Consider the following 144179-nt stretch of genomic DNA (forward strand, 5'->3'; position numbering starts at 1 on the left):
TCCATAGCCACTCCACTTGGCCGTGTTCCTAAATAAATAACTATCTGAAATGGACATATTAAAAATACCTCCATATTATATGGACACATTATAGCCTTTAAACATAAAGGTGAGCACTGCGCTCACCAGCGAGTAACGGCGCACATAAAGACCTAGCGAGTAATGCCCATTAAAAGGGCGAAACATGTTCACGATCTTTCTATTTTTATAATTATTTAACCACAAAATGTGGTATTGTAAGTATTGACTAGGTTAACATTAAACAAATATTTTGTAAATTGTATGTAATCACTGTCATCAATATGGACCAAAAATGAGGTTAATAACTTGTAATAAAATTGTGTTAGATGACTGTCTGAACAGCACTCGCACATCAGTTTCTAAATATACATCACACATTATACAAAACAAACTACTAGATTATATGTATCAAGTGTACATTGAAGACTTGGTCAAAGATATTAATGCTGCAACTTTTGTTTCTGTGCAGGCATATGAAGCAGCACACATTACTTGCCAAAGTCAATTTGTTATCATATTGTGGTATATTAAGGAGTCTGATGGTATGAAACAGATGAGGTTTACGGAAGTGATCATAACTCTGTTTCAGAGTGTCTGCAAGTTCTGGGGAAGGAGAGGAACTTTCGTTTATAGCATACTGTGATATCAATGTACATAGCTTGTTTTACGACCGGATGCCCTTCCTGACGCCAACCTCAGTTGAAGATTCCTTTCCTTTGAAAATGTTACTGATAAGACAGCCTATGGTGTCAGCGAAGTTCTGAAAAAACGGCTTGAACCTTTCAATGTTGAGGAAAAGCTCATAGCTCAGGCCTTTGATGGAGCCGCAGTGATGCAAGGGAGTAAGGGAAGTGTTGAGGCTCTGATGCAGAATTTTTTCCGTATGCCAAGTACATTCACTGTTTACTCATCAACTAAATTTGGTAATACAAAATGCTTGTAGCAAGAACAAAAAAAATCTGTTAGATTGTTCTTTGCAAGCATTACAGGATTCACAATGTTTTTCTCTTCATCACCTAAGAGAAGTGATGTATTGCGATCAGTTTGCAATGAGCGGATTCCAACAGTTTCTTCAACGAGATGGAACTTTTACTCTCGGTTTGTAAGTAGTGTTCATGAAAATAAACCACATTTATTGGAATGTTTTGAGAAGATTGAGTACGAAGATGGTTGGAATGATGTAACAATAAGGGGGTGATTTGGTTTTAAAAAGTTACTTAACCATTCAGAATTTTTATGAAATTCTTCTATGAGATGATGAAACATGTTGATATTTTGTATAGCACGATTCAGATGCTGAGTGCCAATGCAGTTACCATATCCAATGCATTACAATGTTTTAAACCAGCTGTTTCTAAAATAACACTGAAAGGTATCAGGTAAATAAAGTTGAATGTGCTACTCCAACAACAAAAGGACCTAAATACAGCTCTGGTGTAAATCTGACTGTAGATGCCAAAGAAGTGTGTGATATTGTGATCAACCAAATTAAAGACTGATTCCACCAGTCTCATATATTTAGTAGTTTCAAAATTATTGATCCAAAAGAGTTTGCTATGTTCAGAGAAATGTTCCCAACGAATTTAGTCAATACTTTTTATTGAGTTACAGTCCATTTATTTCCCAAGAGAAATTGAGAAATGAACTTTCAGTTATGTATCGCAATGATACATTTAAAGATATTCAAGATATTTCTTCAGTCTGTGATTTGTTCACATTCTTCATGAAACATTTCTTCGAAGAATCATTCTCTGAGGTACACAAAACTCTTACAAATTGCACTTAGTACTCCAGTTTCAACAGCGGAAGCAAAGTAAAGTTTCAGCACATCAAAAAAGTCAAGAACTACCTTAGGAATAGTATGGGTCGAAACAGACTGAATTCACTCGCTGTTTGTTCAGTTCATAAGGAGGAAATAGATGAAATTTCCAACCTTCTTCTTCTTCTTCTTTGCTACTGCTTTTCCCACGTCCTTGGGGTCGCGGGTGCGAACTGTGTCACACATGCGGATTTTGGCCCTGTTTTATGTCCGGATGCCCTTCCTAACGCCAACCCTATATGGAGGGATGTAATCATTATTGCATGTTTATTTGGTGGTTGATAGTGTAGTGTGTTGTCAGAATATGAAGAAGAAAGTGTTGGGACAAACACAGAAACCCAGTCCCTGGATCAGAAGAATTAATCAGACATGATTAAAAGCCCCGACCCAGCCTTGAATCTGAACCGGGACCCTCTGAACTGAAGGCCTCAACACTGACCATTCAGCCAGTGAGTCGGACTGAGTCCAATTCTATTTCTTTATTAATAATTATTTAGTGTATATATTTAAGCCGATATGTTTTGCTGTGTGTACTGTCTTTTGGAGCTTTTGTGGTACAATATAGTATAGTGGAGTACAGTATAGAAATCCATGTTTCAAAAATGCCTGCCTCAATCCCATATTCATGGTCAAAAACTTTATATTAGGCCACACTGGCAGAATTGATCCCAAGCCACCACTGCAGCCTACTAAGACTATTACCAGTCTATGACCTTGTCATACTGTTTGGTGACTTAAATAGGAATTTATTTGTATCTACGTATGACTCAAGGTACTTGCTTAATGTATTTAAATCCTGTAACATACTGTATTTTGCCTAAACCCAATTCACCACGTTCACTCGACTGCGACTACTTCTGATACCCTCATTGATCAATGGAAACAGATAATCTTGACAAAATTTTGACAAATGGCCAGTTACCAGTCCCAGGTATATCATGTCATAACCTCAGCAGACTCAGTTTGAGTTCCACCAAAATACATAACCTACAGAGATACGAAACACATTAACATGCAACTCCTTCAAGACACATATGCCTTCCCATGGCATGATTTTTTTTTTTAAATTCGTAAATAACTTTGACTCTAAAATCAATGTTTTTCCACACCCACACAGACATTACGACAAGCACACTCCATTTTGTAAAACTAAGGTAATGTGTAAACCAGCACCTTATTTAATGGACAAAATGAGATCGATGATGGCCCTTCATGATGCATTATATCAGCAGTATGGACATAACACCTCATCAAACCATTTTGAACAGTACTGTGTCCACAGATAAAACAAAGCAAGCTATCTGAAATAAGAAATTTGCATATTTTCAACAGCTTGCCAGACATTTGATTTAAGGAACACCTGGCATCTATTGCATTCACATGGCATTGGAAAATCGAAGAACAAACTTACGAAACCAAACATTTCATCAGATGAGATGAATTCGAACACCCAGATCCAATAACGTCATACAACTCGGTTACTGAAATACTAAAATAACATACTACACCGTTCACCTTTCACGATTTGTACTATTACCCAGCACAAAGGAAAGAAATCCATATCTTTGATCAGTTCAAATGCTAGAGGCAGTGATGATATTTCTCTCCTAAAAAGTATATATATTATAGATGCAACACTCCTAGTCATTGTGCACATATTTAGTTATTGTATACACACTGTGGAAAGAAGCTATGGTATTCCTCCTACTGAAGAATTCTTATCGTAACCTACCATCTGACTACCATCCAATTTCAATTATTGCAGCACTGTCTAAAGTTCTTGAAAAATACTGAAGATGTTACAGATGTGAAAATTGGTATCTGGAATCTCCTTTAATAATAAGGAAACATGTATTTTTTGTTTTCAGAAAAATCTGCTTAATAGGGTGAAGAAAGGTGACAAAGTGGTTACATACCTTTTTGAGGATGGGTGGTCTCAGAGAATACTAAGTGAGAACAGTGACTGAAAAACTGAAGATGTTATAGTCATGAACAGTTTTATTTGGGATCTCCTTTAAAAATAAAGAAACACATACTTTTTTGTGAAAAACCTACTTGGGGGGGGGGGGGTGAACAGGACTGACAAAAGGGATGAATTAAATTATTATATCTCAATATGGAAGTGAAACATGGATGATAACGAGCTCAGAAAGAAAAAGAATAGAAGCTTTTGAAATGTGGTGTTACAGAAGAATGCTGAAGGTGAGATGGATAGATCGAATCACGAATGAAGAGATACTGAATCAAATTGGTGAGAGGAGATCGATTTGGCTAAATTTCCAAATAATTAATGAAAACAAAAATTCCACCTAATCGATACTCTTTTATTTAGCCTTAGGCTATTTAAACAGACATTAAAATTAAATTCAGTACATGTTTCGAATGCTTTGCATTCATCATCAGCTGTTTACAATAAGCATAGGTAAAAATAGCTAAGAACGATCTCACAATTTACTTTAAAACCTTAAAAACAAGTGTTAGTCGTGCGCATGTGGGTGGATTGGGGGGGGGGGGGGGTTGGGAGGGGAGGTTGCATTGAAGGGGATTGTTAGTTGGACTATAACTTATTATTTAAAAATATTAAAAACACTGATTGGGCTAAAAATTATAGTTTCACTATGAGTCTTGTGAGTTTATCTATAAAATCATTGATTGTGGAAACTTGTAGATCCTTTGATGAATTATTTCTGTAGAACAGTTTGTAAGAAGTTTGTCTTCTTAAGATGGCATCCGGTTGTTTTCACGTCTCTTGTTACTTGTAAGGTGGAGAGGTGTGGCTTGTTTTGATGAAAGAGGTTTGCTATTTGATGTTTAAGAGACTTGTTAAAAATGGATCGTCTGTATCACGACCTGTAACCGGCAGAAAAAGGTTGCTATTTTTACCTATGCTTATTGTAAACAGCTGATGATGAATGCAAAGCATTTGAAACATGTTCTGAATTTAATTTTAATGTCTGTTTAAATAGCCTAAGGCTAAATAAAAGAGAAAGTTTTGATTAGGTGGAATCTTTGTTTTCATTAATTATTTGGATCATATTATTGATACGGACATGAAGTGGATAGTATGTAACATTGGCTAAATTTGACGAGAAGAAGAGATAGAATGATAGGACACATCTTAAGACACCCAGGACTTGTTCAGTTGGTTTTTGAAGGAAGTGTAGGTGGTAAGAACAGTAGGGGTAGACCAAGGTATGAATATGACAAGCAGATTAGAGCAGATGTAGGATGCAACAGTTACATAGAAATGAAAAGGTTAGCACAGGATAGGGTGGCATGGAGAGCTGCATCAAACCAGTCTATGGACTGATGACTCAAACAACATCTCAAAAACCAAAACATGTTACAGATGTGAAAATTGGTATTTTAAATCTCTTTTAAGTATAAAGTAACATTTTTTTTTTTTTGAAAAATCACTTGTGGGGGGAAGGGGTAAAGAGGACTGAAAGAGGGGTTGAATTCTTTTTATGAGGATAACAATATGGAAGTTGCTGGGGTATGGTTAGTGCTGAGTAATGACATTCAGAACATGACTAGTTCATCTGAGTGTTATGAAAGGTGCTGCTTATTGGGTCAGTCGTGCTGCAATAGTACTTTCTGACCCAGTGAGGAAAGCAATGGCAAACTACCTCACTCCTCATCTTGCCTAGTATGCCTCATTTTGGTGCTGCCATTGGTTTTTGGGGTTTCCTCATAACTGCATAACCTTGGTGGTGCTATTTGAGGATCCAACCAGCCTCTGGGCTGATGACCTAACAGACAGACACCTATATCTCAAAAACAGAAGATGTTACTGACATGAAAATTTGTATTTGGAATCTTCTTTAAAACTAAGAAACACACATTCTTTTGTTTTTAGAAAATCCAATTAAGGGTGGATAAATGAATTGAAAAATGAGTTTATTTGATTGAGGATACTTATATACAAAAACGAAGGATGTTACGGACGTGGAATCTCCTTTAAAAATAAAGAAACACGCATTTTTTGTTTGGGGGAGGGAATCAATTAAGGGGGTGTAAAAGGAGTTGAATTCTCTTTGTGAGGATACACATAAGAAGTTGACTTAAAACAACACACCCCTAAGGGGTTTTGACTGGGGGATGAGGAATGATGAAACCGTTTGAATTACGAAGTTAAAATGTCAAATGTTATCCTAGGTGTTAAATAACAGAGGGTTTGAAACAAATTTAACCCCTCAGAGAGTTAAATGGGGGTTAAGATCTGAAAAAATATATATATTAATTCCTTCCTCTGAAATGGTTTAACGTACAAGGTCAAAATTCCAAATAGCAGTATATATTTTAAATCCTAATGGGCGGCTTCTGGAATGACAGTTATCTGTAGATGCGTAGTTATCAGTGACTTAACATGGTGATATGTTTAAAACGAGTTTCCGAAACACCAGTTATCGGCTTCTTCACAGTTATCTGCGCAACGACTGGTAACTGCAGCTAGTGCTGTAGTTACCTCTATGTTAAAACTGATTCCAGCATATACCGCTATGAGGCGCCACTCGTAGAAGGTCTTATATTCATTTTGTAAACATTAATACGTGATAATGAACTGGTTATAATATATTTACAGTTATTCATTGTAGTTTTAACGTGCTTGGGTGTGCTGGAGTCGACATTATTTTGGTCACTAGCTTTTAGTCACTGATTCCACTTAAATGGTGTCATCTGTCCCTGTCATCTGTTTAGGTTATAGTCTTCTCGGAGTATGACGCCTCTAATGTAGATGTATCTTGCAATATGGGAAATAAATCGTCAATTAAAATAGAATTACATAAAATCAGCTTCATGGTCCGTATCGCACTTCAATAGATTCACAATTAAGTATTTATTTATTTTCCACCTAGTCGATACAATGATTGCTTAAGGCAATTTTTAATGGTCAAAAGTGGTACATGTTTCGTATATTATCAACATCTTCAGCCACATAACACTGTTTAGATGAAAAATATATAAAATTGACGAAGAAATGCTTTAGAGGAAGTGTCCTTAAAATTAACATAAGATTGGCAAGATTAAAAAAAAAAAAAAAAAAATTTAAGGACACTTCCTCTAAAGCATTTCTTCGTCAATTTTATATATTTTTCATCTAAACAGTGTTATGTGGCTGAAGATGTTGATAATATACGAAACATGTACCACTTTTGACCATTAAAAATTGCCTTAAGCAATCATTGTATCGACTAGGTGGAAAATAAATAAATACTTAATTGTGAATCAATTAAAATAGAACTCGAATCAAATTGATTTTCACCAGGCTCAGATTGATCTTTCTGTGTACAGTAGAATGAATGTTAAGATCTCTTTCGTCAGGCTTTTATTCATGTGTCCCACCAACAGTTAGTTAACACCCAGTCTGAAATTATGGAATATTTACATTTGTATTAAATAATAAATATCTTAGGTACAGGTATGCATTTAATATAAGCCTGCTGGATAATAAATCGATTTTTCATTGCTTTTTTAATGTTATTATATTCTTTAACCAGTGATGTGAGGTCTCAGACTCCCAGTAAACATAAAACATCTGGACTTAATTAAAAAATCTTGTAGGGAGCTGTAGGTTATTTCATCATCTTATCTGTGTCAACACACTTCACACCCTAGGTCGAGGTTAGCTCGCTAGGGTCTATTAAAATTCTCAAGTGGACTTCACGTCAGGAGTTACGAGAGTATTTTTGTCAATGCATGTTGCGTGCTCAGTGTAAGTAAAACATCTCAAATTACTAGTCCGTTGCAGTTATTATGAACTACAAATTCTCAGTGCAGTTAAAGTTACAAGCGCATTTAGGTAACTCACAGGTAACTGTAGTGTACCAGAAACCGGCCATAAGTGTGAAATAGGAAATACTTTTAAACGTTCCACTGCTTGAGTGTCAAATGAGGTTAGCTCCATAAATTAAGTTATTTATTATTCATCCCTCCAAAACCGTTTGGCATACAAAGTTGTAATTTTACAAGAAGGGTCTTCTTTTATGTCCTAGGTGTAAAATACTGTATACTTCAAAACATTTCTCCCCTAAGAGGTTTAGATGGTAGTTGACTCTCAAAAACAAAATATCCATTCTTCTGAAACTGTTTCAGGCAGTACAGGAGGTGGCCGTTACTCACCATGAGTTAGGAGTGTACAATGTGTGATGTTAGAACCACTGTAACTCTGTAATTTTGCCACTTAAGAACACTTGTGGTAATGCGTTCCTTCTCCTCTATGTCATGAAATATCTCATTCTGAACCACTTTTTATGAAGGTTTGTCTTCTATATCCTAGATGTTAATAATATTTTAAAATATTCACTCCTTAAAAAAGTATTCATTGCTCTATTACTGCTCGACGTACAAAATGAAAATTCCACAAGTTGGTCGCTTTTACGTCCTAGATGTTAAATCAGATATTGTTTGAAACATTCTTCCGTACGGGGTTCAAGTGAGTGGTAGATTATAAGAAAATAATCATTTCCCCAAAACTGTTTGACGTACAAACTGAGGACATATTTTACAGGCTCAGCTGACAGTGGACTCTCCAAAATGTAAAACTTTGAATAATAACTTTAATTTTAAAGCCGTAGCGAAGCATGGGTATCTTGCTAGTATGAAGATAAAGTTGGAATTCAAGAGGATAAATTATTGTAAATATTAATTTATTGGAAGAAAAATTAGGAATTGGAATAATTTACTAAGGAACATGTTTGATAAATTCCCAACTTCTGTGAAATTATTCAAGAAAAATCTAGGTTAGCAATCTGCCATGTGCACAACAGCACTAAATGCAGATCAGAGGTGGCTGACTAATTGAAGTGATGATTATTGTTTTAAAAAGGAAATACAGCTAGGCAACTATCCTCTCTTAACTCTTCGGTGTGGGAGCAGTCACAGCATACATCACTCGCTAGTACAGGAGGAGGCCGTTACCATGTGTTAGGAGAGCAATGTGTGATGATAGAACCACTGTAAGTCTGTAATGTGGTACAGTGGAACCTTGATTCTCCGTTTCTCGAGGGACCATGAAAATAAAACATACAACAGGGGAAAGCGGAAAATCCAGGAATGAATGAAAACCATCAACAATTTGGCTAAACATCACAAAAATGAAATATGTATAATTATAATCTTACAAAAACTCCTAAACCAAACCAAACTACAGCCCCAATGGGACTTTGCCTGCCCAACCGCTGCTCAGCCTGAAGGCCTGCAGATTACAAGGTGACACATGGTCAATGTGATGAATCCTCTCAGCCGATGTTCCTGGCTCTCTAGATCGGGGTCGTCATCTCACCATTAGATAGCTCCTCAATTAAAGGTAATCACATAGGCTTATGGACCTGGAACCAGACTAATATCCAGGTAAACTGCCTGACATGGTCGGAATCGAACCCAGGCCCTCTGGATGAGAGGCAGGCTAGTTAGACCGTGAAGCCGCATTAATTACCGGTATGCGAGATCAAAATCTCGATACTTTATGTTCAAATATACAGAGGAGTCTTCATCAGTTTCCTGTGAAAACTTATTTCAGCTCAGTAACTTTTATTAGCAAAACTCTTCGAAAAATTGAATAACGCCAAGCCAAATGACAATCGACCACAAGTAGTTTTTAATTCTCTCATGTAATAAAATATAGCACATTAGATACAAAAGCGCCCAACATGATGGCGAAATCCCTTCTTTTCTTAATCTTTCACTGTAATTTGGTCTTTGGTATAGGGGAAGATCTGGCAGTACCGGACGGCGTGCAGTATCGGACAGTGTTACTTTCTGGGAATCGTCGCAAGATTGCACCACCCTTCAGTAAGTGCTTACAAGCTTGTTGTGATGGAAGCGTGTGGTCGCCATTTTGAGGTGGTTACTTAAGAAGTGTACTTGTGGTATGAGATTTCGTGATTTTGTGCTCAGTGTCACTGTACGAAGATAACTTTCTTGGCTAATAACGTCAGCATAGGTAAGTGCAATATCAATTAACGTACAGTTCATCAATTACTATTGGTTAGTGCACAATTGAGTGGTATAATATCCCTGTGGCTTTAATACATTCAGTTTCCTGACGCATAAACTTTAAAGGAATGGGTCGGGCAGTATCGGACAGACGATTGGCGGGCAGTATCGGACATGAAGCTTGTAAGTTTTCTCGCCGATTATAAGAATTTTCTATTTCGTTTCAGCTCAAAATGTAGAAGAAACATGGAAAATGACAGAGGAAAATATGAAAATGGCCATTAATGAAGTAAAAAAAAAAAAAAGGAAATGGCGTATGGCTTTTAGTGTCTGGAGATCCCAGGACGGGTTCAGCTCGCCAGGTGCAGGTCTTTTGATTTGACTCCCGTCGGCGACCTGTGTGTTGTGATGAGGATGAAATTATGATGAAGACAACACATACACCCAGCCCCCATGCCAGAGAAATTAACCAATGATGGTTAAAATTCCCGACCCTGCCGGGAATCGAACCTGGGACCCCTGTGACCAAAGGCCATCACGCTAACCATTTAGCCGTGGAGCCGGACATTAATGAAGTAAAACGTGGAAACAGAAGTATCAGGGAAGCAAGTGAACTATTTTCTGTTCCCAAAAGCACATTAGGCGACAGGGTAAAATTAATTTCTTCCGGAAACGAGCTAACTTTGAAACCTGACTTGGGTAAATTCAAATCTACTTTTAACGAAGAACAGGAGGACACACTGTACACGCATGTCAAAATGCTGGACAACCAATTAATGCCTCTCAATAGCAGCGAATTTCTAAGATTAGCTTATCAATTTGCTGAAAAATTACAGTTCAATAAAGAAAAGCGAATGGTTGGAAAAGACTTTTACTACTCATTTATAAAGAGACATCCCGACTTGAGTTTAAGGTTCACAGAATCCATGAGTTTGCAACGCGCTACCGGATTCAATGAACAGCAGGTGAAACGATTTTTTGACAAACTCATTGAACTGATGGAAAAATATTCATTCAAACCATCAATGATTTTTAATGCTGATGAAACTGGGGTATCTGTAGGCATGAACATCAGTTGAAGGTCATTTCAGTGAAAGGTAAGAAACAAGTAGGAAGGTTGACTTCTGGCAAATGGGGAAAGAACGTCACCGTTCTGTTGTGCATTAATGCTTCGGGGGACCAGTTTGTTCCTTATTTGTTTTTGCACGGGTAAGAATAGACAGTGAACTAACAAAAGATGCTCCCCAAGGCAGTGTGTTTGATGCGCAACCAAGTGGCTGGATCACGAAGGATGGATTCCATAAGTGGATGAGAGCTTTTTCTGAAAGTGAATCCAAGTGAAGAGAACCCGGTGCTGTTGATTGTTGATGGCCACTGTAATCATAAAGATTTAGAGGTGATATTGTTTGCTCGCTCCAGGAACATTCACATCTTGAGTCTTCCACCACACACTACCTACAGACTGCAGCCTCTGGATAGGGTTATTATGAAGCCCTTCAAAAATGCATATAATGAGGCGTGCTCTTTGTGGATGAGGAAGTACAGTAATTTGAAAATCTCGCTGAGAGACATTTCTGGGCTGGTAAATGCTGCATTTACCAAAGTGTGTCGTATGGATCTGGCTCAGTCAGCATTCGCTTGTACTGGTATCTATCCGTAGAACCCCAATATTTTCAGTGACTTGGACTTTAACTCACCTCCCACTGAACTGACACCATGCTCGTCTGAAGTTGCCCATACATGCCAACGTTCTACCTTAGAAACATCACCCGAACCACAACCATCAACTTCAAAGCACGCTGTAACTTTCGATTCCACGCCTTTCTCTTCAAGACCCGTCTTGTCAGTACCAAAGGCCACCACATCTTTAGAGATAGGCCTACATATCAGTAGATTTATTTATTTCTCCAGATTGTACAGTTTTTCAACCAAATTAATCTTTAGGGAGAAATAAAAGAAAGAACAACCCAAAAGGAAAACATATAGAAAACAACCTACAATACAATCAAAACAAGATGTAAATAATGAAAAGAAAGAAAAAAACCCTATTGAATAAGTCTTCGGCAACACAGCAAACAAGGCAAAACAAACAAACAAAAAAGCTAACTACAGCAGTCCCTACAATGGACGTATGTCCGAGCGGCGAGCCTTTGGTCGGCTGACCAAGTCTTCCAACAGATTCAGGCAGCCAAGCCCTGCCATAGGCCACCGCTCGTGAACACTCATTATCTCCTCCCACTCTGCTATCCAGCAGTGTGAGGATCTTAATTCTCTGCTGCTTATCTCATCACTCCCTGCTGACCTATCTTCTCAGCAACACACTCGCTACGACAGGAAGAACAATATATACATCTGCCACAATACACTCTGCTAACTTCAGTTTCCTTTAACTTCTTAATGCAGTGTTTTTTGATAGCCTCTAAAAAGTTGTTTAACACTAGAACGGCCAGAGCGGTCATTTTGTCCATTAGCGAATTTCAAGGTATTTCCACGCTCGTACTTTTTAATGCACGAAGTTGTGCTTTTGTGACTTTTAATCTTTTAGGGTTATGTACATTTACACCAAAAATTACATCCATAGTTGATAAGGGAACACCGATATTGTCCCTTATATAACTTGCATAAATTGCTTGTCAAGTGCCTAAATAGGCTTGTAAACAAATTGAGACTCTTATTTTTATCATTTTTCATAAAGGAATTCAATAGCAAGTCCGTCAAAATATATCATTGTTACGTATTAGAAGTGAGAGAATATGAACAATTATTAATACTTAACAATGGATTGATCTGTATACAATACATCCCTATTGTTAACTATGTTGCTTTAAAATTAATAATTGAACATTCGCATGTTTCCCAGATCCTGGATGCTAGATATATGTCAGTAAGTGGCAGCGGTCAAAATGACCGCCTGTGGCCTTTATAGGTATGAGGAAAGTTTGGCCGTTCTAGTGTTAAGTTTCCAGGTTCTTTCCACTCTCTCTCTATCCAGTTATTAATCTTCTGGTCATTGTCCAACACTTTCATGGCTTCCAGTTGTCCCTCACTCATGAATTTCTCTCTCTCTGCACGAGTTCCTTTACATGCTATTAACAAATGTAACTCCTCCCTTGCCTCTCCACACAATAAACAAATTGAGCTGTCGTTCATTCTAGTCCACCCTTTATTTCTGTGAGTACCCAACATCCACCAAATTATTGCTCTTCTCTCTAATCTATTCACATTATCTATTCTTGCACTTACTATTTGATTTTAATAAACATGTTTAGGGACGCTCTTCTCCTGCAACCAGTCTCCAGCTCCTGTAAGTGAATATCTTTAATCCTTTTTAACGTGTTCCTCCAACAAACTGCATTCCTTCTTTCCCAATCCATCCCCCCAATAAATTCCTAACTCCAACCTCTCAATGATATTCTTCACCTTGTCAACCCAATAGTCTCCAAAAGAACTCTTCATTTCGTGCCAGTAGACCGTTTGTAGGAGAAGACCGCCCTCTCCCATTACCAATCTTCTCCAGTACCCCAACACCTATAAGCATACATTACACATTACTCTGACCGTTGCGTTAGCCGTACAATTTGGGAGATACTAACAATCTGATTTAATATAATACAATCCTTTTCAACTCCCCATATTTCTGCTCCATATAACACCCTACTTAGAACCAATGTTTTAAGTACCATTTTCTGAATTTTGTAATCGACCCCTGGGAATTTATTTTCTAATGTTCTTATAACTGAAAGTGCTGCTATCCCCCTCCACTTAGCTTGATTTATTCGTTCGGACCATTTGCTATTCCTACTTATACAAACCCCCAAATACTCTAACTTATTTGTCTCCTCTATTACCTCCCCATTTATCACCCAATGCCTCTTTGTCTTCCCATTTCTGCTTTTCCTACATACCATTGCCTTTGTCTTAGTACTGTTTACTCTCAACGACCACTTCCTGGCTTAATCTGCAACCTTATTTAAACTTCTCTGTAAACCTCCCCCCGTCAACGTCATCAATAATACATCATCTGCAAATATCAGACCAGGGATCTCTATATCACCCATTACAGGACTCGCCCACTCCATCCCATGCCCTTCTAATATGTCATTGATGAAGATAAAAAAAAGAATGGGAGATAATTTGCAGCCCTGTTTTAAACCTACATTTGATTCAATTAGACCACTTACAACCCCTTCTTCTAATCTTATACTACAGTACACTTCCTCATATATGGCCTCAATAGCCCGTTTCATCTTTTCGGAAATTCCCACCCTATCCAGTCTCTCAAGCAGCGCCTTCTTACTAACTCTGTCGAATGCCTTTTCAAAATACACCGCTGCTATATACACCCTGCTTCCTTCCTTCCTCACATACTTATCAATTATTGTCTTCACTATCTTCAAGTTATCCATTGTTCTATGTCCCTTCCTGAACCCACTTTGGTAGATCGATAAAATAGACAACTCTTCCGCCCATTTCTTCAGTCTATTCACCAATACACCCGTGTACACCTTACTCAACGCATCTAATAGAGTTATACCCCTATAGTTACTGGGGTTGCTCCTCGCTCCTTTCTTTTTATATATAGTGCATATGATATCTTTTTGTCACTCTTTCGGAAAATTGCTACCTTCGAACACCTTATTAAATAACATCACTATACATTCCCTCATCCTGTCATTCTTTATCGCTTATTTCCAAAATACATTTGTTATTCCGTTCCTACCCCCAGCTGTTCTATTTTTAGCTTTGCCTATCACTTCCAATACCTCTTCCCCTGATATTTCTTTGTCCAACTCATAATTCCCTACTTCCAACCCCCACCCAATCGTCTCCATCCCTCTATCCCCCTTCCATCTATCCTTCCCTTCTAACAGTTTACGGAAATATTCCATCCATATTTCGTAATCAATTTTAGGTTTACTATCCCTCCTCTGTCCCCTATTAATTTTGTTAATTCTCTCCCATACCTTTTCCCCTTCCTTACTTATGCATTTCCTATTGATCGCCTCCACTTGTTCCTTTTTCCATAACTTTTTCCTTTCTATTATCTTGGCCTTGTAATCCCTCCTCAGTCTATAAAACCTTTCCCTTTCTTCTCCCCCTCCATGCTTCCTAAAGTCTTTCAGCGCCCTCACTCTTCTCACTCCCTTACACTCACTATTGAACCACCCATCTGTCTCCGCTACCCTTTTACCCTTATGACGTATCACCTCTGCTACCCTCTTAATGGGATATTCCACTAGCTCTAAGGCCGTGTCAACATTATTACATCTCAATGCTACTTCGCACCCTATATTAATAATTTGAAATTCATTTTGTAAATACTCATCAAGTCTTGTTTTAGTATCCTCTGTCCATTTATATTTAATGAGACTCATGCCCTTTTCTCTATCACTCGTTCCTTTTCCCAACCTATCCCCATGTTCCCCTCACCTCAGGTTTATCGATATCGGGGCATGATGAGATTCAGCCTTAATCACTTCAATTTTATTTATGTTCTCCAACATTTCCTCCAAGCTGATTACCAAGTCAATAACACTCCCTCCTTGTTTTGTGATATATGTCAACTCCCCCTCATTATCCCCCATCCACCAACCACTCAGAATGTATAAATTGCTTGCCGAACATAATTCAAGCAGTTTCTGCCCATACCCATTTATTCCCTTATCTTTACTCCTTCTTTCACTCCTTCTGATTCCTTTCACCTCTTTATTATATAAGGGGCTTAAGTTCGCTATTCTCGCATCCCAGTCGCCCATCAATATCATCCCCGCTTCTTCCTATTTCTCCTTTATCCCACTAATTTCCACTATCAGTTCTTCAAAGAAACTATCATTTCCATATACAGAACCACTGGGGTGGTTGTGTGAAAAGGCCAGGCATACCTCTTTCGGCTCGCCCCCACCTAGGTTAACCCTCACCCAAATCACCCCTTCCACCTGATTGTCTAAAACTTCAATCCTGTCGCATATTTCTTCTTTTATTAGTAATGCTATTCCACCAGGATATCTTCCCCTCCTCCCCTGTTTTTTCTTAGTTATATTCCTTACCACAAACCCTTTCCAGGTCAAAGTCCTTCCTTCTCCTAGCCATGTCTCCAAAAGGGCCACAATGTCAAAGCTCTCCACTACTTTTATCACTCCCCCGTTTCCCAATTTACTTAGAACCCGCTCAATATTTACAAATCCTATTTTCCAATATAGTTATTTATTCCCCTCTCCATCTTCTACCCTTCCACCCTTACATTTATTTCCTTCTGTTGTGTTGATCATTCTACTTCTCATTACCCTCACTCCTTCTCTTTCAACTGCCCCTTCTTCCTTTTTATTCAATTTGGTACTCTCCTTACTGGTCTTGTCATCCTGCCCTTTGTTTTTCTTATCTCATAAGTCTTTTAAACAGACTCCTTCCCTTGCCCAAACCTTCTTGTCATCTTTCTTCTCCTTCCACAGCTCCACTTGCGTGAGACAGCACCAACCCCTCCTCACTCAGTGATCTACTCGATGCTCCTTCCTCCTCTGGGCACTGGACTTCGGTCACTTTGTCACAGTTATTCACTACTGCGTCAGCACACTCTGCACTTGCTTCGACTTTCCTTTCACCTTCACCCACCACTTGCTCGCTAACCTGCTAATGACTGTCATCCATTTCCTGGAGCTTTTTCTCTCCCCACACACGTGACCACCGGCCGTCTCCAACTACCAACTGACGATCTCCAATATGTGCTCTCAAACCTTGTTTTCTCGCTAACCAAAGATGTTTTCTCAAAATTCTCAGCTCTTCAATTGCTTCACTGGCAATATCACTCTTCAACCATACTTTCTCCCCTTTTAAATTTCCTGCATTCCTTAGCACAATATCTGCCATGAGGGTGGATAATAGCAACACTTTAATGGGCCTATTTCCCTTCCTTCTCCCCACTCTGTAAACATCATCAATGTCAACCTCGCTGAAATTTATCTTCATTTTGTTTTGTACCACGTCCACCACCTTATACACTAAGTCCACTTTATTTTCTCCAGCCCCTTCTTGTATTCCATAAATAAATATGTTTTTCCTTCTTCTTTCCTGCTCACCATTAAAACTTTCCATCTTCACCTTTACCAGCTCCTCCTCCAAATTTTTGACCTTCTTTCGTAGTATTTCTACCTCTTCTCTGTTGTTCTCCACCTTCCCCTTTAGATCTTTCATTTTAGGGGCCGATGACCTTCAATGTTAGGCCCCTTAAAACAACATCATCATCAGATCTTTCATCTCCTCCTTGATGCATTGCTTGATATCCTCAGTCTATTTCGTTAACAGATCCCTTACATGGTCTGCCTGACAAGCCTCCTTCACCAGCTCCTTTATTGCCTCAATTTCTTCCCAACCAAGAGCGCCCACATTGCCTTGTCCTGGTCCTGAGTTCGTCTCCACTCCCCCTATCATTAGCAACATTGCCACCACCACTGCTACAAGCAGAGCTGCCATTAACCCCTCTTTTATATCCTTCGTCTTCTTATCGTTGAAGTCATTACACTTCCATCTACTCTGCCAACTTCCTATCGCAGCTCTATATTGTTGCACAGTGTTCCCCATTACGCAGCACTCACTCAACACATCCGTTCCACTCACTAGCTTAATCAAGACTGGATAGGCCTATATAGCTCCTCTTTGTCCCCAAGTAAAAACCTAATTCACAACATCTGTCCACTTCCAAGTGCTAAGAGTGTAAATTTCAACATACGGAAACGGCGCGGGGACCAAAATGAAATTCTTACTTCAAGCCCTTTCAAACTCCTCCTCGAAGAAAGGCAATAAATAAAAGGTGCCCATTCAGTGCTGAGGACCATCAAGTCCAATATTAAATCCAGGAGAGAATTAAAAGGAAATATTCAGTGCAGTAAAACTGCAAGGAAAGCACTGAAATTTCACACTGGAGACGACGAAACTGATTGCATCATCTGCGGGGAAAATTTTGCTGAGGACTGGATCCAGTGCAGTTTATGCAAGGGTTGGGCTCGTGAAAAGTGTACAAATCTTGAAGGGAGTGAACTTTATTATAAATGTGACATGTGCAGTGTGAAATAATGTAACAATATATAAAAAGTAAGAACACTCCTTTGAAAGCAGACTGTCCAATACTGTACGCCATGTTTTTAAAACTTTAAGATTGTTATGTTTCCTAAATTACTGATAAATTGCTTTTGTTTAATGTTAGTATGTAAGAGTTCAACAGCAGTCATAAGGTGAATAATAAGGTTCCTGAAAATCGGTTATTTGTTTAATCCCACACTAGTCTACCATTTTAACTCGAGCATTTGCTTAGGTGTCCGGTACTGCCAGACCTTCTCCTACTGTTCGTAGGCAGTTTCTGGAAATCTTGTACCGCGTAAATTAGGCCTACATCGACTTTTAAAGGTTCTGTTGAACTCGAAAACATGGTTTTGAATGTAAGAATCGATTCTCAAAAGTTCTCGAATGCATTATATTCAATTCTGCCTGTCACTAATTCAATCAAATTGGAAAGATAAAAGAAATATCATCAAAACTTCAGAAATTACAGTTATTTGTGACCTTGAGGTAATCTGGAAAGTGCACTCGCTGCACATGTCGGCACGAATTGGAAATGATACAAACCATTTAAATGTAACTTAAAATTCCCAGTCTTACATTACGACCTAAACAGTAATAGGCAATCCCAAGACCTCCCATGGCTTTCTTTTTTAATGTAAGGTGCAACATCTGTTCTGATCTCGCTGACATAATCGTGTACGATAATATCAAATTTTTAAAATTGAAATATTAAAATATATATAAATTTGTGTTAAGAAGGAGCAGTTTCGATTCCTGCCTGAAAGCCCAGTTACTCTACAGTGCCCTGAGGACGTGCCGAAAACCTGTTCGCTAGTACGATCGAAAAAATGTAAAAATATAAACATCTAACCTTGGACATAATGTGGACGTTTTATAAGTGCGAACATTTGACGAAACTCGTTCAGTCTTCAAGCAGAGCTGTCGAAATGCACTGTATCTCCTTACAGTTGTCGTGGCCACTCTCTGCTTTATGATTTTACGAGATTCTCTAAACAATACCACCCGAATGTGATGCTAAGATGGTCCCTTATGCAAGTTCACCGCCTATCGCTTTTCCAGTACCAGTACAGTACTTGCTCTAATTATCACAATGACGCGGCGTTAACGCCAAAATCCATAAGTATGCCATAGCTGTCCTTAGTGAGATACAGTTTATTAAAAAACGATTGATCGAGGATTTAACGTTGATGGGACTGGAATTTCTGGATGGTTGATCCGGGAAATCGTTTCTTCAATGAACGGATAACGCGGGATTTTTACAACATGATTTAATTACGGTGCTCGCGGGACCACGTAATTTGAACGCATATTCCAGGAAAGCGTAGTTTCCGGGAACGGATAATGGAGGTTCCACTGTAATGTGCTCCTTCTCCTCTATGTCATGAAATATCTCGCTCTGAACCACTTAAGTAGGCATACCTTCCCATTGGAAAGAACAGGTACCTGGTGCATAAGCTTGCACGCACCTCACTATTGCCTGCACCTTCCGCATTCAGTTATGCTACAGTAACATCATTTATCAAAGAACTATCATAAGAATGAAGATCACAATCACCTGAATCATTGTAACTGTTCTTGAGAAGCAAAGAAATACTCTCGTCAGAGGGCCAAACCTTACATCTTCCTGCCAAGATCTGCTGTCACAGCATTAAAATTCATGACTTTCAAGGTGCTGAAAAAGAAATAGTTGATAGACTGAGTTGATATATCTGTCAAAAGGGAGAGGAAACAGTATGATATCCTTGTGTAAAGAAAGTTTAATGTAGTTCACAATCCCTACAACAAATGGCAGCATAGTGCAGTGTTTGCATAGTGCATGTTGAGTTTAAGGACGACACTCCACATCTGGCAATGTTTGGGACATGTTGTATCTGGCTTGTTGTTAGAAGAAACCACTTAATTACTTCTGGGTGTCCCTTAACCTTTCGGTTGAGGAAATAGAGAAGAACGATACTTTGTTAGTTGGTTACTGTGGTTAAACTAGGGATGTTAGGTCTGTTCTAATTTCTTTTACTCTGCAGGAGTTGCCCACAGACTCAAAGTCCGCAGAAGTTTACCTTCACTTTACCTTCAACATCATTCAACATGATTTTAGTACCTTTCTGTAAACAATTGTTATGGGCCATTGTCCAGCTTTGATCAATGCAGTGGTGTTGAAATAATTACCACATGCGAACTCACAGTCCTGTGCAATTAGTAATGTTGCAGAACCTTTGTTGTTGCTGCTAACAGAAACTCAGTTGACATCAATAGTTTTAGTTAAAGAACTTATGCTAGATTTAATTGTTTTCCTATCTGTATTGAATATCCTCTTTTGTAAGTGATGGTTTTCTTTCTTCATTTAACATGAGTTCATATGAAAGCAAGGCTGAAAGATCTCAAAATTTGATAGATGAAGTTCTAGAGGACACCAATGAGACAATGATTTAATGTTGGTGCTATTAATTCCCTGTTACTGTATGCTTCAACTAACCCGATCAGATGCATGCCATGGAGAGAATTCTTTCATCTCTTGTCTTACCAGTATGATCTTATTTTGAAGCATGTGAGAGGCCAAGCTGCTATGACTAACTTGCCACGTAACATTTCGTGTAGAATCTGTGAAATTTTTATACTCGAAGAACATAATAATGCTACTGTATTTGCTTTACGTCCCACTAACTATTTTTATGGTTTTCGGAGACGCTGATCTGCCGGAATTTAGTCCCGCCGGAGTTCTTTTACATGCCAGTAAATCTACCGATACGAGGCTGATGTATTTGAGCACCTTCAAATACCACCGGTCTGAGCCAGGATCGAGTCTGCCAAGTTTGGATCAGAAGGCCAGCGCCTCAACAGTCTGAGCCACTCAGCCCGGCACTCGAAGAACAGTCCCATGGAACACGTCAACAACCAGGGAGATTGTCGTGCGTATTGCAACAACAATAAGAACAAATCAATTGGGTACAGCTGTAGAGTCTAATGCAAATTTGTGTGTGTACTGTAGAATGTGCAATAATCATGTGTTCAGAATGCTTGGAAAAGGAAGACATTGTTGACTGAAAAAGGCAGTGTGTCGTGGTGTATCTCTCTTTCTGTGTAATTTTCTGTCAGAGCCATCTTGAGGTTTTGTAAGGTATTCTACAACTAATTATTTTTTTGTGATTCTAAATGTTGCATATGTTCTTGAAAATAATACCTTACTCTCTCTGCAAATTGATATTTATAAGGAGTAAACACATAATCTGCATTCCGTTAGTGTTAACTTACAAATTTACTTTCATTATGTGCAGACTTGCGGTCTGGCATGACTGCTGATGACACAAAACTCCAAGTTTAAGCCCCGTGTAGTAATATATTGGAATGCAAAGTGCCTTCTTCATACTCATCATCATCATCATCATCATCATCATCATCATCATCATCATCATCATCATCATCACCATCATTTTCCAACTCCAGTTTCCCAGGTGTGGTGGTTCATTATACTAATGTCTTAAAATAATTTTTGTAATGTTTAAATTGATGCTGTCATGACTCAGAATTAGAGACATGATATTCATTTGGTTTATCATGTCTACATTTTGTAAGTTGAAATTACCTTGCTCATATATAAAGCATAACTAACAGGGGGCTACAGCCATGGCGTCACTGATTTCATTCAAACTTTGGGAGATTGAATTACATCAAAAATGAACAGATACATGTCCACGGGAGTGTGCCATTGGCCTCTATTTAACGGGAAAGTGCCCCTTTTAATTTAACAGCCTGCAAATACCTGTTGACAACTGAGTATCTGTAGCACCACCCATCTTGCCACTTGCGGCTTAACAAATCTTCGTTTTTTCCTGCTATTTTGACATAAACTACATCTATTGTGCCCTGTATAGTTTTCTGAACATCACATGGGAATTTATCATAAGTTTGGCTCCATAACTTTGCGACTATAAATTATATCTAAATGGTTAAAATATGGTTTAAAAGGTGCAGGATGATGATATTCTTTGAAATTAGTTTCAATAACCAGTGGCATCGTGGGAAGTAGTGGGGACATCTGCCATTTTGTGTTGAAATGGAAATCATTGCAATACAGTAAACTTAGTATACCTAACAATTCCATGATGCTAGAATGCTACAAGTTGTATCATTACATTTGTCTCGTAGAACTGTTATCATACTGGCTACCATTGGCCATCATAACTTCCATATCTTTATGACCAAGTCAGTTGAAAAGTTGAAAATTGAAATGTCTTAATATTATCAGTCTAAATGGATCAGAAACTACCACAAGCATGTCCACGAGGATAGAGGGAAATCTGAGGAATCTAGTAAGGTCAAGATGTGCCAGCAGAATGTGCCAGAGAGCATCAGCAACTCAATAAATTTGAGGCATCTGCACAGCAGGATGTAGATGTACATCCCGGTACTTCTGCCACACCTTCGGAGCCTTTGGATTGTGAATTGACTGTAGATGATGAAAGAATCACTGGAGACTTCTTGTAGGCAATCTCTGACCACCAGTACCTCATGGAGAATGACCAGGCCGAAGTAGAAGAGGTATGTTGGTTGGTCGAATTTGATAGCAGCCCCAGTCTAGAAAGCCAAGAAAAACAGGCAAGAGGATTTGTCATGCTGACCACACATCATCTTGTAATCTACAGGCTTTTAGGCTGAGCAGCGGTCACTTGGCAAGCCAAGTCCTATCAGGATTTTGTTTTTCTGATTTCAGAAGTCTCTTTCAAAAGCATGTATGAATAGAAATATTGGTCAGTGGAACAAGTAAAGTCCATGGACACAACAAGGTTAGAAACATTTCATTAAGAATGACTATTTTGAAGCAGGGTAAAATTGTTAAACTGGCATCCCGTCAAATGTTTCTTGCTTGTATTAGTGACCATACCAAGAAAACAGCAGCATTTAGAGACAGATTGATTTTTATGTCCAGAGGTGTACATATTTCCAGTATTTCCACAGAATTTATACTTTGAATAATGAAGAAAATATTTTGTGTATCAAATTTGGAGGAGAGTAGTAGCTTACTAGGCAGACCAGTCAGATGCATATTGTCTTACGGTATTCATAACCCAGCATTTAGAAGTCTAAAGGTAAGAAATCACTTTCATATAAATCCAAGGCATGATTTAATGCATACTTCAAAATTAGTCTCTAAATCACAATTGAATATAAAGTGAGGTAAATTGCACTGCTTTATTTCTTTGGAGCTACAATTCCTTCCAACTGGGCCTGTAAAAGAACAAAGAAAATACAAAATCAGAATTCATATTATAATATAGCAACTACTTCAAAATACTGTGAAAAATGCTTAAGCTGGAAACTGGAAAAGCCCAAAACCTGTTTGTCAGAAAATTTCCGTGGTTCCTTCGATTTCTCATAGTTGATACATTAAAAACAACTCAAATAAAATGGAAACTATCTAACATGGAAATGAAAATAATTTTTGCATTTCAACAATCCTACTTCCATGTATAAAACAGGAAATTTCTGTTGAGAAATATTAATTAGTTTCAAATTCATTCATTCTTTGGCTATTGGCATACTTATCAGTTATATACATACATCACACTGTAAGCAGATGTACTGTTAGTTTACTGACACAATACTGTACCTAAATTTCCCACTGATTCTAAATTTACAAAACCAATTATAGATCATGGGTAAACAGTCAGTACTGTATGGTATTTCAAAGAATACAAACATCCACCATCAACAAAATGAATAAAGTTAAAAGCAACATGTTGTCGTAACTGAAAATAGACCTTATTAAGTGTTATGAAGAAAAGTAAAGTGAGTGCTAAACAATTGTGGTAGGACAAAAGTTTAAATGTGGGAAAACTCAAGTGCATGAAATTCTGAAAAATAAAATCAAGGACAAAATAAAAAGTGAGTGGTTGAATAAGGAACAAAGTGGTGATTCGGAGAGGAAGTAAAGAAAAACCAAAATGAGGACAAAAATGCAATAATATATGTCTGGTTTTTGTATGCAAGAACTCAAATTTTGCCTATTTCAGGACCTATTCTACAAACTCAAGCAAAACTGGTGGTGGATAGACTAAACAAAGAAGATTTTAATGCATCAAATGGATGGTTGGAGAGTTTTCATGCCATACTTGAAATAACATTTGGACAAATGAGCAGAGAAGTAAACAATGTTGATATTGATGTTCTCAATGACTTGAAAGTTGAAATCAAATGTTTAGTTGCAGACTACCAGCCAGAAAACACTGCAAACTGTGTTGAAACAAGTTTATTTTATTTTTTTGTGCCAAACAAGATACTGAAACTGGAAAACAGCTAAAGGAGAGATAGACCATTTTGATGTGCTGATTTGCAATTGGAAAACTAGAAAAACAAAATGAGTGAAAGCTTGTAAGCCAAGATGCTTCAAAATTGTTCAGTTGTCTGACATACCGGTAGTGTGGGATTCTTATAGAAAACCATGGATGAATACAGAAATAATAGAGGAATGGTTGAAGACATTGAATCAGAAGATGAAGATGCACAAACGGCATATCTTGTTGTTTATAGACAATGCAATAAGTCATCCCACTTTCTAAAGTTGTCAAACGTACAACTTTGTTTCCTACTGGCAAATACAACTAGCACTACTCAACCAATGGATCAAGGAGCGATTAAAAGTTTTAAAGTACACTACCAAAACTATGTTCTGTGGTTGGTTTTGCAAACATGCAGCAGTGCCAGCCTGTGGATGAATTAACAAAGAAAATTTATTCTCAGTGCCTTTAACGGCATTGGCCCAACAAGTGCAAAACAAATTCTTCTGGAAAAGTGGCATTAAAAGAAACAATGAAAACAAATACCCTATCCACTAGTTTATGCTGCTTGATTACCGAAAGAAACAAACCACAGGATTACGTCAATATCGACAAGAATATACCAGCTGAAGCAGGATGTCAGACCTTGACGAAGTTATTGATGGTATAGTAAATGCAGCCGAACATGGCAGTGGCAATGAAGAAAATGAAAATGCAGGAAGTGGTAAGTTTGAAACAGTAACTGTTAATACAGTAGAGCATAATCAGCTTGCTAAAATGTTATTTTTTTATTATTGTATAGGAAGTGCAGCTGTTGAACCTCACTTAAAAATTCAAGACTGCAGAGATGCATCATAGAAACTGATGGAATTTGAAGAATTTGTGGAAAAAACTGGAAATAAATGATGAAACTCATACTAAAACTATAAACTTTGATCGAGAAACAGTCGGTTGTAAAATTAAAGCAAAAACCCTTTTAGATTTGTGGAAAAGGTAAAAATAAAATAATTTAAGAGTGCCATATAGCTGTGTAATGTAGCAATTCATTTTAAAATATTACTTTGTATCTTTTATTTATATATACAGTATATACAGTACATAAAAAAGTTACATAGTGATACATGTGTGTAATGGACTAGTATAATTTGGAAACAATTCTCTAAACCCATGGGTAAATAGTGAAAATATCAAGTTTGATTAGTATGTGTTGTTGTTATTATTATTATTATTATTATTATTATTATTATTATTATTATTATTATTATTACTTGTGAGGTATGGCTATATCCACTGGTATTTCGATTTATGAAGTTGTTTATGTCTATTATTATCTATGTAGTCCTCCCCTGCGAACCATGTGACCTTACAAATAATAAATTTCATGTTTGGTCCGTATTGAATGTTTATATGTTAAGTTAAAACAAATTAAGTTTATTAAATGGTCAACCTTTTCAATACATTACATGTTCCTTGAAACAATCCCTCACACTCTTTTCTTTCAACTTGTCTAGATCCCATCTCCTTGCATTTCCTCCTTTCTTCAATTTCTTCAACTTCAACTTAGATGGCATTTCATGACCAACAATTTGTCTGCTCCTGGGAAAGTTTTACAATCCAGCATCTGGTTTCTGAATCTCTGCCTAATCATAATGAAGTCTATTTGATACCTTCTAGTATCTCCAGGTCTGATCCATTGAGGCAACTTCCAGATTGAAAATTGCAGATATTTTGTCCTAAGTACATAATCATCCTGATCCTGAAGTCTACCTCAAGTATATATGTACAAGGGAGGAAAGTACTGCTTCAGCATTCATTTTCTTAGTACAATCGACCAAAGAGAGTGAAACAAGTGGAATAAAGTAGTAAAAGTAGTAAAATGAGTTCATCTTGAACAATATTCACTTCATGCATGCATTTTTGCTTAATAAATATAAGTAGAGAGAAAAAGAAATAATGAAAATAGAGGCAAATTTAAAGAAATGCAGTGCTGTAGATATTAGTGCCTGTCTAGGATCCACTTTGTAGTATGGTGAAATATTAGCAGAAACATGACATAAATGTACTTAGGGAATCATAATTCTGGACTATAATATTTATATTCTACATGAGAACTAGAAGGCCCTAGAATAATAACATGTCAAAAGATTAGACATACAAGGTGAGTGGTGGTGGTGGTGGTGGTGGTGGTGGTGGTGGTGGTGGCGATGGTGGTGATTATTGTTTTACAAGGAAGTTCAACTGGGCAACCATCCTCTGTTAACACTAGTCAGAGGGTAAAAATGGAAGGGGTCTGACACTTCAAAAAATAAAAATGTCTGGGCCAAAGAAAGACAAGGGCCATGAAAGGTGTGAAAATGAAAGACTCCTTCAGATTTTCAAACCTAAAAGCATTGGGTTTGTAAAAGAACAAGAGTTAATCAAGGGAGGTCAGACAGGATAGATGAAAGTGAGGAGCCTAGAACAAGTAAGTGGAAGTAATGCCATGACTCAGCTAAGGGCCCTATGGTCGCCAACCCATGCTCTCTCCCCCCCCTCCCCCCAGTTAAGAACTCCTGTGGCCCCTTTTAGTCACCTCTTACAGCAGGCAGGAGATACTGGGGATGTTATTCTACCACCCCCACCCACAGGGAGATATACAAGGTGAATTAATTATGAGGAAACTTTTGCTATGTGATGCCATATTTGGTTCTACATTTACAAAAATGAATGTGTGTACCAACATGACAGTGATTTACTTTACTATAAACATTTTTCAATTTAACAACCATGTACCTCTGACAATATCTAAAGTTCTGAAACAACTCCTATTAGTTGGCACTGAGAAATAAGTGGTAGTATTATTAAATCATTATCAATTTTTCCAGAAAATGTAAAGGCCACCTTGAAGGCTGTGGGTTCTGTCAAAAAAAATTTAGAAACAAGATTTCCACTCCTGGAAAGGCACATGTCACTGAGGTTCACTCAGCCTACAACAAAAATGAGTAAAAGGTTAACTCCTGGGGGGAAAAGTGGGCAGGGCATAGAGCTGACCACTCTATCTCACATAGACTAGTGCTGAGACTATGTTTTCTGCCTTTGTTGTGCATGGCTATACAAGTACTTTCCTGACGAGGATTTTGGAGCTCCTGTAGTACATGTGATGCACCTGGTGTCACTTCAGATATAATGATTATTATCCACTTTACTTAATCACTTCAAATGAACTACAGAAAACAAGTGATTAACACTAGAACACATTGCAATAGCATGGGAAGCATGGCAAGACTGAAAGCTTCGCCAACCATGGTATGTCAGGGTGGTAGGTAAGGTGGGGTTATTGGGGTTAGTACGCAGCCCCCGTCCCCATGGAACTTTTACAAAAGAAAATAAACAGAAACTGATGATAAACAAGTAAAATTTGACTCAAAGTGTTGAACATTCACAGAGACAAAATTGTAAAACCAACAGATCTCTTGAAACTATTTTCTAAGAAGCCTCAGAAGTTGGATATTAGATTGTAATCTGAATGTACCATTCACTGTAAAAATATTTGCTTTGATCATATTTTTCTTGTTCTGTATTTTAATGTAAAATTTTGTAATGTACCGGTACTGCAATCTGAATATCAACATCATTTACTTGTATCAGTGTCCTTATAATGTATGCGTGCACAACCCATGCACAAGCACCTTCATATGTTCTATCATCATTTTGCAACTACAAACCCCCCCATCAGTTGATCTTGGCTATGCTACTGCTAGATATACAATGTTCACCAAATACTGTCGAGTGAGAATATATACAGATAATATAACATTGTTTAATGTCCAAAATCATAAGATAAAACAAGAGTTCAGATAAATAAAGATGAGAAACTCACAAAATTAGAGAAGACATTATTTCTTTTTTCCCATGGTTTAATGTTGCACTGATCAGGTCCTGACAACAATGGGCTGGGAAATAGGGGTGAGAATGTATGATCATAGCTCTGGCATCTATCTGATATTAAAATCGGTAATGACAGAAAACAATCTCCAAATGCAAGCTTATAGCTACACAACTTGCTCAGCAGGAATAGGAGTACTGAAGTAAAAATGACAGAAAACAGTCTCCAAATTCAAGCTTATAGCTACACAACTTGCTCAGCAGGAATAGGAGTACTGAAGAAAAAATGACAGAAAACAATCTCCAAATGCAAGCTCATAGCTACACATAGTGATGGGCAGTCTGAGACGATGTCTCGAGATTTCTCAGGATTTCTCGAGAGTAGCGCAGGCACTATTTCTCGCGAGAAATTTCGAGAGATCTCAAGAGCGTTGTCCCCGCATTGTGTGGCAAGCAGCGTGTCGTAGGCCTACAGGTAGAAGGAGCTGAATGTTGTGTTCACCGAGTATGCGAATAGCAAACCACGTACCTTCTCCATTCCGTAAACACGTGTCAAGCGACTAGGGCGTTCATTTCTCTCATTTCTAGCGAGGTCTATTTTGACGCAGTATAACATAATTATAAAGGATACGCATTCCGGCATTGTATGCAGTGGTATTGTAAGCACACGAATGAATAGGCTAAGTACAGAAACTGACGGCTACTGTAGGTCTGTAGGTACATCTACCTTGTATACTAGAGGCGTGCATTATTCGAACTCGAGACGAGGCAGGATGCACCCTGCTGCATATGCAACCACCATTACGCATGAGTGGAATGTGTACTCTAAAATGCTTGCGTTTGCTCCAATTCTTTCGACAGGTAGGTTTACATCGTTATCAGACCCCACATTCAATATCATATTATGACCACTGCTTGTATTTGCCGATGTTTTAGTGACGAAGGAAATAATTCCTTACAATGTTATAAAGTATTCACGTCATATGTAAAGTTAGTATAATTACCCAACAACAAGAGTACAACAAGCAATTCCATGGAAAGGAAATATTACAAGAAGTACTACTAATTTAACATTCTAAACCTAGCATCGTCATACACAAATTCACACACAACTTAAGAATTACCGTTACTTAACACTGTGGCTTAAAATACTATAGGTTGAACTGAATACTAGCTTAACATTGCAAGTGATATTAAAGTTAAAACATAACTACCCAACAACTACAACAGGAGTACAACAAGAAATTCCATGGAGAGAAAATATTAGAAGAAATACTACTAGTTTAACATTATAAATCCAGCAGAAAAATCACAAATTCAGTGTCCGTCGTTTACAGCTTTTACTTTTTACTTTACACTAACACTAATCATCTTCTTAAACGATTTGATACCGGAAGAGAATCTATCCAAAACTGCTGCAGGTAATTTATTCCAATCCCTTATGGTCCTGTTTATGAAAACTTGCCCACATCAGTATGCTGGTTATTATTACACTACTTGAATGACCATTGCCACCGGGATATTTCCCATTTGCGATGTATTTGTTAATAATAATAATAATAATTAGTTGCTTCGGTATATGACAGTGCAATGTGTAATTGTGTCTAGTTGTACGCGACGACTTGAAGACGATGTCCGAAATGCAATGTAAGTCGTTGGTTATTTTGAAGAGATCCCGCACAGCACAGCCCGTTGTGTTATTCAAAATTCGTCGGTAGAAATACTTCTGGGATGATCTGACACTTAAAAACACATAATATAAATGAAGAGGAATAGTCACAGAACACCTCCGGTCCGGCCTGTATCACAGGAAGATACCCTGCCGACAACGATTGCGAGGCATCCAGGTAGGTTTACATCCTACAGCTCGCAACGCACGAGAATCGGTCTCAAGAGCGTTGCCCATCACCTCGGCTGAAAGAATTGGGCATTTTAGATTACACATTCTACTCATATGTAATGGGGGTTGCATATGTAGCAAAGCACATCTTCTCCACCTCAAGTTCGAATAAGCACGCCTCTAGTATCCAAGTAGGTGTACATCCTATCTACAGTTATTCCAAAATTATACAGGATTATTCAACTAAGATGCCCACACCAAATAAGTTGTGAGCAGTCTGTTTTCACTTTCATTAATGGTATTAAGAGGTTCACAGTTAAACATGCAGTACTTTTCCAGGCTGTTGACAAAATGTATTGGCTCACACGTTTCCATATGAAAACTTTATTTCGTGCAATAACTACCAATGATATAGGCCCACTATCAAGTATACAGTCGTAGTTACCGGTACGCCGCACAGCTTGCACTATAGGAGGATCGGTCTCGAGATTCTCGCGAGAGTGTTGAGATCTGCGACGTCAGTCTCGAGCGAGAGCATTGCCCATCACTAGCTACACAACTTGCTCATCAGGAATAAGAGTTATGAATTTAGAGACAGGATAGGATAGAGAAGAATGTGAATACTACTGCTTACCTTGAGCTGTTGGTTAGTTTTCTTATAGAATTCTAATTCATCGCTATGCTTGGCCTCTTCTGCCTGTTGCTTTTCTTTTGCTCGTCTTTCAATGTAGTCGATCTTTGCCTTTAGTTCCACAATTTCTTTCTGAAGATCTTTTTTCTCTCCTGCTAGAGTATCGATTGTTAATTCCATGTCTCCTTTGCTTTCTTCAGCCTGCAATATTTTAATAATCATTATTTTTATGGAATAGTATAAGTAACAGAAAATGTTTGTCATCAAATTCAGATCATTAAAATTATTATTGTTATTGCTTATTCATTTGAGGGGCTTGGGCATAAGCCTCATGTACATGCATGTGTACAAATTTGATGTGACTTTGTAGGCCTAAAATTGGAACAGATGCTCCAGGATGTGAAATAAGGTCCTACCTAGCATGTGTGTGTTGACAAACTATACTTAGCAGTGGCATATACTGAGGGCTACCAAGGCTATCAGTGAAGCCCAAACCTCAATTGAGAATGATGGAAGTCTAAAGCATGTTATAATGTAATCATTTGACACATTTTTCCATTTACAAAACTTGAAAGAGGTGAGAAAAAACGTCACACGTATTTCTGAGAGCAAGGCATCGGAGACTGATATCGCAGCCCAGACTCTCGTTCCTCTCCCCTCTACTCGCTCCACGTGACTTGCTGCTGTATATTGGATAGGAGTGGGACCAGGGGAGATAGGTGTGCTAAGCTTCGGTCTGTTAGATCGTCACTGCTAACTATCAACCATGCGTTATTCATCGTATATACTTCTTCACCTCATACTTCTGACATGTAGATAACAGAGTGATGGTATTTCACTTCCATTTACTTCTACACCCATGTAGGAGGACACCACAGGGCTGCTGTTATAGAAGTAATATAGTTTTCTTTTATAGATAGATCTGTTAAAATGGAATGCAATCTTTCAGGTTCTCTTTCGTTGTTTGGAGTCGAACCCATGATAATGGGTTGGACACCACCACAGATCTCCTGAGTAAGGTAATTAACCAGTGAACGATGGATACGACTACTGTAAAATTCAACATTTGTATTTAATAATAATAATGGTGCATGGCATCTATATAGGCTTGATGGTGTCCTAATGAGGATAAAATGAATGGTGAAGATGTCAGGAACACACAGTCCCCAAGCCACGGGAATTAACTGTATGAGGGTTTGATTCTGAAAATTGATCCAGGGCCAACAGACCAAAGGCAAGCATTCTATCCATTCAGCCACAAAACTGGACTTTAATTTGCTAAACCTTAGGCTACCATCTCCACTGATCAGGGATTGAGCATTGGCAGTAGCAGAGGCCAGGGAAGTAGCTTGTGAAGCAGCCTTCACAACACAACGGCCTTCTCCATTGTCTGTTGGCTGCAGCTCAAAACGCTGAAGGTTTGATGTTCACTAAACCAACCATCGAAAAGGGGTAACCTAAGTCTAGTGGTAGCCCATGTCTTGATCCCAGCATACGCCACTGACACTTAGGGTGACTGCTGCAAGAGACTTACAGAGTTCTTCAGTGTTTTGGCCATTAAGTGCATCCTTATTTTATTTTTTGGCCAATATTTTATTCTATATCTTATATTGGATTTTTTGTTAACGTATCTTCAAAAGCTGAGGATGTCCCTCACATAGTGGGGGCTAAGGCAGCTGGGCTCAAAGCTGACCACTCTATCCCACTCAGTGCTGAGGTTAAAGAAAGTCCTCCCACTTCTCCAAAGGCCTTTATGGAGCTGGACTACTACTACTACTTTCTGCTTCTGCCTGGTGAAGCTGCAAGTGTGATCTGTGTTGCACAAGTGAACTTTGCCCAGTTTTACAGCCAAATGTCCTTCCTGATGCCAAGGCTATCTGGAGAGATCTATTAATTAATACATGTTTGTGTGGTAGTTGTTAGTGTGGTATAGTTTTGTACATATTGGGAAAACATAAACACCCAGAACCACAGTGGGAAGGGGAAGCCTGTAATGTCTGTCATACTCTAAATGTTTCATTAGATGAAAAGAAAATTGTAATTCTTTGAAAAGAATATTGTAGATAATGTTAATATCATTAAGGTGGTAATTTGGAATCTTTTATAAGTATATGAATATATTCTCCTATATGTTCATGAGACTGCCTTTATTGCCTACACACAAGATAATGAGATCCTGATGTACTGTACAGGGAGTATAATTTAAGACTTCATAACAGAGTACTGAGGCATAGGAGTGCAGAGAAGCAGTGACAACGAGCACAGTGCCCGCAATGGCGGGCAGTCATAGTCGTCTCGAAGAATTGGCATTATTACACCTATTGAAAATTAACAAAACTGAACTCACCATCTATATACAGTATATGATCAGGATAGATATGTAGGTTAGATAAATAAATAAATAAATAAATAAATAAATAAATAAATAAATAAATAAATAAATAAATAAATAAATAAATAAATAAATAAATAAATTCAGTCTGGCCAGGATACCCTGCTACAATAATGGAGTAGACCGTACTGCCAGCAACTCAACGGAGAGGCAGCGGAAAATAACCTGACACCCTAAGGGAGCCAGCGGCTTCGGGTGGATGAGCTCCCTTAGGAGAGTGACGCCCCTTAGTGAAGGAAATGTCACTAAAATCCATCAAATGAAGAGGTCAACAGTTCCAATGGTGAAGGAGGACAACAAATCCCAATGGCAAAGGAGGTAGAAGAACTGCGTTTAAAACTTAAATCCACACATGTCTGTTCTCGCAACGAGTGGTGTTGTGGTCAGCGTCTGTACACCATGTGAGGTGCGGCTGAGAAATCAACTCAACAGCTCACAACCGTAATTTTAATCTTGGAACGGTCAAGAAACCGTTCCCCAAGAAAGTCAAGTAACCTATGCATGATGCAAACTTAAGGAATAACTACTCCAGGTGGTAATCGGAAATGTCAATCTTCCACGGCAGTATGCCGTGCAACTGGTCCCAAGGATTCTGGAGAGCCCAGAACAGCATGCAAGAAGGAGTCGGAGCCTTCTACTGCTGACCCATCAACTAACAGCAAACTGAGACCAAAACAAAAATACTTCCTTGGTACGCTAAATATTAATACACTTCTGAAAGTTGGAAAACTAAAAGAACTAATCAAAATTCTAGATGACCAGAAAATCTTAATACTTGCTCTTCAGGAAACCAGATATGCAGACAGTAATATGTTAGACTTAGAAAATTACAGAATATACAAAGGAAAACCAGGGAAGAGAATAATGAAAAACGTACCCCACCTAGGAACTGCTTTCATAGTACACAAATGCATGGAATCAGTCAAAAACTTCTATTCATCTTCTGAAAGATGTCTCTTTTGACCATAAGTTGTGGAAATAAAAATTATACATTAATTAATGCTCATGTTCCAATAAATGATAACAGGAAAAATTCTGACAATGTGGAAGAGTACTGGGAACTCTTGGAAAATGAAATCCACAAAATTCATACAGATCACATCAAAGTGTTACTTGGAGACTTCAGTGGACAGGTTGGGAGAGAAAGGATTTATAAGAAGATTTTAGGAGAGTTCCCGGTACAAAAAAGAACAAATGGAATAAGGCTTGTAGAGCTATGCAAGGCTTTTAATCTCAAACTAATGTCTACCTACTTTAGAAAGCTGTGTAGAAAACAAAAAACCTGACCATGTAGCTATCTCTGCTAAGAGCAAAAAGGAGATCAAAAATGTAAAGGTAAAAAAAGGAGCCAACATTGAGAGTGATCATTACCTCATGACCATAAAAATGAGATTCATCCCTCAAAATAGACAAAACAAGAGAACAAACGGGAGAATTTGATGTCGAAATGTGAAAAAAACAACTCGGAAGTAAACCAAAAATTCAAAGAGAAGTTCGAAAAGGACAGTGCAAAGAATTGGGAGGATCTGAGAACAAAAATAACTAAAGCTGCACAGGAACTATGCCCTCTAAAGAGGGTAAAAAAGTGTAGATGGTGGAATGAAGAATGTGAAGAGGCCAAAAATGAAAGACTGATAGCCTGGAGAAGGTGGCATTCCTCTAAAACCAGTGGGAATTTTCAGATTTACAAGACAGTGCAGAAACAAACTTCTAAAACTATAAGAAATGTGAAGAGAAAATATGAAAGAAGTCGGCTCATGCAAATCGAAGATGATTCCACTAAACATAATACAAGAAATTTTTACAAAACATTCAAAGAGGAAACAACAAAGTATCAACCACCCAGTCTTGGTTTTAAAGATGAAAATGGAAAAATCAGACTAAACAACAAGGACAATTGTGAAATGTTGGCACGTTATTTTGAAAAACGACTGACCACAAAGAACCTGAAGAAAGATTAGAATTCAGTCAACCACAAACAAAAGCTAAACCCTCGGACCCACCAGATGAGAAAGAAATATATGACATAATCCAAAGTCTGAAGAACAATAAGGCTGCAGGGGTAGATTTTGATTGTTGCAGAACTGTGGAAAGGAGCAGGCAGTCAAGCAAGACAGGAAGTGACAAACATAATGCAAGGAATATGGTGAACAGAGAAAATCCCTGATGATCGGAAGAACGCACTGATACACCCATTATATAAGAATGGTGACAAAACAGATGCGAACAATTACAGAGGAATTTCCCTAGTAGCAGTTACATATAAAATACTGTCAAAAGATCTTCAAAATAGAATTGAACCAATAATAGACAAACAACTTGGAGAATACCAAGGTGGGTTCCGAAAAGGCAGATCATGGGCAGAAGAGATTCTAAACCTTAAAACTGTAGTATGAGACAGGGTTACAAAGAACAAAAACTATGTCATAGTTTTTGTGGACTTCAAAAATATATACGATTCAGTAGACAGAATTTCGCTACTGAACATTTTAGAGGAATTTGGAGTTGACACAAAATCAGTCAATATAATTAGCCAAATTCTGACCGAAACAAAGTCCAGAGTGAAATTTATGGGCGAGATCTCAGATGAATTTGAAATTAAAATCGGTGTCAGGCAGGGAGATGGGCTTTTCCTGATTCTTTTCAATATCGTCCTGGAAATGGTAATAAGAGTATGGGAAGAAAGACTTAAAGAAAGGGGACTCTATCATGAGATAATATTAGGTTCAAAGCACAAAGGGTTGGTGTCAACTGTTTGGCCTTTGCTGATGACATAGCAATCCTCTCTGGAAGTATAGAGACTACTTTAGATCAAATCAACCTTCTGAAAGAAATAGCAGGAAAAGTTGGATTTCAGATATCTTTTGAGAAGACTAAATTCATGTCAAATATTAGGGATTCACCCACAGTGCTAAAAAGAGAGTACGGAAAAATCAACAAGGTTAATACACTTAAATACCTAGGTGAAATAATTCAGATTAATGGACTCTATAAGGAAGCAAAGAGATCAAGAGCAAGCAAACTGGAACTAGCATACCAACTCACTAAAGATACCCACAATGAGAAGAATCTCTCAAGGAAAAGTAAAATCAAACACTACAACACAGTAATCAAACCAGAGAGTTTGTATGCCACAGAATGCATGTTCTCTATGAAAGGTGGCAAAATAGAAAAGGTAGAGAAAAAAGGAAGGAAAATATTGAGGAAAATTTGGGGACCATTGAAAATGAAGGGAGGAGAGTTTAGACATAGAAGGATCTATACAAGGATGAAGAAAATGAAAGGCTGTTAGACACGATCAGAAAGAGGAGAATTAAATATTTTGGTCACATAATGAGGATGGATAACAGTAGATTGACAAAACGAGTGTTTAACCAAGTTTACAAGAGCAAGAATGGCAACCAGTGGATCCAAGGTGTAAAAAAAGATATGACAGAGATTGGAATAACAGATGATGTAATACAAGACAGAACCACTTTCAGAAGGTTGATACAAAGTTTTAAGGGTTTCCAGGAGAAGGAAAAGAGGAAAGGTAAAAATAACATCTGGACACAAGAGAGGAGGAAACAGCAAAGTGAAAGGATGAACTATTGGAATTCGAGAAAAGAAGGATTAAGATGAATGCACAGGGTTACTTTCCATGGTCCTTAGATGGCCAAAACAGAAGAAGAAGAAGAAGAAGAAGAACAACAACAACAACAACAACAACAACAAATTCACCAGTGTTTACAGAAGATGTCGAGAGATATCTCCTTCAGCTGCAATGAAAGCTTCATATCTTATGAGATTTTGAAATACTCTTTGCAGTTCATGAACACTGATGGAACACATAGTGTTTCTAATTTTGATTTTTAATTCTTCTGCAGTTCCAGAATTATTCCTCTAAACTTTTCCTTTGAGAGTTCCCTATAGATAAAATTTGCATGTACTTAAATCAGGTGAACAAGGGGGACCATAGGCCTTTGCTGATGATCTGATCATCATTGAACACTTCCTGTAACCGTTGCATAGAACTAGGCATTGTATGGACTGTTGCACCATTCTGCTGGAAATAGCCGTACCTTTTTCCTTCTTCAGTCAGTTCAGCAAAATATTATTCGAGAATATTGTGAATATAACGGTTGGAAGTAATCATGTCCTGAAAAAATATCTGATTGATAATTTGTCAGGCACTAATAGCGCATCATACACCCGTCTTCAGATTGTGCAGAGGTCTTGGCTGTTTTAATGTGGAAGTTCTCTCTATCCCAGATCTTATTGTTCTATGAATTGACATATCCACTTGAATTAAACTATGCTTCATCACTCATAAAAAGAAAGTTTGAATCCACTATACTATAGTGGACAAACAAAAAATAATTGGTTTAAAGAAGTTCAGAATGATTTAGAAGAGCTGAATATTACAATGAAGCAAATTGAAAATAGAGAAGAAAAAAGGATTCTCAAGAACAAACAAATAAGATTGTCATTAAAAACTGTACAACACAAACAATATGTCATATCTGATGAAGAAAGGGCAGCCAGGTCAGCCAGAATGAAGAGGTTTTGGGAAAGGAAGAAGATGATGCAAGCTAAATCTTCAGTTAATTCTTTGTTAACGTAAATGTGTTTGGGTTTGATTTAAGTGCTCCAATGTGGGCGTAAACTATGTAAATAAATAAACAGTGGACACCATTCATTAAACAAAAACCCCATGACACTACAGTTCTGACAGGCCTTGGCCTACTAAGCAACCGCTGCTCATCCCAAAATCCTGCAGAGGTGACGTATGGTCAGTGTGACAAATCCTCTCGGCCACTATTCTTGGCATTCAAGACTGGGGTCGCCATATCACCGTCAGACAGTTCCTCAATTGTAATCATCTAGGCTGAGTGAACCTTGGACCAACCTTCAGGACCAGGAAAAAATCCCTGATCTGGCCAGGAATCGAACCGGGGACTTTGGATGAGAGACAGACATGCTACATCTAGAACGCAGGGCCGGTCACTATAAATTTGTGACATCTTATATTCTTGCAATTAAATCTGTAGGCTGTATGTTACGGACTGAAGGAGTCCGGTAAGATCTTAAATGTAATAATTTTGTTGCATTATGTTCTGACGAATGTGAAATACGAGTTTCCTGATCTACTCTCCAAAGCAACTCATGTGGACTGTCTTGCAGTCTTACCTGTATATCTTCTAATCTCTCCTGTCTGAGAGCTGTTCTCCTTTGCTGTGTTTTCTCATTAGTTACGGAACCAGTACTACACCACTTGTGAACAAACATTTTGATGATACTGTAAAACTGGAAAACCGTCTATGGAATTTTCAAAGTCACCTATTCACTTGTTTCTTCTTGTTGTGCAAATTTGGCCAAAAGTATTCTCTGTGCTGTAGAGTACTTAACCATTGTGATAATAATCACACACCTTTAAAGCCCAATAGTTACTAGCGAACTGAACAAGAGAGACACAAGCCATATGGTGCTAGCTTGGAGATTCCCACAGCCTGTGACCAGAAGTGTGAAGTTTTAAACTATACTCCCTGTAGAGGAAAATGATTAAAATCAGGCATATGAGAGCTCATAACTGAAAACTTATTTTGCCTTTTAGCATCCACATAAAGGTAGTAGATTATAAAGCTTCTTTCTGTCTGTCCTACATACAAAGCTATGTATTGAATGCAGTTGAGCTTGTATACTCTTGAATTTAAAAAAGGAAGCTATTAAAATGGTGCTATGATTGTTATAAAACAATTGACTATTAGTGTTGTTAGTTCTGAAAGAAATTCTATTTCTTAAAAAGATTAGTGATATGAAAAATATTTTTGCTGGTATAAGTAAAAGTAGGGAAGTTCGCCCGCCTGGTGGCCATGATCGTTAAGGCGCTGAAGTCTAAAGCGGTTTGACACCGAGGTTAGCCGGTTCGAGTCCTGTTGGTCGAAAAAATTTTCACCATCAGAATGTTGGCCGGCAGGGTAGGGGAGGTGGTGGTATACAATTTCTAATCACTAGATTGCATGCCAAAAGCCTGGATTAAATTCCAAACCTTTCTGCAGTGCTCATATGGAGGGAGGGCATATGATGTTGTTAATGGTGATTCATCCGTCGAATGGAGACGTTAAGCCTTGAGCAGACACCTCGGTGCTATTTAACAGGAGTAGGCTATGTGCCGGCACCGGGTTTCACCCTCTCCCTACTATCATATATCACGTCATTCATTTCATCTCATTAACTCCTCTGATGAGGTTGACGTCAGGAAGGGGATCCAGTCATAAAAACCCGCCACAACTGATTCATCTCACCTCATACCCGACCCCATAGGGAAATGGGACAAGGGTTGGACAAACAACAGTAAAAGTAGAGAAGTCTTTCTTTTCTTTGAATCCTGAATGTACACAGAATTTGGTTTGCTTCTGATTTTGTTAATAATTTTATCTATGAATTCTGTATTGTATCCATTACCAACTGCAATGTTATAGATTATCTAAATTTATTTTTTGAAATCTTCTTGTGAGCTCTGTGAACTAAACTAAAGGAAGATGCCCTGTTATGAGCTCTGGGAAGAAGAGATTCTTGCTTAACAGTATTGATCATTTGAGTGGGTTTTCTAAAAATTTTGAAAGATAAGTTATTACTGTTTTTGTTCACTGTGATATCAAGGAAATTAAGTGAGTTGTTATTCTCATTTTCTAAGGTGAACTTAATAAAAGAATCTATGGAATTAAGTTGATCCCAAACTACAGAACTACTAGTGATTCATTGATCAATAATAGCAAAGGTACCGGTATATTCAATGTGTCTGATTCATAATATAACACCTTTGATGTTATTAAGGACTTTTGAAATGCTCAAGATTGTTTATATAGATTTCTGCCAAGATTCTTGAAGCTGGAGCCCCAATTGGAAGACCCATTTGTTGACAAATATTGCCATTAAATGAGAAGAAATTGTTGGAGAGTACAAAAACTAAAATATTCATGAAATCACCTGCTTCAAACATACGGTACTAAGTTTACTATGTTTAAAGAAAGTATCACTAACAATACCAATAGTATCTTTAACAAGAATGTTGGGATACATATTTAAAATGCCAAAAGAATGAATCATATGTGAAGATTGTTGACTAACATTTGTTACAATATTACAGAATTCAATTGAATTCTTCACAGATGATTTACTACTAAAAGTATAATATTTCATTAAGAAGTTCTTTAGAAATAGTCCCTAAATTATATCAAAGGTACCGTATTACGTTATGAATCAGATACATAGATGATAGCTTTGCTTTATTGATCAACGAATCGCGAGTAGTTCTGTAGTGCTCATTTTGGTGTAGGCTGGGTGAACCTCATGGCTATGTGTACCTCCAGAAGTGGAAATCTCATTTCTTAAATTTTTCAACTTCCTAATGAGGAATCGAACCAACGTCTTTCCAGGTGAACTGAGCATGCCCCCAGTAGTAGACCTTGTAGCTGTTCGGTGCATAATTAATTTGGCATTTGATATGATGACAGCAATATCACTTAGTATTCATATCATCATGATCATTATCATCATTATGCTTTATTGTTGAATGGCGTAACTATAATTTTTGTAATGTTTGTACCAAGATCGATATTAGTTCACTGTATTATTATTAAGATAATAAATTAATTTTAAGTAAACAGAAAACTTCTGTGATTAGATTTCACCATAAGATTAATTTAAATATGGAAATTAGTCCAATATCATTTGGAGAGACCATAATTGAGTACTCATCATCAACAAAAGTTTCTTGGCTTGTGGATGGATGAATCATTAACCTGGGAAAAACATACAGAGTTTATAGGGAAAAAGCTTAGTAGAATTTATTTCATGATAATATCTTTAAAAAATAGTTTTAATTTAGAGGCTTGCCAAATTATGTATTTTGCGTATGTCCATCCCATACTAACCTATGGAATCATTTACTGGGGGAATTCACGATATAGCGATCTTTAAGTTACAAAAGAAAATAATTAGAGGAATGGCCGGTGTCGGCAGGAGGACAAGCTGCAAGAAATACTTTAAACTTTATTTTATTTTACCATTGCCTAGCCTTTATATCTTCCATACACTTGTATATATGAAGGAGAATGTAAACAGTTACACCATAAACTGTGATGTATATAGGTATAATACTAGAAATAGACACAGTCTGCACATAGAACCACACAAAACTAAGCTATATGAATCAATTTTGAGTTATGCAGGAGTACATTTATTTAATAAATTACCAGACTACATTAAGCAGATAAAACCATGTTCAAAATTTAAGAAAGAATTATTCAAATTTGTTTCTAACCATTGTTTTTATTCTACTGAAGAATACTTAGCTCTTGAAAATTAACTTATGTATCACTTTTTTTTTTTTTTTTTTTTTTAAATCTGTGCCTCTTACCACATTGTATGTTTTTCTTTATTTATCATGGCATGTATATTACTGTTTTATCCTTTGTTACTGTAAATATGATTATTGACGTGTCCCATATCACTGTATGATCAGTTGGACGAAATAAAAATACAATACAATACAGATATGCTTTCTGTGTTTTGTCTGTGGACTAACATGAGTTATGAAACATTTTACTTGTTATCTTCTTCTTAAGACGTCGACTCCGAACGGAGGTTGATGATCCACACGGCCAGCTCTGATCTTGACGTTGCAGCCATGCCATGTGAATATATTGGAATATCTCTCAGGATCTTTAATGCAGTGGTTTCCTGTTGCCTTCTGCATCCTAATGCCGTTGATCAAACTGGTTCCTCCGCCTTTGGGAACAATTTCTTGTCCCCAGGACAAGAGAGTGCCCTTATCCATACCTGCTCATCCACTCTCAATGAGACTGTTGACACTTGGTATAGGGGATCTCCTAATACCATAAACAGTTTACATAGCTACATTCAGTTGTGCATACTGTATGTGGTGGTGGTGGTGGTGATTATTGTTTTAAGAGGAAGACAACTAGGCAACCATTCTCTATATAACACTAATCAGAGGAGAAAAATGGAAGGGATCCGACACTTCGAAAAATGAAGGTATCGGCCAAAGGAAGACAAGGGCCACAACGGGCGTGAAAATGAAAGACTCCCTATACCTCGCAAACCTAATAACATCGGGTCAGAAAAGAACAAGAGTTGACCAAGAGAGGTCAGACAGTATAAATGAAAGTGAGGAGCCTGGCACAAGTAAGTGGAAGCAATGCCAGGACTCAGCTGAGGACCCCACGGTCGCCAACCCACGCTCCAAAGTTCAGAGCCCCTGGGGCCCCTTTTAGTCGCCTCTTACGACAGGCAGAAGATACCGTGGGTGTTATTCTACCGCCCCCACCCACAGGGGGATATACTGTATGTGACCCATTGCAAGAAAAAGGACCTAAAGTTGGATTTTTGAGAGTTTTATGGTTTTAAAATTGGCATAAAATACTGAGCATTTCAAAAAGGCATTCATGCTTTTAGGTGCAGTACTTCAGAAGGTATTAATTATTGACTATAGCTATTACTGTAAGTTAACAGTATTTTAAGAAAAACGCAATTAGAGTTTTCACTTATTTTCTAACCAATTGTACAAAGTTTTCATGACATTGAGTGTGAATGGTGAAGACTTCTAGGCTACCTTGAGGTAGCGCAAAAATTCAAAACATAGAAATGCAATTTTTACACCCTAAACACTTTTGTTCAGCTCTGCTGTAAAATTTCCATTGCCGACTTTGAGTCTCTTTCTGTGCAACAGGTCATATGTATATTCCTCAGCTGAATTTACAAGGCTGAGTGATTCTTATTCCAGTCCTCAGTCCAGGATGAAAATTCTTGGGCTAGCTGGGAACTGATGAAGGCCATTGTCTATGTACTGCACAGCTCTTAAAAGAAAATAATGTTTAGCTATATTTCCTTTTAAAATGAAAATGTTAAGTTTAGACTGTAGGAGGACCAACATCAGCTCTTCTGGGATGCTTGACCTTCAGTAAGGCCACCTTTCCAAATTGAGATAGGAAGAGGTGAGTTTCTTGCAGCTTATCTCTCCTTTGTCATACATCATCTTGTCAGAATTCAAACTTTGGTGTTTGGAGCAATATGTGTGCTCATACTGTTGACAGAATAGAAGATACAAAAGTGAGGGAGTGAGAAAGACATGAAGAGAAAAAAGGTAATATAAGAAAATGGAAAGTGCTAGAGAGACAGATAACTGAGGTTGATAAAATAATAACATACTGAATGATGTAAGAGTATACTGACCATTAGAGCTTTCCTTATACCAAATGCAATTGCACTTTCATACAACGTCTGGTAGGTGGAGATTGTCATTCGAATCTCATCACGGACCCTTAGTAGAAGTATACCACGTTCAGCACAGTTGATTGTCACTTGGCGAATCAGTTCATCTGAAGAAAAAAAGAGAGATTGTGTTCACTTTATTTCATTATTGGGTGAGAGTGATGTGATGTTGATTATTATTTTAAAAAGAGGAACTTCTGGGTAATCACACTATCTTAACACTAATCAGTGTTAAAAGGGAAAAAGTACAATCCTTTGAAGACTGAGAATATTGACAAAAGTTCAGGAAAGGCCACAAAGGGTGTGAAAGTTAAAAGACTGCCAGGGCCTCCTAAAGCTAATACCATCAGGGTTGAAAAAAAAAAACAAGAGTTGTCCATTATAACACCAAATCTTCTGCAGAGGGCTATTGCAAATCACAAACTGGTGTTGTTTCTGACGTCTGTAAGTTCGCGTAGGAGATAAACACTGGTAGAGATGTACTCTTAGGCAAGGTCTCTGTTGATATTTGGATTTGTTACAACAAAGACCTTCTGAATCTCTTTATCAAAGGCATAAGATTCTTTGATACTCCTCACCATGTAGGTTTAGGTCATTGTTATAGAATTTTAAAATCACCAGCTATCACATTGTTTACATCTTGTCTCCTTACTGTATTCCTCAACATATTATACAATAGAATGTTTAATAATCCAGTCACTTATTTTTCAAAATGGACAAATATAAGGAATATATGAGCATTTTGAAACTTTGCACACTGTTCATAGCTGTCTAGTGAAGATTTGATCAAAAGTCTTGAAAAATCTAAGGTGAGTTCGAACTGCCATCTTGAAAAGTTGGTGCAGCTTTTCGATTTTTCATTATTATCTCAAAGATGGTTAGTTATAGTCCAAGAATAGTTATGTAAAAAACTGTAACAAAATTACATACAAGACTGTAATTGACAAATCCATGATCAGTGACAACATCATAGTTATGATAGTGTATAGGCTTTTGGGCTTATGCCGTGTCCAGAAAATAAGGTGAAATTCTTAACGTTTCTCAGAAAACTGTGCTCTGCATCCTCAGAGGAAATCTCGATTGCCGATGAGAAAGGCTTCTTAAATAATGACACTTTGAATTTCGGAACGTTATAATAGAAGTGGAAATGGTACGTTCATTCGCCACCAGAAGGTCACAGTTTTCTGCGAAACGTTAAGAATTTCACCTTATTTTCTTGACACGGTATAAGCCCAAAAGCCTATCATGTCTATAAGTACGGGCCGTGAAAGCATTAATGGCAACATCATAGTTATTGGTAAAGATATTGTGGTGGTTCTGATGGTTCTGCTCATGGCTTTAACCCCAACTGAATTATTTGTGAAACCAAGACATAGCAAGGTTGGAAAAAGGATCTTTTCACTTTGTTGTGTTTCTAATACTTTCTGAGATAATAGAGTATCACCATTGTAAATTTTTTTAAATGCTCATACCTCCTAAACCGTCAGTTGCTTCACAAAAAGCTCATAAAAATATTGGGGAGCATCAAATAATTGTCCTCAAAATGAGTATCTCACTTATTCCTTTTTACTCCAGCTGTTCACAAAATTTATAAATACATATATATTTCATATTTAGTAACCTTGTCTAACACTATGGTAATATGTACGGCTATTTACAATCAATCAATCAATACTGATCTGCATTTAGGGCAGTTGCCCAGGTGGCAGATTCCCTATCTGTTGCTTTCCTAGCCTTTTCCTAAATGATTTCAAAGAAATTGGAAATTTATTGAACATCTCCCTTGGTAAGTTATTCCAATCCCTAACTCCCCTTCTTATAAATGAATATTTGCCCCAGTTTGTCCTCTTGAATTCCAACTTTATCTTCATATTGTGATCTTCCCTACTTTTATAAACGCCATTCAAACTTATTCGTCTACTAATGTCATTCCACGCCATCTCTCCGCTGACAGCTCGGAACATACCACTTAGTCGAGCAGCTCTTCTTCTTTCTCTCAATTCTTCCCAACCCCAACATTTAATTAAATGGAAGTGATGATGCTATCCTCCCCACCCCCATAAGCTAGGTGATGTCTTAATATTGTGCAATGTATGTCTGCAACACTTTGGATTCAGGATTTCAGTACCGTATGATTAATATGGCAAAGCAGTATATTCACACTGATATATCGAGTGATTGTTTAAAGGATGGTTGCCTAGTTGTACTTCCTCTTAAAACAATAATTACCACCACCTCAGGTGATTGGGATGTCCATCTCAATTGTGTACAGCAAATGATACAATTTTTCCATGCCTGTGGCCATTTTGCATATACCAAATTGTCTCATCTATATACAGGATATGTTGAAACGACCATGCATAATGACACAATAAGAATTTGACACATTCATGAATGAAGGATACTTCATGATGTAAAGGACTTTTGGATGGTAGTTTGGTCAGATATGACCATTGAACAAACTTTAATGCATAGTATGAAAAGCATGGGTGGAGACAGGGTATCACAGATAGTGTCGTAAGCAAGTGGGTCGTGGAGATGACTGCAACCCATGACATTTGCATGTCCCTGGAAGAATTTTGTCAAGTTCTTTTATTTTCCACAAGTGAGCACAAAATTTATTGTTGCTAAGATTGTTAGCTACAATTTTGTACATAACTATTTTTGGACTATGACCAACCATCTTTGAGATATGCACGAAAAACCAAAAATAGCCATTCCGTATGGTGGTTAGAGCTCACCTCAAATTTTTCAGGACTTTTGATAAAATCTTCAATAGACATTTAGGAACAAGTGTGTTAAGTTTCAAAACTCTCATATTTATTCCTTCTAAAAACCCTACTTTAACTAGACTATAATTTTAATATGACTTACAAGGAATGTTATGAAGCACTTGACAGATCTTGTTTAAAGTATAATAAAATGGAAACTTCAGCTGTAAACAATATTCACTGTATACTACTGATTTTAGCTGCTCGTAATGGTAATCATACACATTATAGGTACCATATTTTGAACTAGTATAAATATTCCACAACGTCCATCAGTAAACTCTTATTGCCTTAATAACATATACAAATTGAGTCTTTGGTCCTCTTATGCAAAATAACCTGATCTGAATTCTATACATATTTATTATATGGGTCTATTCAAAATCTAGAAAAGTGGACAAGAATATTCATTAATAGTGTCTGGATTTTGATGTAAAATATATGCTTTAAAAATACCTTTAAAAGGATCCAAAAATTCTCAAAAATATCAAGGAAAATAGCTATTTACCCAAAACAGTAAATGTGTACATTGTCCATATTAGCTTTAAATCACAGTGCAATGATAATTTATAAATATTATCAAATGACTATACTACCACCACCCATGCAGTCCTGTCAAAAGAACTTCAAAGTTGCATTGAACCAACTGTTGATCCAGGCACTGACATGCCTAGTCCTCTCCGTGTAAGGACGTACACTAAGGGTGCAACCTTACCCTTTCTCCCCTGTAATATTAAGGTATTGGTTTATAGTGACTTTTCTTGCTGTTGGGTCTTTTTCAGTGTCGGTAACCATACAGTTTAGGGACCCTACTTGCCGATACGACGTCTTACTGTTACCGTTAATCTGGCACGTTGGCAACGTTCAGTCACTGTTCTAGCGTGAATTGTGTGTTGCCACCGCATTGCCTCTAAAGTCACTAGCGATACATTTGCGAGAATATTTAAAGCATATTTTCTTTTTCTGTGGGATTGTAAATCTATTTGGCTAATAGCAGGTAAGTAGAATTGTGGCATGTTCGGATAATGCATTTAATAACATAGTTTGTGTGAAATGATGAGCACATCATTTTATTAATTACGTTCCTATTTCGTCCCATACTTATACGAACAGAATTCGATTGGGATGTCTAAGAAGGAAGAAAAATCTGCAAAAACTCCTCCGAAAAGGAAACCAAGGTTACGTCCTTTACAAGCTTCAGGTCAAGAAATGCTTGTACATTGCTACGAGCAATTGAAATAGGAAGACGACGAAGAAGGTATCAGTCGTAGTGATACGAAGCTAATGGCAAGAGTTTCATTATTAACTGGGGTAAGTGTTCGTTTTTATCTTGTTTCTATGATAAGTTTCTGGCATAATGACAATCAGTTGAAAAGGAGCAGTATTTCATTCTGAACCTAACCTAACCTAACCTGATCATGTAGGCCTAGGCCTATACCGGTACCATGTCTTGTGTCGACTTCGATACGGTTCGTAGACTTAACCTTTGTGTATTCATGTTGACTTATGGTATATGTGTATGTAATATATTTCTGTGTGTGTATTCTTACAGTGTAGTTTCGGTTTAGTCCGAAAAGTAATAGGAAATTTCAAGAAGGGAGTTGAATTTTCTACACCAGGTAAACGCCGAAAGCGTGAACATCCAGTGACCGGCATAGACAGTTTTTCTAAGGAAGCGATAGCAAGGTTTATTTATGATAAATTACATAAAGGTAAGGTGACTTCATAAGGAATCTATTGCAACATTATTTATAGAAATTGGCACGCAGGTGAGATAAGCTCCCAGAAATGTTTTGTGCATGTATTGTCATACAGCTCTTTTGAGTCCCTTGTAACTCTCTTTTTTCTTCCCACAGGAGAAGTCGTAACTGTAAGAAAGGTTTTCGACCACATGAAAGCAAATTATGACACTTATTTGTACAAGGGCTCCGAAACATCATTAAGAAGAATTTTGAAGGCCATTGGGTTTGTGTGGAGTAAAGGTGATCCCTATGCGTATGTTAGAGAAAATGAAGACATTTGTTTTAAGAGATCTTGTTTTCTGAGGGAATACATGCGTAATAAGGACAGTGAGAAACCAAAACCTGTTGTTTTCTTGGATGAGACTTGGATTTTTATGAATGGTGAATATATATGTTATATATTACATTTTATATTTAAAAAATCTTGGAATAATTTATCTTCATCAGGTGTCTTTGGTTTCAATTGTGCATTTGTCTTTCAGGGTCACCCACATACTCCTGGAATAAACCACACAAATCTGGACATGATGTTCAAGGAGTAATTCGTCGACCTGTGTCTGAGGGAGGAAGACTGGTTATTGTTCATGCTGGAACGAAGGATGGCTTTGTACCTGGTATGTTCTTAATTTATTTTACTTCATTTTATTGTAGTGAGGTGATCTCTCTTTACATAGTTATGAGGGTATTTAGGGTTTGTAGTACGGATGCAGGGGGGGGGCACATAAGTCTCTGATAAGACCCCAACTTAAGTACAGTTCCTGTGTATGAGACCCTCACTGGGATTACTTGGTTTGAGAATTGGAAAAGTTCAAAAGACAGAAGCACGATTTGTTGTGGGTGATTTCTGACAAAAGAGTAGCGTTACAAAAATTTTGTCGGGTTTGGGCTGGGAAGACTTGGGTGAAAGGAGACAAGTTGCTGGACTAAGTGGTATATTCCGAGCTGTCGGTGGATAGGTGGTGTGGAATGACATTGGTAGACGAATACGTTTCAGTGGTATTTTAAAAGTAGGTAAGATCACAGTACAGTGCTAAAGTTGATGAAAAGTGGGGCAAATATTTGTTTTTTTTTTAAGAAGGGAGTTAGGGATTGGAATAATTTACCAAGGGAGATGTTCAATAAATTTCCAAATTCTTTGCAATTATTGAAGAAAATACTAGGCCTATCCCTGAAACTACATCTTCTGTCCTAAGTGCAGATCAGTGGTGACTGATTGATTGAAATTGACTGGCACTAGGTCGGAAGTGGCATTATAACTTACCGCTCATTGAGCTCTGTACGTGGTTTTTGATTTTGACTTCTCCACTGTTATTAAAAAGACTTGCAGGTATTCACTTTAGGCCAATGATTAACCTTAGAGAGGTATTTCAATCAAAACTTACTCAGTGTATTTTCATATAATATTACTGGATATTTGTATCAGTAAATTACTTGTATTGTAGGCCTATTTATTATGTTTATTCTGCATTCGACAATCTCCACCTGAATCAGTGCTTGATACCTGACTGTTGAACACCTTCCAAGCTTCTTATTTCTTACTGCCTGATATAGGTTCAGTGTTCGCAGCAATTACATTTGTTCTAAGGTATTGAAATGGGTGTTTATACTTATATCTTTTATGCAAGTGATCGTGGACTTCTAATCCAGATATAGGCCTACTAATGGAGATACATTCATGAGAGATGTTACGATAAAGTAGTGTAAGTAGTAATTAATTGACTTCATCATCAGGTGACTTTGCTACACAGTAGTTGGTTTTACTTAAAATCAGACAGCTTTTTGTATCATTCAACAGAAATCACATTTTTTATTAATAGGCCTATACTTTTTTTAGAACAAATAACTTCGTACTAAAACTTAAAATTCTTACAGGTGCTGATTTGATATTTGCTACAAACTTGAAGAGAAATCAGGATTACCATGGTGCTATGAACAGCGAGAAATTTCAGATGTGGGTGAAGACGCAATTAATCGTAGGATTAAGAAATATAGGACCCTGTGTTATTGTAATGGATAATGCACCATATCACTGTAAGCTTGTTGAGCATCAACCAACAACGAAATGGAGGAAGGATCAATTAGTGGTAATTATACTTAATTGAATATTTCCTTCTACTGAATGATGTTTAATGATGTTACAGAAATTAATTTTTATTTTTCCTTTAATTTACAGTCATGGTTAAGGCAGAATGGAGTTTCTCCACCAGAAAATGCCACAAAAGATGAGCTGCAAAGGTTGTGTAATATGAATCGAAGTCACTTAAAGAGGTACAGAAGCACGTAAACATAAGTTTAGATAATGTTGTTTACACTCGTGTATTTGACTTTCATGTATGCATAACAATATTTCTCTGTTTCTTTAAAACCAGGTACATTGTTGACGAGATGCTGCACAGTGAAGGCCATACTGTCTTACGACTTCCTCCATACCACTCATTTTTCAATGCCATCGAATTTGTATGGTCTGTGGCAAAACAGTATTATAACAAAACAGTGGCTTCAAGACCTGGTCACGGATTGGACAGAGCTACAGCTGTGTGGAAAGAATCTCTTGATCAGGTAGGCCAAGTGGAAATGTTATTTATTGGATATATGCAAGTGGAGTTTATAATATATTTGTCAGGTTGTGATACTTCAATATATCTTATAGGTGACAGCAGAGATGTGGAGAAATGAAGTAAAACACACTGAGAAGAAGATTGTCGAGTTCTACAATAATGAGGTGAGAGGTCTTCCTGAAGTGGAGGAACTAGTCATTCATCATGGAAGCAGTGAATCGGAGGAGGAAGATGAAGAAGATGAAGAAGAAGAAGAAGAAAGAAGAGAAGCCGAGGAGTTAGCTGTACCATTGTAAGAGCCATTCCATGAGATTAAGAATGTTATAACTTTGCTGGGAAATAATACATTTCTGATTGCCCCGTCCTTTCTGATATAACGAAGTTACATTTCAAAATTGTGGGAATTGTGTATCTACAAGTTACAGGGCGGTATAGATGTGCAGGTGGGGATCAGTGTCCAATCGGAGTGGAATTATCTAGAACTGCTGTGGCGCAATGTGATGAGGAGCGGGCAAGGTGGGGAGAGAGAGAGGGAGACAGCACTCTGTCACCAATACACGATGTAAACATTGTACGCCTGTTAAAATACTGACATAACTTAAATTTTATACACTATCTAATGGTTTTCCACAGTTCTCTGAAAGTCACAACTCACGTATACTGTATATATATATATATAGAGAATTACATATAAAAATACCTGTGTACACAATAAGTAGCCCACATATTAAATATAAATCAATTTGCTTTACGTCGCACCAACACAGATAGGTCTTATGGCGACAAAGAGGATAGAAGAGATAGGAAAGGGCTAGAAGTGGGAAGGAAGCGGCCGTGGTCTTAATTAAGGTACAGCACAAGCATGTGTCTGGTGTGAAAATGGGAAACCACCGAAAACCATTTTAACGGCTGCCGACGGTAGGATTTGAACCCACCATTCCCCGAATGCAAGCTCATAGCTACGCGACCCTAAACGCACGGCCAGCTAACTCGGTCATCTTTGAAAATGTCTTTTTCTATCAGCAGAGGCTTTTTTAAAATCGTCATATTTTGTATAGGCTACAGGAGATGTACAGTAGCCCACTGGTTTTCTGATTAAACATCATTTATTTAATCTATTGCATCAGTCTACTTACATACTCACTGTCCACGTACATCGGTAACCTCGTGATTCGATTATTGAAGTATTGTGCAATGATGCGACATACAAACTAAGAGAATACCGAGTGGTTCTTCCAAATATAAAACAGACAATTTCGAGTGGTCATGAGCATGACTCATAGTCATAGGGTAGGCTAAATAATAATGTTATTGGCTTTATGTCCCACTATCAACTTTTAGGTTTTTTTTGAGACGTCGAGGTGCTGGAATTTAGTCCTGCAGGAGCTCTTTTATGTGTCAGTAAATCTACTGACATGAGGCTGAGCACCTTCAAATACCACCGCACTGAGCTCGGCCCTGCCAAGTTGGGTTCAGAAGGCCAGCGCCTCGACCGTTTGAGCCACTCAGCCAGGTGTGGAGGCTAGAGAGCTGAGTTTAAGTAATTGTCGAACATCAACTAGTTATAAAGATACTGATTGATTAAACTAATACAGTAATTAGAATAACCTAATTGACTACCTACTTACAACCTAGGTACTTTGGAATTGTGTTCTATCTTTTTAACACTGCAAATAAATCCATGTATTGTTTAAAACTCCCTGTAAGAAGAGGACAGTGGATGCGAATAGGTATTATTTTCAAATGAGCTGAGCTCGAGAGTCCATTATAGCATACGATTTTTTCAGTGTACCATGACTCTGTATGTATTGCTTCAGAGGAAGTTCGGCTCCCCGCCAATGTCCAGTGTACCGATAATGAACCATGTGTGTGTTGTGTCTCACTGATCCATGACTGCGTACGATTCTTTCAGTGTGCCATGATTCACTGTGGCTCACTGCAGCGAAAGCTCGACTCCCCGCCAGTGTCCAGTGTGCCTATAAGGAGCCGTGTGTGTCGTGTGGCTCACTGAGCCGTGATTGTGCATGATTTGTGTGCCATGAGCTTGCCGTTCCTGTGAATCGATTCACTCGGACACTGAATGAATCGATACACTGCTTCGAATCAAGCACTCAGTAGCCTACAATAGTAGAGGTACATAGTACATTACCATTAAGATAGATAGCATTGCAAAGTAATTTGTCTTTACCATAATAACAATAATAATAATAATAATAATAATAATAATAATAATCGTATGGCCTCAGCTACCATGTGCAGACATTTCAAGTTGACGCCATCTGGCTGTCTGCTCGTCAATTTTGACGATCCGTTATACTCTAGGCCCACTAGATGGCAGACCGAGTAAACCGAAACTCTCTTGGGCGTCTGTGGCTGAGATTTAATGAATTTTGTCGGGTAAACACCAAATGCGTCACCAGAGATCTTTTACATGCCGACATCGTACGACATGAAGTGTCGAATGGACTTTTTTCTGCCCTTCAAAAATCCGACTACCTCTGCCGGGTTTGAACCCGCTATATTGGGATTCGGAGGCCGTCACTCTACCACTGATCCACAGAGGCAGCTGTCTTTACCATGAAATACATCGTCGTCGTACATGACTGAATTACTATCAATATATCTTAGAGAAACTGTAATGTACATGAAACCGAAATTGAGTTAATTTCCACGATACATTCTTCCTATATAAAGGAGACCATGTAGCTTATCCACCTTCATTTCAGCCACATAAATATTCAGCAAAAATTGCAAAATCACATTAAAGGACAAATACAATTTTTTAAGTAGAAATAGTCTGGAACATAGATTAGTGAGGTTGGACATCCTGCGCGTCATCATTCAGGAGTCGCTGTTGAACATACTGTACTTGTCAAAACTAGTAAGTTTCTATTTTACACAATAATAGTGAAATGTTGATGAAGACGACATACACCCAGCCCCCGTGCCAGAGAAATTAACCAACGGTGGTTCAAATTCCCCACCCTGTCGAGAATCAAACCCACACCCTGTGACCAAAGGCCAGCACGCTAACCATTTAGCCATGGGGCCAGACAATAATAGTGAAAAAGCATGTTCACTGCAGCTATTGTTGACAGGATATTTCTTCTCTTTAAAGAACAATGAGTACCACGAATTAATATCCTGTTTTGTTGATTCCTGTAAACTTTGTATGTACGGTTTTGGTTCGCCAGTTCCTAGCGTATCTACTGAATGAAAACTTTGTAGACCAATGGATTCAGTTTTATGTTTATTGCCTTCAGTCGTCACGACAGTTTTTTCAATGACAACAGTCGCTCAATTACAAATCCTGTCAAACCTAACCTAACCCTGCGACAATCAGTGGTTTTCGATGGATCACTACCTAACCGGTCATTATAATTTGTTTTCGGTGGATCACAACCAAACCTGTCCCTATCAGTGGTTTTCGGAAGAATACAGTGGTTTTGTCACAAGTCAATACAGACTCTTGAATCAATGTGTGAAAATGGGAAAGTGTAGAAAACCCTCTTCAGGAATGCCAATCTCTAAGTCCATAGTCTTTTCAGCGTTGTCACACAGCTGAAATTCACTTTAGAAGTAATTGTAAAAAGTCGTATATAGGCTCTACAGATACATAGTACATTACCAATTCCATCTCGATTGCTATGATACGCACACTGCATAGCGGTTTTGCTCTATAGATAAATCATATTATAGTGAAAAAAAATTTGTTTAAAAAAAAAATCTGTCTGGCATGAAGGTCCAGAAGGAAAATACTTTCATTGAATTCTTATTTATGTGCTCACCACCCTAGTAGGTTTAAATAAACCTTATAAATACGTTGTAAGACCCATTCTCGAATATGGATCTGCATGTTGGTTTAATAAATTCCCTAGAGAAAGTTCAAAGAAGAGCGATGCGTTTCGTAACTGGGAATAGAAGGAATACCATTAATTGGGAAAGTCTTGAATCTAGAAGAACTAGAGCTCGCCTGTGTGGTCTTTATAAGAGCTATACGGGAAGGGCTGCTTGGAGTTGTATTAGGAATAGGTTATAACCTCCCTCATTGTATCACTATTTGCAGCGATAGCCAGGAAGCGTTAAAAGCACTATGTGCAGTTAAAACAACATCAAAAATGGTATGGGAATGCCAAAGGATGTTAGATCAGCTGTGTGAATTTAGCTCAGTTACCCTATTACGGGTCCCTGGGCACACAGGTATCAGTGGAAATGAAGAAGCTGACAAACTAGCGAAACAAGGCTCAAAAGGTCCTTTTATAGGACCAGAGCCCTTCCTGGGAGTGTCACTCCGAAGCGTGAAACTGGTAATATCCCAGTGGACAAACCAGTCTCACTTAAGACATTTGGAAGAGGTTAACTATAGCAAGGCAGGCACGTGAACTTATCAAAGGGCCTAGCCAAAGTTATAAAAAGGTCCTGATAAATTTGAATAGGACCAGAATGCGAATGGTAGTTGGACTGTTGACAGGCCACAATACCTTAAAGAGACACCTACACATCATGAAAATCAGTCAGGATCCGATGTGTAGAAGATGCGGTAGGGAGGAGGAGACCTCCGCGCATGTGTTATGTCAGTGTGAGGCTCTTGCAAGCACTAGACATCGATACCTTGGCTCACATTTCGTGAGCCTGGAAGACATCAGGAATGCCAACATCCGGGCACTGGTATCCTTTATAGGAGCACTAGGTCTGGACTAGGCAAACCCGTTTAAGGGACACAAAGGGTCTTCACAGACCTACGTGTGGAGCCCTGCGAAGGCAGGGTTCACCCATTCTTTATCTATCTATCTATCTAACCTCCCTCATACTTATCGAGAAATTATCATAAGCATAAAATTAGGGCCAGAAACCAGCATACGGATGTATTGGAAATAATTAAATTGTGTATGAAACTGTACATGATGCTGGATTTAGAATGACTAGTAGTATTTCTTGTAATATTTTTTTCCATGGAATTCCTTTTTGTACTTGAGTTGTTGTAGTTGTTGGGTAGTATGATTTAACTTTATTATCACTTGTAGTGTTAAGCTAGTAGTAAGTTCAATCTATAGTATTGTAATTTGTAGTGTTAAGTACTGGAAATACTTAAGTTGTGTGTGAATATGTATATAATGACACTGGATTTAGAAAGTTTAATTAGTAGTATTTCTTGCTTGTTGTAATGTTGTTGTTGTTGTTGTTGTAGGGTAATTACGGTTTAACTTCACTTTATTATCACTTATAATGTTAAGCTAGTAGTAAGGTCAACCTATAATATTGTAAGCCAAATTGTTAAGCACTGTAAATACTTAAGTTGTGTGTGAATTTGTATATGATGTTGCTCGATTTAGAATATTAAACTAGCAGTAATTCTTGTTATATTTTCCTTCCATATATCTGCTTCTTGTACTCTTGTTGTTTGTTTGTTTGTTTGTTTCTTTGTTGTAGTTGGGTAATTATGTTCACTTTATTATCACATTACTGTAAGTGACCGTTGCCACCGGGGTATTTCCCATTTGCAATTTATTAATAATAATAATAATAATAATGAGTGACAGAGGTTTAACGTAATTTGGAAGGAATGTTTTGCGTATGATAAATGAGTACCAGTTAACTATTGGGGGCAAAGGCGGTCATGCGTTGAGCTAACCACTCCACCCCACCCCACCAAGTGCCAACGTCATGGATAGTGGAAGCCTTCACCTTCCCCCTTTCCAATGGCTTTCATGGTTTGTACGGAGATGACTTTGCTTTTTGCTTTTTAAATATTAGTATTCATGTTTATTATGTTTGTTTATTCATACCCCTGCTTTGTAATTCAGTGACCATGGAATGGCTCTAAATGTTGTAAATTATATTTATATTTACTTGTATTTATTTCCTTTTTCCTTATTGCACACGTTTGTTGTTGTTATTGTTATTACTACTACATATCGCTTAACATGTAAATAAACTAATATTTAATGCAGTAAATAATGCTTATCTCTTCGGATTCATTTCTTCGTTGCGTATTCGTTTTGCTATGACAACATGACTTCTTTATGATATAAATAAATATAAAATAAAAGTATTTCTTCCCAAACATATTTGTTATACGTGCACCAATCAGAGAACCAACTAGGGAAGTACCTCTTACTAAGGTGCATAATGTTTTTGCATACATGTATAATTGAAGAATTGAAGATCCATATACAGGTAAGTGGGTCGCCCATGTGGTAGGCCTATTACGCGTCATAGGAAACTGAGTGAACTGGCTGTGCAGTTTGATCACATTGCTGTTAGCTTGGTTTCAGGAGATGGTGATGTATTCGAACCCCACAGTTGGCAGGTCTGAAGTTTTTTTTTGCCCGTCATTTTCATTTCAGGCTAGTGCTGTGTCTGTACGCTTATTTACATCTTAAATCCTAGCCCTCTTTCCTATCCAATTCTTGCATCACAACCTGTCTTCATGTGATTTAAGCCAATATATATGTAAAAATCTGGTAATGTTGTAAGCTTGAGATACACCAACTTGTAAGCTGAAAATATGTTTAAAATGCCAAATGCCGAAAACCGTAAAAGTTCTTAGTGGGATGTAAAGCTGTTAGCATTATTATTAAAAGGAAGGACATATGTCTTATGTGGTAAGTCCTTGAACTTGCAGAAACCGCAATGAATTATTCAATCTATATTCCCTCCCCCCTTTCTTTAAGAATGCAGTTATAGTAATGCATACATCAGAATCAGAATAAAGGCAGGAAATGTTTAACATTATTTTAAGCGAGTGAAGGAGAGAATGTATGACTAGCTCATGTTGGCGGATTCGAGTTCGGCGGTATTTGAAAGTGCTCAAATACTCCAGCCTCATGTCTAGATCTACTGGTACATAAAGAACTCTTGCGGGACGAAATACTGGCACCTCGGTGTATGTGAAAACGATAGAAGTAGATAGTAGAACTAATATTCAATTCTGCAGTGAGCTTGAAGCTGACCTAATTTCCGTTCACGTAGCTTGGCACATTAGTATTCCTATATGTTTCCTGATAACCGTGAAGATATAACCAGCCTGCAGGCTGAAAATATGCCCAATCTCTCTCCTTAGGCTACGGGTTACCGGTATTGAAGAGAGAAGGAAATGTTCGCGCAAAAGAAAGGGAAGTCATTGGACTTTCGAAAATCACACTGCAAAGACTTATTAAACAAATTGCATCGTTTAACACGCCCCTATTTTCAAGAATATGGTTATAGTACGCCTACTGCATATCAAAATAAAGACAGATATATGTAACATTAATTTGAGTGAGAAAGGGTGTTTATTTCCTAAATTTCTCATTGAGCGTGGAAACCGACTTAATTATGAATATCTTGATTTATTTCATCTTAACTTTTATCATTTACTAGGGTAGGGAAACATTTATTATCGGTGTTTACATTGAGGTTAGTTTGTTTGGTTATGTCTGGTGATTTTAATATGTAACCAGGCAGGTTGGCAGCAGTGATCAGCCATTACAAAATAGAGAAAAGAAGAGCATCGGGCGGCGATATTTACTTTCTGGGGTATTTCGTTACGTGGCTATTACTTATAGATACAGTATATGTCTGGACCTGTGTCATGGTCAGATTATGTGGAGAGTCAAATCACTGGAGGTCAGATTAACAATGTTCTACCATATTCAAGAAAAAATACATATTATTTCCTTATCAATACCTTACACACAGTTCTGCTGTATTATTTCTGTCAGTAATTAGTGAGTTTTAAACTGAATGTTTATTACATCGAGCATTAGTATCCTAGACTATGTTGTTGTAAGTATTAACATCCTAGTCATAAATATGTTATATGGTTCAGATTGTAGCTTATGAATCACCTGAGGCTAGTCAAAGCCAGCATGCTAGCTTGCCACCCCTTTCCAGCTTGACAATGTGCACACTGTGCAGCGAGGTGGATTAGCTCAGATGATCTGACAATTCACTTGCTCGCCTTGTATGAGCTGTGACACGTGCCTCTGGTCATGAGTTAGAATAATTCTCCTGTTTTGTTTGCTTACAGTGTTCCTACAATTACACATTGACAATATAATGGCTGTGTACACCATTAGTTTCATCAATTGAGATAAAACTCTTCCTTCTGCAAATTTACTCCCTAATTCTTCTTAGTGTATCATCAAGTGTATGAATAAAAGCTGATTGCCTAAACAACTTCTCTACGGTGAGATTGGTCTTGGCAAAATACCGCAAGGTGCTCCTTTGAAATGTTATAAAGACCAGCTTACGAAGACTATGAATAGCACCAACATAAATGCTAAACAACTGCACAAAACTGTGTTTTCTAGTGCAAAGAAGGTGTCTCACTGTTTGAGCAGGCAGGTCGCAGACAAGAAATTGAAACCTGTGAAAAGCGGAAACTACGTCAGATCCAACCGCGTCCTCCAGCCACCTTTAGACGTGACCCATGTGGCCGCATGTTTCATACGAAGATTGGCTCGATCGGTCATCAGCGACATCTCCACAGTACCAACAGACTTTAAGAAGAATTGCTGGAGAAAAACGTATTCTCGGAAACGAGTAGCAACCAATGACGATCATCAATAGTAGAGGAGTAAGCAGCTTTTCTGAGTGAATGCTCATCCAGAATAGGAAGTCATGTGTACTGTTGCAGGAAATCTCTTAATTTAACATCATTTGATCCCGAAGGTGAATGTTCACAGAAAGTGGAATTACATACATCTCTTTATACAATAGCACGGAAATTCCTTAAGTCATGGGTGTGCTGTGTGTGAGCAACTGTTGTAAACTTTTCTTTCCACTGATAATTCTGTATACCATCCATATGTTTGTCACAACCAATATGTTGCTGTAAAGTAAACCTTTTATATGTTGCAACTTGCACGTTGTATATTTTAAAGAAAATAATCTGATCAATAGAAAAAATACCCTCGTCAAAATCAGGAGTAATTTACCTTAATGAACAGTTTTAAATTGCTTTGTTTCTGACATTCTAATGCATCAAAGTGAAACATACACACATAAGTAAAAATCATACTTCATAAAATGAAACTAAAAACCATGTATATGTATGTTTATGCTTAGGGAGCTTCAACAACCAAAATGAAATATACATTTGTATGTGCTTTGTAAGTCCATCCCAGGCTAGAAAGGTGCTTCCCTTCTCACAAGAGATTCTGATATTCCAAGAATGTGGATGAGAAGTATGTAAAGTTACTTTATTTTACAGTTTCTGAAATGAGTACTGAAGCTTCTGCTGCTTGAGTACCGGTATTCATGCTTATCCAAAACCCCAGTGATATTTAGATATGATTGCTCAACATAAATGAACTTACTAGGAAATTGAATCTAGCAAAGAAGTCAGCTAAGGATAACATGATGGCAAGCATAATTGGCAGTTATACAAATTTTAGTGAAAAATGGAAGGGAATGCGTAGGTACTTAAAGGCAGAAACAGGTTCCAAGGAGGACATTCTAGGAATCATTAAAGAGGATCTTCAGAAGGCAGAAGTATTCAATCAGCAGTATGTAAAGATTGTTGCTTACAAAGGATAATGTCCAGATAGAGGAGGTGATTAATACTAATGAAGTACTGAAATTTACCTATGATAATATTTTACAATAAGATACAAAAGTTGAAAACTAGAAAAGCAGCTGGAATTGATAAGATTTCTGGGGACATACTAGAGATAAGTACCATATCTGAGGTACTTGTTTGATTATTGTTTGCATGAAGGAGCTATACCAAATGAATGAAGAGTTGTTCTAGTAGTCTCTGTGTATAAAGGAAAGGGTGATAGCCAAAAATTACAGGCCAGTCAGTTTGACATGTGTTGCACGTAAGCTTTGGTAAAGTATTCTTTCTGATCATGTTACACATATTTGCAAAATTAATAACTGGTTCGATAGAAGGCAGTTCGGGATTAGGAAAGGTTATTCCACTGAATCTCAACTTGTGGGATTTCAAAAAGATATAGCAGATATTTGAATGAGGAAGTCAAATGGACTGTATCACGATTGACCTAGCTGAGTCATTTGGTAGATTGATAGATTTGATAGGGTAGATCATGAGAGACTACTGGCAAAAATGAGTGCAGTTGGACTAGACAAAATAGTGACTGGATGGGTGACTATATTTCTAGAAAATAGATCTCAGAGAATTAGAGTAGGTGATCCTGTAATCATTAGGAGGGGAATTCCTTAAGGCAGTATTATTGGACCTTTATATTTTCTAATATACAGTATGTCACTTTCCTATTCATACACAATCAATTTTGTTATAAAGAGTTCTATGTGCCTATATATTTATGGAAATTATTGATTTATAGTTGTGTGTCGTGAATGTAATAACAAGACGTAAACACTCAATGCACAACATTTTTGTTAGTGCAAATATTTTGTGTTTACACAAATAAAAACTCCATACACTCCAAAACTTCAAGTCACTTTGCTATTCATACACTAGTATCAGTGGCGTCATCCGACAACATTGAACGGGGCATACGTACTGTAAGTAGGTGTGGTGCGAAGAGAGTTGCTGCTGGTTGTGTTCGTCTTAGACCTGTTAGGGTGCTGGTAGAAATGGGCAAGGGTAAAGAGCTTGGCTATGAGCTGAAACAGACAATTGTCAATCTAGCACTTATAGCGTACACAATACGAAAAATAGGAGTCATGGTGAAGAAAATTCATGCCACTGTTCAATATGTCGTAATTAAGTTTAAGTACGAAGGGTTGGTGAAGAACGTGCCAAGAAAACCCAAACAAAAGAAACTAAGCCTACAAGCAGAAAGACATATTGTGAGGCAAGTGAAATCCAATCCTCTCATAAGTACTCCGAAGCTGCGAGCAGTGCTAGAAGCAGTATTGGGAAGAAAATATGTACTCAGATGGACCTGCGAGTTTTACATCAACACGGTTACCATGGCTGTGTACCAGGGAAGAGGCCCTATGTTAGTAAGAAGAACCATGCTGCAAGACTGCTCTTTGCAAAATAAAACGTAACCAAGGGCCAAGAGTTTTGGAGCCTTGTCATCTGGTTCGATGAAACTAAAATCGACCTGTTTGGTTCCAATGGTGCCCGTAGGGTGTGGAGAAAGACCAATACGGGCGACGAGATTTGGCCAATACAATTCCCTCAGTGAAACACTGAGGTGGAAAGGTTAAGATGTGAGGGTGTATGTCGGCACAAGATGAAGAGAACATTCAATTTGTTGAAGGCACGATGGACAAAGTAGTGTACAATAATATTTTGAAGAACAATGTTAAATAAAACGATGAAAAATTGGGAATGCTACCGACCTACATGCTTCAACAGGAAAACGACCCCAAACATACCACTGCTCTGAACAAGTAGTGGTTAATTTGGAACATTCCAAAACAATTAAAAACACTTCTCCAGTCTGCTGACTTAAAACCTATTGAACATTTATGGCTGTTTTTGAAGCCTAGGGTTCACAGCAGAAAGGTTTCATCCAAAGATAAATTAAAACGAGTGGTGACCCAAGAATGGTACAGTATCAGCCATGAAATGTGTGAGAGGCTAGTAAATTCCATGTTGCGTAGGTATCAAACTGTCATTAAAGCTAAGGGTTACTCCAGAAAGTACTAGGATTGGTTCTATGGTTCATTTCATTCATATGTTTAGTTGAAGAACTGGCATCTGTATGAATAACAATGTGACATAGGAAAAGGTCATGTTTTGTTATATTCTCTAGTATTTTTTACAATATGTTATAAATATTATTTTTGTATGGCATTGTAAAGAAATCTACCAGAAATAAATTTCTTAAAAGACAATTACTGTAACATCCATTTGAATGTACAAAATATACTGCTCTTTTCACAATATGAAACTGTATGAATAAGAAAGTGACATACTGTAACTTAATGATATGAGTAAAGAAGTGGAATCAGAGATAAGGCTTTTTGCAAATGATGTTATACTGTAAAGAGTAATAAATAAGTTACAACATTGTGAGCTGCAAAATAACCTTGACAATGTTGTGAGAGGGACAGCAGGCAATAGTATAATGATAAATGGGGTTAAAAGTCAGATTGTAAAGTTCAAAAATAAGAAAAATCCTCTGTTTTAATGAATGCATTGTTGGGGTGAAAGTTCCTTATGGTGATCATTGTAAGTATCTAGGTGTTAATATGAGGAAAGATCTTCATTGGGGTAATCACATAAATGTGATTATAAATAAAGGGTTCATATCTCTGCTCGTGGTTACGAGGGTATTTAGGGGTTGTAGTGAGGATGTGAACGGGGCTGCCTGGCTGAGGCAGTAAAGGCGTGCTTGGTTCACCCGGAAGGACGTGGGTTCAAATCCCCGTCACGAAGTCGTAAAATTTAAGAAACGAGATTTCCACTTCCGGAGGTGCATATGGCCCTGAGGTTCACTCAGCCTACACCAAAAATGAATACCAGGTTAATTGCTGGGGGCAAAGGCGGCCGGGCGTAGAGCTAACCACTCTACCCCATCACCTGCCGTGGTTAACAATGGCGGAAGCCTTTACCTTCCACTCCTCCAAGAGCCTTCATGGCCTGTACGGAGGTGTCTTTGTCTTTGTCTAGTGAGGATGTAAAAGAGAGGGCATGTAAGTCTCTGGTAAGACGTCAACTAGAGTATGGTTCCTGTGTATGGGACCCTCACCATGATTACTTGATTCAAGAATTGGGAAAAATCCTTAAAAAAAAGCAGCTGGATTTGTTCTGAGTAGCATTACAAAAATGTTGCAAAGTTTGGGTTGGGAAGACTTGGGAGAAAGGAGACAAGTTGCTCAACTAAGTGATATGTTCCAGGCTGTCAGTGGAGAAATGGCGTGCAGTGACGTTAGTAGACAAACACTTTTGAATGGTGTATTTAGAAGTAAGAAAGATCAGATATGAAGATAAAGTTGGAATTCAAGATGACAAATTGGGACAAACAGTAGTTTGTAGGAAGGGGAGTTAGGGATTGGAATAATTTACCAAGGGAGATGTTCAATAAATTTCCAAATTCTTTGCAATCATTTAAGGAAAGACTAGGAAGACAACAGATAGAGAATCTGCCACCTGAGTGACTGCCCTAAATGCAGATTAGTGGTAGTAGGTAGGTAGGTAGGTGGGTGGGTGGTTGGGTAGGTAGGTAGGTAGGTAGGTTCATGAAAAATACCAAATAATATTGCAGAACAAAGAAACATGTGTTAAAAATCAAATTAATAAAATGAATGGCTGTAAATGACAAAATAATGAAGCAAAATTGAAAATAAACCTACAATAAAATTGCTAAGAGTAAAGATCTAATTTTGTCCCACTAACTTTTTTTAATGGTTTTTGGAGGAAAGAATAAAGAAAAATGACAACAAATAAACATTTCTGTTATATGAGTTCTATGATCAGGATTCCTGTAAGTTAGTAATATCTATGATGTACTAGTTAAAAGATATATCATCAAAATATGGACCCTGTTCATTGCTAATGGGATAATTGACCTTCTCCCAATGCTGAAATGAAATGGAGTCTGGTTCTTGATTCTTTGCAACTCCAGATAAACATAGATGGAAAGTAATTATTCCACTTGTTGCAACTTTACTGGTTTAACCTTTATATATCAATAATTTTTTTATCATCAATAGAAAGAGTTTGCTAAACACTTCTGTGAGTGAGTTTTATTTCACAACATTGATATTGACCTCCGAAGTTCTAATGCTAATGTCAGCCTTCACATGCTTTCAATGCTTCAATATTCAATAACGTGGCTAAGTACACCTGGAAGAAAGCTGCAGTTCCAGTTGAATGTTATGCTTTTGACACTTCTGACAATGTTACTTGAAGATTGAAGATTCGATTTGCTGAACTCCCATCTAAACAAATGAATCACTCACCCAGTGTGCTTGTTGTTGTGTACCGTGCATGGGCAAACCCTGAACTGCTTGATGAGTAACCCGCAAATCCAGCAAACATCACGCAGTTTGGAATGAACCTGTAGGTGGAGGCACAAACAGACAATGAGTGCAGTGGCTGTTGCTGATTCTTAGACAAGTACTGATTGTGGTTTATATGTACTAAAGTAAACAAAATAAATTACAAGTTTTTAATTACCTTGAAATTATACTGGTATTGTTGTTATTTCACATTCTAACTGGAACTGCGCTGCTGCCTGACATAGACTGTTTTTCAGCTTTACAATACAGAAGAGTGACAGAAAAATGAACAGTGACCTGCCACAGTGCCATTTCTTGTAGCTTGCACAAATATCAAGAACCACTTGTAGCTGTAGCTTGTGAACCAGTAAATGCCCATGCTTGTGGTAAATATTTATGCTTACAAGATTTCTTTATCAAGCCTTATTAAAATGTAAAATTACCTCTACGGAGAGCTAAAATTAGTACAATAAACTTTGTTTATAGTTGAGGTTGTATTGGTGACTAGCAAGATACCCGTGCTTCGCTACGGTATTATACTGAAATTTATAATTGAATGTTGTTTTAGATATATAATAAGCCGAAATTCGCGATCTGAATCGTTTTCTGCGAGAATCCACCAAAATTCGCGATCTGACTCGTTTTCTAATAGATTATGGCAAGTTTCCTCCCATTTTCAATCTTTATTTCCAGCAATCGATTTCGTACTTCCCAGGCTAGGTCCAGGTATTCCACCCTGTCAGTTGGGTCCCTAAATCTTTGCCATCTTTTCTTATAAGCATTTTTAATATGGAACAAATCCTTCAGGAGATCCGGCGTGGTGTCGTCTTGGGTGCCTTGGCGGTACTGAACCCGCGGCCAGACTGCATTCTTAGTCATTACCCGTCCAGGACCCGTTTCCACCACGGTCCGCACATTTGACGACGGTCCAGAACATTATTATTATTATTATTATTATTATTATTATTATTATAGATGTTCTGGACCCCACAGCAAGATGCAAGACCGCTACTTGGCGGTAAATTACATCTGCTGCCATTGTTATTTTTGAGAATGTGACCAGCACCAATGTCGCGCGTAGGCAAGTGTACGGGATTTCTGGCGATACGAATGACATACTTCCGTGCATTATTGACCTTATTATAGAGGTGAACAATTGGACGGTCAATCTCATTCCTATCGTTTATTTCAAATGTGTTTAAATTTTTATTCATATGCCAGGAGAATCTACTGTAATATAAGAACGTTCTCCAAAGGAAAAGTTGGCTGTTGAAAACGAACCCAGGAAAGATTAAAAAGATCGGTTTATGATCAGAATAAGTACATCGAAAATATACAGCCTGTTTCCAGTCATTCGACAGGGTCAGGAATGGAATGAATAAAGCCCCATCTAGCGGCGACAGTAGGAATTGTGCCGGCTGCCGAAGCACTACTCTGGGGCAATGATCGATGAATGACAAATGAAATGAAATATTGGACAGTGTTGCTGGAATGAATGATGACAGGGAAAAGCGAAGTATCCGGAGAAAAACCTGTCCCGCCTCCGTTTTGTCCAGCACGAATGTCACATGGAGTGACCGGGATTTGGACCACGGAACCCAGCTGTGAGAGGCCGGCGCGCTGCCGCCTGAGCAACGGAGGCTCCTTATAAGTACATTATGAACAGCAAAATCAATTGGTCTCACCTCCTTTTACACCCCACCGCCGTTAAGTTTATTTACCCCCCCCCCCCAAAAAAAAATTAAAAGAAGGAGTGTTTCTTTATGTTTAAAGGAGATTCCAAACCCCAATGTTCACGTCTATTACCTTGAGTTTTGAGATATAAGTATCCCCATAAAAATAATTCGCTTTTTTTACTTTCTTTCACACTTCTCCCCCCCCCCCCTTAAGCGAATTTTCCGGCAAAAAATACTTGTTTCTTTAATAGTAAAGGATCTTCTAAATAGCAATTATCACGACTCTAACTTCTTCAGTTTTTGATTTATGTGTCCTCATGAAAGGAATTCAACTCCTTTCCACTCCCGCCCCCCAAGATGGTTTCCCCCACAAAACGCGTATTTCTTTGTTTTTAAAGGAGATCAAAATACCAATTTTCACGTCCATAACAACTTTAGTTTTTATTACATGTATGTATTCTCATACAATTAAGTCAATTAATTTTAGAATTCTTTCCCCCCCCCCCCTTTCATTGGATTTTCCGAGAATACGCGTTTCTTTATTTTTAAAGGAGATCCCATATACAAATTTTTAGTTCTGTAATATATTCAGTTTCTGAGATATATGTATCCTCATTAAAGGCATTCAACCCACTATTCACCCTTTTACACCCCTCCTATTGGGATTTACAGAAAACGAAAAAATACTTATTCCTTTACTTTTAAAGGAGATTCTAAATACCAATTTTTACATCTGTAAACGTTTAAAGTTTTAAGATATAGACACAATCATTTTAAAAATTCACCCCCCTTTTCACCCCCCATTATCCGGATTTTTCAAAAACGAAAATATACGTGTTTCCTTATTAATAAAGTGGATCCCCAATACCAATTTTCAGGTCTGTAATATCTTCAGGTTCTGAAATATAAGTAGCCTCGTTAAAGGCATTCAACCTCTTTTTCACCCTTTTCCACCCTTCCTACCGGGATTTTCCGAAAACAAAAAAACGTGTTTCTTTATTTTTAAAGGAGATTCTAAATACCATATTTTACATCTATAAACTTTAAAAGTTTTGGGTTATAGATACACTCATTTTAAAAATTCACCCCCCTTTTCACCCCCATTATTTGGATTTTCCAAAAACAAAAAAATACGTGTTTCTTTATTTTTAAAAGAGATCAAAGGTTCCAATTTTCAGGTCTGTAATATCTTCAGTTTCTGAGATATAAGTATCCTCATTAAAGGCATTCGATCCATTTTCACCCCTTTTCACCCCTCCTATTGGGATTTTCCGAAAACAAAAAAATACGTGTTTCTTTATTTTTAATGAAGATTCTAAATACCTATATTTACATCTGTAAACTTTAAAAGTTTTAAAAATTCACCCCCCTTTTCACCCTCCCATTATTTGGATTTTTCAAAAACAAAAAAATACGTGTTTCTTTATTTTTAAAAGAGATCTAAAGTACCAATTTTCAGGTCTGTAATATCTTCAGTTTCTGAGATATAAGTACCGGTATTCTGATTAAAGGCATCCAACCCCCTTTTTTACCGTTTTTCACCCCTCCTATTGGGATTTTCTGAACACAAAAAAATACGTATTTCCTTATTTTTAAAGGAGATTCTAAATACCAATTTTTACATCTGTAAACTTTCAAAGTTTTGAGATATAGATACACTCATTTTAAAATTCCAACCCCCTTTTCAACCCCTTAGCGAAGGAATATCCAAAAATCCTTTCTTAGCGAGCACCTACATCTTAATATGAATCTATGCCCAAAATTTCATTTCTTTATGTCCAGTAGTTTTGGCTCGGCGATGATGAATCAGTCAGTCAGTCAGTCAGTCAGTCAGGACAAGCTATTTTATATATATAGATTACTAGCAAGATACCCGTGCTTCGCTACGGTATTATACTGAAATTTATAATTGAATGCTAATTGTTTTAGATATATAATCCGCCGAAATTCGCGATCTGACTCGTTTTCTGCGAGAATCCGCCAAAATTCGCGATCTGACTCGTTTTCTAATAGATTACGGTATGTTTCCTCACATTTTTCAATCTTTCTTTCCAGCAATCGATTTCGTACTTCCCGGGCTAGGTCCAGATATTCCACCCCGTCAGTTCGGTCCCTAAATCTCTGCCATCTTTTCCTATAAGCGTTTTTAATATGGATCAAATCCTTCAGGAGATCCGGCGTGGTGTCGTCTTAGGTGCCTTGGCGGTACTGAACCCGCGGCCGGACTGCATTCTTAGTCATTACCCGTCCAGGACCATTTTCCAGGGGGGTCCGCACATTTGACAACGGTCCAGAACATTATTATTATTATTATTATTATTATTATTATTATTATTATTATTATTATTATTTTTATTATTATTATTATTATTATTAAAAGATGTTCTGAACCCCACAGCAAGCTGCAAGATCGCTACTTGGCGGTAAATTACATCTGCTGCCAGTGTCATTGTTACAATGTGACCAGCACCATCGTCGCGCGTAGGCAAGTGTGCGGGATTTCTGGCGATACCAATGACATACTTCCGTGCATTGTTGACCTTATTATAGAGGTGAACAATTTGACGGTCCATCTCATTCCTATCGTTTATTTCAAATGTGTTTAAATTTTTATTTACATGCCAGGAGGATCTACTGTAATCTAAGAACGTTCTCCGAAGGAAAAGATGGCTGTTGAAAACCAGCCCAGGAAAGATTAAAAATGATCGGTTTATGATCAGAATAAGTACATCGAAACTATATAGCCTGTTTCCAGTCATTCGACAGGGTCAGGAATGGAATGAATAAAGCCCCATCTAGCAGCGACAATAGGAATTGTGCCGGCTGCCGAAGCACACCTCTGGGGCAATGATCGTTGAATGACAAATGAAATGAAATATTGGACAGTGTTGCTGGAATGAATGATGAGAGAGAAAATCGAAGTATCCGGAGAAAAACCTGTCCCGCCTCCGTTTTGTCCAGCACGAATGTCACATGGAGTGACCGGGATTTGAACCACGGAACCCAGCTGCGAGAGGCCGGCGCGCTGCCGCCTGAGCAACGGAGGCTCCTTAAGTACATTATGAACAGTAAAATCAATTGATCTCACCTCCTTTTACACCCCACCGCCGTTAAGTTTATTTACAACTCCCCCCCCCCCAAAAAAAATAGAAGATGTGTTTCTTTATGTTTAAAAGATATTCCAAACACCAATGTTCACATCTGTTACATTCAGTTTTGAGATATAAGTATCCCCATAAAAATAATTCACTTTATTTTCACTTCCTTTCACACTCCCCTCCCCCCACCCCGTAAGTGAATTTTCCGGCAAAATATACTTGTTTCCTTAATAGTAAAGGATCTTCTAAATAGTAATTATCACGACTCTAACTTCTTCAGTTTTTGATTTATGTGTCTTCATGAAAGGAATTCAACTCCTTTTCACTCCCGCCCCCCAAACGCGTTTTTCTTTGTTTAAGGAAATTCAAATACCAATTTTCACGTCCGTAACAACTTTAGTTTCTATTAGATGTATGTATTCTCATACAATTAATTCAATTAATTTTTCAATTCTTTCACCCCCCCCACCCCACCCCCCTTCATTGGATTTTCCGAGAATACGTGTTTCTTTACTTTTAAAGCAGATTCCAAAGCAGATTTCACGTCTGTAATATCTTCATTTTTGAGATATCAGTAGCCTAATTAAAAGAATTCAACACCATTTTCAGTCACTTTTACCCCCCCCCCCCTTCCACCCAAGTGGTATTTCCGAAAGCTGAAAATACATGTTTCTTTATTTTTAATAGAGATAAAAATACCATTTTTCACTTCTGTAACATGTTAAGTTTTTGAGATATACTGTAGAAATTCGCTTTTTAAAATTTCACCCCTTTTTATTTCCCCTTACGTGGAGTTTCCGAAAACAAATCATCTATCTTTCTTTACATTTACAGGAGATTCCAAATACCCACTTTTTACGTCTATAACATTTTACGTTTCTCAGATATTCTGTAGATATAGTCTTTCAAAAAATTCACCCCAGTTTGTCACTCCTGTTTATCCCCCATTAATTGGATTTTCCAAAAACAAAAAAATACGTGTTTCCTTATTTTTAAAGGAGCTCCCATATACAAATTTTCAGTTCCGTAATATTTTCATTTTCTGAGATATATGTATCCTCATTAAAGGCATTCATCCCATTATTCACCCATTTACACCCCTCCTATTGGGATTTAAAGAAAGCAAAAAATACGTGTTCTTGTATTTTTAAAGAAGATTCTAAATACCATTTTTTTACACCTGTAAACTTTTAAAGTTTTAAGATGTAGACACACTCATTTTAAAAATTCACCCCCCTTTTCACTCTCCATTATTTGGATTTTCCAAAATCAAAAAAATACCTGTTTCTTTATTTTTAAAGTACATCCCAAATACCAATTTTCAGGTCTGTAATATATTCAGTTTCTAAGATATATGTATTCTCTTTAAAGGCATTCAACCCAATTGTCACCCCCTTTTCACCCCTCCTATTGGGATTTTCAGAAAACAAAAAACTACGTGTTCCTTGATTTATGATGAAGATTCTAAATACCAATTTTTACATCTCTAAACTTTAAAACTTTTGAGATATAGATGCACTCATTCTAAAAATTCACCCCCCTTTTCACCCTCGCATTAATTGGATTTTCCAAAAACAAAAAAATATGTGTTACTTTATTTTTGAAAGCGATCAAAAGTACCAATTTTGAGGTCTGTAATATCTTCAGTTTCTGAGATATAAGTAATCTCTTTAAAGGCATTCAACCCATTTTTCACCCCTTTTTAACCCTCCTATTGGGATTTTCCGAAAACAAAAAATACGTGTTCCTTTATTTTTAATGAAGATTCTAAATACCAATTTTTACATCTCTAAACTTTAAAACTTTTGAGATATAGATGCACTCATTTTAAAAATTCACCCCCCCCTTCACCCTCGCATTAATTGGATTTTCCAAAAACAAAAAAATATGTGTTTCTTTATTTTTGACAGCGATCGAAAGTACCAAAATTGAGGTCTGTGATATCTTCAGTTTCTGAGATATAAGTAGCGGTATCCTGAGTAAAGGCATTCAACCCGTTTTTCACCCTTTTTCACCCCTCCTATTGGGATTGTCTGAAAACAAAAAAATACGTGTTTCCTTATTTTTAAAGAAGATTCTAAATACCAATTTTCACATCTGTAAACTTTTAAAGTTTTGAGATATAGACACACTCATTTTAAAATTTCACCCCCCTTTTCACCCCCTTAGGGACGGAATATCCAAAAATCCTCTCTTAGCGAGCACCTACATTATAATATGAATATATCCCCAAAATTTCATTTCTTTATGTCCAGTAGTTTTGGCTCGGCGATGATGAATCAGTCAGTCAGTCAGTCAGTCAGTCAGTCAGGACAAGCTACTTTATATATATAGATTGTTTTAAGGAGAAGTACAACTAGGCAACCATCCCCTCGTAATAGTAATCCAAAATAAAAAATGTAAGAGATACTCTCTAGGCCTCACAAATCTAATACTGGCGAGGTCAGGAGAGAACTAGAGTTGACCAAAAAAGATTGGATAGGATAGTTGAAAGTGATGAACCTGACACAAGTAAGTGGTGGTGGTGATTATTGTTTTAAGAGAAAGTACAACCAGGCAACCATCCTCTATATAACATTGATTAGAGAGAGAAAATGGAAGGGATCCAACACTTCAAGAATTGACGGGATTGGCCAAAGAAAGACAAGGGCCACGAAGGGCATAAGAATTAGACTCCCTATCCCTCGGAAACCTAATAGCGTTGGGGTCGGAAAAAGACAAGAGTTGATCAAGGAAGGTCGGATAGGATAGATGAAAATGAGGAGCCTGGCACAAGGTAGTGAAACCAATGCCAAGACTCAGCTAAGTGCCCCATGGTCGCCAACCCACTCTCCCAAGTTGAGAGCCCCAGGGGCCCCTTTTAGTCACCTCTTACAACAGGCAGGGGGTACCGTGGGTATTATTCTACCACCCCCACTCACAGGGGCAACATAAGTAAGCAACCAGGGACTTAAGACCATTATGATATCTCTTTTGCTCCTAATAACTGTTACAGAGGACTGATATTCTTGATAACAGTTATTACCTATGATACCAGGTCATTCTATCATCTCAGTATGCCATGGTGTAAGTTAAATAAAACTCAAAAATGTCATATTGTGTTAGGTATAGCCCTATATGATAAATGAGGTCAACAAGTCCATCAGCTCCCATTGAACATTTTCAAACAATGTCTCTATAAATGGTTACTGGTGAATCTACGGTACTCCATTGCCAAGTACAATGAAGAGGACTGGAGCGATCTATACTAACTTCATGTATTATTTTTCTAGATATTTAGATATCTTCAGAAGGGGTAATGCATTCCATCATATTTGCTTAAATATAATGTACCTATTGTATATTTAGTTATTTAAATGTTCTATGTATAACATGTGTGCTCCAGGTCCGAGCATGTAACTGGTCACCCAGTGGCCAATAAAACACAGTGGAATAATGGTTAGTAAGTGCTTAGGCCACCTAGAGGGATTCGTGGATGGTACACATAGCAAGGGGGAGAATCAAAGAAATGCTGAGTAGAGAGGAAAATAGGAGTGTGTTGGTACAGGAGGGTTCCAGTAATGCTTTCTTCAAATGAGGAAAAGAAATATATTATTCCAAAGTACCAACATACATGTATTAAAAATAGGCTTCTCATAAAATTCAGTTTTACACCATACAAAGGTTCCCATGAATTACTAGCAAAAAAATAATTGTTTTTTTTAGAGCAGTTCATACACTTCCCTTCAACAAAAGCTTCTATATCAACATAGACTAGAACTGAATGAGACACTTCTTCAACCTATTCTTGCAATAACAATAACAGAACAAATTTAATGGAGACTAAAATATCAGCAAAAACTCACAAGAAGCAGAAAGAATTGAAATAGACATTCAAATTTCTGCAGGGATAATGAAAAGAATGAGAAAGTGGGGGAGGATCCTAAAGACCTAACAATACATGATGGATTTGTTTTGATGACTGCAAGAGGGAAGATTAATATGCCTTAGAGCTAATACAAACTATATGGATATTCACATGATTATACATATGGTAATTGAAACCAATTAATTAATTACAATTCTATGACTAAACTCCAAGTATAACAAATAGCCTTAGAAAGGTGAGCACCAAGTGTGCGAAAATAGGGAAATTAATGCCATAGTAATAATAGGGACAACACAATAATTAGGGTTTGATAGAATAAATATTCTAGAAGCTTAGCCAGAATAAGGTTAACCTTCATGCACACGGTATCGCCTATCTGTTCCCGTAGCAAAACAATAAGAGTGGCAGTACTGGAAACCAGTAAACACCAAATGCCCAAAAGATCAAAGTTATTTCAAAACAAGTCCAAGTCCACATGTCCAAAATTTGAAAGTACGGAGAGACCACAAAGAACGATTTTTAAAGCAGTTTTTAAAGCATAGTTGATGCATAAGTGGTGAGATAGTTTGCCAGGGAGACTTCTAGCTCGTGCAAGGAGAACTCCATCCATAGCCTGCCGATGCCTCATCCGAACTGCAGTACAGAGGAAATCGCCAAGGAAGGTTATGGATGGAACAAGAATGTTTGAGAGTTGATGAGGTTGTTTGAATAACATATGTGACAGGGTGACATCACAGTTCTGACGAGGAAGTAGGCAGCAAGCAGTTAAGAGTGCATGCAGAACAGAGGAGGTAACAAGCATCCAATGGAGGAAGTCCAGTACGGTGTTGATCTGCATAGAAAATACTATAGAACACCATGATGGAGTTAGCGATTTCCAGGGTAGATGTAGATATTGTAGCCGATGATACAAGGTGAGTAGGTGATGTAACAAACTATATTTGTTAACAGTATCTATACCATTTGTTTTTGTTCTGATTTCAATAATAATGTTATTGTTTTTACGTCTCACTAACTACTTTCCCAGTTTTCAGAGACGCCAAGGAGCCATAAGTTTGTCCCACAGGAGTTCTTTTATGTGCCGTTAAATCTACCGACACGAGGCTGGCCTATTTGAGAACCTTCAAATACCACCAGACTGAGCCAGGATCGAACCTGCCAAGTTGGGTTTATAAGGCCAGCGCTCTACCATCTGAGCTACTCAGCCCGGCTTTCTGATTTCATTTCAATGGCCACCACACATTAAACTGGATGATAGTCCTCTGGTTGTTACCAAGATTCAGTCCACCTCCATTAGGGTAACAGTTAGTACTATTAGCTGCCGTCATAGAGGCCCGGGTTTGATTCCCAATTGAAGAATGGCAGGAGGGCTGGTATGCAGTTAAAATGGTACATGCAGCTCACCTCCAATCCAGATGTGTCTGAAAAGAGTTGCGACACCTCTCGTTGAGGTCATGAGTTTACTTTCACTTTTTTAATTTAAAAAAAACAAGATATAAAGTCAAGATGAACAGGCTGGGAGCATGGATAGACATCAGCATCACTGCACCACTAATGGACAATTTTTTAATAAATTTTTTAGAACAGTTAATTGTTTGTTACTCTCATGTCTGTCAATTGGTTAAGCATAATTGTTCCATTTATACAGAGCATAAATTTATATTGATATATAAGTTTATCCATTGGAATGTAAGATATATTGAGGTGTATATAGTTTTATTATTGGAGTATGCTCGTTTAGTTTAGTGGTGATTGGTGGTGATTATTGTTTTAAGAGGAAGTACAACTAGACAACCATCCTCTATATAACACTAATCAGAGAGAAAAATGGAAGGGGTCCAACACTTCAAAAAATGAAGGTATCGGCCAAAGGAAGACAAGGGCCATGAAGGGCGTGAAAATGAAAGACTCCCTAGCCCTCGCAAACCTAATAGCGTCGGGGTCGGAAAAGAACAAGAGTTGACCAAGGGAGGTCTGATAGGATAGATGAAAGTGAGGAGCCTGGCACAAGTAAGTGGATCGTTTAGTTCATATGGAAAATATCTATACAGGGTGTTTCTAAATTCCCATTGCAGACTTTGAGGGCTTGCAGTGGGGACCAAGACGGTTAAGTTTATCATAGGAACTTGTGTCCAGAAACGTACTGTCTTCCCGCTACCCGCAAAAAACCCACCACAGCATGCGTTCACAGCTCTTGCATTTTCGGCGCACTGTCCGACTCCTGCTGCTTGTCGTCTGGGTCAAATTACAGGTGGGGGTCTATGTGACAACCACCGACATCAACACAGATATGCTACCTATGCATCATGTTCTCGTACACACGGTCACCAATCCCTGGTCCTCCAACATCTGCTGCAGCCATAACCCACGCCAGTAGGTCTTCCTGGTATTCCACAGGGGTCTTGTAAATCAAGTTATCATGTGACCCCACAGGGCAGGCGGGCGGGCGGATGGATGGATGGATGGATGGATGGATGGATGGATGGATGGATGGATGGATGGATGGATGGATGGATGGATGGATGGATTGATTTAGGTCATGTGAAGCAAATGCTCCTAACTCAAACTTTCTCCATTATCTGGAGATGGAGGTGCCCAGAAGAAGACCTATTGGAAGGCCTAGAAAGAGATGGACAGACCAGGTTAATGAAGATGAGTAACATGGGATGCAGTGGAGAGGGAAAAACTATACCAGGACAGAGTTCAGTGGAGGCATATCATTCACAAAGTTCCTACCCGGCTTGCTGGAAGGAAATCCTGATGATGATGATGATGATGATGATGATGAAAGGTGTGAAGAGAGCGCATATAACTTTCTGGTAAGACCATAGTTAGAATATATTTCCAGTGTATGAGACCCACACCAGGATTACTTGATTTGAGAACTGGAAAAAATCCAAGATATGCAGTACAATTAGTACTTGGTGATTTCTGACAAAAGAGCAGTGTTACAAAAATGTTGCAAACTTTGGGCTTCAAGGACTTGGGAGTAATAAGGCGAGCAGCTTGACTAAGTCATATGTTTCAAGCTTTTAGTGGAGAGATAGCAAGGAATGACTTTATTGGATGAATATGGTTGTGTGGACTTTTAAAAGAAGGAAATATTATAATATAAAGATAATGCTGGAATTCAAAATGACAAATTAGGGCAAATATAATTTATAGGAAGTGGATTTAAGGGTTAGAATAATTTACCAAGGAGTGAGTGAGTGAGTGCCTTATAACTGTGAAATCCTTGTTTGGAGGAATAATAATAATAATAATAATAATAATAATAATAATAATAATAATAATAATAATAATAATAATAATAATAATAATAATAATCTATGTATTAGCATATTTAGTTTAACTACACATTTCTAAAGTGAGCTGTTTTATTTTATCTCCATTATTTCAATTATTTTATCTATTATTCCCATTATTTTATAATTAGAATATGCCTAAGTAGTTATTGTAGTGTAGCTGTTTTACCGATTGGTATATTGCTGGATTCATTATCATGAAATTTTTGTGTAGCACTGTACCTAGTATTTCTTTTCCTCTGATACATAATATATTACAGAATATGATATTTTATTTCTGTTTCATATTATTTCATATTTCCGCAAAGAAGATAAAAGAACGTCTGCAGGAGACAGGTGTAAGGTCAGTGGGTGTAAATGGGAATTAAGGAGAATAAGGGAAGAGATTGCGAGTTTGAGGAAGTTAATAAAGCTTTTAACTCACCAGTGGTCACTATATGAGCAAAATGCTCATGGTCATTGAAAATCATCTGTTTTATTATACAGCATGTAGTTTCGAACTTCAGCTCTGATGTACCTTCGCACAGCAGTTTTCAGAGAAGGATGGATGCACTGAAATGCACATCTGTGACCTTGAGAAGGGACAGGGAGGGAGGAATTATCAGCAACTATCAACAGTGAGCATTTTGCTTCACGTGCGACCAGTCACGTTGGTGTAAATTTCTGTGTGTGTTATAGTTTTGCTATTGTTGTATGTTGTTTCATAGTTGAAACAGTTCTTTGCAACTTATTGTGTTAATGTGTTATGTAATTAGTGCATGACGATGGCTTCAAGTCATGACATTTTAGCTTGGTTTGATGAAGTTCCTAGTGATCTATTCTAGGGCAAAAACAGTGACTCAGACTTTGAAAGTGAACACAGTAAACATAATATGGATATGAACAGTCCGAGACAGAAGAATGTGTTGATGGAACCGTACCTGGAGAGCAATCTGTAGCTGGCAAACAACCTATGTTGGAGGTAAATGTGAATTTCATGTTTCGTGACAATGTTTATATAAGGAGAGGTAAGGTGACAAAGTGGGGCATACACCCACCAAGAAATCGACACTCATGAACTTGTGCTGTAAATATAGTGACTCATACTGCTTGTATGAAGGGCATTGTGAAAGATGCACAACTATTTTAGAAAGCTGGGAATTGTTTTTTCCAGTTACAGTTATAAATGAACTCGTTACATGCACAAATAAATTTATGAAGAAAATGAGGACCATTTATTCACATCCATGTGATTGTATGGATACAACTGTAGACAAATTACATGCTCTTCTAGGATTGCCCTATATGTCAGGTTTGAAAAGGGCTCGCATTTAAATGTACAAGAGTTATGGTGTGATGGTGGAACAGCCCCAGATTTTTTGCGGGCTGCAGTGACAATGAGACAGCTCTATTTACTCCTTAGAGCTCTATGATGATTTAGATACACGTGAACACAGGAAATAGGCTGACAATTTGGCACCAATAAGATGCATTTTTGAAGATTTTGTGGGTAAATGCAAAAGCCATTACCAGATAGGGGAATATACAACAATCAACGAAATGCTGGAACCTTTTTGAGGTCGTTGCAAATTTAGGAAGTATATGGCCAAGAAACCTGCCAAGTATGGCATGAAAATCTATGCATTAGTGGATTCTAGAGTGTTTTGTACTAGTAACATGGAGATCTACGCAGGTAAACAACCTGAAGGACCTCTCCAAACTGACAACAAACCAAGCAGCATGGTGAAACGACTTGTAACACCAATTGTCAATATTGGTCATAATGTGGCGATGGATAATTATTTTATATCTGTTGAGCTGTCAGAAGACCTTCTGAAGTACCAGAGACTAACTATAGTAGAAACTCTAAGAAAAAATAAGCCTCAGATCCTTCCTGAGTTGTTACGTGTGAAAGAGACGCCCCTCAGCGGTATGTTTGCCTACGGCAAAAAAATGCCTTCTGACACCTTACATGCCAAAACCAAGGAGAATCGTACTAATCCTTTCTGCTAGGCATGGCACTGACACTATCGACAAAGAATCAGATGATGCCAACAAACCTGAAGTTTGTGTTGATGTAGTAGATGAGATGAAGGCTGCATATTCACTGTCACAAATCAGTAACAGATGGCTACTAGTTGTATTTTTCACACTAATGAATGTAGCATCCATACTCTGCTACATCATTTTCAAACTGAATACAAGAACTCTATTGGATCATCGTGCCTATCTGAAGAACTTAGCAATGGAACTTGTGAAACCCCATTTAGTTACAAGGGCTTCTATTCCGAATTTGTCACGAACACTTGTTCGGCAGATCAAGTGCATTGCTGGCACGACTAAGGAGGAAAGTATGCCACTTTCTGAGGAAGGAATGTGTGGTTTGTACCCCAGAAAGAAAAATCGGCAGACAAAGAAAACTTGTTCCAAGTGCCGGCTGCCAATCTGCAATGAACATACAAGTTTCAAGTGTGTACAATCCTCAGAACGGCAGAGGAAAACGACAATGAAAGTTGTTTTTTTTTTTTTTTTTGCTAGGGGCTTTACGTCGCACCGACACAGATAGGTCTTATGGCGACGATGGGATAGGAAAGGCCTAGGAGTTGGAAGGAAGCGGCCGTGGCCTTAATTAAGGTACAGCCCCAGCATTTGCCTGGTGTGAAAATGGGAAACCACGGAAAACCATCTTCAGGGCTGCCGATAGTGGGATTCGAACCTACTATCTCCCGGATGCATGAAAGTTGTAAGTGAAGTAATACTAAGTGATGGCTCTAGCTAACCTATTACTCTCCAACAGTTTCAAGTTAACAAGTAAATATAATGAGAACATTTCGCAAATTACCAAACGTATAAAAACCTAATTCATAATTTTTATTGTTCTTTATAACCATTTGAGATTTATTCTTATGTTCATTTGATGTGTTAGTACATTTGCACTTGAAATCTGTTGGTATTTATTATGTAAACATGTCATATCATTGAGCATTTTGCTCAACACACGACCACTCACGTTACTTTAATCTTAGCGACCACTGGCGGGTTAATGGAGGACAGGAATGAAGGTAGGTCTCCCTCAATCAATGTACATGGTATGGTTGGTAAGTAAGAGGGAGGGGAAGGAAGTGTCTGAGAACTAGTGGAAGTCATATGGGCTAATATTTTAAGGGGAAGGAAAATGAGAGCCAAGGGTGCTCATCAGGAAATGAGTTCAGACAAATAAGAAACATATCCCAAGTCCATCCAGCTTTCACTTCTGTACAGCAAACTCCATCTGAAAACAGACCTATGTAAAGATAATTTTTTTCGAGAACTCACTTCTTATGTAATACTATTCTTCACAGCACAGTGCATAGTTCCAATATAATTGGTCCATTATTAGAAATGATACATTTTCCAAGAATGAGTCAGCTGGAAAATTTATAACTTCCAATAATGGACTAAGTATATGGGAAATATGAATTTAATCATTCAGGACAAATATTTCAAGTTCCCTAAGAGAATCAAAATCTTTATCAGGGCATTCGCAGAACCGTGCCATGGTTCTGTAAGACAACTTCAAATCCCTGCATACCTCATGAAAACCTTCATGATATTGTTGTGCTGTACGATCGTGGGCACATTCTGTTTTAATCCAGCTGCACTGTTACTGTTTCAAGAACCTCTTTGATACTAACTGTTTGACTAGTCTCTTGCAGGCAACACTGTTCTTTACAGCACAGTGCATGCACATAACGTTGGATGGACGAGTCCATGTACTGTTAGGTAGATTGGGTACGACCCTAACATGTATATATGCGAAAAATACTGATTCTGTTTTCTGGTGTGCATGTAGCAGTGTTGCCACTAATAAAGCAGTAGCCATTGTATATCAGAATGTGTTTTGTAGTTTTTGAGAAATGGTGGAATATATTATGAGACAGTCAGGCTTCACAATCTTTTTCAGTTTCCTGAAAGTTCTTTAATTTTTTCTTTCATTGTCCTAGATGTGTTTGGGGATAGCAGATATTTCTTTTTAGTGTGAGTGTGGTACTGATACCGATAACAACAAAGCTTACTGAACGAAGCTTACGAATGGCAACCCAGTCAGCTTAGATAATGTACTTGTGATGAGGTTCAATACTAGACAATACTAATAAACTAAAACTTAAAAAAATGTAAGGATTCAGAAAAAACAAAGAAACAAAAGCCTTAAAATCAAAATTGCCTTTGTAGAACAATCATTGGAATGTTCTTTGAACAGGTACTTACAGTTAATAAATATCTGCAACAGAATACAAAATAATCAACCATGTGCTGCATTGAGTAGGTAAAGGTCTTCACTAGCCAGGTATAGACCTGCTGGACTGTGCTGATATGAGAAACAAAAAACAGAACGGAAGCCTAACAGTGTTAGCCTCAGTTTACAACAGATCCAAACCAATGAATATTGAATTTTCACGACCGCATTGTAATCAAAACAGACTTTCAACGTATTAGGTCGTGTTACATACATGTAGTATGTGTTGAAGAGAAGTTAAGTACAGAACAAAAATGGCCAGCTGGACACCAGTGGGATCCGAACCCACAACCTCCCGATTTCGCGTCGGTTGCTCTACCAATTGAGCTATGGTGTCCTAGGCCATCTTTGTTCTGTTTGAAAGGATCTGAGCTACAGGTCTGGCACTACTGCTAGCACACTGTAGAGTGCGTTCAAGTCGCCCGTTGTGGGGCATGTCAATGAATATTGAATTTTCACGACCGCATTGTAATCAAAACAGACTTTCAACATATTCAGTCGTGTTACGTACATGTAGTACGTGTTGAAGAGATGTTAAGTACAGAACAAAAATGGCCAGCCGGACACCAGTGGCATCCGAACCCACAACCTCCCTATTTCGCGTCGGTTGCTCTTTCTTATTTCTTATCTGTTGAAGATAGACATATGCTGTCATGGTTTTTTTTGTATTTTTGTCAAGAGTTACAAATGCTACCCTTGTAATTTTGATGCATCTGTGATAGTTTAGGCAGCATATTGACTATTCAGCATCCTGGATGCTTAATTTTTTTGACTTGCTCCACTTTTAATCTACCTGACATCCTGGTAGCATAATTACATATATGGTAGTTTATAGTAATCTAGAAGAAATCTCTCCAATGGTGAAAGAATTATTGAAATTGGTTGAGTGATTCCTGAACATACCCTCCATACAAAAACAAACAAACAAAACAAACTTTCTCTGTTTATAATATTAGTATAGATAGTTATTGAGGACAGCCACACACAGGGCAGCTGAAAATACTATTAATGAGATAATTCATTTACAGATATCAGATAATTATGAAGTTGATTTAATTCTTGAAACTGTTATTATAACTAGGCCTATGTAAATATTATAATTAAAGAAAAAAATTATAACTAACACATTATTCTCACAAAGTGTAGTCATAATTTGGACTCTCATCAGCGAGGGTTTACAGTCTATAGGCCTAAAGCCACCGGAAAGTTTCTTGAAATTCCTCTTTTACTCACCAAAACACTGTGAATATAGTTCTCGTCGGACTGGACAGATCCCTGTTTCTCGAGCTTGTCTTTGCTGTAGAGCCATATCTAACTGTTCCTGTAGGTTGATGACATCAAGTCTTGTTGCAGGTGTACTTGACACCTATGGTAGTAAAGGGAAATGCAAATTAGAATACATTTACATGCAGATGGGTTCAATACTTTTGTAGTACTAAATGTCTTATTTACCTCTTGTCTCCAAAGCTGCCCATCTTCTTCCCATTCTTTTGGTGGTAAGATATTGTTTAAAATCTCCTCTGTTTCTCTCTTGGCTTCTGAAGACATAGGAGCAAGTTTAGAACGACCTGGGGTCGGAGGGACTACAACCGGTAGAGTTGTTGTATGAGGAGATTTTCCAGCCTAGATATAGTATAAGCTATATTTAGAAGAAATCATTGTAATTTCAACAGCAGTTTATGTGCATTCAGAAAATGTAACATTTGACAAATTTTCTTTAAGTTTACTATCACATTCAGTGGTTGCACTCAGACTTTTATGAAAAGTTCTGACAAGGAATGTTCATGAAGTGTCTGGCAGAGATAGGTAGGTATAAAACTGAATAATTGCACTCAGACTTTTATGAAAAGTTCTGACAAGGAATGTTCATGAAGTGTCTGGCAGAGATAGGTAGGTATAAAACTGAATAAGATAGAAAATTCAGCTATACATTTGGTTTATTACATTCATTTTAGCTGCCCATACCAGTAATTATACATGTTTGAATCTTGGTAAAGTAATCTTTAAGCATAATAATAAAAACAGTAAAACCTGTATAAATTGGAAACCTGCTTTAAACAGATATTTTCTGTAGTCCCATGAAGCTATATGGAACTTCATGCAGCCTAAAATGGAACCTGTCCAATGTGGAAATGGACCGATATTTCCATTCCCGTGAAGGAAAATTCTCTGAATAAAACAGAACAACTGTCAATGTAATGTTACATGATGTAATAACTACAATAGAAATGGTAAGCAAGGAATTCTACCATACAGCTGATTTCCATTGTTGTTGTTCATGTAATTAATTTAGGGGCTTAGAACATTTGTTGGAGCCAATAATGTGATCATGTTTACCACTTGCCCATGTCTTGAGTGCTTATTGCCACCCCACCAGGCGCTGGAATACTGGGCTTCCTGACAGGAGAATGTGTGTCTCAACACAGTCGCACTATTATTCTAACAGTGTTAGCACGAGTGCTGTTGAGCTGTACCAGTACTTGTTATTCTTCAATTTGTTAGGGATAAATCATAAAACTCTTATCTCTTGATGAAAAATTTAAGCTCAAAGAAGCAAGAGAAAATCAAATGCAGTCAGTGAAATCTCTTAAAGTGTTACGGTATTTCAATGCAGAAAGACTCAAGTCTATGATAAAAGAAAGGAAGAAATGAGAAAGGAATGGCTAGAAGGTACATATATGGTCTCTCTATTCATTTTATATTGCTTTCTCTAATTAAACTTAAACCTGTTGACTTGTATGTAGCCGTTGCAGTACATACTGTTTACTAGTACAGTACTGTAGTACTTACAGGTTTTGATTCCTGCCGTACAGTAGCCACATACAGTATATGCAATGGGTACTGTACTTCATTCCCTCCCATCATTAGGACATGAATCAATGAAATAAGAAAAAACCAAAACCAAAAACACTAACAATGAAGAGGTTAACCATCTTACAACCAAAACTCAAGTCTTAAGGTGAAAAGTGCAAGGGAGAAAAACATTTAAATCATTTTCTTGTGTGCGAATATGGAAAGAAACATGGAACGACCTCTGGTGATAGGAAAGACACAAAATCTTAGATATTTTAATAATCTGTGTGCGTCTTTGTTACTGGTTACTTGGCATGCCAATAGAAAGTCCTGACACCCTCATTGATGGAGGAATTGCTTATTTCCTTCAATAACAAAATGAAGTTGGAGAAGAGGAAAGTGTTTTTGTACAATGCTACCTATCATCCACACTTGAATCTTTCTAGTATAAGATTGATCTGGTTTTCTGCCAACACAACAACCATTATACAGCCTATGGATCAAGGAATAATTTGTTGCATGAAAAGTCACTACTGTAAGTTTGTGATGCAAACCTTAATGGTAAGAATTGATAATTGCATTGACATAACTGGACTACCAAAATCATTAACAGTCAATTTATGCCTCAAACTATTCAACAAGGTTTCAGAAATGCCAGATTTTCATCCACTGATACCGTGGATGAGTGCTCAGAGATTGACAATGAAGAGGTAGTCAACGACGTAAATCAACTATATTCGATGATTGAAGAGAATGTGGAAGATGTAATCAATATTGACAGAGATATTTTCACAGGTGGTAACATAGAATCTGAAATGGATTGCATTTCTACAGGATCAAATACCGAAGAAGACGCCATCAGTGAAACTACCACTCTTTCTGTGTGTAGCTTACATATATTGAAGCAATGCAATATGTTCTGCAGTTGAAGGGATTTGTATTTACTACAAATAATTCAGAACTGCTTCTGAGTCTTTCATCACCAAAAACTGTAATTGAGACAACTCTAATATTGGGAAAAGTTAGGAAGAGAAGAATATTGGATTTAAAAAAAAAAAAAAAAATGTGTACTGCTGTGAAGTTTTGGTGCTCTGCACTAGTTATTACAGTAATTTTTTTTTAGAATTTTTGAAATTGTGTAGACTTTAATTTTACATAGTTTTTTTTTTTTTTTTTTTTTTAGAATTTTTCAAATTCTTTTAGGTTTAATTTCACAAAATATTTTAAAGTTACATTCCAAGTGTTACTTTTTAAAAACATTAACCTTTGAGTATTGTGTATTCTTCCTTGGGCAGCCTCTAGTTGGAGGAAGATATACAGTAGTACAGTACATACATGCAATTTAACATTTATTTGTTTCAAAGAAATTCTCCAAATTGTATTTTTCCACACATTAATTGAAATAAGAACACAGTAAGCATAAACTATAGGTTAACCTTGCACAAAACAGAAACCTTCCAAAAACAGAAATATTTTCTGGTCCATAGCAATTCTGGTTTAGACAGATGTAAAGGTCAAGGCAGGCAGTTTTTAATGGGCCACAAATTAGAAAGCTTCTGAAAGACTGAAACTTTGAACAGATGATGAATGCAGTGAAACTTGCTGTATGGATTTTAATGAGGAACATCATGATGGAGTTCCTAGGAAATGTAAAGGATGAACAATTCAAAACAATAGAGAAAATGATGTTGGATCACATGAAAGAGCTGGGGTATAGAATGAGCCTGAAACTGCATTTCCTTCATTCTCATTTTGATCACTTTCTGGAAAATATTTGTGCTATTAGTGAAGAGATGGGAGAGAGATTTCACCAAGACATCAAGGAGGCAAAAAGGAGATACCATGAGAGGTGGCATATACTAATAATGGCCGACTACTGTTAGTGTTTGAAAAGAGATGGCAAACATGCAGCAGTCAGATGCTGGGAGCCAAGCAGTGATTCCAAGGGGACATCTAGGTCTGTTCACATTAAGGTGACTACAATTTTTCCCTATAATAGCATTTTCTGGTGTTGTTTTGCATACTGGTATACATTTTCTTCGTCAAGACTTATTTGCTCACACTTTGTTGTTAGAGCACAGAAATTATGTGTGTATATCTGCATCTACATGAATCATGAGATGTGGTTTGACCCCAGGTACTGGCATTTATATCAACAAAATTTCTGTTTATTTGGCCTACACTCTAAAAAAAATAGTGGAATACATATGTCATGGACAGTTTACAAAATATCATTTTTTTCTCTCTGTAAATATTTCCAATCTTAATTTTTTCAGTGTTTCTTATTATTAAATGAAATATATCTCTTATTAGCAAGATACCCGTGCTTCGCTACGGTATTATACTGAAATTTATAATTAAATGCTTATCGTTTTATATATAACCCGCCGATATTCGCGATCTGACTCTTTTTCTGGGAGATTCTGCCAAAATTTGCGTTCTGACTCGTTTTCTGAGAGATTACGGCAATGTTCCTCCCATTTTTCAATCTTTTTTCCAGCAATCGATTTTGTACTTCCTGGGTTAGGTCCAGGTATTCCACCTGGTCAGTTGGGTCCCTAAATCTTTGCCATCTTTTCTATAAGCATTTTTAATGTGGAGCAAATCCTTGAGGAGATCCAGCGTGGTGTCGTCTTGGGTGCCTTGGCGGTACTGAACTGGCGGCCGGACTGCAATCGTAGTCATTACCCATCCAGGACCCATTTCCAGCACGGTCCGCACATTTTGACGACGGTCCAGAACATTATTATCATCATCATCATCATCATTATTATTATTGATGTTCTGGATCCCACAGCAAAATGCAAGACCTCTACTTGGCGGTAAATTACATCTGCTGCCATTGTCATTGGTGACAGTATGACCAGCACCATTGTCGCCCGTAGGCAAGTGCGCAGGACTTCTGGTGATATGAATGACATACTTCCGTGCATTATTGACCTTATTCTAGAGGTGAACAATTGCACGGTCAATCTTATACCTATCGTTTATTTGAAATGTGTTTAAATTTGTATTTATATGCCAGAAGAATCAAATCAAATCAAATCAAAATCTCTTTATTTGCAAATGAGGTGTCTACCTGGGTGGCAAATGGTACACTAAAATACATTATTGTCAAGCACTAAATATTAAATTAACAAGAGAAGAAAATTTTCCTATAATACAATATTATACAATTTACGCTAACAATGTTTTCAATTAAACACACAGCTCATCCTTAATAAATTTATATTGTTTACAAAATTCTACTTATAATATCTCCTGTACTACTTACAAATATAGTCAACTGATATACAGTATGTGGAATTACTTCAAATGATACTATACAACTGGTATAAGATTAATATTTACATTGTATTTATTTACTTTTTTTTTTTTTTTTTTTTTTTTTTTTACCCGTTCTGGAACCTAAATAGCATTACGACCTGCTGTGTCTTAACCAGAGCCCCTTTTGCCACCACTTTTCAGAGTTCCTGAAGGGCATTCACAGCTACCGTAGCGGTCCCAGGGCCCTCGAAGTCCCCACTGTACTTCACCACTACAGGCAGTCCCCTACTTTGGCTGTCCAAAGTCCTTAGACCAGGGGATGGAATTAATTTATTCACACACATTTTTTTATTTACAATAACCTGCACTGGTCGAATGCCCTCTAACACTTCATTTATTTTCTCTGTTGCTGTTTATTCTCTTCTTGAATATCTGTAGAGATTTTGGAAAAGGATCAAACACTACCCCTGGTAAACTGTTCCACTCCTTCACACCCTTCCTAATGAATGAAAATTTACTCCAATCGCTTCTGCTAAAATTCCTTCTAATTTTATATTTGTGGTCAGTCCTGCCGATATAATTATTTTCCTACTGAAGCCTCTCATGGATATCTCCCCATGCTTCTTCTCTTGTATAGGCTCTATATAATCCTATAAGTCTAGTTTTCTCCCTTCTCTTACTTAAGGTTTCCCACCCAAGTTCCTTTAACATTTCTGATACACTACTCTTTCTCCTGAAATCCCCTGTTACAAATCTTGCTGCTTTCCTCTGGACACTATCTATTTCTTTTATTAGGTATTCTTGGTGAGGATCCCAAACACTGTTTGCATATTCCAATAATGGACGAACCATACTCAAGTAACTTTTTTCTTTTAATTCTTTGTTGCATCCTTTAAGTAGCCTCATTATGACTGGTAACGATCTGTATGCTTTCCCAACAATATCATCAACATGACCCTTCCAGTGCAAATTACTTTCAAATCTCACACCTAAGTATTTGCACTTGCCATCTTTTGGGATAACTACCTCGTCCAAAGTATATTCAAATTCAGTTTTAAAGCTCCTGTTTGTCAAAGTTGTAACAGTTGATTTGCCTCCATTAACCTTCATATTATTTTCTTCAACCCATTGTTGGATACTTTCAAGGTCCCTTTGTAATTCTGAACAATCCTCAATGTTGTTTATTTCCCTATAAACAATTATGTCATCTGCATACAATCTTATTTTTGATGTTATATTGTTTCCTAAATCATTTGCGTATATTAAGAAAAGTAACGGACCGATTATACTACCCTGTGCAATTCCCTTCCAAACTTTCTCTTCCTGAGATACATTATTTCCTACTTTGACTTTCTGAACCCTTGAATTTAGAAATGTTTTTATCCAACGTGTAACCCTTACGTCCAATCCTATTCCCTCTAATTTCTTTAATAATATTCCATATTCCACTCTATCAAAGGCTTTGGAAAGATCTATGGCTATGCAATCTAACTGACCTCCTGAATCCAACTGATCTGATATGTCCTGCTGAAATCCCACCAGTTGTGCCTCACAAGAAAATTTCTTTCTAAATCCATACTGGCTCCTCATGAACCAATTTTTATCATCACATATCCCTCTGATGTACTTTGATATTAAACTCTCCAGTATTTTACAAACTATACTGGTCAGGCTGATTGGTCTGTAGTTCTCTGGTTTCCTTTTATCACCCTTTCCTTTATAAATTGGTATTATTATAGATTCCTTCCATTCCTTTGGTATTACACTATTATTTATGACATAGTCAAAGAGAAATTTTAAATAAGGCACTATGTACCACCCCATTGTCTTTATCACCTCCCCAGTAATTTGATCACTTCCTGCTGCTTTTCCTTGCTGAAGCAGTTGTATTTCTCTGAAAATATCTTCATTTGTGAATGAGAAGCTTCTTGTTTCCCTCTGTGTCTCTCCCTCTCTATCTTCTGTTTTGGTTTCCAACTCCTGACAATCATCTACTGAATCTCTGAATTCCCTACGAAAGAGGTTTGCTTTCTCAGTATCTGTTAAATAGAGTTCACCCTCTTCTCCCACCATTGTAGGAATTTGGATTCCTTTTCCTTTTTGATTCCTGAAATATGAATACAGCTTTTTCCATTTCCCTTTGTGGTCATTACCCTCTTGAAGTATGCCATTCATATAATTCTCTTTTGCTTCCTTTTTCACTCTATTCAGTTCCCTCATTAGCTGTTTTCTAGTTTCTCTACTCTCCCTACCGTCTTTGATTTTCCTGTTTACTATTCTACATTTTCTTTTTAATTTTCTTATTTCCCTTGTATAATAAACAGGGTCTGAGGTCATTTTACTCTTCTTAACAGGTACAAATCTCTTCTCTCCTTCCCAAATGATTCCTTTAAATTTAGCCCGAAGTGTATCCACGTTACTCCCTTCACTTATCCAACAACTGAATTGTGATTTAAGGTAAGTCCCAAATTCATCAACTTTAGTTTTTCTGTACAATTTTCGTCTTGTGTAACCCTCCTATTAAGCCTTTTTGGTACGAGTCCTACATCCATTATTACAGCCTTATGGTCTCCTATTCCTTCAATTACCTCAGTTTGATCAACAATTTCCCATGGTTTAACCAAGAATACATCTAGTAAGTTATTGAGACGAGTTGGTTCTTGTACTACTTGTGTAAATCCTCCCTCCCAAATTAACTAATTTGCCAGTTTCTGTTCATGGGCTTCACTAGCAGCTCCATTCCATTCAACTTCAGGCAAATTTAGATCTCCTCCAATTATTACCATATCATTATTATTGTTTTTATGAGTATAATCTATTATTTTATCAAATATTTCCATGTCTCTTTCCTCTCTTCCAGGCCTGTATGTTCCTATAATTCCCACCTCCTTCATATTATCACAAAGTAATTTTATCCCTAATATTTCATCCCTTTCATCAGTAAACCATTCATGTGAACAGTAAGTTTCCTTCACCAGAATAAACACCCCCCCCTCCCTTTTTATCTCCTCGGTCTCTACGATAGACTGTGTACCCTTCTGGAAATACTTCTCTATTACCCACCCCTTCTCTCAACCATGATTCCACTCCTATCACCACATCAGTCTCATAAGATTCCATCAATGTACCAAATTTTAATTGTTTATTTACTACACTTTGACAGTTTACCAAGAGCAATCTCAGACCCCCTTCCTCCCTAAAATTTGACTGTTGCAATTGGGTAACTTGAAATTCCTTACTATCCTGAGTTTCATTTTCTAGTTGACTGAGCCAGCTTGAAGTACAGCTGGCTCTTTCTACTAGTTTTCCTGGTCAGTATTATAACTCAAGGGAGTTGCCTGTTTTACGGTACATATCTTAAGATTAATAAAATCTAGAACAATATTTGCTATCTTTCGTTTACCTGAACTGTTTAGATGGAGGCCATGTTTTGTATAACAGTATCTCTCAAAACTGCTGCATTCAGTAACCTGAGTATTCCGAAAATGTTTACAAATTTTAACAATATCTGTATTGACCTTGTCCACTTCAATGTTCACACACGAGTCTCTACGCAAATCACGCCTGTGGGGCATGTTCACTACAAAGACGTTAGTGTGGGTCAGCTTCCCTAGTGTATATTTAAGTTGTGATCTTACATTCTTGGCGTCGTCGTGAGCTACGTCGTTCGTCCCACCGATGATAAGCACTGATAAGTTCCTAGTTGCTTCTTCTACGTTTTCTAGGACACTGCTGATAGAAGCTCCTGGATATATTTCTCCGGTTGCTGCTCTATTCTCGTCGTTAATCACTCCCTTCCTTGGCTATCACCAAACACAGCTACCTTTGCTGATTTAGGCCTAACTGGGTCTTGAATCTGAATTCTAGGCCTAAATTTTCAATTCGGCACGACAACGGCAGCGGATCGCGATGATTTGGTTTCACGCGCGTGAACGCTGTCTTCCAGAATTAGATTATTTAGGACAGAAAACCTATTTCTGATGTTTATTTCCAGAAATTCAGTTGTAGATTTCTTCTTAGCCGGCCATCCACGAACTATTTGACACCACATGCTCGAGTTTGTTACTGGTACCGGTATATCACTCGAAGAATGGTCAGTCCCAAATTCTAGCGATCGCAGTCTTTCTTTTAATTCTTGATTTTCTAAGAAGGTTCTCCAAAGGAAAAGATGGCTCTTGAAAACGAACCCAGGAAAGATTAAAAATGATCGTTTTATGATCGGAATAAGTACACTGAAAATCCACAGCCTGTTTCCAGTCATTCAACCGGGTCAGGAATGGAATGAATAAGCCCCCAGCTAGCGGTGAGGATATGAATTGTGCCTGCTGCCGAAGCCTGTCACACTCCTCTGGGGCAATGATTAATGAATGACAAATGAAATGATATTGAAGAGTGTTGTTGGAATTAATGATGACGGGGAAAACCGGAATATCCAGAGAAAAACCTGTCCCGCCTCCGCTTTGTCCAGCACAAATCTCACATGGAGTGACCGGGATTTGAACGACGAAACCCAGCGGTGAGAGGCCAGTGCGCTGCCGCCTGAGCTACGGAGGCTCCTTATAAGTACATTATGAACAGTAAAACCAATTGATCTCACCTCCGTTTTCACCCCACCGCGGTTAAGTTGATTTACCTACCAATGTTCACGTGTGTTACCTTCAGTTTTGAAATATGAGTATTCCCATAAAACTAATTCACTTTTTTCACTTACTTTCACCTTCCCTCCTTTAAGTGAATTTTCTGGCAAAAAGTATTTGTTTCTTTAATAGTAAAGGATCTTCTAAATACCTATTATCTTCAGTTTTTGAGATATGTGCCCTCATGAAACGAACTCAATTCCTTTTCACACCCGCCCCCAAAGATGATTCACCACCCCAAATGCGTCATTTTATTTTTAAAGAAGATCTAAATACTAATTTTCACGTCTGTAGCAACTTTAGTTTTTATTAGATGTAATCATCCTGGTGGTGTTGCAAACAGCCAAGCTCATGGGGAGGAGGAAAATGATGTTGGTGAAATTATGCTTGAGGAAGTGGAAAGGATGGTAAATAACCTCCATTGTCATAAGGCAGCAGGAATAGATGAAATTAGACCTGAAATGGTGAAGTATAGCGGGAAGGCAGGGATGAAATGGCTTCATAGAGTAGTAACATTAGCGTGGAGTGTTGGTAAGGTACCTTCAGATTGGACAAAAGCAGTAATTGCACCTATCTATAAGCAAGGGAACAGGGAGGATTGCAACAACTATCGAGGTATCTCATTGATTAGTATACCAGGCAAAGTATTCACTGGCATCTTGGAAGGGAGGGTGCGATCAGTTGTTGAGAGGAAGTTGGATAAAAACCAGTGTGGTTTCAGACCACAGAGAGGGTGTCAGGATCAGATTTTTAGTATGCGCGAGGTAATTGAAAAATGCTACGAGAGGAATAGGCAGTTGTGTTTATGTTTCATAGATCTAGAGAAAGCATATGACAGGGTACCGAGGGAAAAGATGTTCACTATGCTGGGGGACTATGGAATTAAAGGTAGATTATTAAAATCAATCAAAGGCTTCAGTGAGAATTGATGGTAGAATGAGTTCTTGGTTCAGGGTACTTACAGGGGTTAGACAAGGCTGTAATCTTTCACCTTTGCTGTTCGTAGTTTACATGGATCATCTGCTGAAAGGCATAAAATGGCAGGGAGGGAATCAGTTAGGTGGAAATGTAGTAAGCAGTTTGGCCTATGCTGACGACTTGGTCTTAATAGCAGACTGTGCTGAAAGCCTGCAGTCTAATATCTTGGAACTTGAAAACAGGTGCAATGAGTATGGTATGAAAATTAGCCTCTTGAAGACTAAATTGATGTCAGTAGGTAAGAAATTCAACAGAATTGAATGTCAGAATGGTAATACAAAGCTAGAACAGGTTGATAATTTCAAGTATTTAGGTTGTGTGTTCTCCGAGGATGGTAGTATAGTAAGTGAGATTGAATCAAGGTGTCGTAAAGCTAATGCAGTGAGCTCGCAGTTGCGATCAGCAGTATTCTGTAAGAAGGAAGTCAGCTCCCAGACGAAACTATCTTTACATCGGTCTGTTTTCAGACCAACTTTGCTTTACGGGAGCGAAAGCTGGGTGGACTCAGGATATCTTATTCATAAATTAGAAGTAACAGACATGAAAGTAGCAAGAAATTTTGCCGGTACAAACGGGTGGGAACAATGGCAGGAGGGTACTCGGAATGAGGGGATAAAGGCTAATTTAGGAATGAGCTCGATGGATGAAGCTGTACACATAAACCGGCTTCGGTGGTGGGGTCATGTGAGGCGAATGGAGGAGGAAAGGTTACCTAGGAGAATAATGGACTCTGCTATGGAGGGTAAGAGAAGTAGAGGGAGACCAAGACGAAGATGGTTAGACTTGGTTTCTAACGATTTAAAGATAAGAGGTATAGAACTAAATGAGGCCACAACACTAGTTGCAAATTGAGGATTGTGGCGACGTTTAGTAAATTCTCAGTGGCTTGCAGACTGAACGCTGAAAGGCATAACAGTCTATAATGATAATGTATGTATGTATGTATGTATGTATGTATGTATGTATGTATGTAGATGTAAGTACCCTCATACAATTAATTCAATTAATTTTTAATTTTTCACCCCCCCCCCCCCCATCCTTCATTGGATTTTCCGAGAATATCTGTTTCTTTACTTTAACAGGATAGTCCAAATACCAGTTTTTACATCTGTAACATTTTATGTTTCTAAGATATACTGTAGATATAATCATTCTAAAAATTCACCCCAATTTGTCACTCCTGTTTAACCCCCATTAATTAGATTTTCCAAAAATAAAAAAATAAATGTTTCTGTATTTTTAAAGGACATTCCATATACTAACTGTCTGGTCTGGAATATCTTCAGTTTCTGAGATATAGGTATCCTCATTAAAGACATTCAACCCCTTATTCACACTTTTCACCCCTCCTATTGGGATTTACAGAAAACAAACAAACAAAAAAAAATACGTGTTCTTTTATTTTTAAAGGAAATTCTAAATATTAATTTTTACATCTGCAAACTTTTGACGTTTTGAGATATAGATACACTCATTTTTAATATTCACCCCCCCCCCTTCCTTTCACCCCCCACTATTTGGATTTTCTAAAAACAAAAAATACATGTTTCTTTGTTTATAAAGGACATCCCAAATACTGATTTTCAGGTCTGTAACATCTTCATTTTCTGAGATATAAGGATCCTTATTAAAGGCATTAAACCATTTTTCACCCCTTTTCACTCCTCCTATTGGGATTTTCTGAAAACCAAATAATACGTGTTTCTTTATTTTGAAAGTAGATTATAAGTACCAATTTTCACATCTGTAAACTTTGAAAGTTTTGAGATATAGATACACTCATTTTAAAAATTCACCCCCCTTTCAACCTTCCACTATTTGGATTTTCCAAAAACAAAAAGTCCATGTTTCTTTATTTTTAAAGGAGATCCCAAGTAACTTTTTTCAGGTCTGTAACATCTTCAGTTTCTGAGATATGACAATCCTTATTAAAGACATTCAATCATTTTTCACCCCTTTTCACCCCTCCTATTGGGATACTCCAAAAAGAAAAAGATACATGTTTCTTTATTTTGAAAGTAGATTCTAAGTACCAATTTTTACATCTGTAAACTTTGAAAGTTTTGAGATACAGATACACTTATTTTAAAAATTCACCCCCCTTTCAACACTCCACTACTTGGATTTTCCAAAAACAAAAAGTACATGTTTCTTTATTTTTAAAGGAGATCCCAAATATCTTTTTTCAGGTCTGTAATATCTTCAGTTTCTGAGATATAAGTATCCTCACCTCCTCTGCGAACCATGTGACCTTGCCGCGGTGGGGAGGCTTGCATGTCCCAATGATGCAGATACCCGAGCCGCAGGTGCAACCATATCGGATGGGTATCTGTTGAGAGACCAGACTAAAGAATGGTTCATCAAAAGGGGTGTAGCAGCCTTTCGGTTGTTGCAAGGGCGGCAGTCTAGATGATTGACTGATACGGCCTTGTAATAATACTCAACATGGCTTAGCTGTGTTGATGTCCGACTCGTTGGCTGAACGGTCAGCGTACTGGCCTTCGGTTCAGAGGGTCCCGGGTTCGATTCCCGGCCGGGTCGGGGATTTTAACCTTCATTGGTTAATTCCAGTGGCCTGGGGGCTGGGTGTTTGTGCTGTCCCCAACATTCCTGCAACTCACACACCACACATAACACTATCCTCCACCACATTAACACGCAGTTACCTACACATGGCAGATGCCGCCCACCCTCATCGGAGGGTCTGTCTTACAAGGGCTGCACTCGGCTAGAAATAGCCACACGAAAAAAAAAAAGCTGTGTTGATACTGCTACACGGCTGAAAGCTACGGGAAACTACAGCCGAAACTACCTCCCGAGGACATGCAGCTTTCTCTGTATGAATGGTGTACTCATGATGGCTTCCTCCCGGGTAAAATATTCCGGAGGTAAACTAGTCCCCCATTCGGATCTCCGGGTGGGGACTACACGAGAGGGGGCGATCATCAGGAAGATGGATATTGACATTCTGCGAGTCGGAGCGTGGAATGTTAAATGTTAGAAGTTTGAATCGTTGTGGTGGGTTAGAGAATCTGAAAAGGGAGATGGATAGGCTAAAGTTAGATGTAGTTGGGATAAGTGAAGTACGTTGGCAGGAAGAACAAGATTTTTGGTCAGGTGACTACCGAATTATCAACACAAAATCAAACAGGGGAAATGCAGGAGTTGGTTTAATAATGAATAAGAAAATAGGGCAGCGGGTAAGCTACTACGACCAGCATAGTGAAATAATTATTGTCGTCAAAATAGGCACCAAACCAATGCCCACCACAATAGTGCAGGTCTATATGCCTACTACTGTAGCGGATGATGAAGAAATCGAAAGAATAATGAGGAGATAGAAGATTTAATACAATATGTAAAAGGTGATGAGAATCTAATTGTGATGGGAGACTGGAATGCAGTGGTAGGCCAAGGAAGAGAAGGTAGTACAGTAGGAGAATTTTTATTGGGACAAAGGAACGAAAGAGGAAGCCGGCTGGTTGAATTCTGCACTGATCATACTTGGTTCAAACACCACAAACGACAGCTGTATACGTGGACGAGACCTGGAGACACTGGAAGGTATCAAATAGACTTCATTATGATTAGGCAGAGATTCAGAAACCAGGTATTGGATTGCAAAACTTTCCCAGGAGCAGATGTGGACTCTGATGACAACTTGTTGGTCATGAAATGCCATCTGAAGTTGAAGAAATTGAAGAAAGGAAAGAATGCAAAAAGATGGGATCTAGACAAGTTGAAAGAAAAGAGTGTGAGGGATTGTTTCAAGGAACATGTTGCACAAGGACTAAATGAAAAGGCTGAAGGAAACACTATAGAAGAAGAGTGGAGAGTCATGAAAAATGAAGTCAGTAGGGCTGCTGAAGAAATGTTAGGAAGGAAGAAAAGATCAACTAAGAATCAGTGGATAACTCAAGAGATACTAGACCTGATTAATGAACGATGAAAATACAAGAATGCTAGAAATGAAGAGGGCAGAAAAGAATACAGGTGATTAAAGAATCAAGTGGATAGAAAGTGCAAGGTAGCTAAGGAAGAATGGCTGAAGGAGGAGTGCAAGGATGTCGAAGGCTGTATGGTCCTGGGAAAGGTAGATGCTGCATACAGGAAAATCAAGGAAACCTTTGGAGAAAGGAAATCTAGGTGTATGAATATTAAGAGCTCAGATGGAAAGCCACTTCTAGGGCTTGTATCAAGGTAAAGATGTAGATAATTTGGTTCTGGAACATGAAGAGGCTGTTGATGCTGATGAAATGGGAGACCCAATTTTGAGGTCAGAGTTTGACAGAGCTGTGAGTGACCTAAGTAGGAACAAGGCACCTGGAATTGATGACATTCCCTCTGAATTACTGACTGCCTTAGGAAAAACCAGCATGGCAATGTTATTTCATTTAGTGTGCAAGATGTATGAGACAGGAGAAGTCCCATCCGATTTTCGGCAGAATGTTGTTATACCTATTCCCAAGAAAGCCGGTGTTGACAGGTGTGAAAACTACCGCACCATTAGTTTAGTATCTCATGCCTGCAAAATTTTAACACGTATTATTTACAGAAGAATGGAAAAACAAGTTGAAGCTGAGTTGGGAGAAGATCAAATTGGCTTCAGAAGAAATGTAGGAACACATGAAGCAATCCTGACTTTACGTCTGATCTTAGAGGCTCGAATCAAGAGGGACAAGCCCACGTACATGGCATTCGTAGATCTAGAAAAGGCATTCGATAATGTTAATTGGACAAGGCTATTTATGATTTTGAAGATGATAGGGATCAGATACCGAGAACGAAGAATAATCTACAATCTGTATAAAAATCAGTCTGCAGTGATAAGAATCGAGGGCTTTGTAAAAGAAGCAGCAATCCAGAAAGGAGTGAGGCAAGGCTGCAGTTTGTCCCCTCTCCTTTTCAATGTTTACATAGAACAGGCAGTAAAGGAAATCAAAGAGAAATTTGGATAGGGAATCACAGGCCAAGGAGAGGAAATCAAAACCTTGAGATTTGCCGATGATATTGTTATTTTATCTGAGACTGCAGAAGATCTCAAGAAGTTGCTGAATGGTATGGATGAAGTCTTGGGTAAGGAGTACCAGATGAAAATAAATAAGTCCCAAACAAAAGTAATGGAGTGCAGTCGAACGAAGGCAGGTGATGTAGGAAACATTAGATTAGGAAATGAAGTCTTAAAGGAAGTAGATGAATACTGTTACTTGGGTAGTAAAATAACTAACGATGGCAGAAGTAAGGAGGACATAAAATGCAGACTAGCACAAGCAAGGAAGAGCTTTCTTAAGAAAAGAAATTTGCTCACTTCAAACATTGATATCGGAATCAGAAAGATGTTTTTGAAGACTTTCGAGTGGAGCGTGGCATTGTATGGAAGTGAAACATGGACGATAACTAGCTCAGAAAGAAAGAGAATAGAAGCTTTTGAAATGTGGTGTTACAGAAGAATGTTGAAGGTAAGATGTATAGATCGAATCACGAATGAAGAGATACTGAATCGAATTGGTGAGAGGAGATCGATTTGGCTAAATTTGACGAGAAGAAGAGATAGAATGATAGGACACATCTTAAGACACCCAGGACTTGTTCAGTTGGTTTTTGAAGGAAGTGTAGGTGGTAAGAACGGTAGGAGTAGACCAAGGTATGAATATGACGAGCAGAGTAGAGCAGATGTAGGATGCAATAGTTACGTAGAAATGAAAAGGTTAGCACAGGATAGGGTGGCATGGTGAGCTGCATCAAACCAGTCTATGGACTGATGACTCAAACACAACACAAGTATCCTCATTAAAGGCATTCAACCCATTTTTCACTTCTTTTCACCCCTCCTGTTGGGATTTTCTGGAAAAAAAAAATTTGTGTTTCTTTATTTTGAAAGGAGATTCTAAATACCAATTTCTACGTCTGAACACTTTTACAGTTTCGAGATATAGATTCACTCATTTTAAAAATTCACCCCCCCCTTTTCATGTGTTTCTTTATTTTTAAAGGAGGTTCCAAATTTAAATTTTTATGACTATAACATCTTCAGTTTTTGTGATATAAGTCTCCTCATAAAAGGTGTTCAACCCCTTTGTTCCAACTTTTCACCCCCTTCATGGGATTTTCCGAAAACAAAAAAATACGTGATTCTTTATTTTTAATGGAGATACCAAATACAAATTTTTATTACTCTAAACCTTTACGTTTTTGAGATATAGATATTCTCATTTTAAAAATTAACCCCTCTTTTCACCTCCTTAGCGACGGAATATCCAATAATCCTCCCTTAGCATGCACCTACATATTAATATGAATGTATCCCCAAAATTTAATTTCTCTATGTCCAGTAGTTTCGGCTTGGCGATGATGAATCAGTCAGTCAGTCAGTCAGTCAGTCAGGACAAGTTATTTTATATTGAAACGGGAATGCCCTGCGAGCATTCACGTTCATATATTTCTTGAGGGGAACTCGCTAACACCCGGCTGTATGCATTCAAAATGAGCGCCGAGCGCACAAGCATTGTGGGGCACAGCATGCAAGCAAGCGCTGATCCAGCGTGCCATCCAAGGCCAAGTGACGTCACACCGAAATATCTTTTCGATTCTATGGCAGTTCATCACGAACGGAAGGTTAAGTCATAATTTCGAGAACGTTGCCTTGTAGGTCTGGACAATAAATGCTACTACCCAAAATTCCATTAAAATCGGCGGAAGGATGGCCGAGATATGAATTTTTTAAGATGCTCACATTTACAGTCTCGCCGTCCAACCTTGGGCAATAAAAGGAGGTTGCCAGCCTTCAGTGTGTCAGTGTGTCACTGGATGTGTCAGTGTGTGTGCGAGCGAGCGCATCATCGTGAACCAGTCGCCTCGCTATGTAATACGGTTTGTTACTTTGTCCGGTTTAGGACCGGGGTTCGAAAGTACGTAATACTAGTGTTGAAAGCCTTCTCTGTGGACTCTAACTTTGCATGTAAACGAAAGCTTATTCTTGTTAATATCAGTCTGACAAGCTGTGTAACGTCATTTTGTTTTGTGAACTGTGTAATTGAAGAGACTGTACATTTTGAAACTGTGCTTAAAGGAGGGTATAAAGACTGTGCTTTAGTTGTTTCCTCTACAAGAGACTGTGTTAGACTATTTTGTAAGAATTGTGCCCTAGTGACAGGACACTTCTTTTGTGGACAGTGTCACTTTATTTCATAAAGAACAGTGCCTACTTCTCTTTCGAAGACTATGTCAATCACTCCGTGAGAAAAACAGTGTCGACATTTTCTTTTCATAGAACTGTGCCAATCTTCATTTTTAAAAGACTGTGTCAATCCGTTTCACAGAACTGTGCTAATATTTACTTTCATAAAACTGTGCCGATATTTCCTTTCAAGGACAGTGCTGATTCGTGGAATACGGTACCTTTATTTCTTTTCGAGGGACTATGTCAATTCCCCTCATAAAGACTATGTCTAAATTTACATGTAATATTGTGCCTCAGTGATAATTTTACCTCTGAGAAGTTACATGATTTTTGTTAAAACTGTTTCTTTCTGTCTTCACAGAGACTTTAATTTATTTCTACGAGTGAGTGTGCTAGGACATTGCATGTACTCATTACAAACAGTGCAGAGACTGTGTCCGAAGGACTTAATTTATTTCCTTTTGAGATTGAGAGAAATGCTAAACCATCATATCTCAGAAAGTTCCAGATTATTTTCATTGCTTATCATTTCAAGTTCGATAGTGCCTATTGCATTATTCTCACAGAACTGTGACTTTGAATTCATCTTTTTTTTTTCAAAAGTACATCCAACACCATTTTCAGTGGAACCTATTCGACCAGCAAACAGTGTCTCACCTTAATTCGCAGTGCAGTGCGGTAGAGAAGTGTCGTATCAGATTCCATTGACATTCTGTGCGAAAGTTCTACATTTCTCTGCTCCTTTCATGGGACTTAGTGGAATACAAAACCCAACAACTATTCCACGCTGCACTGTCATCAGACGACCGCCCCAGGTTCGAGTCTCCTTCAACATCAAGGGCTGACAACAGCCGTCGGTCAACACCGACAACGTGGGACGACGCCTCCTCCACATCTTCAAGGGCATTCAAACTATTCGTCTGTAAAAGGTGCTATAATTTCTATGCATTTCTTTTGGATAAACTGCAAGTTCCACTTTAAATATGAACTTATTTCACTACCCTTCTCTCGTAGAAGCATGAATCGTACACGCCTTGGCGTTATCCATGCTCTCCGCAAAACTGATGTACGGGCATTCCTGTTTCAATATATATAGATTTATGTGTACCTACTGCAAGAACATGTGACGTGATATGTTGAAATGGACAATGGATTCATGTTCATTGACTCAAAATTAGTTAAGACCGCCTCTCACACAACTTACCAAAAAAAAAAAAAAAAAATTACTTCAAAATGCTGGGTAGTCAAGCGATAACATCTTAAAAGACTTTTATGTATGTGTATGTTTTATGTATCTGAGTACATACATATCACAATTTCACTATACTATTAATATCATTATTTTTAAACTGTGTACAGTGTTTTCAATGTACCACGTTTAATGGCAAGAATTGTAGGTACCTTTGTAAGATTTTAATTTTTTCAGCTAAAAATGGCATAATTGCTTTGAAACATATCCTATAAAATACAGGGACATTATTTTATCTATTCAGGGGATTGTTGCTTGCCCAGTTGCCTGCATTGTGAGCCTGTCTCCTCCTAAGTACTTTGCCGTAATGCAGCCAGCACTCACCCGGCACTGAGTCATAGAGTGTTTTCCCACACGATTTTTTATATTTTATGAAGGTATATGTATATACATTCACTCACGTAATGAAAATGGCATTAGAACAATGCAGCGAGCACTCAATACATGAACACTGGACTAGACAGTGTAGTCTCCCAAGTAGCAGTTTCCCTATCTGTTGTTTACATAGACTTTTCTTAAATAATTGCAAATAATTTGGAAATTTTATTGAACATCTCCCATGGTAAATTATTCTAATCCCTAACTTCTCTTCCTGTAAATGAATGTTTGCCCCAATTTGTCCTCTTGAATTCCAACTTTATTTTCATATTTTGATGTTTCCTACTTATAAATATATCACTCAAATTTATTCGTCTACTAATATCATTCCATGTCATCTCTCCACTGACAGCTCAGAACATACCACCTAGTCAAGCAGCTCGTCTTCTTTCTTCTGAGTCTTTCCAGCCCAAACTTTGCAACATTTTTGTAACGCTACTCTTTTGTTGGAAATCACCCAGAACAAATTGAGCTGCTTTTCTTTGGATTTTTTCGAGTTCTTGAATCAAATAATCCTGGTGAAGGTTCCAACACTGGAACCATACTCTAGTTGGATCTTACCAGAGACTTAAATGCCCTCTCCTTTACATCTTTACTACAACCCCTAAATAACCATGTGCAGAAATCTGGGCCCTTCGTTTACAATCCCGTTTATGTGATTACGCCATTGAAGATATTTCCCTATATTAAAACCTAGGTACTTACAGTGATTGCCATAAGGAACGTTCATCCAATCAATACAGAAATTAAAACTGAAAGGACTTTTACTATTCGGTAAACCCACTACCTAACTTTTAACCATGTTTATCATCATCATCATACCATTGCCTGCTTTCCATCTCACAACACTGTCAAGGTCATTTCGCAGTTGCTCACAATCTTGTAACTTATTTATTACTCTTTACAGAATAACATCATCCACAAAAAGCGTTGTCTTGGATTCCAGTTCTTTACTCCTATAATTTATATAGGTACATAAGAAGAAAACATAAAGGTCTAATAATACTGCCTTGAGAAATTTTGTTCATAATGATTATGGGATCAGATAATGCTTCACCTACTCAAATTCACCGAGTTCTATTTTCTAGACATATAGCCACAAAAATTAAAGACTAGAAAAGAAGGTGGAATTGTTAAGATTTCTGGGGATATGCTAAAAACAATGGATTGGGATGTAATACCATATCTGAAGCACTTATTTGAGATCTGTTTGAACGAGGGAGTTATACTAAATGAATGGAGAGTTGCTATAATAGCCCCTATGTATAAAGGAAAGAGTGATAAACATAAAGTGAAAACTACAGGCCAGTCAATTTGACAGATGTTGGTTGTAAGCTTTGTGAAACCAGTCACTCTTTTGTCCTGTCCAATTGCACTCATTCTTGCCAGTAGTCTCCCATGATTTATCCTAACAAATGCCTTAGATAGGTCAGTTGTGGTACAGTACATTTGACTTCCTGAATCTAAGATATCTGCTATAATCTACTGGAATCCTACAAGTTGAGCTTCAGTGGAATAACCTTTCTTAAACCCAAACTGCCTTCTATTAAACCAGTTATTAATTTTACAAACATATTTAATATAATCAGATAAATGGTTTCACAAAGCTTACAACCAACATCTGTCAAATTGACTGGCCTGTAGTTTTCACTTTATGTTTATCACTCTTTCCTTTATACATATGGGCTATTATAGCAACTCTCCATTCATTTGGTATAACTCCCTTGTTCAAACAGAAATCAAATAAGTGCTTCAGATATGGTACTACATCCCAATCCATTGTTTTTAGCATATCCCCAGAAATCTTAACAATTCCACCTTCTTTTCTAGTCTTTAATTTTTGTATCTCATTGTAAATGTCTTTTTTTATCGTAGGTAAATTTCAATACTTCATTATTATTAGTCCCTCCATTATCTGGACAATATCCTTGTAAACAACAATCTTTTACATTCTGTGGACTGAAACTTCTGCTTTCTGTAGATGCTCACATACACACTCCCCTTGTTCATTAATGATTCCTGCAATGTCATTCTTAGAACCTGTATCTGCCTTAAAGTACCTATACATACACTTCCATCACTAAAATTTGTATGACTGGGCAAGTTGGCCATGCAGGGGCCTGCAGCTGTGAGCTTGCATCCGGGAGATAGTGGGATTCGAATCTCACTGTCGGCAGCCTTGAAGATGGTTTTCTATGGTTTCCCATTTTCACACCAGGCAAATGCTGGGGCTGTACCTTAATTAAGGCCACGGCCGCTTCCTTCCCACTCCCAGGCCTTTCCTATCCCGTTGTTGCCATACGACCTATCTGTGTTGGTGCGACGTAAAGCAACTGGCAAAAGAAATATTTGTATGACTGCCAATTATGCTTGCCATCTTGTTATCCGTAGTTGACCTCTTCGCTAGATTCAATTTCCTTGCACTGTAAATTCCTTCAGTTTCTCCTTATTGCACAACTATTTCTAAATCTCTTTCTAACCTGCACCTCCTTCTTGGTAATTCTCTTTTATAATATAGTGGGTCTTTACCATTCGATACCTCCTTTGAAGGTACATACCTGTTTTCAAATTCCTCAACAATTGCTTTAAATCCATCCCAAAGTCTGTTCACCTTTTTATTTACCATTTTGCACCGATCATAGTTAATTTTTAAAAAATCCCTCATTCCTGTCGTATCAGCCATTTGGTACTGCCTATATTCCTACTTTGAAGATGTTTCTATCACATTTATTTTTCACTGTGATAAAAACAGCTTCGTGACCACTAGTACCATCTATTACGTAAGTTTCTCTATAGGGCTCGTCAGATTTTACCAGCACCACATCTGGAATTTTTTTTCCTCTAGTTGATTCCATCACTTTCTGATTCAATTGTCCTTCACGTTTGTTGGTCGTGCTTCCTGTTGTTCACATTACCTTCCCTATTGACATTTCGTTAATTGAGATCACCTGCTACAAACACATTTCTTCCTGTATCATTTTCCACGTAACTGATTATCTTTTCAAATAATTCTTAATAGTCCGCCTCTGCAGTGTAACGGTTAGTGTTATTAGCTGCCATCCTCGGGGGGCCGGGTTCGATTCCCAGTACTGCAAGAAATTTAAGAATGGCAGGAGGGCTGGTATGTGTTTGAAATGGTACATGCAGCTCACCTCCATTGGGGGGGTGCCTGAAAAGAACTTCACCACCTCGGGATGATGACACGAGTTTGTCCGGCTCCATGGCTAAATGGTTAGCGTGCTGGCCTTTGGTCCAGAGGGTCCCGGGTTCAATTCCCAGCCAGGTCGGGGATTTTAATCTTCATTGGTTAATTCCGATGGCTCGGGGGCGGGGTGTGTGTGCTGTCTTCGGCATTAGAATTCATCACCGGAAGGGCCCCATTCTCATAGATGCACAGGTCACCTATATGGTTTCAGCTCAAAAGACCTGCACTCGGCCTCTTCGGAGGCCACACACCATTAAATTAAATTCCAAATCAGCATCTGCATCATGCTTTCCAGGTCTGTACACTCCAAAATCATCAAGTTGATTATCTTTAGATATGAGCCTTACAGCTAGAATCTCAAGTTTGTCATCTTTAACTTTCTCGTAGCTTACAAATCCTTCTTTCACCAGAATGAATACCCCCCCCCCCTCCTACCATTCCTATCCTGTCTTCTATCATACACACTCCAGATCTGTGAGAAAATTTCTGCATTCATTATACCATTTCTCAGCCATGATTCAACTCCTAGTTCAGTATCTTGTATTTATCTATTAAATTACTTAATTCTATTCCTTTCTTTACAATACTTCTACAGTTCAACACTAACATTTTTGTCATCCCTACTTGATTTCCAGATCCTTGTACCCATATCACTGCTTCTTAGTCCACTCCGTTTCCCTGAATATATCTCCCTGTAACCCTTCTAAACAAACTTCCTAACTTATATGTACCACTGCTGTTCAAGTGAAGGCCATCTCCTACCCACCCATTACGATCTATAAATCTCACTCCCAATTTCCCACGTACACATTCCACAGTCTCATTTAAATCTCCAATTACCCTCCAGTCAGTATACCTCCTACAGAGTATCCCACTGATAACAATCTCTGTTTCCTTAAACTTATTCTGTGCTGCTGTAACCAGATGCCACACATCCCCAACTATGTTAGTACCTATTCCTGCTTGCCATACATTATTGGTTCCAATGTGGAAAATTACCACCTTCTCCTTACTCTTCTCCCTCCCTTTTTTCTCAATATCTGTCTTAATCTAATTTCTGGATAACATTCTACCCTGGTTCCCTTTCCTCCACACACTTCCTCCACTTCCCTGAGAATTGAGTTACCCATTACCAGAGCCTGAACCCCTTCCTACTCATTTGATCCCCTCCTCTCCTGGTCTCTCTTAATTTTTGTGATGCCTGCAGAACACACTTCCACCTCCCTGTTCTTGCTCTCGCTACCCTGTTCCACCTCTCCCTTCCTATCCTCTACTCTACATTTCCCTTTCCTACTCATCCCTTTCCTCTTTCCCTGCCCCTCTTCTGTACCACTTCCCTGATCTCCATATTCCCTCTGCTGATCAACCTGCAGTGACTCATACCGATTCGTCACTGATACCTCTCCTGGGCTCACTGCCTGAGGAAAACCCTTAGCCTTTGTTTTCCTTGACTTTAAAACATTAGCCCACCTGTCTTTCACAACTTCTCCCCTTCCTTCCCCTTCTTCTTACCTACCTACCTACCTAGCATATCCCGTACACAGATTGAGGGAGACCTGTCTTTATTTCTGTCCTCCATTACAAGTCTAATTATCTCCCTCAAACTTGCTATCTCTTTCCTCATCTTCCTTAGGTCCCTCTCACTCCCAAAGTCCATACACCTGCCTCTCTCAGCTTCTTTTATCTCTTCAAAGAAGAGCGTAAATAATATTTTAAGAGGATAACTATAACTGTATGTAGAGCATTTGATGAAATGAATCCATGAACAGTATTCTTACACATAGATTGTGTAGGCAAAATCAGGGTGGAATGGGATACAATCTTAAAAATGAATTACTGTGAGTAGAAACTTAGTTTTGGTATCACCAAAAAGTTTATTAAACATCATGCAAAAAAATTATAACTAACAAGGTTTCTTTCTTAATTCTTTCTTTTTTGATTTAAAAAATATCATTTATCTTGTTCCGTCCCCTTTTTGGGCTAGAAAAGAACAAAGTTTAATTTTAATGAAAATGTGAATACAGAAAGTAGCAAAAAATATAGTTTTAAAAACTGTTTGCATTCTCATACTAAAGTTCTCATGCAAAGAAAAATAAAATAAAGACAATAAATAAATTTAAAAATGTTTTTGTCCCAGCCCTCTCCTAGCTCCCTTCTTTTCTTTCCCGGAAGGAACTAGTGAGTCAACTAGGAGCTCCCAGCCTGAGAGCATAGTGTTTTCTCTTCATCTGGTTTTCCCATGCATCTTCTAGAACACAAAAGGGGGATGTTCTGTCTGTGGCTGAGCTCCAAATATTCTAGTACTCCATCATCATGATATATAAAGGATACCAGCCGCTAACAGGGAGTTGTTGTTGTGTTGGAGTGTTGAGTGAGTAGTTGGACTGGGGCGCCATTGTTGGCTGTTCCACCTGAGTCTGAGCATCTTCATGCTGAAGTACAAAGAATGGAGTACTGTGTGTGTACTACCGAGGACTGTAGACCATCATGAAGCCTGTGTTTCGAATAGCTGGTGTGAGTAGAATTGGAGCAGTGTTAACTGTCGTTTATTGTAGTACTGGCTAGTACCATTGAGTTGTTGCTGTGGTGTGGCTGCTGTTTAGTTGTCAGTGTTAAGTAGTTCACTGTGTTTGAATGAGAGAGTGGTGGACTTTACTTGGAGTCGAGCCAAGGAACAGTCAACATGTGTTGTGGAGGTCAACAGCCCTGTGTGGAGCTGTTGTGTGTGAACGGACTGAGTGTGAGAGTGAAAGTGAAAGGTGGACCCTTGACAATAAGGATTATTGCCCGTGACTGAACAACTGAAGTCTTGTCGTGAGAGACTTGTAAATAGACAGCAATTAGTGGAGTCTGGTCATTCATGATTGAATAGAATTGTGTGTGTACTTACTGGCTCATCCTAGAATTAAATTAGATTGATAAAACAGACAGTGATTTATTTGTAACAATATTGTAACTAACTTTATGGTTCTTTCTTAACATTTTAAAAATGTGTCATTTTTCTTGTTCTGTCCCCTGTTTGGGGTAGAAATAGCACAAAGATTAATTTTAAGGGAACTTGTACATGAACATCATAGAAAATGCACCAATATTTGCTTATATTCATGGTACTCCTGCTACTGAAGTTTAGATTGCACAAGGTTATATTATTGTGATAATTTCACTATACCTTCAGAAGTATTTTAAACCCATAAAAGTTGTTCTTTCCCAAATCAAAAGACCTGCATCTGGCGAGCTGAACTTGTCCTCGGACACTCCCGGCATTAAAAGCCATACCCCATTTAATTTTACTGAAACCCCTCCATGCTTAATGACTGTAGTGGATGTGCACTGAGGTCAACATATATGCATAGCGTTGTTGTGGTTGAGGAGAAGAAGTCTTTTGATATTCTTCTTATCACTGCGATGCGTAGATACACTTTATATCCATTTCCACATCTCATCAAGACTGTGAATTTTGATTTGTACCTATGCTCTCGAATACTACGAAGAATATTATAAGACTTCTTCTTCTCATATATTCCTACAGCTAAGTGAACTAACTTTTTACAACAAAAGTGTTTTCAGGAAATTCTAAAAACAATTTTTCATAATGTCAAATTTCTATGTTTTAAGACCATCTTTAAAACCACTGTGTTTCAAATACTCTGTTATACATGCAATATGGCTGACGATGACTTTTAGATAGGTCGAAACCAGTCCCATTAAATGTTTACTTAATAAACAATATTTAATTTGTATTGAAAAGGTGGAATAACTCACTTATTATTTTAATTTGGTTTACAAGGAAGAGCATAGAGTTGTGGATATGATTTTGGGTTAAGAAGACAAGAAAGCGAGTACAGGTCTTTGGTTGTTTCGCTCTTAGGAACCTCTTATGACAAGCAGGGTTCACAGATAATGCATAATTTGAATCCACCGACAGGGGAGATAAAGAGTTAAATAAGTGTTTCCACAAAAGAATGGTAAGGCTCATGAATTGTGAGAAGACTGAAGACATTCTGGATCTCTAATCTGTGGTGTAGAAGTAGTGGTGGTGGTGGTGGTGGTTGTTGTTTTAAGAGGAAGTACAACTGAGCAACAATCCTCTATTAATATTAATCAAAGGGGAAAGTGGAAGGGATTCGACACGTCAAAAAACGAGAATATCGGCTGATGAAAGACAAGAGCTACGAAGGGCATGAAAATGAAAGACTCCTCAGGCCTCATGAATCTAATACCGTCTGGGAAGGAAAAGAACAAGAGTTGACCAAAAGAGGTCCGATAGTATAGATGCAAGTGGGGAGCTGGGCAAAAATGGAAGCAATGCCAGGACTCAGCTAAGGGCCTTGTCGTCGCCAACCCATCCTCCCAAGTCAAGAGCCCCAGGTGCCCGTTTTAGTAACCTCTTACGACAGGCAGGGATTCCTTGGGTGTTATTCTACTGCCCCCACCCATCGAGGATGTGGTGTAGAAGTAGTGTGCCTGTTTCTTATTCCAAGCCCCTATGTTTATTTTCTGGCTAGTTCAAGGATTTTAATTCTGGACTGAGGAGTAGAATGGGGTTCACTTGATACAATTTTCTGAAGCTCTTAGTTACAAGAAGAAAACGCAGAGTGAGAAGATGATGCTACTGACCTAGTATAGATGGACAAACACTGGTTGGTATAGTTACAATGGTGTCTGGAAATTGATGATGCTAACTCCACACAGACCCCCAGCCCAGAAACATATCCATGTCCAAGTACAATATTTATTACCAAGAACTGCTTCGTGACTAAGAGCGGTCGACGTTGAGTTGTCAAGTTTCAGTAATACAGATACCGGGGTCGGTAGATGCAGAGTGGGTCACTGGCCATAGGTGGCCGCAGCTGGTCCGTGTTCGACAGCTGTGCACTCTGACCAGCCAGCCGAGCAGAGGAGGGGTGGCCACGGCTCTACCGTGGCACTGTGCCTCTTCATTCGGGAGACCGGACAGGGCTGGACCTCACGGCTGGCCCCAACCGTCGGCTGTCCTGAGAATGGCTTTCTGTAGTTTCCATTCTCCTGCACTAAGGCGAATGCCAGGACAGTTCCTAGTATAGGCCATGGCCGCCAACCCCCAGACCTTTCCCGTCACAAATCTCCCGGCCTGAGAGATGGCGTCACCATCTAAGAGGCCCGCCTCCCCCCTTCAGGGGAGAAATGAAAACATTTTAGTTGTAGGCAGCATGATACAGTATCATGTCTATAAGAACGGGCCGTGAAAGCATCAATGGCAAAAATAATTTATATGTACTGGGTATCATTAAATGTTGTTGTTGTTGTTGTTGTTGTTGTTGTTGTTATTATTATTATATTCTAAATTTTTGGAGATAGAATAAATTTAGGTGGGGATTCCCGTCCCGAACTCTTACTGCTTCATCCCTCATCTGATTAAGTTCTGCTGTCAGCATGGGCGCTGTTTTGAAGTGATCACTTTTACTGGTCACTACCAAGTATTTATCTTCACTTTTTGATGTCATCTTAGGCCTCTTATGAAAATGACCCTTATTACTTATTACTTTGAGTAGACACATACTTCTTGTCAGGATACTGTAAACTTCCCAAGCTCAAATTGATTCAGGGAAGTCAGCTATATTGGATGTCTGTATGAGGTATGTTTTGAACTGTCAGTGGTGAGTTGGCGTGGAATGACATAAGTAGAAGAATAAGATTGATTGATTGATTGATTGATTGATTGATTGATTGATTGATTGATTGATTGATTGATTGATTGATTGCAAAGTGTACAGCCGGGATGGCCAACCACCACTTCTTAGGAAATCGGAAAAGTACCTAATCTTGGTTATTAATTTCTAATACAAACTGCCATCTTAATTGGTTATGGATTATATTTGTTCAGAATGTTTTCTCTTTAAACTCTGTTTTTCCTGCTGTTCAGAATGAAAATTTAATTTTGGACAGAAGATGTTTACGCCCCTTGAAAAAAATAACAAGAACAACCTCCACCATCACCTCATGATTAAAAAAAAAAATAACGAATGCAAGATACCGTACCACAGCAAATAAAATATAATATAGAATAAACTGAAGTACCGGTACCTAATTTAACTATATTTCGATCACAGTTTAGAAATACGTCTAGTCCTATGTAGAATACCTTAAATATGGCCCCCTACTCGTTAGTTATGCCTGTTCGTGGAAGAGTTACTGAGACGTAAAGGCAGTGGCGTCGCCAATGGTGGTTCCTGTGAAGGGGGGGGGGGGGGGGGCATTCCATGAAATTTTTACAAAAGAAAATAAACAGACTGACAATAAACTAGTGAAAGTCGACTCAATGGGTTGGCTCTTTTAAACATTCACAGAGACATAATTGTAAAACGAAGAGATCTCTTGAATCTATTTTCTAAGAAGCCTTGAAAGTTGGAGTTTAGGTTGTAATCTGACATTACCATTCGCTGTAAAACTGTTGGCCTTGGTTATATTGTTCTTGTTCTGTATTTTAATGAAATCTGATTATCAACGTAATTTACGTGTACCAGTGTCTTTACAATGGCACTAAAAATGAAATGACGTATGGCTTTTAGTGCCGGGAGTGTCCGAGGACAACTTCGGCTCGCCAGGGGCAGGTCTTTTGATTTGACCCCCGTAGGCGACCTGCGCGTTGTGATGAGGATGAAATGATGATGAAGACGACACATACACCCAGCCCCCGTGCCAGCGAAATTAACCAATGATGTATGCACGCACAACCCACGCACACGCACCTTCATTTTGTTCTATCATCATTTCGTAACTATAATGCCGGGCTGAGTGGCTCAGACTGAGGTGCTGGCCTTCTGACCCCAACGTGGCAGGTTCGATCCTGGCTCAGTCCGATGGTATTTGAAGGGGCTGAAATACGTCAGCCTCGTATCGGTAGATTTACGGGCATGTAAAAGAATTCCTGCGGGACTAAATTCCGGCACCTCGGCGTTTCCGAGAACCATAAAATTAGTCAGTGGGACGTAAAGCAAATAACATTCTTCTTCTTCTTCTTAACCCCCCTATCAGCCGATCCTGGCTACGCTACTGCGTTATGGAAAATATAAAAATAGCGAATACACTTTCATTTTCAAGCTTAACGTGGAGTTTAACACGCACATGAAAAACTGCATCTGACAGTTCCTGTCATGCCGGACCGCAACAGTGTCCGACTGACATAGAAACGTCATTTTTCAAGATTGAGAAAGCATTTTCCGAAATTTTTGGACAGGGAAATATTTTTCTAGGCTGTAGGTTACTCAAATGTAATGCATCAAAATTTAAGGTTTTACAAAAGAATATAACTGCCTTTCATATTAATTTTCTTAGACAAGTGATAAAAAGTAGCCTAAAGACATTTTTCTATCAGGCGACATACCCCGGCTGTCGGCGGTCTTTTCTCGCCATGCTTGCTCACGACCATAGGATTGTCATATTTGACGAGGTTACTTGATGTTTGAATCACCCTTTGTGCCATTATTCTGTATCGTTACTTTTATTACTAATTCGTTCACTTGATCCTACACACGTGTTTCATCAAACTAAGAGCCATCTTGTTTGTTTGGGTTACCATAGCTACCATTCATTAGAGATCCGTTCGTTCTAGACTATGCTCTTATTCGTGCAAACATAAGATGAATCACGGGGAGTAAGCTCACACCCTCTGTAGGTGGAAGTGACTCTCCTAATGGTGCGATTCAATCGATCATCGTTGATCTGCATCCTATCATATGTTTACAGTACCTACCTAGTCTCTTTTTAGAACGATTTCAAAGAACTTGGAAATTCACTTCATAATATTCCATTCCCTTTCCTCTTCCTATAAATGAATATTTGCCCCAGCTTGTCCTCTTGATTTCCAACTTTACCTATGTATTATTATCTTTATTTCCTTTAAAAGCTCCACTGAAGCTTACTCGTCTACTAATGCCATTCCATGCCATTTCAATTCAATCCGTTGAAGCTTTTGTATTCGCACGGTAACATCATCATCATCATCATCATCATCATTAGGGACTGTAAAGTGTTCACCACAAGCGATTCCCTTCGTCTGTATTGATGCTATGAGCAACACTGAAACCACGTCCACAAGCGGCAGTTGACATAACCACTGAAAGGACTTTTCGTTTTAATGCTTTAAGACAATCAAATCATTTACAGTTTGTCAGTCTGTCTTATACTCCCTCAATTATAAAATTGCAGTGTCACTATCTACAAAACTCAGCTGCTTTGTATACATCAGAATTACCGTGCAAACCAGTATAACACTACTTTCTTCTTCGCCAAACACTGAAAAATCCTATGTTATACTTCACTTGAAGGAAACCTTCTTTCCAGTTCGTCTATTAAACCCTGAATCACTGCTCTCTTACTTTGTCAAACTCTATGTATTCACCATCCTCTTTATGTTCGTTTTTATTTGGAAAGTCATAGTAAGACACCGATTCCTTTTACATTGTTGTATTAATGAAAGGTAATCCACAGATTACATCTAAAAAGAGAGCCCGGCAATATATTTTTCTCTGTGACTGTTTTGTGTAGAGCTGACTGTTTTGTGTAGAGCCCTATTAATTTATAACGATCTCTACTACCTACTCAATTTACTTCTAGCAGTTTCCCGTACCTTAACAAGTAGAAACAGTCATGTGGGTCGCTTCGCGGCTCTAACTACAGATGAGCGCAGTAGCGGCACAGTACCAACTTAAGGGCGGTAATAATAGTTTTTTAGGACTCCACTTTGTGAAGAAAACATTACCTGTTTATTCCATTTTAGCCGGCTGAAACTAGGAATTATAAAAAGAAGTGTGATCGCTCTCAAACAGATAAAACATAATTAAAATATTCACGAAATAAAATACTTATCCTCGCACTATGTGGTCTCATTTGTACTTACCTGATTACTTACATATACAATTGTTGATGAGCGCCTGCTACAAAATATATAACGATAATAGAATGAGAATCTTGAATATCTCGAGGGTGTGAGGTAATAAGCTTACTTTGACAGGATAACATATTGGTTCTGGAAAAAGGACATTGACGTTTGGTTTCCCAATTAAAATTTGAGGTTATTTGATTTACCATTGAAATAAAACCAATCCTTGTATTTGATACTAAACAAATTATATTCTTTAAAATTTTGAATTTAAAATTGTGAGACTTTCTGCGATAATTTGAATGATAATATAACACTCTGAAATTGCAACTGAAAGAAACTCTAGGCATTACATTTGAAATCCACTTGACCGGACATTTAAAACTTGTACGAGAAATTTATCTCTCACTGCTCCACTTAACAGTACCTTGAACACTTCGAGTGTTATTATGACGTATTCCTTTGAATTGGTATCAGGTATAGGTATCTCAAACCTAATTTGGTGAAGTACCCTTTTAGTTTCACAAATGAGATATAGCATGACTTGAAAATATAACCACAACCATACTTCACAATCAACTTTACAAGTAATTCACTGATAACTGTTAGTCTGCATTACGATAACTCAATATTCGGCTGTCACCGAACTGACACAAGAACTCGACCGAACAGACACTTCGGACATATAATCCATCTGGTCACTGACGACTACGTATCCATGTCACTGCTTCTGTGGTAAGGCTCTACCTCCATCTGACTCACTGCCCAACTGTGGCCTCACTCTCCATATGACTGACTATCTCACTGTTCACCACACATCTCACTGACCGCTATTGGATACTCCTCCTTATATAGACACTAAATGTCACATGGTATAACACCCACGTCATGGTAAAACAGTCTGTGACAACACTCACACCCAGCTCCAAAGTGTTACAGATTCTGTTGAAATAGCCTCAGGCAGACTATGAACTCCCTAAATTATCTCACGCTTCTAAATGCATACAATGACAGAGCGATGACTTGACAATTACTGTAACAGTATTGTACCATATGCTGCAATGTCTTAAAAAAATTTCACAAATAAATGCATATCCTATATAAAGCAACAAATCTACATGTTCTTAATGATAAGATAACATACATACACATATAATAAAATACAATGAAGCAAGCGATAATTAATTAAAACATAGCGAAATCAGATTATGGAATTGAATCAAATAATAATAGTTACAACAATAATAATAATAATAATAATACACACAATGTATTTCTTTCTTTCTTTCTTTCTTTCTTTCTTTCTTTCTTTCTTTCTAACTTATCTAAAATACATTTGCAAATATGCAGTAGGATATTATAGCCTACATTATCTTTGCAATTATTTACACCTGCAAGTTACAACATTGATAAGTTTTGTACATTCACATTAGCATTGTAATTTTGTCCTGTGGTGTGAGTTTTTCTCAATCCCTGAAAGTATCATTCAAAATAGATAAGTCTTTGGTACATTTTGCATTCATGAACAAATATTCGAACTAATTTTATTATCTATGATCCATAGTTTCACATGTTTATTTAGTTGATATTTTGTTTTCAAGTGTGTCAATTCTGAGGGCAACTTGTTTAAAAATTTGGGAACTACAACTTGCAATGTTCTGGATCCATATTTGTTGTAGTACCTGATGACCTGAAAATAACTTTTATGCCTCAGTCTTGTTCCATGTGTATATTCATTTACAATTCTATATTGTGGCTCCCAGTAATATTCTTGAATTATGTTGTACATATAATAATAATAATAATAATAATAATAATAATAATAATAATAATAATAATAATAATAATAATAATAATAATAATAATACAGAGGAATGTTTGTAACGGGATTTGAACCATTACAGAAGCAATTTGTACAAGCCCTGTTGTTTTATCAGCTAATTCTGTCCTTTATTTTCTTTATTTAGAAGAAATGTAACTGGGTAACCATCCTCTAGCTCAGGGCCTCTCAGGGTGCATGCACTGTGCACGGTACAAAAGACGACTTCGCTTGGTTGACCAGAGTGCAGACCCCCACTCCTCGATCTGGAGCAATAGCGCTGTCTCTCTCATTCCCCACGCCTGTCTCGCTCGCTCCGCCTGTCTCTCTCTTCCTTACTTGCTCCGTAGCGCTTCAAATCCGAGCCGAGTTGAACCGAGCTTAGCCGCGTAGCCCATAGACGAAGCGTTGATCCGAGCCAAGTGGGAATCATGCACTGTGCACGGGACCTCTGCGCCTCGATTTGCACGCGTGAGATTTTGGGCGTTTGAGAGGCCCTGCTCTAGCTATTAAGGGAACGGGTTTCGTAGGTATGGCTTTTACTCCCCTCTCTGGCGACAGATAAAAGAACTAAGACAACGTGGTCGTGGTGGTGATTATCGTACTGTTTTAAGAAGACGTACATCTGGACAACCATCCTCTTTTAACACTAATCAAGGGGCAAAAGATATCTATAGGTCGACGCCCCGAACAAATAGAATAAAAAAAAACACTAATCAGAGGGAAAAATGGAAGAGGTCCGACACTCCCAAAAATGAAGGCATCGTCAAAATAAAAGGAAGGCCCACGAAGGGCATGAAAATGAAAGACTACCTAGGCTTCGCAAACTAACACCATCGGGGTCACAAAAGAACAAGATTTGACCAAGGGAAGTCGGATAGGATAGATAAAAGTGAGGAGCCTGGCACAAGTAAATGGGTGCAATGCCAGAACTCAGCCAAGGGCCTCATGTTTGCCAACCCACGCTCCCAAGTTAAGAGCCCCTGTGGTCCCAAAATGCCTAATACAGTGGATGTATTCTACCGCCCCAACCCACAGAGTATCAAACGTCACTAGTTCTGCTCCGAATGTCATTACAGTACTAGAAAGCATATTTTATGTGCTAAAAAGTGAAAAAATATTTATTTTGTGTGCTAAAACTTAAAAACATTTTCTAAAAAGGTAAAAATATTCTGATATCGCATAACCGCTCGCGTTCAGGAGGTAAATAAATATGAAGTTCTGTATTATATTATGGTGCTACCAAACGTGCTCCTTAAGGCAAATGGATGTCTATGTATGGAAAAGTGCAGTGGGGAATATTAATTTTTGCTGTGCCCGAAAATATATAGTATTTATAAAAAATATATTGTTTTGTTTAAATAACGTAAAAACATTATATCATATTTTGCAAAATACTCATGGGGATTTCAATGCCTAAATCGGTAAAGAAAAAAATATATATAGATACTAAGTTGGTAAATGGTCTGGTCATAAGCAGAATAGGAATGGCATGCGACATATTGAGATATGCATACGTCATTATTTATTTTTAAATCAACTTTCTTCAAGAAAAAACCCCTCCAAAACTAAGACCTGGGTCTCACCTAACCCTTTGTTAGGTGAATAGGCCTATCGACTGGACCACGTCCTAATCTCCCGCATGAATTCAACAGAAATCATGAAACTCAAATTCCTCAAAGGACTAGACTTGGACTCCAATCATTACCCTACTAAATTGTCAGCTGACATGATTCCAGAAAAAAGAAATACAGTATGTCTCAGTTCAGCAGTTGCAGAAGGTCTACTGAAAAGTTTATAAAGTTCGTCTAGTACGCATTCAAAATTATGAACAGCATTCACAACACTAAAAACTTGTTCTGAAACAAGGCACGTTCTATGAGCCATACAATGCACGCTGATCAAGTGCGGAGATATGTTCCTCCTGATTCTAGCAGCAACGCCTTCATTTTGGCCAGTAAACACTGCAACTCCGTCCGAACCAAACCCTACAAGTTTATCTTTTAGCATTTCTACATCTATATCATCTTCTGAAAAAGCTAGGGCAATTTTCTCTTCCAGCGACTTAGCATCAGCATTTTGAACAGGTACTAGCTTATAGAAACAGCAGCAAGCGTCATTCTGTTCGTCAACGTAAGTAATGTACAAAATCAAATGTTTTTCAGAAAACCTATCCGTAGACTCGTCCACAGAAATTGAAAAAGAGTCAGTTACTTTGATAAAATCCACTCATTTTAAACGTACTGTAATTGTTCCGCAATAAAATTGGTCATTGCCGCTGCAGTCTTGTCCGTATTAAGATGTGTCCCCATGTCTAAGCCATTTGCGATCTGTAGATTTATAAGCTCCGGATGATCACGGAAACTCCACTATCTTTTCGCTGCTACATAAACTGACCTTAACACTTTAATAGTTGTATCTAACTTTTCCTTTCGACTTTTCATGAACGAATCACGAGCACTCGCAGTACACGCTTCTAGAACCTGTTTCTTACACATTTCATCCTGCTGCATACAGTGAGAATGAGTTACGCTATTTTCGTGTTTATAAACAGCATCCAGATTCTCCTTTTTATTTTTCCTCATTACACCGTCTTTTGCCCAAGGTAAATCATTAGGTGAAGTTCCTACTATTTTACACACATGTTGCGAATGTTTGACACACAAACTACACATCATTACTTGACGGTCTTCCTCATTGGTAGTAAACAGCAACCAGGATCGATTTTTCTGCCAAGACGTCGAAAACTTCTCGGTTGCCACCAGCATTGATGATCCTGGATTATCTTCATTGCTGCATTCGACATTGTGGTCGCCGTGTAAAGGACACTCCGCAGTCAGCTTATATAACACTTTATCGCATTTGGGTTTTTATTGGATTTTTCCTGCACGCCATCTTCATATGTCACTGATTGAACTTGCGTCGTGACTGGTAGTGACTGTATATTACCATTACTCAGGGCTTTTTTTCTCAGGAGGGAGGGAAATTAAGGAAGAAGACATGGGATTTACCGAACATTTAAGAAAGCATGTAATTTTCATCGAAACCTACTTACACTGAATTCAAAACAATTTCCAAATTTTTGATATGCCGTCATCCTCCTCAGTTCGTTTTCTGGTCTTGCTTTTTGTATCCATGGCTGAATGACGACCTTGTAACAACCAAGTTTTGTCATACTTCGTTGGATCAAATACCGTCAAAGGAGGGCCAACAATTCTTATAAATAGTAATGAGGTAATGGGAGGGTCAACAATTCTTATAAATAGTAATGAGGTAATGGTTTTCACTGACAAATATGATCTTTCTGGAGTCACAATCAAGTTAATCTGAGAAAATCCCCTTTCACACTCACTTGTGTTATAGCTATTGAGTTGAGAGTCCTCCGAACCTGAGAAAGGTCCCTGGGCATTTCTTCTCTGAATTTCAGATGATCTCTGAAGGCTCGAATAGCTTCTCTTTCATTCACTTGGAATCTTCTTGCCAGTGTGCCCATTTCTGCTTCTCCATACAGAATATTTTCTCTTGAGTTTGCTGGCAAATTCTTAGAATCCAGAACTCTTGCACATCTTCATAGTTCAGTGGCTTCTTCGGAAAGTAATCTTTACTGTAGAGCAGTTTTAAGTTGTTCATAGAAAACATTCGGGGAGATTGGTGGATCATAAATTCTGTTTTTATTGTCCGACTCGTTGGCTGAACGGTCAGCGTACTGGCCTTCGGTTCAGAGGGTCCCGGGTTCGATTCCCGGCCGGGTCGGGGATTTTAACCTTAATTGGTTAATTCCAACGGCACTGGGGCTGGGTGTGTGTGTTGTCTTCATCATCATTTTCATCCTCATCACGGCGCTCAGGTCGTCTACGGGCGTCAAATAGAAAGACCTGCACCTGGCGAGCCGAACCCGTTCTGGGATATCCCGGCACTAAAAGCCATACGACATTTCATTTCTGTTTTTATTATGCAATGGAACACCATTAAACTGTAGATTTGCAGCTGCCTCAAGAGCTTTCTGATAGTAAGGCCCTGGGACACATCTCCTCTTTTCACAAATATCAACAAGACATTCAATCTTGCTGTGGGCTTTGTAAAGATCAGCATTTCTCTCCTGCAGATCTAAGCTTAGTTCAGACAGTTCTTGCAAAGCATCGCAAATGAATCCCAGATCCAAAATAAATTCCACAGATGTTATTTTCCTGTGAAGATCTTCATAAGTGCATTTTTCCTTTCTGTCACAACCATCTTCTGATTTACCCCTTTCAAAATCCTGCCAAACAGTCAAAACAGTTCTATAGCTGGATGCAACTCACCTTGTGGACAGAATTCTTCCAATTTTTAAAATCTGCATCTCCAGTGTAGCTGCACATGACTGGAGCTGCCTTGCAAATAATTTGTCCGTAAAACTCTTAAATCTTTTGATGCCAGAAACCTCTTTCACACCATCATGTACCGATAATTCCAGTCTATGGCTAGCACAATGCCACAAAGCAATGGCAGGAAATCTGTCTTTGAAACGTTTTGAAACTCCTCCACGTACTCCGAACATTACTGCGGCACCATCACACGTCAGTGAAACTAAATTTTCCTTTAGACAATCTTCTGTGAACCCTAGTGCTCCTATAGAAGACACCAAGCTTTTCTAAATGCCACTTGCTGTTACGTCATCTAACTCAATTAAATTAATGAAAAGGTTGACCGGTTCTGCCATTTTTATTTCTTCAATGTAGATGCGAACATATACTATCAGAACAGACTTTTGACTTAGAGTAGTTGAGTCATCAAGAATAAGAGAGAACTTGCTTTTTGAATCAAGTACATTTTTTATCAGTCTTGTTCTCATTTCACTGCCTGTGTGGTTTACTATATTTATACAGGCATTACTTGAATGCAAAATTCTCCCCATATCAATCCTGTTCAATTCTTGTAAATCAATTTCAGTTTCAAAATTGTAGAAAGACTGGTTCTTTTTTGCCACCTTATAAGCAGTACGAAATACTTTACAAGTAATTTCCTTTTCTCTCTCTTATGACTTTAACTGTCTCAAGTTTGTCTTTTTCCCTTCTTCAGTTATTTTATTAGCACTTTTATGTCCAGCACTTTCTTTGTGGTCAAAAATCTTTTTCCTGAGAGATGTTAGCTTCTGTTTACGATTTTCTCCATAAGACACAATTTCACAGTTTATCCACTCTTTTGATGGTCGCATACCCACATTCTTCTGTACACCTAAACTTCCAACATTTTTGCACACTGAGCAACCTAACTTGCCGTCATGAAAATACAACCAATCGTTTTTCTTTACAAAATCGTTCTTTTGCTCTACAGTCCAACAACAGGCCACAAACTTTGAAATTCACTTTGAACTTTACAGACCGTTATGGAACTCCTCGACACATCTGTTGCTTCAAGTTCCACACTTGAGTTTGATGATACTCCAGTTTGATGGACTGACGAACTGCTTGGGCAGTTTTTGCGTTTGGTGGTAGGCACTCAAAAATATTCTGAAATTCTTTTCATTCTCGCCTCGTGGTCGACAGATTTAGGTTATGTCTATTGCCGCGCTGAGAATGCAACAAACACAGGCAATTATCTACATCAACGAACAACAGTTCTCTATATTGAGGGCAATCCAGATGAAACGTAACTAGAACTGGGACCAATATACAACACAGCTACAAAGTGAGCAAAGAAAGAACAAGAACGAATACCATATACCCATGCTGCCCGCAAACCGGAAGAATGTTTTCGATTTCGATTGATTTCGATTCTCGAAATAACAAGGCGATATGCGACATATCAAGACCGACTACAATATATCAGACCGTAATACCAAAACCAAGATGGTGGACGTCGTGGGCGCAGTAGCTACCGACTGATGAAGGTTAGGGTAGCACGCAATAACTTCATTTCGACGATAAACCAACTCACGATTTTCAGAGATGTCGGAATTTAGTCCCAAAGGAGTTCTTTTACCTGCCAGTAAATTTACCGACACGAGGCTGACGTATTTGAGCACTTTCAAATACTACCGGACTGAGCCGGGATCAAACCCGCCAAGTTGGGGTCAGAAGGCCAGAGCTTCAATCGCCTGAGCTACTCAGCCCGGCGTCACATTAAATTACTTGTGTTGATACCACTGAAAGAGCTACACAATATCTGGTTCAATCCGTCAGACTTTAAGAAATGATCACATACATATTTTGCTAACGGTGGTAGGTAATTTAACATGATAAATGTAACATCATAAGGAAAATCACTGTTGCACTTATGAAAACGCTTCGCGAACAAGTACTCATCACATATAATCAATTAGAATCACACATATTCTGCTAGAATAGATGAACAGCCCCACAGCAAAAGAGAACAACAAGCTGATTATTTCGAAATTTCACTTAGTCAAATAACGTTTTCTTTTAGATTACACTTCGCTGGATAGATGGAAATACATTATAAAACTGTTAAAATGATATTTATAACATCATTTTGAATGTTTAAAAATAATTTAAGGTGCGAAATTCCTCAGTTTATTCATTCTCATAAGAACTATGAAACATAACGTGTTGCCTTAGTACCGAAGTGGTGGAAAATTTCTAATGTTCAGCACTCGATGAAAATGAAATACATCCGAAATGATTATGCCAGCCCAATGAACAGCCCCAGTGTTGTTAAGCCTTCCTTACTGGAAACTCTTAAATCATATGTTGACATATGATATAGTAGCACTTCCAACCATGGTGGTAAACTTAGCAATGAAGCGTTCAGACACTAAATATATAATAGGATTTTCCCCATTGAAGAGCATGAGTAAAACAACTCTATTGACTCTAAACAATGATGTCTTTAACCTACATGGACGAGCTACAATTTGGTGTAGACTGCTTGATAAACGATATCCACAGCATGAATCGGAAGGTATTGGTACAATAAAACCCCTGAGTTATAAACAAAGCTAATCCCTGCAAATCCCCCCTGTGGGTGGGGGCGGTAGAATAATACCCACTTTTTTCCTGCCTGTCGTAAAAGGCGACTAAAAGGGGCCCCACGGGCTATGAACTTTGGAGCGACCACGGGGCCCTCAGTTGAGTCTTGACATTGCTTCCACTTACTTGTGCCAGGCTCCTCACTTTCATCTATCATATCCGGCCTCCCTTGGCCAACACTTGTTCTTTTTTGACCCCGATGGTATTACGTATGGATGCCTAGGGAGTCTTTCATTTTCATGCCCTTCGTGGCCCTTGTCTTCCTTCGGCCGATACCTTCATTTTTCGAAGTGTCGGATCCCTTCCATTCTTTCTCTGTGATTAGTGTTATATAGAGGATGGTTGCCTAGTTGTATTTCCTCTTAAAACAAAAATCACCACCACCACCATCCCTGCAAGTCACTATTTCTTCTGTGTAACAGTGTTCAGATTGCTCCATCTGTCACACTATAAGTTTTGTCATACACCATGATCTAGCTAAATGTTCCCGCAGGCAAGCACAGATTCTTTCAAAATACAATTGCATCTAAATCACACGACACTTTGAAGCACATAGACACCATATCAGTTATCACTATCTAAATGAATTGTTTTTTCGAGGAATACGAATAGGTCAAACATTTAGAACTAGAAAAAATAGTCTTCCCTAATCTCAGATTTACTCTCAGATAACATATGCACACTACTGTTTTGTAGAAATATTCACGATGTATGTTCCTAATCCACTTCTCTCTTAATGTTTTATTCCTTAGAGAACTTAAGAATATATGTACGAGAGGCATTGCCATAGTTCGATATAAATCCGGTTCACAGCACGATCAAAACTAACATATTCTCACATGACTGCGTATAATTCCAGATCCTAGTGACCAGTGACCCATATAAATATACTCACACACTTATATTCTACATAGAAACTAATACTTATCGTCAACTTACATGAAATTACTCCAACTTAATGAGGAAACTAAAACGAATAGGCTCACCGTTACGGTTGGAAAGAGATCTTTCCTAACCACAAATTTTGGTTACACACATAGCCTACGATAGTTTGGTCTTTGACTTCCAAATTTTCCCGATGAATATTCCTTATCCATTTCTCCTGTAGAGATCTATCTTCAGGGAATTCAAAAACTTCAGCAACGATATAATTAGATCTACAACCACGAACGCAGCAGGAACGACCCATTTTGTGCTATGTTACAGCACGACAACATAAACACTATCATACATCAAAAATACCATCATATAAATTTCTAACAAAACACCATACTGATAAACCGTTACAGATTAGTTTTACCAAACATATACTTTATACTTCAATAACTTGATCAAAATAACACTCTTTAACAGAATGTAAACACAGATATGAACCAACCACATGTCTCAAACGCTCGCCCACGAAGTCGCCATTTTCCTCCTAATCGATAGTAACATTAAGGTCTGATATATTGTAGTCGGTCTTGGACATATCTTTTTCAATTAAGATCATTTAGCGCGGGAACAGTAAAAATAATGTTTTTAAAATTCCTTAACCTGAAAAAGATCATATTTGAAGTCTAAATATTTTTTAGAGATTTGTATCCACGAAGAGGTTCCCGAACACTGTTCCTGTGCGTTCCGCCAGAAAAAAAAAAAAGCCCTGCCATTACTAGTTTTAAAGAAGTTCTTACTTTTTACCGCACGTTTCATTTCTAGATTCTCGCCGGGCTGAGTGGCTCAGACGGTTAAGGCGCTGGCCTTCTAACCCCAACTTGGCAGGTTCGATCCTGGCTCAGTCCGGTGGTATTTGAAGGTGCTCAAATACGACAGCCCCGTGTCGGTAGATTTACTGGCACGTAAAAGAACTCCTGCGGGACTAAATTCCGGCACCTCGGCGTCTCCAAAGACCGTAAAAAGTAGTTAGTGGGACGTAACTCAAATAACATTATTATTATTATTATTATTATTATTATTATTATTATTATTATTATTATTATTATTATTATTATTATTATTTCTAGATTCTTGACCTCGACTGTTCGTTACCATGTACACGCTTGCAGATTGCAGACTGGTGCCAATGGCGGATTTGGCAGCGGTAACGTCAGACAAGTTCATCTAAAATTCAGACGGGAGGACTGTTCTACGGTATAAGAGAGAAGTCGATGCAGCGAAGGAGAAAGAAATAAAATCGGCTGAGAAGTTTATGAGAGACTGTCCCTTTCCTAGCCGGCCCCGTGGTGTAGGGGTAGCATACTTGCCTCTCACCCGGAGGCCCCGGGTTCGATTCCTGGCCAGGCCAGGGATTTTTCTCCCGATCTGAGGGCTGGTTCGAGGTCCACTCAGCCTACGTGATTAGAATTGAGGAGCTATCTGACGGTAAGATGGCGGCCCCGGTCTCGAAAGCCCAGAAAAACGACCGAGAGGGTGCGTCGTGCTGACCACACGGCCTCTCGTAATCTGCAGGCCTTCGGGCTGAGCAGCGGTCGCTGGGCAGGCCAAAGACCTTTCAAGGGCTTAAATGCCATGGGGTTTAGTTTTTTCTGGCCCCTTTCCTTATAAAGGCCAGGTGAGGCGCGGTTTGTCCTGTTTTATTGCTTTATTAGTGGAACCTTCCTCTACCAGGGCTAAATACTGACTGAACAAATTTGTCAATTTATACACTCCTTAAATGAATATTGTCCTATTGTCTACCTATCGGAAACACACCCTCTCCAAGAAGTACAAGAGTGGTGTAAGCTCGAGCTACTTATTTTTGCCCGGGTTTCAGATGGTCCTTCCTGCCAGATTGAAACAGGAACAGTAGACTACGGGTGCGGAGTTGCCACCGCTACGTTGCTTTATTGCTCAAGGTCTGGCAGTCATTCTATTATTTCTATATTATGTGTATTATTGCTGATGTTTTTATGAAACTATGCACAGCAAGAATATTCATTTCAGTAACATATATGTTATACATTTTCCTCATTATTTAATAATGAAAGATTCCTCCCCCCCCCCCCCACGAGTAATTTTAGTGGGGGGAACCTCCGAGATAAAATTGTCAGTGGGGGGGGGGGAACCCCCATTCCCCCGCGATTTCGCACCCTGTAAAAGGTACTATAAATTTTGTGAATGTTATCGTATATTTACATGTAACCTACGAGTTGAATCAACATCTCCTAGATAATAAGGCCTCACAACAGGGCGGTGACGTCACGCTAAGGTGGCGATCGCAATGCAAGGAAGTGCGGAGAACTGTCAAATACAAACATTATTTGAATACCTTTTGCCCATCGAATAATTTATTTACCAAGAAATAAGGTTAAATTTGAAAGGACACTGAATTATACTGTCGTTATTACCATATTTGATTGACTCTGTCGTTAAAAATATACAGCACACAGTTTTAAATCACGACAACATTTTACAATGTTAACTTTCTCTATGCCAAATTGCTAACAAACACAATAGACATTCACAAACATATTTCAGTTTAAATGTTGATAATTTTGTCTACATACACATTGGAAAATTGGTACTGTAATACAACCCCTTTGGAGTAAACTTTTGAGGTCATGTCCTCGTCAATGATTGCATATGCTATGCAGTGTGGTTGCTTTGATGTACCCATGTACAGAAAAATTACTTGCGTTTTTTTCGTCACAGTACACCAACCATCGGGTAATATCAACATGTTTATTTTAATTTTAAGTTGTATAACATTGTGGACTGAAATTTTGTCTGTGTGTGAGGCATTGCTGTTGATACTCTCATCAATTGCTCTGTTCGTTGCTTCTCTCTCTATTCTACTTTTTTGTTTGGTTCTGCCAGAATTTGATGGTACAGTACATATAATGGGCAAATTAATAGCATGTCGGAGGCAATGTAGATTGAGGCAATTGCCACGCGGAGGGAGCGGGCTTCGGGCCCTGCCCCCACGGAAAAAGAAATCAACGACACAGCGATCGACAGCAGAGACCGGTGAAGGTCTGCTGCATGGCGTAGTACCGGCGAGTGTGATTTAACTTGGTGCGTGGAGTGCCAAGTTCCAAACGTCTACAACTTCGAACTCAGTATCAGCGAGGCACGGCCTACGTGAGAACTTTGACTGTGACAGCCGTGTAATTTTATACTCTAAACAATTTTCGTCCACTTCTAAAGGACATTTTTAAAGCATTCAAACACTTTAACATTTTACGTTGCTTGCTTGAAAACACAAGTGTCGTACATTGGACATATTAATTTGTGCCATGTGCTATAGAACAGTCAGTAAACAACAGAGCTTACAATTTAATGAGACAGGTTTACGTATTTGAACTTCTGCAAGTGACCAGCTATTTAGGACTCTGTTTATTAAAATTACGTGCTCATTATTTCACGTAAGGGAATATAGACTTTTACTGTATTCAGACTTACAGTCGGGAACACAGTGCATTCAGCGTATCGAACTTGTGTAGTTGGACAGTGACGGTTCGATCGCATTATTAAGTGGAACCTTGGTTCAAAATATCATAAGTGAATTTATTCCACGAACGTTACACCTGTTAATTATGAACAGAGGGTGCTATAACACTCAAAGTGGCGTTTGCAATTTGACGCCACATGCATAGGCTTAACCGCCCGTATCATCGTGTGAACTTCCGCCGATGGAGACGTGGCAGCTTCGGGGGATATGTGCTGGTGGTGTTCGGATCGTCCGGGGACCTATGGTAATGATGTGTCTGGTGACCGGTGGAAACGTGGTACTACGGGCCTGTGAGGACGCAGGCAGACGGAGCCAGCAACTTCAAGATCCAGAACCACTTAAATGTGATATGCATCTGTGTTGTTTAAAGAACAGTCAGTTCGAACTTTATGAACTGTGACTTCTAATTTAATTTTCAAGTCCACAAGTCATTTTCAATTTTCCAAGTAACTATCCATTTCTCAAGTAACTTCCAATTTGACTTTCAAGTTCATGAGTAACTTTCAATTTCTCAAGTGACTTTCAATTTCTCAAATAACTTTCAATTTTACACGTAAAGCCAGTGTAGAATTAAGTCTTACCAGAGCTATTCCAAAGCTCAAGCGAACTTGCTAACGTGTGGAAAAAACTTTGAAGGACATTTGTAGAAAGCCAGCCCCGTGGTGGAGGGGTAGCGTGTCTGCCTCTTACCCGGAGACCCCGGGTTCGATTCCCGGCCAGGTCAGGGATTTTTACCTGGACCTGAGGGCTGGTTCGAGGTCCACTCAGCCTACGCGATTAGAATTGAGGAGCTATCTGACGGTGAGATACCGGCTCCGGTCTAGAAAGCCAAGAATAACGGCCGAGAGGATTCATCGTGCTGACCAAACGACACCTCGTAATCTGCAGGCCTTCGGGCTGAGCAGCGGTCGCTTGGTAGGCCAAGGCCCTTCAAGGGCTGTAGTGCCATGGGGAGGAGGAGAACATTTATAGAATGCAATTGAGACAGCCATTTCGTTAGATATTTTTCCAGTGAATTAGAACTTTATTTATTTTCACAATACGTCGAACTGATTAATTATTTCAAGAAGGAACTAGGTTTATTTCGTTATTTATTTCGTTTTGAATTGAGCGTTTGCTAGAAACTTCAAGAATGAACTTTGACCATTTTCCTGTATTTAAGTGCATATCACTAATAGAATTCAAACGTCAAGAATAAACTTTATTTGATTTTTAAATATCAAATTGTGATGGTATGCTAGTTCAATTTGACAAAGAATCTATGACATCACGGGGAATTTATTTACATTTGCTAATATTAATAAAAGTGAGTGTGGTCTACTATGCAGTATTTATTCAACTGCAATTCCCTCTCTGTACACTCTCCTGCTTTAGGAGCGCACACTCCTTGCGTGATTCTCATGCTCGATCACGCGCGTAATTAAGTGCGTGTCTGTTACTGGTGCAGTAGGGTTTACCTTGTCCTATTACTTTCCCTTGCAAGCATGGTATACAGAATATAGTAGTATAAAGTTACAGTTTTGTGACGCTAATATTCGTATGTATAATTTTTATTAACGTGCCAGAAACCAACGACATGGAGCTGTTGCCATTTCAACACCGTTTTAAGGCCTACCGACCCAAGGCGGGATTTGAACCTGCGAACTCGGACTCAGAAGGACAGTGACTCAACCAACTGAGCCACATGAAAAGGAGGCGTTTGTGATTATTGTTATAAATAGATGCAGTTAGTATTTTTACAAAGGTGTTATGAGGAGAATTTATTAAAGCATACGTTTCTCAACTGTCCTAAAAGCAGGAGACCGGATGGAAGGACTAGCTGGAAGCTAAAGAGCCTTGCAGGGATGTGATTTACTTCTCTGTTTACTTGGTGTCGTCCTGATTGCGAACAGTCCAGATTGCGGATAAGTGGGTACCTGAAGGGGATGATTTGGGTTTGACACACATTAATGAGTCCAGAGTATGAGTACAGGCATAAAGTAGAGGCACTTAAGCGAGAATATAATGGGCAAGAATATATCATTTTATGTATGTCACGCTACTTACCTAGGTGGATTGTGGCAGCAGTATGCATCACTAGAGGCACCTACAGTCTTCTGAAGTTCTTTAGAAAGCCGCTTTAATTATTATCAGGGAGATTCGAATTTATTCACAAACCAACTCTGGCAATAAAGAAAGCGGCCGTCAGGCCTTGTCATTCTAAATTAACATATAACAATCCCGTTACCTAAAATAAATGATATATTTACAGTAAGTACTTACAAATCTACATTTACAACTTTCCTCAACAGCTTCAGCACTTCAGTACATATTGCATTGTCTTTAAAAAACTGGTTTATTTCGCTGTTTTCCTCGTAGCGTTTTGTGATTTTTCGGAATTCTTTCATCTAGCGCCTCGTACTACTTCTTCCTTTTAACCCCTTCCGTGTGGAGTTCCATTCTCATTATTTTTAGGTTGAAGTGCTCCGCTTCAGACTTTTAAGTCTTGATAAGCTCCCTAACTCTTGGGTGCGGTTTTCCAAGCTGGCTATTAATTTTGTGGTTCCACCTTTCCACTGAGTTGTTTGTTCTGTGTTGATGACGATAGCAGCTCCATACCTGGGTAAAATTTTTAACTTGTAATTATTTCCAAAGGTCCGCCTCTGTGGTGTAGTGGTTAGTGTGATTAGCTGCCACTCCCGGAGGTCCGGGTTCGATTCCCGGCTCTGCCACGAAATTTGAAAAGTGGTACGAGGGCTGGAACGGGGCCCACTCAGCCTCGGGAGGTCAACTGAGTAGAGGTGGGTTCGATTCCCACCTCAGCCATCCTGGAAGTGGTTTTCCGTGGTTTCCCACTTCTCCTCCAGGCTAATGCCGGGATGGTACCTAACTTAAGGCCACGGCCGCTTCCTTCCCTCTTCCTTGCCTATCCCTTCCAATCTTCCCATCCCTCCACAAGGCCCCTGTTCAGCATAGCAGGTGAGGCCGCCTGGGCGAGGTACTGGTCATTCTCCCCAGCTGTATCCCCGACCAAGAGTCTGAAGCTCTAGGACACTGCCCTTCAGGCGGTAGAGGTGGGATCCCTCGCTGAGTCCGAGGGAAAAGCCGAACCTAGAGGGTAAACAGATGATGATGATGATGATGATGATGATGATGATGAATTATTTCCAAAAATACGATTGACCCTTTTTTGGTTGTTGTATGTAGTAGCAAGTTAGTCCAGTCATTATTTATAAAAATGCTTAAATTGGTATAAAAACTCACCTCTTTTGATACAGTTGCATTATCTAGCCACTGTTCCACAAAGTAGTTGAAGAATTCCGCCAGCTTCTCGTTTGATGGAGCTGTCTCTTGGATAAAAATCCACCCTTCGTCTACGTCTTCTGGCTTCAGAAATGCCTGTGCAGTGCACACACGGTAGGTAACTGTTATTCTGCCCGAAGGCAGGTCCGAACCTCCGCAGAGGTATTCTTGAGCCGGAGTTTACGTGCGGTAGGGTGGCCATTTCCTTTCCGCTCCTCCATTCCCTTAACCCCCACCAACAGCGCGTGGCAACCCATCCAACTCCTGACCACGCCCAATGTTGCTTAACTTCGGATATCTCACGTGATCCGGTGTTTCAACACGGGTACGGCCGTTGGCGTGCACACACGAATGTGAGACTTAACTTCACTATCTTCCTTACCTTATATAAATTTGTCAAACCAACATCTTGAATTTGTCACCACAAGCATTTGGTAAAATGAAAATAGCACCCATTTATGTTCACCGTAGCAAACACCTCTTTTAGAGTTGAAATAGCACTTGCTTCAAAGTCAGTGTTGACCGTATCAGGAGCCCAGTTCGGCACTTGTTCTAAAGTCATTCGCAAAATACGAACATACGTTTCTTTCTTCTTGTTGGGTAGGAGAGCAAAGATTATGGGCCCCACATTAGTTTCTGTTAGCGTACTTCTCAAATCTACGTGGGTTGTATATATCTGAGTAAACTGAGTGCTACAACTTTTAAACGTTCCATCCATGAAAAAACCGGTTTTATCTCTCATAACTTCTTTTCCTTTTGCCCCAGCAAAAATGAATATCCTGTCCTGCACACCATCGTCAACCAAAAGAAAACTGCTCCCGTCGCTCATTTTAAGTGTTTCTTCATCAAAAACAACTGCTTTGGTTCTTTTTGTACACCCTGTGCCTGGTTTCTAATGGAATATAACGATCTTCGTACATTACAGTACTGAGGCAAGCAAGTGACAAATTCATAGCTCCTATTCTGTAATGAATGAAACTCTTGATTGTAAATCTGACGCACCTGCGTATCGCTGTCCTCGCGGGCCCGCTTCTTTGCCTTGTAAATTGCTTTCTTCAGATCTATGTTGGCTTCGTCCAGAACATACTGGTGGTCGATGACCTTTGTTATTTCGCCATCCTGACTGATAAGCTTCCCTTTGCACTTGAAGGTTTTCTCTTTGAGACAAAGCCACGTCACTACACCTTGTTTATTTTCCCGTAATTTGCGATACGAGTACCCATTATAAAGCGGGTACGGTCTCCCTATCTCTGTCTCGATTGACTCCATTACAAGTACAGCACAACAGAAAAATACTAGGAATACTAGGACACTACACCAAGAGAACTGTGACTGCTCCTAGTGGAAACTAGATATGAAATGACAAGATTTGCGGTAGACAAGTAAACTATTTTGGGGGTAGTGGGTGTCTGAAATGGTGTTTCAGATCAACGCTTTGTACGTGTGGCTAGAGTCATCGACCTCTCTCCACAGGAAATACAAAGTTGCCCAACCCGCTTGACTAGAAATGTTGACTTGGATATGAACAAATTTCTAATTTGACGGGCTGCAGAAAAAATAACCCTCAGTTGGTACAACAAGTTCTGGTACACACAATTGGAATACTGGGTAATACATAAAAAAGTTTAAAACTTGTAAGAAAAACCCACTTGTTTCCAATAAACTGACTCTTTCACTTATGCATTATTTTGAATAATAATAATAATAATAATAATAATAATAATAATAATAATAATAATAATAATAATAATAATAATAATAATAATAATAATAATAATACAACTCTCTCTAATCCACCATAAATAATGACCCCTCTAGTTAATTTATACAATAAAAAGATAATCTTCTAAATGGTAAATTATTAAACATTTTCAATAAGAATAATATTTTTAAAAATGTAGTTAGGTTATCGAAAACATCCCAATGTACCAGTTAATGTTAATATTACTAGAACAAAAATTAAATATGAGGCTGTTTTGAAAATTGTATCTGTTTTATGTATCCCAGGTCAATACTAATCTCTTGTCCACAATCTGGACAAGGTATAATTAGTTGTTCGGAATCTGGACGGTTTTTGCCTTGTCCGCAATCAAGACACAACCGTTTACTTTTCCAAACCAAACTCCATGGCGTAACAGCCCCGAAGGGCCATCGCATATCAAGCGACCGCTGTTCAGCCCGAAGGCCTGCAGATTACGAGGTGTTGTGTAGTCCGCACGACGAATCATCTCGGCCGTTATTCTTGGCTTTCTAGACCGGGGCCGCCACCTCACCGTCAGATAGCTCCTCGATTATAAGCATGTGGGCTGAGCGTACCTCGAACCTGCCGTCAGATCCAGGTAAAAATACCTGACCTGGCCGGGAATCGAACCCGGGGCCTCCGGTAAGAGGGAGGCAAGCTACCTCTACACCGCGGAGGTGGCTTTTTACTTTTAGGTCTCCTTATTTTAGAATTTGACTTAAGGCAGCCTGCAATCGATTCCCGGCACTGATAGAGTTAAGAAAGGCATGGGATGGAGAAGATACAGCCTTGTTTGTGGGTGCAACAGAGTTGGCCTTGAGCCTCCCGTAATCGAAATATCTACGACCTGGAAAGTAGTCACCTCGACGAGGCATAGTACCAAAGTGGTTCCTTTTATTAAGAAGATAAATTAAATGAAGATTCTACTTCCTCACAAACGAAGAACGATATTATCAATTTTACGTACAGTTTCAATAATGCAGCCGGTTTATGTTAAGAGTACGGAAGCTGTGATTTCGATTGTAGGATACTTCCGCATCTCTCTGTGCACCGTTATCTACAATTTTAAACCTGTGTATGGCTACTGGTACATTCCCCGACAGCTGGAAACAAGCTGATATCACACCTATTTTCAAATCTGCCAACAAACATGATATCTCATCATACCGCCCAATATCTATCGTTCAAATACTATCCTCTGTCCTTGAAAGAATAATCCGCCGCCGACTCCTCTTTTTCACACAGCCGTACCTCTCTGAAGAACAACACGGATTCACTCCCGGAAAATCATGCCTCACTAACCTCACTGTTCTCAATCACCACATCAATACAGCAATGGAAAATAAATCTCAGTTAGATGTAATCTACATAGATCTGGCCAAGGCATTCGACTCAGTGGATCATGCACTTCTTCTTCATAAGCTCGCTACCAGATTTAATATCCATGGCCCCGTCTTGTCATTGATAACAAGTTTCCTCTCCGGCAGAAAACAAAGAGCGGTACTCCCTGAATCTGCCTCATCATGGTTATCTGTGTTATCAGGTGTATCTCAGGACAGTATTCTGGGACCGCTACTCTTTGTTCTCTATATCGACGACATAATTATTTGCACCCAAAATAGTCAGTATTCCCTCCTCTTGTACGCTGACGACCTGAAAATCCTAAGAGAAGTGTCTACGCCTGATGACTGTGATGAATTACAGACTGTTCTCAATTCGTGTGGTGACTGGTTTAAGAAATGGAATCTTTCTCCCAATGTTAAGAAGTGCAATACAATCTCCTTTTCATTGCTAAAGCAAAGAATGAACACTGCATATACCATCCATGGAAATACATTGCAATCGGCTTCTCAGGTAAGAGACATAGGCGTTATAACAGACTGTAAACTAACCTTCTCTGCTCACATTCATTCTATAAAATCCCGTGCTATGCGTACTCTAGGCATTCTTTACAGGTTTACTGAAATTAATGATATTAACGCCTTAAAATTATACTTTGTCTCGTATGTTCTCCCCATTATTGACTTTTGTTCTCCTATTTGGTCCTCATCTGCTATCACAAACATATCTCAACTAAATAGTATTTTTAACTTTTTCACTGTCATTGTTAAGACTCGCAATCCTGTTTTTAAGAACAAAACTACATCTTACATTATGAACCATCTGGGTATACTTGACGTGAGAAGCCGTTTGCAGTTCTCTGATCTATGTTACCTTCACAAAATAATCAATGGCTACACCAAATGTAATACTCTTCCAGTGTACTTCCCTATACACGTTCCTCCCCGCCCTACACGCAACCGGCGCACTCATCATGTATCCCATCCGCGCCTAACTTTACAACAACGCTCTATCTTCCACCGTCTTCCTACTCTTGGTAACTCACTACCCGATATTGACATATTCACACCTTTCGCATCCTTCAAACAAAAAATTAGAAGATTCCTCTAAGTCCTCCCCAGGTTTTCACTTTCTTCCGTCCCTCCAACCCTCGACCTTTCTTCTTCCTAATTTCAGTAACCGACACTTGCCAGTTACCGTTGTCATTGTTGTTACATTGTTACTGTTAAAATTGTTAATTTATTGTTGTTACTTAATATTGTTGTTTATACCTTTGTTATCTTTTATACGCATTTAAATTTATTATTATTATTATTATTATTATTATTATTATTATTATTATTATTATTATTATTATTATTATTATTATTAGTGTAAAATGGTCCTCCACAGGCTGTACCTAATAAATAAATAAATAAATAAATAAATAAATAAATAAATAAATAAATAAATAAATAAATAAATAAATGATGGACTATCCCTTGTAAACGAGTATGATTGTCTTCCTGAAGAACTTAGTTTTTGTGAGATCTTAAGTGACTGTAGAGGCCAATCCTAGAACCGCAGATTTTTCCACATTTTTGACACACATTTGTTCCGTTAGGTACTGGCTGTGTAGTTTGGTTTTTTTTCATGAGCTGACGTCTTCTTGCATTGCGCTTGTCAATTTCTGTTCTCCGCCTTTCTTGCTCGAAGCGCTGAGTTCCTTCCCAGACACTGCGACGCCAGACTGTGCGGTTATGTACCGTAGCTTCCCAGTTGTTAGTTTTCATTTGACACTTTTCCATGTTGGTTTTTAGTGCATCTTTGTAACGCTTTTGTGGTATTCCAAGTTTTCTATGAGCATCCTTTAGCTGGGAGTACATAATTTGTTTTGGGAGACGGAATTCAGGCATGCGAACGATGCGGCCTGTCCAGCGAAGTTGGTGCTTGATAATCATGGCCTCAATGCTAGTGGAGTTAGCTTCTTCCAGAACACCGATGTTAGTGCGTCGATCTTGCCATTTCACCCTCAGGATCCTTTTCAGACAACGTTGATGGTATTTTTCCAGGCATCGTATGTGCCTCCTGTAGGTAGTCAACGTTTCACATCCATATGTAAGAGATGGTATAACGGTAGCTTTGTACACATAAAAGCTTGGTCTGAGTGCTGATATTATGATTATCAAAGACCCTTACCCGAAGACGACCGAAAGCCATACTAGCACATTTGAGACGGTGTTGAATCTCATCATCAAGATTTGCATTTGCTGAGAGATGGCTGCCAAGGTATAAGAAATGTTCTATGTTCTTCAGAACTTTGCCTTGGACTGTGATTGTAGGACATACGGAGATGGAGTTGGGTGCAGGCTGGTAAAGGATCTGAATCTTTTGGATGTTAAGGCTTAGGCCAATACTTGTATAAGCTTCATCAAATGCATTTAAATAATTACATGGTAACAATCAAAACCGTCAATATCTACTGAAGATCCGTCACCGCACTCTGTAGGACCGGCTTTCATTTCATATACACCGGGTGAGTTGGCCGTGCGGTTAGGGACGCACAGCTGTGAGCTTGCATCCGGGAGATAGTGGGTTAGAACCCCACTGTCGGCAGCCCTAAAGATGGTTTTCCGTAGTTTACCATTTTCACACCAGACAAATGCTGGGGCTGTACCTTAAGGCTACGACCGCTTCCTTCCCACTCCTAGTCCTTTCCTTGCCATCGTCGATATAAGACCTACGATGCGACGTAAAGAAAATTCTAAATAAAACATTTAAAAAAATCTTTTCACAACCCCTTTCCAAGAAACGTTGTATCCACGCTACTGGCCTGGACTTACTTATACCCCACCTACTGAAATTATTTTGTGCGTACGCCACTACATCCACTCGCCATTTAAGGTACAAGGTAGGCCCGAAGAATGGTTGCGTACTCAAAATACACCATCATAAATGATGCGGTTATGGCTCAAAAGTACTAAATTACAAAATAGTTACCCACACTTTTGATGGTGCCATTTGAGGTTCCAATCAGTCCCCGATTATTTGACAAAATGGGTGGTAGGAATAAACATGAGTGTATTTAGTATATACTCAACATTTCTGAGTATATACTCCACTTCATAAGAATAAAGTTCATGAGAATGTACTCACTAGCTGAGTACATACTCATGTCATGGAGGTGGTGTAGTATAAACTCACAATTGTAACAGTAGAGTAGATTCTCATTTGTGGTATGAATAAGAGAGTGCATAGGGCTGCTATGTGTCTCAAGTACGAGCATTTACTGATTTATTGCCCGTAAAAGATGTAAATGGCTGAGTTTATTAATAATGTGGGACCTGTTTCCGGGAGGGACATGGGCATGTGAATTCTAAGAATCTTAAGTCTGTACCATTTTTCAAAATTGAATTTATTTGGACAAGGAAAACAAGAGGTGCTATTTAGAATATAGTTACATTAAACGCATTTTTAAGACTTATAGGTCACCCTGGCTTTCAATGTGGCATAGAGGACTTCGTACCCAACAAAAACTGAGTAAACTTATTGTTGAGGTTATGTAACGCATTTTGTGATTAAAGCTGCAGTGTGAATTGCATTTCCCCAAAATAATAAAAAAAATTGCTGTTACCAAACCAGAGCGGCAGAAAGTATAATAATTATCCTGCAGCAATGGCTGTTCTTGACTGCCTGCACTCATGTTAGGCCTACATATTAGGATGGTGAGTCCGTAAACAAGAAAGGTAATAAATATATTTTCGTTCTGGATCTTTATAATCACTGAGAATGCCACATGCTACATGCTTTAAAATTACATTTTTTTATCACACTCTCATTTTAGTATTATTTATCTTTCACGTTATCGCACGTGCTTCTACCTTCTACAGTACCGGTACATCTATATTTATAAAATAAGACTTTTGTCTGTACATTGCTCAGAATTTGAAAAGAATAGTATTGCTGTATCGGTCATGTCCACAGTAACAAGGAAATGCACTTTTTACTTTTCCGTAATGTCTGTCTGTCTGTCTGTCTGTCTATCTATCTGTATACGTATGTATGTACACGCATCACGAGAAAACGGCTGAAGCGAATTTAATGAAAATCGGTATGTAAAGTCGGATGATGAACCGCTACAATCTAGACTATACATTATTTTATTCACGCTGAGTGAAATGGTAGTTTAGGGGAAGGCCTGAAGTTTAATTCTCAAATATTTATGTTATAAGTAGCCATGTCTTAATGAAAATCGGTATGCGAAGTCGCGGTAATAAGTCGATATAATCTACGCCATTAATAACTGTATTCACGCTGAGTGAAATGGTAGTTTAGGGGAATGCCTAAAATTTAATTCTCAAATATTTATGTTATTAGTGGTCGTATCATAATGAACATTGGTATGCAAAGTCGGGGAATAAGTTGCTATAATCTAGGCGATCAATAATTTTATTCACGCTGAGTGAAATGGTAGTTTAGGGGAAGGCCTAAAATGTAATTCTCAAATATTTGTTATTAGTGTCGTGTCGATAAATACTACATAATTAACATTTTAGTTATGTAGTAAGTTAGTAGTAGTTACGTAGAAAGTTATTACATTTACGATCAATTATGTCTTATTATGGCCTATAATCAGAGAGATATTAATGAATTTGGATTTGGTTCATGTTTGTGGGTTACTGTAGTCACGTCCTAGTTCGTGAACCATGGGCAACGGCTGAGTGGCCTAGTAAGTGGTCCTGAGAGTCGGGATACCAGTTGCTATGGAATGGGAGTGGGCATCTCGGACATATCTGAGTCGTGGCCCTCCTTGTGCTCAGGCGGCTAGGACTATACAATTCACCGGTGGTCCATAACCCGTTAGAGGAGAGATCCTCACTTGGACTATGTGCAAGTAGGGCAGCATCCTGCTTCATGAATTTACCGAGTTCAGAACACTTTAAGCAAGCCTCGGACCTATGGGAGTAATGGAGTCCCACTCCCATTTGACAGGCGAGGGACTCCTTGGAAACAACTTGGCGAACGAAATGGAATTCGATGGGGAGCTATCAATATTAATGGGGCTTATGGAAGAAAGAAGGTAGAACTGGCTGAGTCAGCAAAGAGGATGCATCTGGATGTGCTAGGAGTAAGTGATATTCGGGTAAGGGGAGATAATGAGGAAGAGATAGGAGATTATAAAGTGTACTTGACGGGTGTTAGAAAGGGAAGGGCAGTCTGGGGTAGGGCTCTTTATCAGGAATACCATTGCACGCAACATAGTTTCTGTTAGGCACATAAATGAGCGAATGATGTGGGTAGATTTGTCAGTGGGAGGAATTAGGACAAGAGTTGTGTCCGTGTATTCACCATGTGAGGGTGCAGATGAGGATGAAGTTGACAAGTTTTATGAAGCATTGAGTGACATCGTGGTCAGGGTCAACAGCAAGGATAGAATAGTGCTAATGGGCGATTTCAATGCGAGAGTTGGGAATAGAACCGAAGGATACGAAAGGGTGATTGGTAAATGTGGGGAAGATATGGAAGCTAATGGGAATGGGAAGCGTTTGCTGGACTTCTGTGCTAGTATGGGTTTAGCTGTTACGAATACATTCTTCAAGCATAAGGCAATTCACCGCTATACATGGGAGGCTAGGGGTACCAGATCCATAACAGACTATATCTTAACAGACTTTGAGTTCAGGAAATCTGTTAGGAATGTACGAGTTTTTCGCGGATTTTTCGATGATACAGACCACTATCTGATCTGTAGTGAACTAAGTATCTCTAGGCCTAGGGTAGAGAAAGTGAAATCTGTCTGCAAACGAATAAGGGTAGAAAATCTCCAGGACGAGGAAATTAGACAGAAGTACATGGATATGATTAGTGAGAAGTTTCGAACAGTAGATAGTAAGCAGGTTCAGGATATAGAAAGTGAATGGGTGGCATACAGGGATGCTGTAGTAGAAACAGCAAGGGAATGCCTAGGAACAACTGTGTGTAAAGATGGGAAAAGGCGCACATCTTGGTGGAATGATGAAGTGAGAGCAGCCTGTAAACGTAAAAAGAAGGCTTATCAGAAATGGCTCCAAACAAGGGCCGAGGCAGACAGGGATTGGTACGTAGATGAAAGAAACAGAGCGAAATAATAGTTGTTGAATCCAAAAAGAAGTCATGGGAAGATTTTGGTAATAACCTGGAAAGGCTAGGTCAAGCAGCAGGGAAACCTTTCTGGACAGTAATAAAGAATCTTAGGAAGGGAGGGAAAAAGGAAATGAACAGTGTTTTGAGTAATTCAGGTGAACTCATAATAGATCCCAGGGAATCACTGGAGAGGTGGAGGGAATATTTTGAACATCTTCTCAATGTAAAAGGAAATCATCCTGGTGGTGTTGCAAACAGCCAAGCTCATGGGGAGGAGGAAAATGATGTTGGTGAAATTATGTTTGAGGAAGTGGAAAGGATAGTAAATGAACTCCATTGTCATAAGGCAGCAGGAATAGATGAAATTAGACCTGAAATGGTGAAGTATAGTGGGAAGGCAGGGATGAAATGGCATCATGGAGTAGTAAAATTAGCGTGGAGTGTTGGTAAGGTACCTTCAGATTGGACAAAAGCAGTAATTGCACCTATCCATAAGCAAGGGAACAGGAGGGATTGCAACAACTATCGAGGTATCTCATTGATTAGTATACCAGGCAAAGTATTCACTGGCATCTTGGAAGGGAGGGTGCGATCAGTCGTTGAGAGGAAGTTGGATGAAAACCAGTGTGGTTTCAGAGCACAGAGAGGCTGTCAGGATCAGATTTTCACTATACGCCAGGTAATTGAAAAATGCTACGAGAGGAATAGGCAGTTGTGTTTATGTTTCGTAGATCTAGAGAAAGCATATGACAGGGTACCGAGGGAAAAGATGTTCGCCATACTGGGGGACTATGGAATTAAAGGTAGATTATTAAAATCAATCAAAGGCATTTATGTTGACAATTGGGCTTCAGTGAGAATTGTTGGTAGAATGAGTTCTTGGTTCAGGGTACTTACAGGAGTTAGACAAGGCTGTAATCGTTCACCTTTGTTGTTCGTAGTTTACATGGATCATCTGCTGAAAGGTATAAAATGGCAGGGAGGGATTCAGTTAGGTGGAAATGTAGTAAGCAGTTTGGCCTATGCTGACGACTTGGTCTTAATGGCAGACTGTGCCGAAAGCCTGCAGTCTAATATCTTGGAACTTGAAAATAGGTGCAATGAGTATGGTATGAAAATTAGCCTCTCGAAGACTAAATTGATGTCAGTAGGTAAGAAATTCAACAGAATTGAATGTCAGATTGGTGATACAAAGCTAGAACAGGTCGATAATTTCAAGTATTTAGGTTGTGTGTTCTCCCAGGATGGTAATATAGTAAGTGAGATTAAATCAAGGTGTCGTAAGGCTAATGCAGTGAGCTCGCAGTTGCGATCAGCAGTATTCTGTAAGAAGGAAGTCAGCTCCCAGACGAAACTATCTTTACATCGGTCTGTTTATAAGTTAGAGGTAACAGACATGAAAGTAGCAAGAATGATTGTTGGTACAAACAGGTGGGAACAATGGCAGGAGGGTACTCGGAATGAGGAGATAAAGGCTAATTTAGGAATGAACTCGATGGATGAAGCTGTACGCATAAACCGGCTTCGGTGGTGGGGTCATGTGAGGCGAATGGAGGAGGATAGGTTACCTAGGAGAATAATGGCCTCTGCTATGGAGGGTAAGAGAATTAGAGGTAGACCAAGACGACGATGGTTAGACTCGGTTTCTAACGATTTAAAGATAAGAGGTATAGAACTAAATGAGGCCACAACACTAGTTGCAAATCGAGGATTGTGGCGACGTTTAGTAAATTCTCAGAGGCTTGCAGACTGAACGCTGAAAGGCATAACAGTCTATAATGATATGTATGTGTATGTATGGATTTTTGTTACTAAGTCCATATCAGCGCTGAGTAACGAGAAAACGGGTGAACAGAATTTAATGAAAATCGGTGTGTAAAGTCTGAGAATAAGGAACTACAGTCTACGATATAAATAATTTTATAAGACGCCCTAATATTACAAAGCCGAAAGAAAACTAATGTGAAGGCCTACAGTATAGAAAGCTCATAAAATTAATCAACAATAATATTACATTGACCATTGTTTGTTGTGATGTGCTTTGTATCCTCTGTTTCCACTCATCTCCGATAGATAGGATTACTGCTGCGTACCGAGTATTTTTTTTAAAATTTGCTTTACGTCGCACCGACACAGGTAGGTCTTATCGCGACGATGGGATAGGAAAGGGCTAGGGGTGTGAAGTAAGGAGCCCTTGCTTTAATGTACATCCCCAGCACTTACCTTGTGAGAAACCACCGAATACCAACCCCAGGTCTGCCGGCAGTGGGGTTCGAATCCACTATTTCCCGGATGCAAGCTCACAGCTGCGCAGCTCTAACCACACGGCCAACTCGCCCGGTCGTACCGAGTGTAACAGCCTGCCTGAATATTGGCAGGAAGTAGCTGGGGTGTAAGATAACTTTCTTCTTTAGCATGCCATTCCTCTGGTTCATAAATTTTCTGATACTACTGGTACGTAACACACTGGTTCATCATAGCATTCGAGCTATTCAGTCCCTACTCTGAGGCACTGATTGGAATGAGCAGTGTGCAAATTTAACGGAATAATGGCAGAGGAGTGTTCCCGGCAGTCTGCGACCTAGTCATTCCAGTTCTGGAACTTTGTACTGTTAGATCGGCATCGTAGTAATGTTCGTTGAAAGTTAGAAAGTGTGCGGTTTTTCATTTGATCGAGTATTTTATATGATAACATTGCTCTCAATCGCTACATTCCTACTGACGTTTTTGTAATGACCTATGTTAAATTCAGTTAAGAAAACCACAGTCTTTCTGAGAATCCCGTAGCGAAGCACGGGTACATCAGCTAGTTGCTTATAATTCGTTTTAAACGGACTCTGGAACGTCGGACCTTAAGAACAGAAGAGAATATTCCCGCAAAGTGTTATTGGCGGAATATTTGCTATTGGTATGAGTAAAATTCAGCTTGGTGTGCATGCAGACGGTACGGAAATCGAATCTCAGTAGTTGAGGTTATGTATGATGACAACCTTACGCAGCATGAGTAGAGTACGTACTCAATTTCAAATGATCCACATGGCGGTGCGCTTGAGTACATACTATATCGGAGAACCTTCTTATTCCTACCAAATGGAGTACATACTACTTGGGCTGAGAATATACTCCTACTAAATGCTCATACTCATGAGTATATAATTTGAGTAAGAACTCAGGTTTTATTCATACCACCCAATATATAGGCCTACCTATAGAACTTAGGCACACATCCGCGGACTGTCTTGCTAGTATGAGAATAAAAAAAACCTTTTTTATAACTTACCGAGGATGCACATAGTTTTGGCTTCTTTATTACAAAAAGGGTCCATCTTCAAGAAATTTAGTTATATGGCACAAAATGAGGAACTAACGTGCAGCTCACAATCCTGTCACAGTTTTCTCAACGCTGCAACGTACACACAGCACATCTCTCAACTACGGTACAACCCTGGGATCCCGAGGACATTGTTGTTTCCTGGAACCAATGTGCAAATGCTGACACGATGTTATAGGCTTGCAACTGTTTCTGGTCGTGGTCCCTGTTATCTCGGTGGTCACGTTCCAGTCCCCTACTGAGTAATCCCTTGCTAATTGCCCTTTTCCTCGTCTCTTGACATTTGTCAACACACGGTTACATTCCCAATACTGAGGCCTTAACAGGGAAATATCCCGCACATGACAATCCTAAGTGTTTTCCTTTCATTCAAGCAGTACAAATATGGAGAATTATGTACGGCCCTACTGAGCCTTGCTAGTAGATTTTTTGTCGCTACGTTAATTTAGCATTTCGGCGTAAGTTTTTAACTTGTTCGTACCGTACGTAAAACAACGGCTGATCCTCGCTCTAGATTCAGGAAACATTGGGGTGGGGGGCGCCACCCCTGGGGCCTTCCCTTGGCTACGCAGTGCCTTTAAGACCCATGTGGTATGTATAAAGAGCGCATGTGTTCCTCATCGTATTTACTGCCTCAACTCACACTTCTGACTTAATCATATACAGTAGATAACACAGTGCTAGTATTTCCCTACCGTCTGTTTCTACATTTGTGTAGGAAGACACTGCAGGGTTACAGGTAGAAGTAATATAATATTTTATAGGCAGATCTGCCAAAATTAAATGCAAACTTTCAGGTTTAATGTTCTCTTTTGTTGTTTGTAATGGAATCTGTGATCATGATCGGACACCACTACTGATCAACCAATGAAGCTAAAAACCAGTGAACGACGGGTACGACCGCTGGTAATACTGTGAAAGTGTATTATATTTTACAATATACTTTACGTCGTACCGACACAGGTATTACGGCGACGATGGGATAGGAAAGGGCTAGCAGTGGGAAGGAAGCGGGCGTAGCCTTAATTACGGTACAGCCCCAGAATTTGCCTGGTGTGAAAATGGGAAACTACGGAAAAGTATCTTCAGGGCTGTCGACAGGGGAGGGGGCGGGGGCGAACCCGTTATCTCCCGAATGCAAGCTCATAGGTGTGTGCCCTAAACCGCACGGCCAGCTCGCTCGGTAAAAGTCTATATTTTAATTTAATAATAATAATAATAATAATAATAATAATAATAATAATAATGATAATAATAATCTCCACCTCTGTGGTGTGATGGTTAGTGTGATTAGCTGCCACCCTCGGAGGCCCGGGTTCGATTCCCAGCTCTGCCATGACATTTGAAAAGTGGCATAGGGCTGGAACGGGGTCCACTCAGCCTCGGGAGGTCAACTAAGTAGAGGAGGGTTCAATTCCTACCTCAGCCATCCCCGAAGTGTTTTTCCGTGGTTTCCCATTTCTCCTTCAGACAAATGCCGGGTTGCTAACTAACTTCAGACCACGGCCACTTCCTTCCCTCTTCCTTGTCTATCCCTTCCGATATTTCCATCTCCCCACAAGTTTCTGTTCAACATAACAGGTGTGGCCACCTCTGCGAGGTACTGGTCCTTCTTCCCAGTTTGTATCCCCCGACCCAAAGTCTCACGCTCCAGGACACTGCCCTTGAGGTGGTAGAGGGGGAGGATCCCTCGCTGAATCCGAGGGAGAAACCAATCATGGAGGGCAAACCGATTAAGAAAGAAAGGAAGAAATACTACTACTACTACTACTACTACTACTACTACTACTACATGGCCTCTGGAAAGGCTTGGTGGTGACCTGATGAAATTAATGATGAAGATGTCATAAACACCCCTGCCAACGGTCGTAGCCGTGTTGATACACCGGATCCCGTGATATTTCCGAAGTTAAGCAACCTTGGGCGTGGTCAAGAAGTGGATGGGTTGCCACGCGCTGTAGGTGGGGTTGGAGGTGGGAATGGAGGAGCGGAAAGGAACTGGCCACCCTACCGTACGTAAACCCCGGCTCAGGCACACCTCTGCGGAGGTTCGGACCTGCCTTCGGGCAGAATACACCCTTACTTACCTTTCATAAACACCCAGTCTCCGAGCCAGGGGTATTAAGAGTAGGAGGAGGTTGATTCTTTAACTGCCATCTCCACTGATTAGGTGTTGAGTATTGGGAGTAGCAGAGTCCAGGGCAGTAGCTTGTAAACCAGCCTTAACAATACAGCAGGCTACTCCGATGGCTATTAGCTGCAGCTGAAAAATCTTAAGGCTTGACGTTCTCTAAGCCAACTATCGGAAATGGGTAGTCTACTGTAGTGGTAGCCCATGTCTTGATCCCA

At 38.6% G+C, this 144179-nt stretch overlaps 1 protein-coding gene and 1 non-coding gene across 2 annotated transcripts; both read right to left on the bottom strand.

Annotated features, from left to right (window-relative positions):
• Positions 1-22774: 22774 nt before the first annotated feature.
• Dnali1 (Putative inner dynein arm light chain, axonemal Dnali1) lies at positions 22775-111419 on the bottom strand. The gene is made up of 6 exons (XM_067137176.2): positions 111321-111419; positions 81723-81893; positions 81504-81636; positions 43087-43232; positions 30462-30659; positions 22775-23074 (listed from the first exon to the last, which is right to left on the bottom strand). The coding sequence occupies exons 1-6, from the start codon at positions 111417-111419 to the stop codon at positions 23039-23041; spliced, it is 783 nt and encodes a 260-aa protein (XP_066993277.1). The 3' UTR covers positions 22775-23038.
• Positions 80535-80607, bottom strand: TRNAS-CGA (transfer RNA serine (anticodon CGA)). The gene has a single exon. It is a non-coding gene; the product is annotated as a tRNA-Ser (tRNA).
• Positions 111420-144179: the final 32760 nt, after the last annotated feature.

The sequence above is a fragment of the Anabrus simplex genome, chromosome 1 (genome assembly GCF_040414725.1).
Source record: "Anabrus simplex isolate iqAnaSimp1 chromosome 1, ASM4041472v1, whole genome shotgun sequence".
NCBI lineage: Eukaryota > Metazoa > Arthropoda > Insecta > Orthoptera > Tettigoniidae > Anabrus > Anabrus simplex.

Excerpts from the sequence above, each read along its gene's own strand:
- Dnali1 (XM_067137176.2), bottom strand. The coding sequence starts at position 111,419 with ATGGCACAAAGGGTGATTCAAACATCAAGTAACCTCGTCAAATATGAC. Across the intron at positions 43,233-81,503 it reads ACTATATTCACAGTGTTTTG|ATGAACTGATTCGCCAAGTG; the intron begins GTGAGTAAAAGA and ends TTTTTTCTTCAG. Across the intron at positions 23,075-30,461 it reads AAACTAACCAACAGCTCAAG|GCCCAGTTGGAAGGAATTGT; the intron begins GTAAGCAGTAGT and ends GTTCTTTTACAG.